The 143227-nt window shown below is 43.6% G+C and overlaps 10 protein-coding genes, 1 long non-coding RNA gene and 1 pseudogene across 13 annotated transcripts; 6 read left to right on the top strand and 6 right to left on the bottom strand.

The window, feature by feature from the left end:
* Nucleotides 1-292: 292 nt before the first annotated feature.
* LOC140223572 (F-box/LRR-repeat protein At3g59190-like) lies at nucleotides 293-1871 on the bottom strand. The gene has a single exon (XM_072295528.1). The coding sequence runs from the start codon at nucleotides 1309-1311 to the stop codon at nucleotides 346-348; it is 966 nt and encodes a 321-aa protein (XP_072151629.1). The 5' UTR covers nucleotides 1312-1871; the 3' UTR covers nucleotides 293-345.
* A 1916-nt stretch (nucleotides 1872-3787) lies between these two features.
* On the top strand, nucleotides 3788-6069 carry LOC117833356 (nicotianamine aminotransferase 1). The gene is made up of 7 exons (XM_034712816.2): nucleotides 3788-4166; nucleotides 4361-4700; nucleotides 4809-5027; nucleotides 5158-5217; nucleotides 5374-5529; nucleotides 5604-5697; nucleotides 5768-6069. Exons 1-7 carry the CDS (start codon nucleotides 3862-3864, stop codon nucleotides 5887-5889), a joined length of 1296 nt encoding a protein of 431 aa, XP_034568707.1. The 5' UTR covers nucleotides 3788-3861; the 3' UTR covers nucleotides 5890-6069.
* Nucleotides 6070-6234: 165 nt separating this feature from the next.
* On the bottom strand, nucleotides 6235-9569 carry LOC117833357 (growth-regulating factor 8). The gene is made up of 4 exons (XM_034712817.2): nucleotides 9199-9569; nucleotides 8474-8677; nucleotides 7363-7672; nucleotides 6235-6924 (listed from the first exon to the last, which is right to left on the bottom strand). The coding sequence occupies exons 1-4, from the start codon at nucleotides 9338-9340 to the stop codon at nucleotides 6492-6494; spliced, it is 1089 nt and encodes a 362-aa protein (XP_034568708.1). The 5' UTR covers nucleotides 9341-9569; the 3' UTR covers nucleotides 6235-6491.
* Nucleotides 9570-23393: 13824 nt separating this feature from the next.
* On the top strand, nucleotides 23394-25138 carry LOC117834722 (protein yippee-like At4g27745). 3 transcript variants are annotated; one of them, XM_072295696.1, is made up of 4 exons: nucleotides 23394-23633; nucleotides 23735-23790; nucleotides 23949-24064; nucleotides 24681-25138. In XM_072295696.1, the coding sequence occupies exons 3-4, from the start codon at nucleotides 23972-23974 to the stop codon at nucleotides 24906-24908; spliced, it is 321 nt and encodes a 106-aa protein (XP_072151797.1). In that variant the 5' UTR covers nucleotides 23394-23633; nucleotides 23735-23790; nucleotides 23949-23971; the 3' UTR covers nucleotides 24909-25138. The 3 variants fall into 3 exon arrangements, with proteins under 3 accessions (XP_072151797.1, XP_072151796.1, XP_034570139.1); XM_072295695.1 differs by having other exon boundaries at nucleotides 23395-23633; nucleotides 23938-24064; XM_034714248.2 differs by having other exon boundaries at nucleotides 23395-23790; nucleotides 23938-24064.
* A 1482-nt stretch (nucleotides 25139-26620) lies between these two features.
* LOC117834463 (disease resistance protein RGA5-like) lies at nucleotides 26621-41485 on the bottom strand. The gene is made up of 3 exons (XM_034714033.1): nucleotides 41303-41485; nucleotides 37799-37875; nucleotides 26621-27353 (listed from the first exon to the last, which is right to left on the bottom strand). The coding sequence occupies exons 1-3, from the start codon at nucleotides 41483-41485 to the stop codon at nucleotides 26621-26623; spliced, it is 993 nt and encodes a 330-aa protein (XP_034569924.1).
* A 4648-nt stretch (nucleotides 41486-46133) lies between these two features.
* On the bottom strand, nucleotides 46134-47329 carry LOC117833725 (L-ornithine N5-acetyltransferase NATA1). The gene has a single exon (XM_034713324.2). The coding sequence runs from the start codon at nucleotides 47276-47278 to the stop codon at nucleotides 46349-46351; it is 930 nt and encodes a 309-aa protein (XP_034569215.1). The 5' UTR covers nucleotides 47279-47329; the 3' UTR covers nucleotides 46134-46348.
* Nucleotides 47330-52817: 5488 nt separating this feature from the next.
* On the bottom strand, nucleotides 52818-54901 carry LOC117833996 (protein synthesis inhibitor II). The gene is made up of 2 exons (XM_034713601.2): nucleotides 53556-54901; nucleotides 52818-53366 (listed from the first exon to the last, which is right to left on the bottom strand). Exons 1-2 carry the CDS (start codon nucleotides 54698-54700, stop codon nucleotides 53093-53095), a joined length of 1419 nt encoding a protein of 472 aa, XP_034569492.1. The 5' UTR covers nucleotides 54701-54901; the 3' UTR covers nucleotides 52818-53092.
* A 945-nt stretch (nucleotides 54902-55846) lies between these two features.
* Nucleotides 55847-62907, top strand: LOC117833997 (uncharacterized). Its single transcript, XM_034713602.2, has 8 exons — nucleotides 55847-56057; nucleotides 56226-56347; nucleotides 60349-60460; nucleotides 60565-60614; nucleotides 61062-61152; nucleotides 61248-61306; nucleotides 61381-61579; nucleotides 62203-62907. The coding sequence occupies exons 1-8, from the start codon at nucleotides 55997-55999 to the stop codon at nucleotides 62310-62312; spliced, it is 804 nt and encodes a 267-aa protein (XP_034569493.1). The 5' UTR covers nucleotides 55847-55996; the 3' UTR covers nucleotides 62313-62907.
* Nucleotides 62908-70703: 7796 nt separating this feature from the next.
* LOC117834726 (uncharacterized) lies at nucleotides 70704-71287 on the top strand. Its single transcript, XM_034714253.2, has one exon. It carries the CDS (start codon nucleotides 70759-70761, stop codon nucleotides 71110-71112), a length of 354 nt encoding a protein of 117 aa, XP_034570144.1. The 5' UTR covers nucleotides 70704-70758; the 3' UTR covers nucleotides 71113-71287.
* Nucleotides 71288-76369: 5082 nt separating this feature from the next.
* Nucleotides 76370-130675, top strand: LOC117834462 (disease resistance protein RGA5-like; annotated as a pseudogene).
* Nucleotides 93601-94202, bottom strand: LOC117834727 (uncharacterized). The gene is made up of 3 exons (XR_004635752.2): nucleotides 94098-94202; nucleotides 93738-93851; nucleotides 93601-93637 (listed from the first exon to the last, which is right to left on the bottom strand). It is a non-coding gene; the product is annotated as an uncharacterized lncRNA (long non-coding RNA).
* Nucleotides 103840-109494, top strand: LOC117834723 (wall-associated receptor kinase 2). Its single transcript, XM_034714249.2, has 4 exons — nucleotides 103840-104608; nucleotides 104977-105251; nucleotides 106150-106341; nucleotides 108210-109494. Exons 1-4 carry the CDS (start codon nucleotides 103896-103898, stop codon nucleotides 109217-109219), a joined length of 2190 nt encoding a protein of 729 aa, XP_034570140.1. The 5' UTR covers nucleotides 103840-103895; the 3' UTR covers nucleotides 109220-109494.
* Nucleotides 130676-143227: the final 12552 nt, after the last annotated feature.

Here is a 143227-nt window from a genome sequence, read left to right as displayed (position 1 = left end):
ATCAATAGTACAAGGGCTTGATTGGATATATAAAAGTAACAATAGTTACTGCCGAATTCAGACTTATGCAAATGCAATGAGAAGTGTTCATAACCCATGTCTTTTTGAGTTCTTCTGCATCTGAAACCTTGATATATTGATCATAGAGGCCGATGCTATCAACTCCTAAAGAAATTGACAAAGACCACTCTGTCTAATATTTGTAGGTTGCATGGTGTACGAAATTGACAACTCAACATAGTGACTATCATAATCATCACTAACAAACTAAAAGGTATGTTGCCAATTAATGACAGTGAAAGCACCAAAGTCTGATAATGGAAAAAAAAAAAGGAAGTTATTTAATTAAGTACACGTTAATGCATTTTTAACTAAATAGCAAATAACTATTAAGAGTAGATACGGAGTACAATATAAGTGGAAGCATACCACTTTTGGTTGATCTTTCAACTCCAAATTGACAGCATTGGACAGACTATTCAGAAGTACACTCTGATAACTCCCAACAGGATAGCCATGACAACCTTCACAGCTCTCATCACCACAACCACCCCGACACTGATCCTTGCACCCATGGGAAAGGTCAATGGACGCTGTTTCTAGCGATGGCATGCTTTCAAACAAAGGAGTCTTGCCTCGGCAATCATGAAGTCTCAGTGAAACAATACTAGGTGCAGAAACACGAACACGGTGACCCTCAGGGAAGTTGCATTCGGTAAGGTGCAGACGCTTTAGCGATGGGAATGACATGCTGCGCACCCAAAAGCCGCAGTGTCGCATATCCAACCCCTCTAGCACCAGACAGCATGCGAAATGCACAAAATCTTTGTCCAGAAACACATGGCTAACGTCCAAGCTCGTCAGGTGCCGGGAGACAAGAGGCACGACGAGCTCTGTTTCGGAGCCGATATGGTCGCCCACAACTTTGAGCACCCGAACCTTGCACGCCAGAGCGTACTGGATCCAGGAATGGAAGTGCACGTTCGGCTCGGGCTCCTCAGGCTCACCGGCGTAATCATCCCAGGTCAGGTAGGCCTCGATCTCGCAGGTGACGAGAGGCGAATCGCCGCGGACGGAGATGAGGCGATTCACGAACCTGTCGAAATCCTCGGCGCTCGGGAACCTCTTCTTGGGGCCGACGAGGCGCAGGACGGGCAAGCCCTTCCAGAGCCCTCGCCACCGGCGGGCAAGCACGGACGTCTGCACGGCCTCGTCCACCGGAAGCAGGGAGAGCACTTGGTGGAGGAGCGCGTCCGGGAGCTCGCTGATGCGGTCCTCGCCGCCCTCCTCCGCAGCCTTCGTCTTCTTCATTCCGTCGAACAGGTTGCGTGCCACACGCAGTGGTGGTTCTGCTTCTGCAGGAGCCGGGGGGAAAGACTGAGCGGAGACCCAGAGGGTGGAGGAAATGTGTCGAATCTACTAGGGTATAAGATCACCTCACCTCGACTCGGTAGTGGGTTGTTCCTTTCCTTCGGCCGCCAGCAGCAGGTAGAGAGCAAGATGAGTCGGCGACGGCCGAGGCGGCGATGTGCGGCGGCGTACCAGGCGTGTTTTCTGGCGAAGAAGACGAGCCGCCTCTTGGGGAAAAAACTGACGGAGAAGAGACGCAAAAGTAGTCAAGTAGAGCAGATACGTTCGGTGGGCTGCAGGGATGGATTGGGCCTAAACTCAGTAGCAAATTGGCCCGTGCACTTAATATATGCTAGTATATTTTACGGTCACACCTTAAAAGAAAAATCATGTTTCCTTCTGCTTCGATAATTCCGCCTCCCCTTTTAGATTTTTATTTATTATGCATCATTTAATACAGGAATTTAGAAATTTATCCTAGGATTCATGAAAGCGTAGAAATACTATCCAATTCCCAGTAATGCACAATATTTGCTAATCAAAAGGTCGAGATCGAGAGAGAGAGAGAGAAGTTTTAGGCACATCAGCCTAACCAAAAAGGCCCATATCAGCCTGTCGGAGAAGTGGGCTGTAATAAAATCCCGGGCCGCCTACGCAGCATGAAGCCCACGTCGTCGGTGGTACTTTTTTACGTCTGGCGTCACGAAAAAACGAACAGCCTAAACAACAAGGGCCCATATCAGCCTGTTGGAGATCTGATGGGCTGGATCATATCATCCGGGCCGCCTACGCGGGCATGAAACCCACGCGGATGGGATTTTTAACCTCCAGTTCCTACCCGGCCCATACTTGACTCTGTATACTATTACTGTATACAACTCGGGACCGTCCTGTTAGCTAATCCCAGTGCATTTTGCTCAAAAAAAAAAAAGCTAATCCCAGTGCATAGCCATAGACGCGTCTAATTAGTGACATGTAGGTTTTTTTAAGAAGAGGGAATAGGAAAGCAGCGCCGTCAAGGAGATGTAGATTGGGCTCAACATCAAAAACTAAAAGCTGCGTGTATGTTTTGAGCTCATAATCAAGACGTCAAAGACGCAACAACTATGCAGTTTAGATGCCGACCCTCGGGATCTGAGGCGTACGCTTTCTATTTTCCAACAAAAAACGACGATGCCCGATGTGCATTTGACACGCAAGCGTCAGCGCTGATGCACGCGTTGAGAAGGACCAACCACCACCCATACATGTGATAGGAGTGGTAGAGGACCGTCTAATTTAACTTAACAAATTTAAGAATCGGATTCAATAAGGATCGAGCCATAATATTATATAATTTTGAACTAAAAATATATAGGGTTGAGTTGGATTATGAAAGAGGCATGAGGACCATGACCCATTACCACTCCTGCTCGTACGTGCTTCCAGAAATGTAGACATATGTAACCATGACCCATTATTATGCATCTAGACATACACTATATTAGGAAAAAAAAAGTTAAAACGACCTACAAGAACCCAATTAGTTTTAAAATAGAGGGTATACTAAGTACTAACCCATGATTCCATGATCATGTCATTGCTTGGGTGGGGAAAAAAATTGAATAGGAGCCAACGGCCAAAGCCAAAACTTGGAGTTAGCTTGGACGCCAAACCCAAGAAATTTGGCGCCAATCACCAACAACCATGAACGCTCAAATTAACTAAGACGTGCGTCGATCCGTCGTGACTCGTGCGATCGCGCGCGAGATTCTCTCAATCTCGTGCGTGGCCCACATCTTCATCGACCGATATGTTTATCTGTCTCGCGCAGCAGCTCCAAATTGGCATCTTCCTCGTTGTATTCCCGGAGACTTTGACTACGTCTCCAGTTTGCAATTGCTCACTGAACTACCGCGTGTTAATAAGTTCTAAACGACGAGGACTGCCGCCGCCCTCGTCGCGGCCTTGCACCACCGCGCCCCCATCCTGGCCCTACGCTGCCGCGCCCCCGTCCCGGCCCTGCACCGCCGCCGCCTCTGTGCCGGCCATGCGCGACAGCGTTGCATGAGGCTACCGCCCCTCGTCCCGACGCTGCGCCACCGTGCCCCCATCCCGACTCTACGCTGCCGGACAGACGCCGGAGCTGGAGGAGAACAGAGAGGAGCGAGAGGGAAGGAAGAAAGAAAGGTTCTTTTACCCAATGACAGGTGGGGCCCATGTGCGAGGAGAGAAGAAAGTGGGAAGGGAAAAATAGATCTGCTGGCTGCTGCAGCACCTCTCCCCAGTAAACTAGAATTGTGAAAGGGGATTCCCCCCTTGATAAAGGACAAATGGGAAGTTCAACCTCTGTCACGACATGCCGGGGCAATAGGCAATATGCCATTTTCAAGTAATAAATACTGTATTGACTAGAGATCTTCACCGGAACTATAAGTAGACAATGACACGATCGCACTTCATTGCATCCTCTACTGCTGGCTCTCCTCCACGCGCCGCAAAACGGCAAAAGGACACAACCGCCGGTCCTCGATGGAGAACGGCGCCGGCAATGAAGCCGCCGCCGCGTGGAACTTCGCTCCGAACGACTCCCTCGTCGGCGTGACGGCGCTCTCGGTGCGCGGCGTGCTGGGCAGGATAATAGCCGGGATGGTGGAGGACGGCGGCGGCGGCGACGGCGAGCGGCCGGTGATCCCGCTGGGGCACGGCGACCCGTCGGCGTTCCCGTGCTTCCGGACGGCGCCGGAGGCCGTGGACGCTGTCGCCGGCGCGCTCCGATCCGGGGAGTACAACTCCTACGCCAACGCCAGTTGCGTCGGCCTCAAGCTGGCACGAAGGTCGTACACCCAAACTTCTCTAGCTGGTTGCTAAACCGAAACCAGCACGGCAACTTATTCTTGTCCATCCATTTCTTTTTACAAGGCGCGTGGACACATTTCAATTCAAGATTCAAACTTCATAATCTTTGATAAGATTTAACCTATGATTTGTAGACTAACATTTTTAGTTCACGTCGAATATATAATTCCAGGTCTATATCGCAGTACTTGTCACGCGACCTTCCCTACGAGCTATCAGCCGACGACGTCTACCTCACGAGCGGCTGCACCCAAGCCATCGAGATCGTCTGCTCCGTCCTGGCTCGCCATGGCGCCAACGTCCTGCTCCCAAGGCCAGGCTACCTGTTCTACGAGGCGCGCGCCGTTTTCAACGGCATGGAGGCCCGGTACTTCGACCTTGTGGCAGAGAGAGGCTGGGAGGTTGACCTTGATTGCGTGCAGGCACTTGCTGACAGGAACACGGTTGCCATGGTCATCGTCAACCCGGGGAACCCCTGTGGCAATGTCTACACCTATGAGCATTTGGCCAAGGCAAGTGCAAGTTCATGGATGATCCTCATATGTGTTCCAAACTGATTGATTTTTGGGGAACAACATGTTGGTGTTTGGCTTTTGTGTCATTTTTTTTTTTTGCTCTAGGTTGCGGAGATGGCGAGGAAGCTTGGCATCTTTGTGATCGCGGATGAGGTGTATGCACACTTGACATTTGGGGAGAGGAAATTTGTGCCTATGGGCGTGTTCGGCTCGGTGGCGCCGGTGCTCACTCTGGGATCCATATCGAAGAGATGGGTGGTGCCTGGATGGAGACTTGGCTGGATAGTAACCAATGACCCTAATGGCGTGTTTCGCAAAACCAAGGTTCAGTTGCAGAAACGGAGTACATTTCAGATGAAGTAGCAAAGACATGCTTTCAGATTTTGGAATTGTATGAAGACTGAACCGTAGAAATTTTACTCAAATAATGCTTGATCATTTTCCCCCCTTTCAGGTAGTGGACAGCATCAAGAGTTACCTTGACATCTCCACTGATCCTGTAACTTTTGTCCAGGTGAATGAAACTGCCCTGTGATATTTATCTTTCCTTTCAGGGATAATACATAAATCACCAAAGAAAGACTTGGGTATAGGAAAGGTACAAAGACTTGAGTATAAGAAAAGTACAATGGTCTGGACCCATATTCATGACATAAATTATGCTTGTCAGGGAGCAATTCCACAGCTCATCGAAAACACTAAGCAAGAATTTTTTGATAAAACCGTCGAGGTTCTAAGACAAACTGCGGATATATGCTGGGAGAAGCTGAAGGGAATCAGTTGCATCACTTGCCCCAGCAAACCTGAGGGTTCAATGTTTGTAATGGTATGTGAGAACTGAGTACTACACGTTCTGTTCCATGTACCAAGGCACAATCACATTTTCTATTTTTCTAACAGGTGAAACTGGATCTGTCTTGCCTGGAAGACATCAAAGATGATATGGATTTCTGCTGCCGGCTTGCAAAGGAAGAATTGGTGTTGGTTTTACCAGGTACAATTTTATAAGATACAGGATGGGAAACTGAACTTTAAAACCTTACAGCTGGAACTAATTTGTCCAGGATGTGCTGTGGGATACAAGAACTGGCTCCGGATTACCTTTGCAATCGCACCATCTTCTCTTCATGATGGCCTTGACAGGCTCAAATTGTTCTGCTTGCGACACAGCAAGCCAAAGATGTAACCTGATAAGCTTGAAGTATTCAAGAAGTGATATGACAAGCAATAAGGATTAGTGCAGATCCCTGCTAAGATAAGGTTTCTGCTTCTCAGTCATCATTTGATATAGTTACAACTCTAGTTGTAACCCAAGTGTGCATACGTGCACCGTTTTCTGTTATGGAATAAATGACAAATTATATGAGGGTGACGGATTCTGTTCACATTCACAGTTAAGAAAAAAGCTCAAGCTAAATTTGTTTTAGGCACAAGACGAAGCATTTGAAATGCCCAAACAAGGTGCAGCACTTTAACAATTGAAGGGAAGAAGAGCGCAACTAAAGGAATCATGCTTCATGGGAAATCAGAATTGCATAATACCTCCATGTTAGGCAGCCAACATAAATACCCAATCTCAGATTGGGATTCAAATTCTTTACAGGGCAAAATAAAACAAATTATTAGTACACCCACCTGCACCGAAAGGAAAAGGCAACATAACTTGAACATGTAACAACTAAAACAGGAGTACTAGAAGACAAGACTGGATACCTAGTATCAGCAAACTCGTGCCATGATCACAGTTTCAGTTATTTATGGTTCCAACAAGACATGCCTGGTGAACACTTAAAGGAATGTTGGGACAGTCTGAGAATTCACCATTGTTGCCATAAGATAGCCATTGCTACTTATGTGGTTCTCTACTGGCATTGTGTTGCTATTAGACAGTTGCAAATCACGGGTCACAGTCCATTGGTCAGTTAAGATGTCTGCATATGCTGATTGGCAAATCTTGCTTTTGAAAACCTCACCGAGAGGCCCATCATCAAGTGTTTCCCTGGATACCAGTAAGAGACTTTCCTGCAACTCATTACCATTTTCTGCTGAACTGCCTACTCCATGCACAATGTATGCCTGATCATGATCATGCTGCAACTCCACTGGAGATAATGGTACTATGTCACGGTTCTGGGAAGAACCTGAGGATGCAAAGTCAAAGGAATCCATGGGAGCGGATACTGATAACTGGTTGTGTACATTCTGTTTCTCCAGCAGCTTCCTGCAAAGCAGAGTCTATATCTTTAGTCCATGGAAGAAAACATTGCACAACATTCTTTCACTCTCGACTGCAACATTTCATTAAAGTTGCACTGTTGCCCGAAAACCTCAAATTCAGCTATCCTCAAAATACTGTACGACCTAGTATGGTTGTTCAAGTGAGCATGGGAATAGAAAATGAAGTTCATCTAAGGAAGGATGAACTTAGCAACTAAATAAAGAAATTATTGCTGCATAAAAAAACTAAGGTCAAACTGATCTAATCATTAATGGTTGTGTAAAAGGTTCAATTATCCTGTCAAATCTTGTATCCTAAACGCTAATTTGCAACATGTATAAACCATAGGTATTATTTATTTTTCACAAACACTTGTTTGCAAATCTATAGGAAGCAGATATAAGACAAGTCAGTAAGTCACGTAGGATCAGGTAATTTCACCTGTTAGATTCTCTTGAGAAAGAATCGGTCATAGTAGCAGCTGAGCTTTTCACCTGCTGCTGCCAAGGCACAGCATAGCTGTGCAATGATGGTCCACCAGAAACAGCCATGGATGGTTCTGCAATGGTGGGTGTTGCCTTTCGGCTTTCCACATGCTTTCTTGAACGATGGCAATTGCGTTTTATGTGACGCTCGCAGTACTTTTGGTCACCAACAGCATCTCTCGAGCACCGCCACTTCTTGCCATCAGTACGACGGCATCTTCCTGGTTCAGCATCACCAGGACCAGGACGAAATGGTGTCCATCCTACTGTAAAATGCAATCCCCATTAGATATGACAATGACACAAACCGCCCAAAAATTTTAGCAACATTCAGAATTTCATATCACCCAAGTGACTAGTTTGCATCTAAAATGCTGAAGTCGCATATCCTGGGCATCTTGTTCAACGTAATGGAATCCCAATGCTAGCATGTGTTTTATATATCTAAAATCATGTAGCATGAGGGCATCACATTGGTAACAGGAAAATGTTACCAAATGAGCATCAGTCAAGAAGCACAGAAATGACACGTTTCCAAAAGCAACTGAAATCATTGAGATCATTATTTGCCTATATTTGCAACCTTTTTCTTTGTGCCTGAAGAAACAAACCAATGGAAACACTATCTAAGAAAGATAACGAAACGTAAAACTAAGACCTCAAAAGAATCCCAATGCAAGGCAATCTTTCATATATAAACGACATAATACATAATAGAGACATAGACTAACAGGAGAACTAAAACAAGATGACCATTTTACTTCCATGCATTTTAAGTTATTGGTTCACTATTCTTCTCTTGCAAGTTCCTTGTTGCGCCTGAAGAAACGAACCAAAGAAAACACCATCTTATCCCAAGAAAGACAATAGAAAATATAACTAAACCATGACAGAATCATACAGCAAGACAATCTTTCATATCTAGAATGAAAAAACAGAGCACTGAACAGGAAAACCACAATCAGATTGCCATTTTACTTGCTTCTTCCATGTATTTTAAGCAACCATTTCAAATCTCCTACCTTGAGCTATTGACAAAAGTACAGGTGAGAGAGAAGGATGTTTACATGAGCTGGAGCCAAGACCACTCCACGGATTGATACTTCTTCTAATGGGAAGGAGCAAGCTGGACGGAACGGGAGCATTAACAGCAAAATGCTTGTAGATCAGGGCCTGGTGCTCCAGCTCCATCCACTGCGTCGGAGTGAACGGCCCCCTCACCCTCGACAACACCCCCTGCATCTTGCTTGCCCCAGAGCTCAGGCCCAAACCTTAATCACAAGAACATCATCAGTAACAACAAGAACAAACACTGAAACAGTGAGCTAACAGGACGCAGGTACAGTAGGGACTGCAGGAAACGGTGCCCGTGACCAATGGCTCCCTAGTTCCCACACATGCAAGATTTAAGGAAGCAGCCCCAATCAGTGGCCACTTTAACTTTTTTTTTTTTGCAGGCGAGGTATGTGCAAGGAGGATAAAGATTGCATCTTTGGGGACAGGACACATCCTGCCTGGCCTCGGGTTGCAAAAGCAAAAGGGAGGGGAATAATGGACATGCGCTCCCTTTTGCTCACGACAAGACCCCAAAGGCAGGGGCTTTTGCAGGAGGGTGCCATGGCCATGGCCGTGACCCATGAGCAAGCAATCAATCACAGCTGGGCTCGAGCTCAGAGAGAGCACGGCAGAGCCCCAGTGCCCCACAGATGCAACAGTATCTTCACCAGGGATTTTTTTAAAAAAAAGAAAAGAAAAGGGGGAAAAGATCTATCTTTTCCTTGCGACATCTCACCTGCTGCACCACTGGATGAGAAGCTCAGCATCTGCGCTCCGCTGGAAGCGGTGGTGGTGGCGGATCCAAGAAACGAGCAAGATGGCGGCGGCGGCGATGCCCTTCCGGCCGCACCCAAGAACCCATCTCGGCCCGCTTCCATTGCTGGCAGGGATGCGCGGGGCAGTTTAGGAGAGATTGGAAGCGGGGGCTTCTTGGGGGATCAGATTCATAGTGGGGGATTGCCGGATTGGGGGGAGGAGCTGATGGCTGTGGGTGTTGGGGGAACCAGGCTGGCTTGCTGCTTCGGCGGAGCAGGGGAGAGGAGATGGGATGGGGGAATGGGAGGAAGCAAGGAATTGAATGCACACCCCTGTTCTGAACAAGGGAACAAAATTGTAGCTTGCCTACCACAAAATGGGAGTAGGGCTAGAGTTTTCTTTTTCTTTTTCCTTCCCGCACTTTATTTCTGATCCTAAAACGACCTGACCAGGATGACTGGATCTTTGTGTTAACAGAAAAAAAAATGATGTCACTGTTGTTCTTGACAGTCGGAATAAAAGATGGATTCCTGTTGTAGGGTTTACAAGCTTGGATGCTTGAGATTAAGGTCCGTTTGATATACAATGCTAAACTTTAGCACCCTCAAATGGAGTGATAAAGTTTAGCACTTGGGGTTATTTGGATACAGTGCTATAGTTTAGCACCTTGGATGAGAAATGACTACATTGCCCTCATTTATGACTGCCTTGGGAAAAGTGGAGAGAAGAGAGAGGGAGCAACTAAGGAAAAAGTGGACTTAGGGATCACTTTTAGCACCCATTAGCATTTTTTAGCACTCCTTAGGTGTGCTAAAGAAAACAAGGGTGCTAAACTTTAGCACTCACCTTTTAACATCCCTATTTGGAAGTTCAAGTGCTGAAAATGTGCTAAAAAGTGAGCCCTTTCCAAACATCCCTAAGCTTCTTGTTTTTTTTGATTGTGCTGTACCTGGCTGCTTCTCACCGTAGTGTTTAACACGTGTCATCGGACCACGGGCTCTTCCATCCATCCGTCGACCTGTTTAAGGCTAAAGTTTGGTCCGGACTAAACTTTAACTTTAGTGCTGCTCATGTTTTATTCTATGGACTAAAATTTATAAATACTGTTGAATAAAAATCTTTTTATCCTTTCGCCAACCACTCTTGCTCCTGACGCTTACGTCTGTTTTTGGCGTCAAGTCTGTTTCATCTGCACAAACTTCATGTTATCCAACCCTCGAATGAACAAAATCATTACTGCGCTACACATGGATGTAAACGATTTATGGTTATGCTACCACTGCCCCAAACCCCTGAACATCTAATTCATCAACTACTGAAAATGTAATAGCTGAACATCTAATTCATCAACTACTGAAAATGTAATAGCTGTTGCTGCTGAACAAGCTCTGCGCTCCACCTCGCCTCGCGCCCGATCCCGCGGCCGTCAACCCTGGCGAGGCCCACGCCCAGGTTCTGCATCACCTCGTGCGCCGACGGCCCCATTCTTGCGTCCTCAGTGATGCGAGGGGGGCGGAGAAAAGGAGAAGCGAGACACGGGGAGGGGGTGCGCCAGCGGGCCCGTGAGACCTCAGGCGGTGACGGCGGCGGGGGCTGGGCCGGCGGGAGGGCGGCGGCGGGAGGAAGCCAGGCGGGAGGGTGGGACGGGGAGTAATGAGGGGCAGTGGTGTCCCCAAGACACTTTAGTCTAAACTTTAGTCCACCTGTTTGGGTGCTTAGGGACTAAAAGTGTATAAAAACAGTGGACTAAAGTTTAGTCCATAGGAATCAAACACCCCTAACAATATTTTTTTCTAAATAAAATCTAATTTGCCAACATTTCAACACAAGTTAATAAAAATGCAATTTCAAAAGAAAAGTTAATAAAAATGCACAAATTTAGTACTCACTCTGTTCCAAATTGTAGGTCGTTTTAACCTTTCTAGATTTATAGATATTATTATGCACCTAGATATACATTATATCTATTATAAGGGAGGAAGTATCAAAAGTTCAATAAATAAATTTGTATTCAAAGTGCTTCAAGGTAATATAATACGTTAAACAAGGTTAGGAGCCAAAATATATATAATTCAAAAGATCTTCGCACTTGGATAAATGTTATCTAATCAACAGTAGAATGTTTAAAAACAGATAAAATCACAAAATTCAGTATCCCTTCTTTTTTCACGGAACAAAAAAAAAACTTTTGTCAAAAGGTCGCATGTTGGACGACCCAAGTTAGGTGTCGTTCTTTGAAAGGTAGTTAAATGTCGTTCTAGCGTCACAACAGCCTAGTATAATCCATTGCTCGATTCCCTCTATGGTGCTAATGATCTAACTAAATTAGACAGACGTGGTAATGACTAAGCACTCCCTAATCCACCCGCGTCATTCAACTAACCGCACCCATTATATTCTAATCCAAACTTCTCCATCACATCTCCCCGTTTCCGAGTCGGATTCCACATTTCCATTCACCACTCTCAACAGTGGAGCTCTGCACACCGCGGCGGTGTCCACATCCGATATGTTGATGCGTTGGAGCTTTGAGCCCCGCGGCGTTCGGCTCTGCCGGGACGCGCGGCTGCTGTCGGTCCCTGCTTCCCGGCGCCCGTGCTTATGATGTCGCCATCCACATTCTTCGCTCCTGCTCTTGCTCTCCTCCACAGTGCGTCTAGGGCCCCTAGGTCTCCTGGCGGCGCTTCTGAGTTCTCGATCTCCTCCTTCCCTGGCGTCTTTCTCTCTATTGAGTCTCCCCCATCCCCCTTTCCTCCCAACCATGTCCGCCCCAGCCATCCCGAGCCCCGATCTTGTTCGGACGGGTTTCCTTGCCACCGCTGGGATCGCTTCCTTCCCCTGCTTCCATCATGTCCCCCCTCCTCCCATTCAGGCCTCATCTTCCGCGATTTTGTCCTTGCTAATTTCTTCGCGATGGTCGCACCACCTCAAGCACCTTCTCCATCTACGACGGTCTGGATAAATCTCTCCCCCCCCCCCACACACAAGGTGGTTGCTGATTTTCTGAATGGGTAATCCAGATGACCTCCTCCATATTTCTTCTCCTGTGCCTGGGGTCTTTACCACGGTTCTCCTCTATCTCGGTCAAGAACTTTGTTCTTCATCTCCAGGGTATCTCCCATCCTAGTTTTCTTCTCTTCTTCCATGCTTCTGTTGACCTTGCGCAGGCGGCGCTCATCGCCGCCTGTCGTTCTCCTGCCCGTTTTTCAAATTCCTCTGCCCCGAGCTCTATGCCCCACGTGGCCTCAGGCTCTCCCCCGCTTTTCACCAACTCTCCGTGCGATGGTCAAGCCGCCACTGCTGCCATCCCCTCCTCGTCTACTGCCTGTGACGATGGCGCGTGCCCCCCATCCTTTACTCCCCTCTCCTCGTCCCTTGCGCCGCTGCCAATCTTTTTGCCTCTCAATGGAGAAGTGTCCACTGCATTTATTCGCCGCCCAACTGCCCCTTTTCCAATCCCAAAGCAAAACCCTACAGCTTCTACCTTAACACTACAAGAAATCTTCCGACCAATAACCAACAAAAAAAATATCATAAACGCATTTTTTTGATGCAGGAGTGACAAAAACCCTTCATCATTAGTCGAGCATCATAAATCATGACTAGCGACATTCCTTATTTCGGTGCGTCACTAAGATTATAACGCCTACGAATCGTCAAACAGAAACGTCATAAATTGGATTCTACTGTTTTATCACGATGGACAGAATCTGATGTGGTATGATAATTGTGACAAATTATTTCGTCATAAAATGAATTTGACCCATTTGTTGTTGGGGCGAGCCCAAAATTATTCCCACAGGTCAATGTTATTTAGATAGCCTAAAATTCATTCCGGCAGGCCCATTTGTCATTCGGTCGAGCCCAAAAGAAGAATATTCGGCCCCAAGAACAAGTCCAAGTACCTAAACACAAGGACAGGCAAAACCACATAGGCATGCCTACCAAAAGGAGGCGCCCAGCCCCCGTGGACAAGGACTGACAAGGTCATGGAGGCGCGCCGACCTGAAGCGAACGCCCAACTCTTGAGGATAAGCACTGGCGTGACGACAGATACATGACAAAGATGCATGTTCACGAGAGTACTGCACCATCTGAGCAATTCCAAGATTCATGTTGGTCCTTATGGATTAGGCCAAGCGTCACGTGAAAACTATGCAACCTTATCGGATTGGGAGAATCTTTGTCGTGATCCCTCACGGACCTATTGTTGCACCTTGGCGGTATACTATCCACCCCTTTAGAAATAGATCAGCATTTAACACGAAGAGCCATGGCCCAAATAATAACACTCATAGGCTAGAAACTTCTAGTTTTTGATAGGAGTAGAACCCAGCCAGAAGCCTGATGCCAGAAGAATTCTTGTGAGGGAAACCAGGATGCTCCTTCCCTTCGCAGTCTCTTCGATGAAGTCAGGAGGTGACGATGCTAGAAGAATCCTCGTGAGGAGGCTGTATTGTGAACCCCGCCACCTTCTCGAGCACACCATTGGGGGAGGTGTTCCGTGTAACTTTTTTATGTATTGTAGTTTCTTAGCCGGTATCTTGGGATATCAGCTATCTTAGAGTTGCCACGGGCATTTTGTAACATGTATCACCATTAATTGTTCCAGGGAATATGGTTGTAGTTGAGTAAATATATGCCCTACATCCAGATGTGGGGGCTGTGAGGGCCACATAGGCGCACCGACATGAAATAGGGCGTCCAGCCCTCGAGTACAAGGACTGGCGAAGCCGTAGAGGCACGTTGACCAGAAATAGGCGCCCAGCCCTCGAGTACGAGGACTGGCGGGGCTGCAGAGGCACGCCGACTAGAATTAGGCGCCCAACCCCTAAGGATGAGGGCTGGCGGAGCCACGGAGGCCCGCCGATTAGAATTAGGTGCCCAGGCCCCAAGGACGAGGACTGGGAGAGCCACAGAGGCTCACCGACTAGAATTAGGCACTGTCACCAAAGTCTATGGCCCCTGCCACCACTCCAGCAAGCTTCTCTTCTTAGATTCCCTCAGAACTCTGGAGGATTCAGTTCAAGGGCCCTGGGTCATCCATTGGAGACTTTAACCTCATTAAGGAATTCACGCGAAAAATCCAATGGCAATTTTAACGCTGTTGAGGCTGATTAGTTTAACAATTTCATCAACTCTCTCTATCTTCAAGACATCCCTCTCCTTGATCGGCTGTACACTTGGTCTAACAAGCAGGACTCCCCCACCCTTTGTCATCTCGATCGCGCCCTAGTCAACATTGAGTGGAGCAACTTTTTTCCTGACTTGATTCTCTCCTCCTGTACACGTGCTATTTCTGATCATGTCCTGATCACCCTCCAAGCATCAACAACAGTCCCAAAGCCTACCATCTTTAGGCTTCATAATCACTACCTTTGGAACCCATCCTTCATTGAGCTTGCTGCCGATAATTGGGAAAGTGTGCCTGTAAATGGAGAAGAAAATTATTTGTCTCAAAGTAATTTGACACCAAACAGATTCATGAATAGAAGAAAATAACATTTGGGATTGGAAAAACTGCAGATCTCCCTTTACAACGGGGTATGGCTCCCCTTTTATAGTGACCCATGAGCCACTTTACATTTCAAAAATGTCCTTCCTCAACTAATATATTCCTAGGATATGCCGTACATAGAGGTCACTGGAGGTAACATGTACAAATTGAATTCTTCCATGTGGTCACATTTCTCACGCCTCCATCTTTCCAACTTCGAGACTTCACCTTCACGTCAAGTTGATCCTCTAGCCTCGAGGCTCCATCCACGATCCGAGATGGATGTCCAGCCTCGAGGCGCCTGCTTCGTTAAGCTTTGTCGAGAACTCATAGCTTCGCGGAGTTCTCCTCCGAGTACCATTTCTGAGTAAAGAGTAAAAAAAGTAAAAGCTTGGTGTTTGAAACCAACTTCGAACACTCGAGGGTTAGCTCAGCTAGAGTCTAGCCATCACTGTCATTAGTCACCAGCCTCGAGCCCTTTCATTAGTAGAGGTGATGCGAGGGTATGGGTTTTACTACTAGAGGAGTCTCCATACAACGTGCGAGGTTAACTAAGTTCTGTTTCTTGGTCCGAAACTTGCAAGGTTAAAGGATTTTTATCCATGTACGGTGCTCAAGGCTGTTTAGGTTTTGACGATCCCCAATAGTAGCCTCTCATGGGTGAGGATCGACTCCGACAGGCCGAACCCGCGATAAAGGATCGCTTCTAGCAAGAATGTCACCCTCGAACGTCGGAGGAGAGATGAGCCAACGGTAACTTTTTAAGCCTATCGTGTCAATTTTTGATTGATTGTCACTTCGACTTCAGTTCGAGGTTCTAGGCGTTTGTTTGCACCCATTAGCTTCCCTATAAAAGGCGGGGGTATGGGTCGCTCGAAGCTACCATCGCGTTTTGCTAAGAGATTGCGTGCTATTTGCTTAGTGCTTTGAAATTCACGCTTTCTCGGCTCTTTGTGTTGATCTTCATAGCTTCAAAGGTATTATTCTTATTCTTATTTTTCATTTTTATTTGCCTTTTGCTCTATTGATTACTGTTTTGATTTACTTTTATATGCTGTCCAGCTAGCTCGAATTATGCAAACCGTGAGGTTAATGATTCCTAAAGAGTTAGCTTGCTTGATTCCTAAAGAGTTATCAGAGCAAGCGAGGCTGCGTGGGGACGCTCCCGAGGGATAGGAGGTTCACGAGGATTCTTAGAATTTGAAGGAGCACGAGGGTTCTGAGCATTTGGAGATTTCTTCTGATACTGACAGTGGAGAGGATCTGACTAACGTCGAGGCTGATTCTTCGGAGCTCATGGCTAGCAAGGATACTTTCCCGCCAACTCTCCGCTTTGCCCATTCTTTGGTTTCACATAATACCATTGACTTTTATGTCAGCAAAGGCTACTTCCCCAAGGATGCTGTGAGGCCTCCTGGCAAGGAGCTTGTGCCAAAACTCAAACCTAGAGAGGTTGTGGTCTTCAGGGATTTCTTTACTACCGGCCTGCACTTTCTGTGTGATAAGATGTTGCCTTAGATTTTGGAAAGATATGGTGCTAAGCTTCATCAGCTTACGCCTAATTCCTTCATGACGCTTTCTAAGTTTTATTGCGTCGAGCACATGTTTGGGGGCATTATTGATGTTGATGGTTTTGTGAGGCTCTTTGAGCTTCATATTCAGAAGAAAAGGGTTCAATTTGACAATGAGGAGAAGGCTTTCAATACTCAATTTGGCTGTTGCACATTCACGACCCGGAAGAAGAATCAAAGTAAGAAAATGTTTAGGGTCGAGCTCTCTGTGGCCCAGAAGAACAGATGGGACGACGACTGGCTTAGCTATTGGTTTTACATCAAGGTAGACATGTCCGAGGCTTTTGGTTATGGTCAACCTTTCTACCCGTTCTTTAGCTCGATGTCTCCTTTGAATATTACATATGTTCCAACTTTCTTGAGAACAAAGGCTTTCCGAGCTTACAAGGATGCCTTTGTTCTTGCTTCTTCGTTTGTTGCTGGGTGGGACTTGGTTGAAGAATTTCTGGCTGCGGACATTTAGCCCCTTTCTCGTGGGTGGATGCCAAAGGAAGTTGTGATGAAGACTAGAGCGTGGTACCCCAGATCGGTTCCTTTTCCTCTTTTTGGTTTGAGGTTGCTGAAGGAGCTAATGCTGGTGTTTTTATTGATGAGATCGAGAGGTGGGCTGTTGACATCTTGGGGCACTGTCACGAGAGTGAGTATTTATCTGCTTTTAAGATTGTTACACATGGTCTGCGAGTGAATTTTGTGTTGTCCGAGATGGGCATAGAGGTGGAACCTCATGTCAAACCTCGCAAACCCTCTAAGCGGATGCGCGAGGCTGGTGCGACTGGTTCTATTGAAATTTGTGGAAACAGAGGGAAGGGGAAGAAGAAAAAGAAAATTGAGGACTTAGCTTCTTTGCCCATGGTCGAGGTTAGCAAAAAATCCAAAACTTCTGGCCTCGAGGCTCTTAAGAAGAAGAGATTACTTGGTCAGGGCTCTTCCGCTGATCAACAGTTGTGCTTTTTTGGTAAAAAGCTCGAGGTTGTCAAAAGCTCTGTGCCTACAACACGTGAGCCCGAGGTTAAGTCGGATGCCACGAAGTCAAAGGTCGAAGCCGCCGGAGCTTTAGCTGGGCTGAAACTGAATAGAGCTGGTAAGAAAACTGGAGTAAGAATTGTGAATGTCCTAGATGATGATGATGATGAAGGATTTTTGGATGAGAATTTGTCTTTGGCTTCGTCTCTGTGCCTCAGAGCTGAGAAAGAGTCTCCTCACCTCGAGGCTATTGTTGTTGCCAAGAATGATAAATCTGACCTAGTGCCTGTTGATCTAGGTAAAAATGTCATCAAATTTTTGCCTAAATTAAGCTTCGTAGATGCCAACGGTGCCTCTATTAAATTTTTGATGGAATTGCAAAATACTGTTGGCGCAGCTGGCGAGCCATATAGCGAACCCTCGATGCTTCTAAGAGTGGATCCTGTGCCCGAGGGTTTTGCTCCGCCTCAATTTGTGCTAGACTACAACAAGGCTTTTGGTACGGATCTTAAGGAAAAATTATTGTCTGTTCATGTGCCTGGGTCAGGTGAGGTTGTCGATCATTTCAATCCATCGCTTCTATGGGGATCGAGGGACTCACTTCGGGTTGTAGGTGAGACAGTGGAGGCAGCTTTGGGGGCGGCAAAATTTGATATTTCTTTCGAGGTTCCTGAGTAGGGCGAACTTGCCAAGGAAGAAGAGAAATCCTCAGGTTCCTACGAGGGTTAAGTCTTCTACTCATAGCGACACTCGAGGCAGTTTCTTTGATCCTTAGGGTTAGTATTTTGGCAATGTTTTTTGTCTGATTCTTATTTACTAGCTTGCTTATATGTTCATTAATTTGACAGAGTACGAGAAGTATTTGCGGTGCTACAACTCTGATCATTTGGCAAGGATAACGGCTACCCTCTGCTATAAGGTATCGTTTTTGCGACTATTGAGGTTTTTGTGGTTTAGCATTGCATTCTTTTCTTAGTTTTTTACTTGTTTTTCATCATTTCTTTTTTAGACTGTGATTACTGGCAAGGTTGCCATTGACAGGCTACAGGAGAAAGAGAAGGCTGCACTTAGCCGAAATGCTAAGATTCTTGAGCTTCAGGCTTAGATTGCGAGGTTGAAAAAGGAGAACATGGTTTTAAATGATCTCAAGACCTCGCTTTGTGAGGAAAGCATAGGTTTGAAGAAGAACAAGGAACTGCTTGTGAAGATGTGCAGTGACCTCCTTCAGAGGGTAGAAAACTTGGAGAACAATTCACAAGACAATCTTGGTGTTTTGGAGAAATTGCGGAGCACTATCGAAAAAGATTCAACGACTATTTCATGTTTGAAAAAGTCTCGTGCTGAGAAGGATACAATGATCCATACACTTGGCAAGAGTCTCGAGGACCAGAAAGGTTTCATTGATGGAGTGGAGCAGGTGCTGAAAACTAGATTAGCATAGATTCATGATGGGTGTAAGCTTGCTTTGGCGGAGTTTGGTGTAGAGCCCCTTCCTTTCCCTACTGACAAGGGTGCCAAGGAGATGTTTGATTGGATGGATTAGGAGTTTGAATCCTTGCCCTTAGTCATTGCTGGAGCTAGTGATTACGCGGCCTCTTTTTGCTTGCGAGGGTATGCTGAAGTTGCTGGAGGGTGAAGGCTATTCATATTTTCTAAAATTTGGGGCATGCAGCTATCAGTTTCCCTTAGCCTTGGAGCATGATGGACAAGAGATGTCAAAAAATGTTAAAATTGTGAAGAAGAATTTTTTGTAGCAATTCTGAGCAGCTTCCGGACGCGATTATGCAAAGCTAGTTGCTCATGATCAACTTGCGAAGGTTCGTGCTCTAATCTCTTTTTTTATGTTTCATTCCTTTTTTAGTTATTTCTTACTGGTATTGTTTTGATGAGGCCAAGGGGGAGGGATCGATTTTTTGTAATGATTAAATTAGTTCTTGTGTCTTGCATGTTTCTCAGAAAACCCTCTGAACAACCATAGATTCTTGCAACTGAGCCCTAGCCCCATCCTTTTGCAGATCTAACCCTGAGGATTCATCTATTCACAGTGATTATTCACTGAGTTTAGAGTTTCTTTTCTGCTAGCCCTCCAGATCTATAGTTAATCGCATCTAGGTCCCTACAACCTTGTTTAGTCCACATAACCTTCATTTCGGCTCCGTTTAAGCTCGTTCGTGTTGCGTTAATTTTGTCTCAACATAAATTACACGCTAGTCTTGATGTTCGCCATAAATTATGCTTCTAGAATTTATTCTAAAATTAATTTGATTAATACCTATTTGAATGCCTTTTCTAAATAAAATTTAATTAGGGTTTACATATCAGTTTTCATAGTTAATATTAATTTGACTAATACTATCTAATGGAGTGTTCTAAATAAAATCTAATTAGAGTTATACCTCACTTTTATAATTAAAAGTTAATTTGATTAATACCTATTAAGCATGTTTTCTAATAAAATCTAATTAGAGCTACACTTCGTTTTCATAGTCAAACTTAAATTGATTAATGTTTATTCAATTTGCTTTCTAAATAAAAGTTACATAGGCTATATCTCGAGTTTTCATAATTAAATGTTAATTTGGCTAAATACAGATAGAAATATGTTTTTGAATTATAATTTGGTTAGTTAAACATGAATCATAACGTATGCGCTTAGATGTTCCCACATATGATATCTTTTCGAAATTAAATGTCCAAAGTGGTATAAACTATACATGAACATTATAACTAAAATTTGACTAAGCTTTACTTCGTATTTTCAAAATATAAATATAATATGAGTTAATTCTAACATAGGATATTTCTCTGAAATATCATCTTCATTGATTTCTAAACTTAATATGTACGAAGCGCATAGTTGTTATCTTTTATAAACCCAAATCTTCGATAGTGTATCTTCTCAACCAAAGCTTTATTCCAGTCGGTTCTTGTTGTGTTAATCTTCTAATCGTAAGCAATAGTTTAGCAATGTTGTTTCGCCATGTTTCATGTTTTTATAATAAATATGATATTAATTTTGATTAATACTTATTTACTCATATTTTCTAATTAAAAACTAATTAGGTTTATACATCGGTTTCCTTTAAGCAAGTGTTAGTATGATTAATATCAACATAAATGAGTTCATAATTATAACTTATTTTAGTTCAAAGCGACATGTACAGTTATCGATTAGATGTTATTGCATATAGTTTATTTTCCAAAGTTAAAAGTTTATTTGGTGTAATTTATACATGAATATTTATGAATAAAACTTGACTAGGTTTTTACCTCGGTTTTTCAAATAAAGTGTAATTTGCATTAATTCCAACTTAGGGTATTTTTCTTTCTGAAAGATCCTTTACATATATTTTCTAATTAAAAATAAATGCATCATATAGCTTTTGTCTTTTCCTTTACAATCAAAGTTCCCCTGATAGATGTATGTTTCCAACGGTATCATCGTTCTTAGTGTTTCATGCGCTTTCATGATCCTAGAATCGAGCCCTATCCTCTAGTACGTTCTTTTAAAGCTTTCCTTTAATCGGTGTATTATTCTTAGTTGTACTTGTTTGTTTGCTTGTGCCGGTGATTGCTTCGAGTAGAAGGATTGCTCTTCGAAAGCTATGAAGATTAAGAGTTTCAAGAGAGCAAGAGCTGAAGAGCAGTAAGAGCAACTTTTTTTTTGGAAAAAGGCAAGTGTCCCTAACCATCCTTATATCTATGCTCATTTACAAACATGGAGAACCACCTAGGAAAACAGTCCAACCACAAGGACTACATGGCTCTAGTATTGTCTAATTAATTAGAGACTCTAGTCTAGGGTAATCTTACCGAAAGGGCAAGAGGGGAGGCGTTGATGGGGTCTTGCCCGACCCTCAGGCTAATTTGTTCTATGGTAGCTTCGTAGTCTTGAGAGAGGTTTATGGTCTGCTTTGACCTGAAACCTTAGTGGGTTACCACTTACTAGGGAATCTTTGTAAAGGCCTCGTAGCGTCCCTATGCAGTCACACCTTGGTAGTGTGATAAGTGCCTACTTTTGCACAGCATGGTTGGGTCCAAAGTTCTTCTGAACTTTTACACGACTTGTGGTGAAAGTGCACAATCTCTACAGGGTGTATGTAGCAAACATGGCCTCGTTAAAGCCATAGTTTGTGATTTTGATGATTGAGTGACAATATATTCATTGGGACTAATGCTTTGTCTAGCATGTACCTTGTAGGTTTTCTAGGTACTAAGAATGCAAACCAAATCATGGCAAGGTCCAAATGATGGTATTCGTGTATCCAAGTCATGGTATCTAAGCTATGGTATTTAAGTGACCAAGCCATACTACCTAGGATTATTCTATGGTATTGAAGCATCCAAATGATAGAAAAAATCCAATAGACGGTATCTTTGGTGCTTGCTTTGGACGAGTTAGAAGGAAAAATGCACCATCAGATGTTCCGATGGCCCACCAAAGCAAGTGTCGGACTAACCATCGGAGCAATTAGTACAACTGGGAAAACAGGGAGAAATCTCAAGTGCACAGGATGATCCAATTGGTGTCATTTTACAAGCGTCGGAGCAGTTCGCTAAGGAGGAAGAGGAAACCCTGTAGCACCGGATGTTTCGATGCCCTATGTAGTTGGCCGTCGGACGAACCATATTTACTTTGAAATCACACAGAAGGTTTTGGCCAGAATGCCTTCAGCACCATATGATCCGACGGCTTCAACACCATATGATCCGACGGCACCATCGGAGAAAGCGTCGGATCAATGATATCAAGGGGATCCAACGGCTATGTGACGTGAGTAGTGGCACCAGATGATCCGATGGGGCATATGATAAAGCATCAGATGAATTTCTGAGGAATTTGGGCGCGGGGAGTATCCGATGATCCGATGGGGGCAACGGCTATGTATCCTTTTTTTACTAGCCGTTGGAGCAATGGCTCTTTGAGCCCTTGGGGCTATTTATACCCCACCACTCGTCCATTTGAAGTCACTGGAGTGTCCATGGATGCATGAAGATCAAGACTCATCAAGAACACATCCATGCCACCAAAAGTGCTTAAGTGATCCATCAAAGGCTTAGCACAAACTTAGAAGAGTGATTAGTGCTAGGATAGGCCTAGAGAGGAGTGAGTGCAAGATGTGCCTACCTTGTGACCAGGTTCTAAAGTGAACCACAACTGTACAAGAGGTGTGCCGGCGCCTTAGAGCCTTGGTGGGTCGCCGGCAAATCTTTGACCGTCCGGCTTGGCGTGGAGCGGAGTCGACGACCTTGTGCGGTGGACGTGGAGACCTCTTTCCTTTGTGGAGAAGCTACTTAGTAAAGACGATATCAAGGTGACCGAGGGACTTGGCGTGAGCCTTTGTGGTAAGTCAAGGAGCACATTGGGAGAGACTTGGTGACCGGGAAGCAATACTCTTGTGTGAATATTTCAATAATGTGAACTAGTGGTGGCTTAGTGCCTACCAATATCACGAGATAAATCCTCGTGTCAAGAGTTTGCTTCCCCTCATCCCCTCCTTATGTTTTCGCATTTCATACTTGCAATATGTGTGCCTTTACTTTCCTAGAATAGTATCTTGATAGGATTGGTTATAGGTTGTAAAACTTATTTTGGGATGAGGGTTTCACACTAGATCAACCATAGATTGCACATCGAGATAGCATGATCTAGTTTATGTTTTGATGCAAAGTAGTGGAAGCCATAGATTAAGATTTTAAGTTGCTAATTCACCTCTTTCCTCTTAGACTACGAGCACCGATTCCTTACAGTGTAAAATTGATGTATCAGCTGTGCTCATGGTCAGGAGCGGCCTGGACCCTCCCATGATTAATAAATTTGAAGATGGACTTAAATCATTATTCTGATCATTTCTTATGGTCTTGCTAAGTACCAACCATAAGTGTACTCACTCTTGCTAACTGATGCTCAGAAGAGAAAGATGTTTGAAGTCCTCTAAAGATGATGCTAGGCCTACTATTTGTAAGTAATTATTTATATTTATTTACGTGATATATGTGTGTGTGTAACATTTAGTTTTGTTTTAAAGCCGAGCCTGACACTATGTAATTTGGTCTACCTCTCTTCTTTTCTCTCGTCTCGAAAGAGTTGCATGGCCTTCCATGCTTGTAAATCTGTTTAACCAAAATCAATAAAGTTCAGGCAACCCAAGGGTTGCCGTAGTTTCCCTTAAACAAAAAACTCTCGACAGTCATCATCATCACTTCCATCCCCCCCGTTCCTGGCAAGAATATCCTCGTCCTAATTGCGCCAGCCTCGTGCCAATTCTTCCATTGGATTCTTGGCAGACTTGTCAAAATCACCTCTGCTCCGTCCATCTGGTTAAATCCCGCCGTTTCTGTTGGGGATTTCCCAGTCGTCGGCGCCGCCTGTTTTCGTGCTGGGTTTGCTTTTGTTCGCCGTCTCTTTCTCCCCACTTCTTCGTGGCCCCTCTCACCGTCGTTTGCGTGCTGTTCTTCCTTCCTGCCTGCCTGTGCCTGCCCAGCTAGATTGATTGATCTGTATCTCTCCCCTACTTCCCGCTCATCGATTCAATCGCAGGTGCGTCCCGAAAGGCCGAATCCCGGCTCTGTCCTTCGTTTATTCACGGTTTTTTGGGCTTCCATCTCCTGTTTTGGGGGGAAATGGCACCCTTTTGTTGTTCTAGATTCGTGATGTGGCAGCGGTGATTGATTCCTGAATTTGTAGATTGGTTGCAGGGGAGGGGAAGGGAGGAGCGCCGATGGCGGAGCTGGTGGGGCCGCGGGTGTACAGCTGCTGCCATTGCCGGAACCACGTCTGCCTCCACGACGACATCATTTCCAAGGCCTTTCAGGTGAAACGAGAGGGGAGTTGTTGGGGATTTCAGATTCGGGCCTAGTTCTTCAGTAACAGCAGTGTTGGGCTGATTGTTTATGGCATCCTATAATTGTCATCTGTCAAGGAGTAAATAGTTCCTTTAATTAGTGAATTCATGAGAACACTAGTAGTTTGGCTGCAGTAGAACTGAAGAAGCTCATCAGTAAAAGCCTCTGTATTTGCTGCATTAATCCTAGGAACACCCAAATTTACAGTTTGAACAGAGTTTCTTTGGTTGCTGCATTCCTAGGGGCACCCAAATTCATCTCTCTGTAGAGTAATAAGTGCAGAGATTTGTGTTGCAGGGTTTCAGTTAATCCAAGTTTCTGTCATTTCTATCACGGTGAAGGCAATCTGTTAATCAAAGTTTTTGTCCAAGTTTCAGTTAGGTGACCTGTTAGCATTTAGCAAAGATTGGGCTGCTAGATTTGAGATACAATGAATAATGTGTGTTGACATCAGTCTGTGTTTGTAGAGAAAGCAGTTGGAATTCATTTAGCTGAAGAACAGGTTATAGTTGAATATAGCTTGTATTTTTTTGTTTGTGCTTGGAGGATGATACTGTCTCTCCCTTGCTCTTCTGACTGTTCTAGGGAAGGAATGGCCGTGCATTTCTGTTTTCTCATGCTATGAACATATCTGTGGGGACTAAGGAGGATAGGCAACTCATGACTGGCCTTCACACGGTTGCTGATATCTACTGCCGTGATTGCCGCGGAGTATTGGGATGGAAATACGAGAGAGCTTATGAGGAGTCGCAGAGATACAAGGAAGGGAAGTTCATATTTGAAAAAGCAAAGATTGTTAAAGAAAATTGGTAGTGATTAAGGATTTGGCTGTCAAAACTTAATTGTGAAAGATGTGATTGATGTCCTTGTACATAGCTGTCGGCTGCGACCTGTAGGTTCCAATATTTTGGCTGTGTGATTGTGTTCATGCTATTTGTAATCTGGGCTCCGTTACAGTTCATTTCTGTGAAGAAGACAGATGTGTGCTTATCTGTTTGGTAACTGTTGTCATCATTCAAAAATGAATGAGTTGCTCTTTGTTATTCTTCCGGTTGTTATCCTCAGTTCGCTAATTTCAGACTATAACTTGACGTGCTTTTAATGAAACAGAGTCCTAGTGTTAATATATCAGCCTGCCTTAGTTGTATATATTTTTCATTGAAATTTACAGTTGCTGAGAAATCATTGCGCACTTGATGAATGATGTTCTTCAATCTGTAGTTTCCTTCTCTTGTTGTTTGTATGATTGATGTCCTCTTTGCTTGCATGATCTTCCACATTCTTTTCTTCTGAATGTTCTCTCTTTTTCGTTTCCTCTAAGTTCGAATTCATGCCATGCTTTTCGATATTCATGGTACTTCACAGCAGTAGAAATTGCAAGTTCAACATACTTGATATCAGACGCACTGGTGCCATAACAGAAAACTTGGATGTTGATTTGCTTCAGAGATTTAATGTGCTTGAGGCCAAAGTGGTGACAGTATGGTTTTGCTCTGATTGCATGGACTGTTGTGTGTAGCCTCTCGAGCTTTGGCAAAGCTGCAGGTTCAAATATCAAGCAAGTTTCTTCACAACTGAAGAAGAGCTCTTTCAAGTATGGGAATCCTACTTCATGAACAACAATCCTATCATCCTTCTGAGGTGATTTCAACCATAAGTCAAGACGAAGTAGGGAAGGCAACTCTCTGAGTATTAGTATGTCTTCATCTGTTCTGCAATGTTAATGTTTAAATCAATGAGGTTGCAGAGTGATGCCATCCACCTTGGTACTCTTGGGAGGAAGTAATACGCTGATAATCGGAACTTCTGAAGGTGATTGGGTGGAGAGGACCAAGAATCCAGGAACTCAAGGGAACCGAAGTTGCGACTGCAGACTGCAAATGATTGAAGGTTGCTTGTGCCCAGTTTTCCCAGGATTCCCATCATAGCCTCTTGGTGCTTCACATTTCCAGTAGTAAAATCTGTCCAGTTGATTGCCAGCTCCATCAAACTTTTAAGATTACCAAGTTCTTGTACTGCACTTGCTGAACTGCGACAAATGTCGAAACCTAATAGGGCTTTTAGGGATGTCATGCTTTCTATACCATCAGGTAGCTTTATTTTTCCCCATGTATGGCCACCACTGAGTATATACTTCAGTTGGACAAGCCCAGTGATTGTTCCAGGTTACTCTTCTATATTTGTCTCTCTTATGTCTAATGTTTCCAAAGTTTGCAGGTCTCCTATTTGTGGTGGAAGGTTTGAAATCCATGTTCTACGGAGGCTCAAATACTTCAAATGAAACAAACTGTTGATATCTTTCAGGTGATTTTCACTGAATCCTTGACAGCCCTCGAGATTTAACACTCGCAGAACTGTAAACTCAGACAAAGAGGGTACAAGAGTGACCTGTACAAATGAGGTTAGTGTTCTAACATGAATTAAGTTCATTTCCCCTTGTAGTTTGGACATTGCTGAGTCACACTGGATAGATAATCGGTGAACATTGCCTTGTACAAATGAGGTTGGAACTGAATGACCACCAATCAAGTGACAAAATTCTTTTCGATCGCCTTTGATAGTATAAGCTCAAGCATCACATCCTGAACCCTGCAAGCATGAGCCCTACCATCACAGTTTATATCCATTGGTTGGACCATGCTTCTATTGATGAGTTCGTTGAAGTAGCCTTCTGCAACTTCCTCTACACTTAGACCTCTTTCTATGCCAACGAATCCTTCAGGTATCCATTGCTGAATCAGACTGTCCCTTTCAATCTTGAAGTCCTCAGGAAAAAAACTGAGGTACAGAAAACATATTTTGAGGTGGTAGGGAAGGTCATAATAGCTGAGGGAAAGTATTTGCTTCATGCCCTCTAGATCAGGATTCTTTTCTAATGCAGAACCTATAGAGATCAGCAATTTCTCCCGCTGCTCCTTCAACATGACGGGCTTGCTAGCTAACAAGCTAGCAATGCTGATTGTAGCCAATGGTGAGCCACAACATTTCTTCATGATCTGATTGGAAACTTCCTTAAGTTGGGGAGGGCAACCTTCCTTGTCGCCAAATATTCTCTTGAAAAATAGGACCTTTGAATCTGATTCATTAAGTGGTTCGATTCTGTATATAGGATCATCAGGGTCAGAGCAACAAGACTTTGCTACCGACTCAATTCGTGTTGTTGTTAGGATCCTGCTGCTGTGGTTATTCTGAGGTAAAGCACATCTAACTTTTTCCCATGCTGATTTGCTCCAAACATCGTCTATTATAATGAGGTACCTGCATGAAATATCGAGCCAGATTTAATTAACAGATGATGAATCTGCTTTCTTTGAGCAGTGAATTACCATAACACAATAAGTAAACCAATTTGGGTTATTTCTTTACTCAACACATTTATTGTGACTTACAAATTGAGGCTGAGCATATCTTTCGAATAACCAAGGGGATTAATGTTCAATACTGATTAACATCAATATGAATGCAAAGCATTCATACTCACTCATTCCTATACATTGCTAACATTCCTATTCTTCCACATTAAGTTTGTTTCAATAGATGAATAACCCATATTTGTAAGCTATGAAAATACAATTATATTTGTTCTACGATCCCAATATTTGCCAAGGTTTTAAATTGTGATTTCACTACGGGAAAGCTAAAAATTGCCGAGTGTATTTTTTTGCCGAGTGTTTTTTTGCGATCACTCGGCAAACAAGCTCTTTGCCGAGTGCCAAGCCAAAAACACTCGGCAAAAAAAAAAACACTCGGCAAATCGGGGCTTTGCCGACTGTCAAATAAAAAACACTCGGCAAAGCCCCCTCTTTGCCGAGTGTCAAAAAAAAACACTCGGCAAAAAAATAATTTTTTTTCCTCTTTTCACCATGAAATTTTTTCTACTCCCCACATACAACATGTGGTACTCCATGTTAAAATTTGGTATATTTTTGGATTTATTTGCTATATTTATTTAATTAATTGCATTTCAAGGAAATTTTTGGTATAAGTCAAATTTGAACTGCAAGTGATTCAAATTATGGAACAAAATGAGTAGAAAAATGATGTTCATGTTATTCGGCCCAATTTGAGACCTGACCCATGAAATGACAAGAAATTTCAAACATCTTGTTCAGGAAACACGACCACGAACGTGTGGCAGTGGTATTTTTAAATTATAAAAAAACAAGCAAAGTCTGAAAATCATGAGATTTGTCATGATGTGATGATATCATAGGTGGAGGCTGTGGAGAAAAATTGAGAATGTTTTGCACATTTCGTCACGTACGATGTTTACAAACCGAAGCATTTCAGAAGAAGAATAGTAACATTGAGAAGGATTGCATAAGATTTGAAGTCAAAATGATGGTCGAGTTTTGATTTGACTACAAAACTTTTTGTATAGTCAATAGAGAATATATATTATTTCATGTAAATTTTTGACAATTTTTTAAAACTGTTAGATATTTTTTAATTTTTTTTTAAAATACCTTTGCCGAGTGTCCTAGGTTAGACACTTGGCGACCGTTTTTTTTCCCAACCGCAAGCCTTACCCCCGCACCGCACCCGGCCCCCTCAGATCTCCTCCGCCACTACTCCCTCACCTCTTCCTCTCTTCCCCCCCCCCCCGCCCCCGGCCCCGGTGCCCGGCGCCCCCCGCCCCGCCGCCCGGCGCCCAGCGCCCGGTCCCCGACCCCGCCGCCGCCCCCTTCTTCCCCTCCGGATCCGGCCTCTCCTTCCCCGGCTCCCTCCCCTCCTGCCGGATCCGCGCCCCCTTCTTCCCCTCCGGCGCGGATCCGGCGGCCCTCACCTCTCTCCCCTCCGGATCTAGCGCGTGGCGGCGGGCGGCAGCGGGCGGCAGCGGCAGGCGGCCGCGGCGGGCGGCAGCGGCGGGCGGTAGCGGCGTGGCGGCCGGTGGCGGCGTGGTGGCCGTGGCCGTGGCTGGCGGTCGACGACCGGCGGCTGTTTCTGTTTTTTTTTTCCGAAAATATTTGCCGAGTGCTTTTTGACACTCGGCAAATCATTTGCCGAGTGCTCGATGTTCGACACTTGGCAACTCCACCGTTTGCCGTAGTAAAGTTCGCCGAGTGCCGTTTGCCGAGTGTTACACTCGGCGAACTCTTTGCCGAGAGTTTTTCGGCCTTTGCCGAGTGTCTCAGGCACTCGGCAACCTTGCTGTTTCCGGTAGTGTTTTCGCGACTTCTAGGAACATTCACAGAAAAGTTATATATAAGAGTAAAGAACTGTTGCGGGAGCTACCATACTTCATAGCATTTTACAATTAACAAATGCAAAATATATTTTTTGCATAATTAATTCATATTTTAAAAAAACAAAAGTAAGATATCGGCATAGTATACGAGGTACTAAATATGATATAAATAAAACTGGCAGTGATAATATCGTTAGCTAGAATTACTTAATTGGTAAGATATGTAAATGTTGGGATATTAAAAAAGAATATGATATGGTGCTTTGCTAGGTTTTCTCATAATTCAAGCGTATAAGAAATATTGGCTATAAAAGGGTTCTCAGATGTTCTCTAGAATAATCAGATAACTTTTATAGTTTTATCTTTGTTATCAAATTTTTCGATTGAAGAATTATTATGGTACCTTTAATCACAAGGTCATGGTCACATGTTCAAAATTTTAATTCCCAGGCACCCAGATTTGCATTTAGCCCTACTCGTTTAGGGGCTAAGGTATGTAGTGTTTTGTTGACGCTCAGACCAATTAACTCAAAAGTCACGTTACATCAAGGTGCCATGAGACTTTGACGAGGACTTGAAATGAGCTGCAACTATTCTTTTTCTTGAAGCCAGGTCGGAGTTTGTACTAGCTATGTAACATAAAAGTTTAAATTGATAGAAAATGAATGTACTCCACTTAATAAAAAAGGTAAAATGTACTATCAGTTTCTAAACTTAATCGAGTGTCACCAAGCTTTTAAAATATTAATTTATGGATCTGGGTGCCTAAACTTATTAAGTGATTCACTGAGGCCCCAGCCTCTCTATTGATGTCATAGTACGGGGGACATAGATGATACTTCACTGGTAGAGAATTGACCTTGCATTATTTTCTCGAAGTGGCCAAAGTCAACAAGCTAGAGAACGGATTTATATGTTGTCCATGCTTCTGATGCAATAACAAAAAGGACTACTCTGCTTGGGCTTCATAGACACTTGTTTAGATACGGTTTCATGCCTAACTATTTGGTTTGGACCAAGCACCGCGAAAGAGGGGTTATAATGGAAGACGACGAAGAAAAGGAGGATGATAACAACATTCCGGACTGGGCTGCAGGCCAAGCATTTGCAGATACTACAATGGGCGAGGCTGATGAAGATGGGTTTGCAGAAGATGGCCCTATTGATGATCTTGGTCAGGTGCTACAGGATGCACACAGAGATTGCAAAACTGAGAAGAAATCAGAAAAGTTGCAGCGCATGATAGATGATCACAAAAAATTGTTGTACCCAGATTGCAAGCAGGGGCATTAAAAAACTAGTACCACACTAGAAATGCTGTCATGGAAGGCAAAAAATGGTGTGTCCGATAAGGCATTTCAGGGGATATTGAAAATTATAAAGAACATTCTTCCCAAGAATAATGAATTGCCGTTCACAACATATGAAGCTAAATAGGTTGTTTGCCCTCTGAGATTGGAGGTTTAGAAGATACACGTATGCCCTAATGACTGTATCCTCTATCATGATGAAAATACGAGAGATTGGATGCTTGTCCTGTGTGCGGAGCGCTGTGGTATAAGATTAGGTGAAATGATCCTGGTGATGTCGAGGGGCAGCCTCCCAAGAAGAGAGTTCCCGCGAAGGTGATATGGTATTTCCCTATAATACTACGTTTGAAGCGTTTGTTCAGAAACAAGGTGAATGCTAAGTTGATGCGATGACACAAAGAAAAACATAAGCAACATGAGATGTTGAGAGACCCCGCGGATGAGGCCCGGTGGAGATCAATTGATAGAGCATTCTCGGACTTTGAAAGTGATGCAAGGAACATAAGGATTGGTTTAAGTACTAATGGATTCAATCCATTCGGTGAGTTGAGTAGTGCTCATAGTACTTGGTCGTGACCCTATGTATGTTCAACCTTCCTCCTTAGTTGTGCATGAAGCGGAAGTTCATTATGATGTCGGTGCTTATCCAAGACCCAAAACAACCCGGCAGTGAAATTGACGTGTAGCTAAGACCGTTGGTTGATAAACTTTTACTGCTCTGGAAGGAAGAAGGTCTACATGTGTGGAATGAAGATAAACAAGAGAGCTTTGACCTACGAGCATTGTTGTTCGTAACCATCAATGATTGGCCTGCGCTAAGTAACCTTTCAGGACAAACAAACAAGGGATATCGGGCCTGCACCCACTGTTTAGACGACACAGACAACATGTATTTGAAACATTGTAGGAAGGTCGTGTTTATGAGCCATCATCGCTTTCTTCCTGCTAACCACCCGTTAAGAAAGAAAGGGATGCATTTCAAAGGGGCACCATGTAAAAAAACCTGCACACCATAATGGAAAGTGTGTATTTGAGATGATAAAGGATGTAAGGGTAGTCTTTGGAAAGGGTCTTGCTAGCAAACCTGTTCCGAACAACACTAATGGACGTGCACCCATGTGGAAGAAGAAATCTATATTTTGGAAGCTACCTTATTGGGAAATCCTAGAGGTCCGCAACGTAATAGACGTGATGCACCTGACGAAGAATCTTTGCGTGAACGTGCTAGGTTTCACGGGTTGTTATGGTAACTCAAAAGATACATTGGAAACACGACAGGACCTAAAACATATGAAGTAACGAGATGACCTACATCCGAAAAAGAGAGATAACGGACAGCACTACTTACGTCCTGCCAATTACACTCTCAGCAAGGAAGAGAAGGATAGCATGTTTGAATGCATGAATATTATCAAGGTTCCGTGTGGATACTCCTCGAATATAAAGGGAACAATAAGTATGAAATAAAAGAATTTCACAAATCTCAAGGCCCATGACTGCCACATGTTGTTGACCCAGTTGTTTCCGGTTGCACTGAGGGGTATTCTACCAGAGAATGTACGATTGGCGCTCGTAGCGTGTTTCTCAATGCGATTTCGCAGAAGGCAATCGATCCAACCAAGCTTGTAAAATTACAGAACGATGTGGTATAATGTCTTGTCAGCTTTGAGTTGGTATTTCCACCATCCTTCTTCAATATTATGACGCACCTCCTGGTTCACCTAGTCAAAGAGATTACTATTCTCAATCTAGTATTCCTGCACAATATGTGGCCTTTTGAGAGGTTCACGTTAGTCTAAAAAACTATGTTCTTAATCGTGCCCGTCTAGAAGGAAGCCTTGCCAAGGGATTTGGAACAGAGGAGGTCATTGAGTTTTGTGTCTATTTTATTGACTCAATTAATTCGATTGGGGTTCCAACATCACGCCACAATGGGAGGCTGCAGGGAATGGGCACCCTTGGAAGGAAATCATGTTTGAGCAATGATACTGATTTGTTCTATAAAGCACACTTCACTATTTTGCAACAATCATCCTTTGTGGCTCCGTATATCGAGGAACACAACCAGTTTCTATTTTACCAATATCCGATGAAATCCGATGCCTAGATTATACATCATCACATGGATATTTTTCCTTGTTGGTTGCGTCAACACCTTATGGGTAACTCCACGATTCATGAACAACTTGCTTGGTTAGCCAGGGGACCTTCTAGCATAATCGTGAAATTCCAAGGTTAGGAGATAAATGGTTATACATTTTACATGAGAGCCCAATACCAGAAAAGCACCAACTAGAATAGTGGTGTCCGCATAGATGCCATAGATAGCAATAGGAGTAAAGACTCGTATTATGGTTTCATAGAGGAGATCTGGGAACTCGAATACAGACTGCTAAACATCCCTCTGTTTTGTTGCCAATGGGTGAAGCTAACTGGAGGTGGCGTAACGAAAGATCAGTATGGAATGATAATAGTGGACCTGACCAAGACTGGATACAATGATGAACCATTCATCCTTACCAATGATGTGCACTAGGTTTTCTATGTGAAGTACATTTCTAGCAGACTTAAGAAAATTCAGAAGATAAAGAAAAACTATGGGAGCTAAAGTGCCACATAGTTCTTACAGGTAAAAGCAAAATCGTGGGAGTCAAGGACAAAACAGACCAGTCAGATGATTATGATTAGTTTGATGGCATGCCTCCATTCGCTGTCGAAGTTGACCCAAGAATCATGCTAGCCAAGGAAGAGGCTCCGTACTTACACCGTGATTGTGACCAAGGAATTTTCGTCAAGGAGAAGTTTTTAACATTACATTATAATACACTAAATATGCTTCACCTTTATGTAATGCTCTATGGCAATCAGAACCTTTGAATTATATTGTAATGCTCTATGGTGAAAATAATATTGTAATTTCATGTGTGTTTAAATTAGTTGACATGGGAGATGAAGAGGATGGAAAGTATATAATGGAGCAGATTATTGCTGGTGGTAGTGGCTCCAACATTCCAATAATGTACACCGAGGATGAGGGTAGCCATGTGGATATGTTCCTTAACATGTTTAGTGATAGCAATGATGAGCCCGAGCACTACATTGATGACAATGCGGAACAAAACCTTGTCGTGACGAAAGGTTCCGGCGAGGTATATATTATTTTCATGTTTTACCCCATCTATAATTTCATATTCATTATTACTATGTACTAATTAACAAATCTTGAACTGTTAGCCCTCTGGATCGACGAAGCAAAATAAGCCACGAGGTCATACAAAGATAATGGAGGAAAGGTTTCACATCACGGAAATGACAGAAGAGGGCAAGCCAATTGCTCCCGAACATGTGGCTAGAAAGTTCGTGAGTCAGTGCAGGGCTATTGTAAGGGACAACGTGCCCATCAGCATCATAGAATGGAAGGGTAAACAAGATGATTCATACGTGCTCCCGTAGACACAAAAGGATATGTTGTGGGCAGATGTCAAGAAATACTTCACACTTCCTGAAGGTGTCAAAGAAAAAGATGTGAAAAAGTGGACGCTGAAGAATATGGCAACCCAATTCCAAACTTTCAAGAAGAATCTAGATGCCAACTTTATCAAGAAGGGCCGAACTTCAGATTTCGATGAGTGGCCAAAGTTAAGGGACCACTGGAACTCATTTGTGGAATACAAGATGAGGAAAGGTAGTACGAATAAAGTTCGCATTAACGTTGCCAATGCTAGCAAGGAGTACCATCATCGTATAGGGCGAGGTGATTACATGAGTGCAATTCCCAAATGGAAAAAGATGGAATAAGACCTATTCGATCGAGGTATCGTACCAGCGACTATTGACTGGCCCGATCGATCAAAGAATTGGTATTACGCTCATGGAGGCAACCTGAGCCAAGAGGATGGGACACTTATGTTCAATGAAACAATACGTCTGAAGGCCGAAAGTCTTATCCAAAACATTGAAGATGCTAAAGCGGGAAAGTTGAAGGTCGATAGAGAGAACGATGAGCTCACTTTGGCGCTCAGGAATCCTGAACACCCAGGTTGTTGCCGAGGTTACAAGGTCATTCTGTGGAAGTTCGCTTTCCGTAGGGACATCGACACGTACAGAAGCCACAAGCGAACAAAGGAATAGCAAGAGGAGAGCTGGCGGCGCATGTTAGAAGCTAAAGTGCATTCATAAGAAGTAAGAATGCAGGAAAAAATTAATCGTCGAGTTGCCCTAGCAGTTACTTAGATGGCCCAATCTGGAGCACTACCGGATCCCAACGTCATCAGCCCTTCTCAACACTGAAGCAGCTGTACTTCCACAGGGGTCCCCGATGAGAACATGCCAAGATTACCCGTGGTTGCGTAGGACAACCAACGGTACCCTGTGGATGACATCACTCAGCGCACCTCATGTGAGTTGTATAGACCATTCGGCAACATCGCTATTAAGGTATACATATATATAATTTATGTAATCTTCTCAATTGATCCACACCTTAGGAGTTTAATAACTTCTTTATTTCTCTTGTATGTACAAGTGGCATACGAGAGTGCTTTACCAATCCTACCAGGGCAGAGAAGCCATGGCACAGAGATTCCACCTGGCTACTCCAGCGTTGGCCTAGAGAAGATTTGTGATAGTTAATATGAAGGCCTAGAGCTCGACTTCCTGGGAGGTGATGGGGAAAAGACACTAGGAGATGCACTTCAAGGGATCATTCTATGGCGCAAACGCTACATCATCATCCACGGCAAGGAGGCATCATTGCTTCCTGTAGATCCCACGCAGCAACCATCTCCTCAAAACTCAAGACCGTCATCTCCAGCACATGCACCTCCAGGACCGTCATCACCACCGGGATCGTCGCATCCTGCTCGATCACCGTCTCCATCTCCATCGAATCCTAGTGGTGCGAGCGATGATGGCCACAACACCCCTCCCCGATCACCATCGCCGGGACTAAGACCCGCAGCGAGCAAGGAACCTGCAGCACCTCTGAAGATGCCGTGACTACCGCCTTCCAAGCCAAGGCAGCCAAAGGCGAAACAACCTGTTAAGAAAACAAAGAAGTCTAAACCCATTTAGAAGCTACCAACTGATATGACTACTGAGGAATTGCGGGAGGTATTGCAAGCAACGATGAGGGAGTTCTTCAAATCATGTGCTGAACAAAGAAAAAAGAAGAAGATAGAGCCAAAACCAGTAGATCCAGTGAAATTAAAATTTTTTATTAGCATGTCAAAAGAAGTAAGGAGGACTGTACCATTGAACTACGAGCATTCGTTAGTTAAGTCTAATCAGAAGAAAAAATGACAAGGAGCATCGTCTTCCGATCGTACTGTCCCCGAGCTTGGGGACCAATCAGATAAATACGCTCAAACTATAGCAGCAATGCCCTTAGAACAATAAATCCAAGTCATTGGATTTATGCAAGATATAGGTATGTCGCTTGCTGAAGTTCTAGGGCAACTTGAATCGCCAGCTCCAGAACCAATTGTACCTAAATGGCTCTTTGAGGTAGGCAAGCCTCTAGTAAGGCCTAAATTGGTTCTCCACGAAGATGTACGGGTATATGGAGCAGTCTGCCAATGATAGGCTCATGTTCGCTCTCCGGGTTAAACCGGTTGATTTTTTCGACGAAGGTGAGAAACTCCTGTGGATGGAATTCAAGATATATATGAAGTGTACCATCAAGATGCCCTTGACATCTCTCTCATCAGCACCTGGGTTCTGTAAATATTTGTTTATCAATATGTAAATTTTAGCTTAGATCATTTTTTTTGTGCATCGTCCTACTAACTTTATCTTCCATTTTATGTAGGATGCTCATTCGAAGGTTCCACAGAGAATCGTATTTCAATGTTGGCTTCATGGATCCATCGCTCGTTAACCAAAAGTAGATACAGGATCAACCAAAGAAAACATTGGAGGCATTATATATTTTCTTGGAGAAACAAAATTATAAGGAATACATACTAGTGCCATACAACTTTAAGTAAGTAAGGGTACCATCTATTTTTATTTTCTTTTACCTTACTTAATTAATGTTAGTTAGCTCTAATATGAATATTTATGTATGTAGTTTCTACTGGATTCTCCTAATAATTATGATTGATAAAAGCCATGTTATTATGTTCGATTTATTGAGGAAACCACTGGTGGAGTACCAAGACATTCAACACATGCTAAACTCGTAATAATTCTAGATCTTTATCTCTATGCAAAAGTTTGTTTCCTTAATTTTCACCGAACACTGTATCATTCATTATTTTAATCTGCAGTGCATGGAAACGATTCCTTAAGACTCACCGTGGTGAATTTAAACAAAAACTTACATTCAATACAAAGTTCCCGGTACGTATGAAGTTTGCACATTTTGTACATTCTATAACACGGATATTTTATAACTTATTTTTTTCCACTAAAGTGCTTGAGATAGGAACAAGGCAATAATCTATGTGGATACTACATGTGTGAACACATGAACAATTTTGTGCATGAAAAGGTGCTCTAGTTGCATGATATAAATGTACGTAAAATAAAACTATTAATAATTAATTTTTTCTAGCTTCTTATATTTAATTGTTCGTGTAACGTTCACATATTTCCAATTACAAATGTTTAATATTCAACAAAAACTCTTGGAGAAGGAGAGGATTTTGGCAATACGTGAAGGTCTCATAGGATTCCTGGTGGACGAGGTGATAAATCCCGCGGGAGAATTTTATTATGACGGACGTTCAATAGCTGCACCGAGCAACACCACGATGGGATGATCCTAAGAATGAAGAGGATAAATTATTGTATATATAGTAATTGTACTAATATTAGTTTGATGTGTATAATATACTAAGAATTGTATATATATATTATTGTGGACATACATACAATATTAATATGGAAAAGAATTTAGAAAAAAAGTCTTAAGTACTAAAGGGGTACGTGCATACGCTATGCAGATGTGCATGCACGTCCCCTTTAGTCTCGGTTGGTAAAACCAATCGGGACTAAGGGGTGCATGTTGCGCCTATGTGGCCGTCCCTTTAGTCCCGGTTGGTTCCGGGACTAAAGAACCCCCTTATCTCAAAAACTGGATTTTCGGAATCTATGACCCTATCCAACCGGAACTAAAGCCGCGTTTTCCACCCGTGCTTTTTTCTCCGAACAAGTTTAAAAATCATCAGTACATTTTACTAAAAAAACTTAACCTTTCATACCTTTTATTTAGTAAGCACTCCCTCAGCTTGCGGATGAGTCGGCCCTCCTCCCATGAGAGCAAGTCCTTTAAGAGCTTCTGTGGCGGATCCACTTCAGATTAGCTTGATTAAGCAGGGTTAAGTCGCCTAACATGTGACACCCATGCCTAAGCCAAGTTAAAGTGAAGTGCCGTCGGATTTCATCCGATCAACCACTTTTGCAGGATCGAGTTAGCAAACTCACACGAAGGTGAGTGGTTCCAGAGAATACAACAAGTCCACTGAGTTAGACAACTTAACCATTTAGTTCGGCTAGAAAAACAAATCAGAGTTTTACAAGGTTCCAAAGAAAACAACAGAAGGTAAACACTAGCGGAAGCGAACACGTCGGGGTCGGACATCCCTGGTGAGGCCAGCCAGGACGTCAGTGATCCCTCTCCTCGCCGTCCGAAGAGGGATCCCACTCAACCGTCCAACCCGGAGGGAGTTGGGGCGGCCAAGTGCCAGCAGAAGGGGGCTCGGGAACAGCAACTTCACCTGAAAAAGAAAAGCCACAACAAGGCTGAGCTACTAAGCTCAACAAGACTTAACCGACCGAGAGCGCGCTAAACTACCTCTTCTAGACATGCAAGGCTTTTTGGCTGAGGGGTTTGTTTGCCAAAAGCGCTAGGTGTAACCCTACTTTCAAGTTTTAGCTTCGGTTCTAAGTTCATTATCCGGTCTAAGTTTGCAACCTATTCTAAGCAATCATAGAACCAACCAAAGGTATATATAACATCATCAAGACCATGTCATCATCATGTTTCTTTCTTACTCAGGGTAGCATAGCGATCAAGCAGTCTCAAACTGTGAGAGGCAGACGAATCGATTCGAGTTTCTTAACCATGCATGGCGAACCTAAACTCACGACATCCGCGCACCACAAGGGCCGCTTCCTGTGTCGGCCGTCCCCATCAATTCCCAGGCGCGTGTCAGGTCCAAACTTCCCTTAGCATGCAATGCTCCACAGTCCCGGCCTCTACCGTACTGTGACCGCACTTGCACCCACATGATGCACCATGGGAACCTCGTTCCAGGGACAGCAGGGGTATAAGCCACGCCCTAGTTCAATCCGGTACTAGGCTTCCCCATCCCATACTAGGTATGAGATTAGTACTTTCAAACACTTGATCACGAACACCACCACTATCGGGCCTTAGCAAGTTTCATAAACAGACGGGGCGATCAACCGACCACCAAAGAGTTACCTCAAACCCTGCCCCGTCCATCGTCCTTATAGTTGTAACAGAAGGGTAGACATCCAACTCCTACAACTCGCGAGTGACAGGAAATCACTCGGCTTTTACCGTCTCCTATTTAAGCAAAGCATCTACTCGGTCCAACAGCTAGTGTTCAGATCATGGGAGCTAAGTCATGCATCTAGGGTTCCAAACAACTCCTATACGTAAATGCACAAGCATGTTTAAGGAAGGCATGCGCAAGTTTGGCAAAATATAGGGGATTCATGCATCTGGGGCTTGCCTTCAAGCGAGAAAGGAGGAAGCTGCTCTTCGGCTTGGGCGGCTTCGGCTTCTGGGGGCAGGAGCTCAGCTACACCGTCGTCTTCTGGCGCTGGGTGCAGCTCGTAGTAGCCATCGGCGAGACGCAGCTCTACACGAAATGCAATGCAAGAGTTAGCATAGACGGTTAATTCAACAGCAACACTTGCAAGTCTGAGCCCAGAAACTTGCGACAAGTTACAGGAGGGTGGGGAGGTTCAAAGGAGTTTGTGGAGATCAAGAGGTAAGGGTCGGAGGAAAGGAACTTAGGATCTGACCCTTAATCTAGAGGATTTGGTGTGCTAGGGGTCCTCAGACTCAACGCTGAAAGGTCCCCAAGATTTACACATACACCCTCGGTTCAAAGAAAAAGATACAGCCGAGCCCTCGGGCGAGACGGAGAAAGGGTCAGCGAACAGACAGGATCGGGCGAGACGGAATACGGGTCGGGCAGATAAGAGGGGTCGGGCGAAGCGAACAAGGGTCGGCAGAACAGACAAGGTCGGGCGAGACGGAAAAGGGGTCGGACGAACAGAAGGGTCGGACGAGGCGGAAAAGGGGTCGGACGAATAGAAGGGTCGGACGAGGCGGAAAAGGGGTCGGACGAGCAGAAAGGTCGGACGAGACGGAAAAGGGGTCGGACGAGCAGAAGGGTCGGACGAGGCGGACAAGGGGTCAGCAGCTTACCTTCGTCTTACAAGGAAAGCTTGGGGTCGGGAAGAGCAGGTTCGGGCGGAGGAACTGGAACACTAAGACTTGCGGCGGAGACGTCCGGCAGTGCTCCGGCGGCGGCGGTGCTTCTTGTGGGTCACAAGTAAGCTCTTACGCAGCACGGAGGAGCAAGCGGCTGGGTGGATTGAGGAAAGCGGTGTGGAGCGGAGAGGAGAGTTCCTCAGGAACTTAGGCTGTAGCGCTTTGAGCACGAAGCAGAGGAGCAAGGAAGATGGCAGCTAGGGCAAGGGAAACTCCGGCGGGGCTCGCGCATTTCCCTTTTATAGCGGCGCGGGAGTGAGAAGGGGAGCGCCGCGAAGGCCGGGGAAGAAGCAATGGAGTGCTCTGCCCGGGCGGCGATTGAGCGACGAGGGCGGTGGAGCAGGACTTCGGGGATGACGCCTTCAGCTATTGGGCACTGGAGACAGGGCGGCGCAGGCGGGGACTTGCCGGTGGTTGAGTTTTGGCGGATGTGGGCGTCGTCGTTCGGTGGATATGATGGATGTGATAGAGGGAACGACGCTAGAAGCGAGGTTGCTCAGGTGAGAGGTCAGGCGGGCTGCTGCTGCGCGGGCGAGCGCGAAGCAACACTCTGTCGGGGCGCAGATCTGGCAAGGCGGAAAGGAGCTGTCGCGGCCAGGGCCGGGGTTGGCGGAGGAGGAATCGTCGCGTAGCGCGGACCTGGGCGGCGCGACTGTGAAGGGGCGACGGAAAAACCGGGAGACATCGGGACTTGCAGCCGGGGCTCCGGCGAGGTGATGATGGGCGCGAGCGGCGAGGCGCTGCAGAAAAAGTTGCAGAGGGCTTCCGCTGCAAAAAGGGGGTGCGGGAATCCACCTGGTCGCGGCCGGCGACGGGGCGGAGCGGCGGGTGTCGGAGGAATTGAGCCACGCGGCGAAAAAGTGCTGAAGCGAGCATGCCACTCGAGTGCGTGTGCACCAGGAGATCTGGGAAAAAGATTGCGGGTCCACCGGTCAGTCTCGGTTGGTCCACTGCTCAGATTGAAAGGAGGAGGTGTTGTGGGAAGACTTAGAAGATCCGGCGGGGTGGGTTGGGGTCGGCAGGGTCGGAACTGGGGAAACGGCAAGGAGGGGTCGGTTCTCAGGGGTCGCGACCAGACTGGAGGTTGAGCACTTAGGCTTGGAAAAACTAAGATAGGTGATCAGGGGCTCGGATTAAGATTGACGTGAAGGATTTTTGTCCGAGGCCGTCACAGCTTCATGTCCAACTTTTGCGACACGGCTGCGAAAGCGCGGCAGCCAAACTGCGCCCCAACCCTTCTGAACACCTCCATGGTGAGGGTCGTCTTGCCCAGGCCGCCAAACCCGACAATCGAGAGCACCTTGAGAGTGGTTGTTCCACCCATCAACCACTCCACAATATCACTCATGGGGCCGTCAACGCCGACCAGATCCGGCACGTCGGCGTAGAGGATGTTGATCCGAGGATCGGTGGCCATGTGATCCCCAGAAATCCATATATATGTCCTCTCCATACTTGTACCTCGGCCGCCGTTCACTTACCTCGATGGCACGGGCCTTGAGGCCCTTGAGCTCGTTGGCGAGGTGAAATCGTGTCCATGCTGTGCTCACGAGCCGCGTGACTCATCTCGCCAACCCTATATGCTGCTTGAGTCACGGTTAGCAGTGCCGCCATGGGCAGCATCAACACGGTGCATGAACTCATCCATGACATCCTCGGCATCGTAGGCGAGCTCCCTCACCTCCTTGGTCCAGGCCCTGACCTGGGCATCCGGGTCGCGCACAGTGGAGAGCCTCTATACGTATATGTTTTTCATGCGGGGTTCTCAATTTCTTATTGTGATCTAACAATTTGTATTGTGAGCAGTTTCCTATCTGCTCACTCAGCTGCCAAACACTACTAGAAAACTCAGTATTAATATCGGTTTGTAGGGTGCATATCTCCCGAAAATGCATCCGGAATTAATCCTTCGAGATAAAAGGGGATCTTTTATCACGGGTCCCAAAACCGGGATATAAGATCCCCTTTTAGTCCCGGTTGGTAACGGTCGCCATGCCAGGGGCTGCCTCCCGCCCCTTTTATCGGAGGGTCCCTGGGAGGCCCCCACAAGTCAAGTGCACGTCGCAAGTCACAAGTCACGCGATTTTTCACCCAAAATATGCGCGTGCGCGGTCCGTGGGATTCGAACCCATGACCTCAAGTCTCGCGCGTAACTTCCTTGCCATCCCACCTACACACTACATCTGTCTATATAGTGGATGCTATCCTTTTGTATTAACTCATGGAGGACCCTTTAATCTGGGTTGGTAATACCAACCGGGATAAAAAGGTTCGAGGGATTTAGTCCTTTCCTAGCCACACATGGGGGATCCTTTTTATCCTGGTTGGAAAGTTCCTCCATGAAGGAGGCAATTTGGCAATGATGCTACCAGCCACAAATTTATCCGGCAGCTCACACTTGACATTGACAAGATCCTTTGCAAGAGCATGTAACTCATGAGCCTGTTCAACTACAGAACGGTCATCGACCATCTTGTAGTCATAGGACTGCTCCATGATGTACAACTCACTCCCTGCATCGGATACTCCAAAATTTGCCTAAAGTGCATCCCACACTGCATTGCTAGAGGGAAGCTGCATGTATGAATCGATCAAGTTCTCAGCCAGAACACTGATCACAGCCCCTTTGAACAAATTGTCAGCAGACATGTACACACTATCCTCTGCAGAGGTGTGCGGTCCCACAGGACGCTCTTTGGTAATGAACCACACGTTCATAGCTGTGAGCCACAACTCGAGTCTGCCAACCCATCTCTTGTAATTCGTTCCATCAAATACATTTGGTTTCAATTGTGCAGTAAAGCCAACTACCGAAAAAGTCCTATCAAGTTTTTGGATTGTTGGAATCAAAGGCATTTTACGGTTCATTTTAATCCGAAATATAGAATAAAACATGACAATTAAGATAATGTAAACAGGAACATGATCCATCATTGTATTTGTAGTGAACATAAAGCATACAGCAGGTACTATGAAACATAAGAATTGAACGATAAAGTTCAATAGAAAATACCCAGAGGTCCGAATGGTTCCGGAGGAACCGATTGCGCCGTTACCCAACATTGTTAGTCGAGCCTGTTCGATGTAGCCGTTCAGGAGTTGATGCAGTGCAGACGCTCCCCAAAAACTTGATCGCCCTTCTACTCCTCGGGTGCAGAGTCTCTGGTGAAGAGCGCAGCTTTGGAGACCTGCTCTTCCGGTGAAGTCTGTGTACACAGATCGCCGAAACGGAGATGACAGAAGCGCAGCACAACAGTGGACAAAAGCTCTGGTGGTTAGTGTTTCGCGCACGAAAGAATGAGAGGCAGCCTCACTTTTATAGGCAGCAGAAGACCTTTGGACGTCCAGGTTAATGCAACAGTTTCTAGTAACTGTCAACCATTAGCAGTCGTCAGTTACTAGTCACTGAAAGCCCAGCCCACACCCCACCCCACCCGCGCCTCGCCTCGCCTCGCCTCGCCTCGGCATGGCTCGGCAAGCGAGCGCGCGCATGTGGCATCCTGTTATCCCTCTATCAACTTCTCAACAGGTGCAGCACAGCTTCACCGTATAAGTTGGTTAGGGACCCTCTCAACTTCCAAATTGGTTTTAACTTTTTTTAACTACCACCACTAATGGGCCTTAGAATTTATTTAATTAATTAAGTAATTAGGCCTGTCCAATTATTGTAACATCTTCACCACATGGACGATGCAGCAGCTCTACCCCCTCCCCTGAGATGAGACGACCGTGCTCGCATGCGCCGCTGGACCAGTGGATCCCGCTCCCGCGCCGGGGCATTATCCTATCTTCATATGTATTTATATTAAAATTATATTTGTTAACCCATTTTAATGAGAAATCTAAGGATCGAACAACACATAATAGGGAGGGACAGATGAAATTGAAATTCAAATGAACACGACCCCTGGAGTCATATATTTTCTCCGAATCGAATGGGGGCGAAGCTAGAGCGAATACAGGGGCTGCAGCATTAGCACTACGCATTGCTATATGAACACATCAACATGAATATGGTAAATGGGTAAAACAGGATTTTTATAAAAAACAAAGAGAGAAATATACCATATGTGGTTGTACAAATTTGCATGATTGCTGTGGTTCCGACCATTTGTCCGGTATTTGCGTCCAAGGGGTTGTCTTTCGGGGATAAAAAAGAATGTATAAGGGGTTGCTAGGCTGCTATAAAAGTAGCAAGGTTCTCGCTTGTCATTCGGTCAAATTAGTTGCTGCAAATTCAATAAAATAAAGTAATATGTTCTTTCTGGTCTGCTAGCTCGAGGGTGCACTGTTTCTAATTTAGGGGTGCATAAGTGGTGGAAATCTGATAGCAACAAGTGTTTTTTTTTTGTTTTTGACGTGGGTGCATGTGCATCCAGTGCCTACCGAGTAGCTTCGCCCCTAAATGCCAAAACTAGAGCAAAGGTCACGTCACTTGTGCATTTCTTCTTTGGATATTACCGTTGTGACTATGTGTAGACTTTTGGCTATGATCCGTGTATGTTCGTCGTCGTTGTTGCTACTACTCGTCCTTGCAGCTCCACCCACATACGTGGTGTCGCCACGATAACGTTGTGTTGCTTACAGATTGAAAGCCTAATTTGGAATAAATGATATGAAAATCAAGTTATCAGATCAGTTTGTGCCATAATAAAGTAGTCGTACATCGAGTTCTTTTCCTCTGGTGCAACGCACGGTTTAACAAACCGTACACGGGAGCTAACCAGCCGAAGCAAATCCACTACCTTTATTGTTTGATCTTGTATTATCCTGGTGCATGCATGCTGCCATCCCATACTTGCTGCCATCCTTATCCCAAAGGAATCTTGGCAATTGTAGGGGTGCCGTTTGCTTCTTTAATCAAATATGAAGAGCTGAAAGCTAATTGGATAAGGAAGCACTAATGGCTTCAGGGCCACAAGAGGCCTGACGCAAATATCAAACAAATTGTTGGAAGCACGAGGACTGGGAGTGTAGATTGTGAGCGTCCAAGGGGTTATCTTCCGGGATAAAAAAGAATGTATAAGGGGTTGCTAGGCTGCTAGGAAAGTAGGAAGTTTCTCGCTTGTCATTCGATCAAATTAGTTGCTGCTAATTCAATAAAATAAAGTAATATGTTGTTGCTGCTGCTGCTAGATTTCTTTTTGGTCTGCTAGCTTGAGGGTGCACCGTTTCTAATTTAGGGGTGCATGGAAATTTGATACTCCCTCGGTTATATAAGTTATTCTAACTTTTTTGAAAAGCCAAAATATCTCAAGTTTGACCAAATTTATACAACAAAATACTAACATTTATGATATCAAATAAGTATCATTAGTTTCTTCATTAAATATACTTTTATAATTAAACTTTTGTGATCCTCTTTATAATTTTGATCAAACATAAAATAGTTTGACTCTCCAAAAATGTTGGAATGACTTAGGTCCTGTTTGGATCCTTTACCCTAAACTTTAGCAGCTAAACTTGAGTTGCTAAACTTTAACCATGGCTGTTTGAATCCATGGGTAAACAACATTTAATGAGGTGCAGAAAGACCTGTCTGCCCTTATTTAATGCTACCCATCCTTTCTCCCTCCTCCCTGGTTCACCCGCCAGACAAGCAATAATGAGGGGTAAAGAGTGTCCAGCCCTAAGTTTAGCAAGGTTTAGCAACCAAAAAGTTGCTAAAGGGCTAAAGTTTAGCAACTATAGTTTAGCAAAGTTTGGCAAGGGTGTTTAGCAAATTTGGTGCTAAACTTTAGCTGCTAAAGTTTAGCAAGGGTCCCTTATAATTTGGAAGAGAGGGAGCAGCAACAGTGTTTTTTTCTGACGTGAGTGCATGTGCATCCAGGGCGTGCCGAGTAGCTTCGCCCCTGAATGCCAAAACTAGAGCAAAGGTCGTGTCACTTGTGCATTTCTTCTTTGGATATACTATGTGTGGACTTTTGGCTATGCTGCGTGTATGTTCATCGTCGTTGTTGCCACTACTCGTCCTTGGCTCCACCCACTATGTGGTGTTGCCATGGTAACGTTGTGATGCTTACAAATTGAAAGCCTAATTTAAAATAAATGATATGAAAATCAAGTTATCAGATGAGCTTGTGCCATATTTAAGTAGATTAGGTCATACATCGAGTTTTTTTTCCTCTATTGCAACACACGGATATATTTGCCAGTATATCTAACAAATCGTACACGGGAGCTAACTAGCGACAAATCGTACACGGGAGCTAACTAGCAGAAGCAAATCCGCTACCTTTATTGTTGGCACTCAAAGAACCAATTTTTCTGGTTCTCCTAGCTACTCGGCAACCTTCCCATCGCAAGCCCCCTCCTGGTGGTTGCCCTTGTACTTCTCTAGCGACGCGCCGGCGAGGCGGCAGATGCACCACTGCGAGAGCACGTCGGCGCCCATCCTCTCGTAGAAGTCGATGGCATTCTTGTTCCAGTCGAGCACGCACCACTCAACCCGCCCCATCCCGAGCTCCGCCACCCTGCCGGCGACGGAAGACAGCATCATCTGGCCAAGCCCGCGGCGGCGCCATGGGGCGCGCACGAAGATGTCCTCCACGTACAGCCCAGGCTTGGAGAGGAAGGAGGGGTAGTTGGGGAAGCAGATCACGTACCCCGCCGTGACGCGCCCGCCGCCGCGCGGGGAGGCGAAGGCGGCGGCCTCCGGGTCCGCGAGCGGGGACGCGGAGAGGTCGAGGCGGAGGGAGCCGATGGTGGAGGAAGAGTCCTCCGGGGCCACGGGAGCGGAGGGGGAGAGGTCGAGGACGAGAGCCGTGAAGGAGGTGAAGGGAGGCGGCGCCGGCGACGGGAAGAGCGTTGAGGTGAGGAGCTCCTCGGTGGCGGCGAAGAGGTCGGTGAGGAGCTCGAACTTGGCCATCTGGTAGATGAGGCTGTAGATGTGCGGCACATCGCGAGCGTCGGCCAGGCGGAGCTCCGCCCACACGTCGCCGGAGAAGGTGGTGGAGTTGGCCGGCGCCGACATCCTGGACTTCTTGGTCCTCTGCTTTTTGTGGTGGAGGGACCGGTGAACGCGAGAAATCTGCTCGCATGTGCTCGGGAATTTATCATCATCCATCTCCTCGACTGGGATCGTCGTCTTCGTCTGTCCGCGGCGAGGTGGCGCGACGCCGAGGCGTGCAGCCAATAATGCGGTGGCAGTCGAGGCAGTAGTGACAAGGCCAGCTCCAGTGCTACGTCGGCCGTCTGATACTGTCCGCATCAGGCGAACCAAACTTTTGTCCGTTGCCTCCAGTGCGGTCGACGGTCGCCGATTTCTGGTCCCATGAGAAAATAAAAATACTCTCTTCCCTCGTCTGTTCTTTGTTCTTGTGCGGTGGGAAACTTGCACCGAACAAGAGAAGATTATATTTCTATCATGTCGTTCAGCTGATCAGATGTAAGATCCCTTCCAGCTGCAAATTGTACTTGAAATGAATGCAAAGAATGAAATAAGGGTGATCGATCACTAAACAGACAGATAACAGTATTAAAAATGATGCTGCAAATGCAGGTTGCTAGCATCGTCCTACCTCAAAGCACCTTTTCCATTGATCCAGCTTGCCAAAAATAAACATGCAGAATATTGTGAATTTGATGCCAAAAATACTGAAGCTGGATAGAAAAATGGATTAGTGGTAAATCATAACTTCTCAAATGACACATTTATCATTTATGAGTCCGCGTGGGATGGCTTAAATTAGAAGTTACAGAGATTTGAAGTGTCCGAAGTGAAGATGATGTGACTCACTGAGTACATGCACTCATTGATGAGGAAATCTTCGAGTTCTCGTACGTTGGAAACGTCCAACTCTTGCATTAGCTGATCATACGGTAGTATCTGGAGAAAGAAGTGCAGGGAAAACATGAAGCCTATACTTATACTAATCATGGACTCTCTAGAAAATCTCATGTTAATCGGAGAAAAAGAAAAAAAATCTGACCGTATATCTAAGTAGTAAGACCAGCTAACCAAAACGGCTCTTATCTAATCTAGGAGAAGTATGGACTCGAGTCCGTCTACCCCTCTCCTCCATCTCACGCACTCTCCCTCTCTTCAGTCCTCTCCCTCTCCTCCGTCTTCGTCCCTCCGCCTGGCCTCTCCCTCTCTTCTCCGCCCTCTCCCTCTCCTCTCCGCTCCCCACAACGACGGCGACCGGCCCCTCCCTCCCCTTCCCTTTCCGGCCTCCCCTTATCTCCCTCCCGGCCTTCCCTCTCCTCCCCCATCCGCTCACCTCTCACCTCATGCTTGTGGTGAGAAGCAGCGGTGGCCAGCGGGCTTGGCGCGACAGAATATAGCGGCGGTGGCGACGAGATCCTACGGCAGTGGCGACAAGATCCGGTGGTGGCAGGATTGAGCCCTAGTGCACTCTCTCTCTCTCTCTCCAGGGCTGACGGGGGCAGCCGGATCCGGCCCGCCACGGCGCTCCAGGTTCCAGCGGGGCAGCGGCGCACAAGGGGGCCGGCGGCACGAGTAGGCAGCAACGCGAGGGATTCCAGTGGGTGCGGCCGGCCGGCTCCAAGGGGTGGGATTTTTTTTATTTTTTTAATAGCTATTACCACTGATTTCTAGAACTGGCAGTGATGGGTACGTCATCACTGCCGAATTTCATATGACGGAACCAAAACCGGCGGTGAAGGCCGGTTTGGAGCCGGTGGTGATATTGATCTGTGGAGTAGTGGGAAAACCTGATCGTATAACCGGTGGGACCAATTACTAGCCACCATATATCGTGAGATCAATCAATAATATAAACATAATTAAGTTCCAAGCGTCCTATAACTCCTTCCTTCCCTTATAGGTATGGAAACCTCCCTTCTTTACGAGATAAAAATTGAAATGGCTAGCGTTGTCTTCTAAAAGATAAGTAAACTAACACCAGGTCAGCAGAGTCCAACCCCTAAACGTTGGGTTATTTTCTTACTATACTTGTATTCTATTACGTTGAAACTTACCGTGGTATATCGAGGAGGTACCTAGAAAAGGATAGAAGCTGTAACTGCACGGGTCCTCGCGAGCACGCCGTCAGCATCCATGCATGGAGGTCCTGGTCACCGTAACTGACGAACGTCCTCGACTTTCTCCACGGCCTGATCCCGGTGCACATCAGTATATGTGACGGCATCAAGCTGCCGCTGCTTAGCTGATGGCTCGGGAGCAACTAACACGTAAAGGTCCGGAGCTAGAGGTATCGAGATGTCATCTCGGGGGCATCTACAGAGGTGCTTGGTCATCAACGTCTCCGTTGCAGCAACTTGACCAGTAAACAGCAAATAATGATCCAATGCGGTGAGAGCAGTGATGTGGACTATTCCACGTGCACGGGCCCCACACGGTCTATTACCCTTCCTTTATTTTATCTACTAGCAATGGAGCAAGAGCAACCTCATCCAGTTCTTCTTCTCCATCGTTTTTTCCCCCCTTTCTTCCTCATCCACAAGCAGCACGGCGGCAACGAACGCCGCCAGCCCGCCACTCCCGGTGGATCCGCTTTTCCCTTTCTCTTTTTTTTTAGCCAAAAGTTGTGGGTTCTACATTTTGCTTTCGAATTTGTGTTCCAAATTTTGTCTCCAAATCTTTGTTCTAATACTTCTGATCGATTCTTTCTTCATATTATTTATGAGCATAATTTATGCACATAACTTTTTGTATGGTATGACTTTTCATAATATATTTAGAATGTCTGAAATCGATGGTTCGGAGGCCTCTCAGCACGCGCGCGCTAACTAGCAACTCCCATGGTGAAGCACATTTGCGATTAAAAGGAATTGGAAGACTGCAGAGGAGGTTCTTCCATATTCGACCTTCGGTGACGGCAACAGGTCTGCCACTGGTCACTGCACATGTGAAAAAAGACATAACTGAACACTTCAGATAAAACACTGCTCCCTTCAGTGACATAGTAACCTCTGTCCATTACGTTCATGATTCAGGCGTAGGGCAAGACACCTTATTTGGAACTGCTGTAATACTTCAGTACAGATTGAGAAATAGTGATGGAACTGATGTATTCGTTTACTATAAATTACTATTAAATGAAAGAGCAGCCAATGTTCATTGATGTCATATATAAACATGTTTTCCAAAGCATGTTTCGTTTTCAAGGGAATGGGCAGTAAGTCAGAAACGATACTGATAATTTCTCAAAACTCAAAAGTAATGTGCAAGAAAATTGACAAACATATCTTACTCTTCATCCCTCAACGATGAGGGGGGAATTGTCTAATGTGGAAAATCAGTATTTATAATTCAATTATTTTGTGACATGTAAAAACAACAAAGTCATTTCAAACATACCAGCTGAAAAACTAATCATCTTTGCCCAGTATTAGCAGTATTAATTATCAGTGAACTGCAGTTGTCCACATTTACATAAACATCAGTTTATATAATAGAGTGCAACGTGGACAGATTCATTGATTAACACAAAGGTTAGGATTTTGCGACTATGGCGTAGTGCGAGACGGACTATGGAGGCACCTCTGAGGAAGAAGTGGGTTAGAGAAGATGGGGGAGGTGAGCTTTGGAAACGGCAGGCGCCGGTGGGAAGGAAGGTGGTTGGTGGGGAAGAAGGATGGGGTGGAGCCTTTGTGCTGAGCAAGAGAGGTGGAAAGAGCAGGACGAGAAGAGGAATGGGAGGTGTCGGGGTCGGGGCTCGGCGCTGAGGGCAGCATGGAAGCGGTGGGGGTTCTCACAAAACTGATGGTGGGTGTGTTTTTGCAAATGTGCCACGAATATCGGAATTTATTTTCTTCATGTTGAAATATTTTGGAACCTAGAGCACGTCTACTATTTACAAGGATCTCACTAGACCTAAAATCGATTAACGGAAAATTGGAAGGCTTTTTTTTGCAAAATTCAAAGCGCCTGCCTTGGTGGTTCTGGACGGACGGATAGCGTCGATCATATGGCTGCGAAAAGAGAATGACGTGAGCCGTGCGGCGGGCCGCGGCAAGAGCTAGCGCTGGAATGAAGAATCTGGATAAGTCAATCCTATCTATCTTGGGCTACCCAATCCTATAAATTCATAATTTCAACGTCATAGGATTATATCATTTGGATTCACCATGACAAATACTTTTATCTATACCTAATATTAAAGAGAGGATGTTTCTTTCAATCCTTCAACCGTCGTGATAATTTTGTGAAAACCCCCCTCAAGTTTTCAGTAATCAACCCGCAGTCCGTCCCTCTCGCACACAAGTCGCAACGCGTCCGTTCTTTGTCCGTTGTCATCTTGGCAAAATTTTGGTTCGTACCGGCCTGGAGTGGGCTTTCGTCCGGGCAGGATAAGGAACTCGACCGACTCGATCCTACACGTTTGCACTGCAGTCAAATACGTGAGCTCGTACGTGACGTGAGGCCCAGGCGGCAAGGAGCAATCAGAGATCGGTTTTGGAATTGGATATGTGCGAGGCGTCCTCTCCGATAGCTCTGGCGACGATGGAGGGCCCCAAAGTGCGGTTCGCCAACGATGTGTGGGTCGACGCCGCGATGCGCCTCAAGGTCGGCTACGCCGCCGTCGCCTCCGAGATTAACACGCCGTCACGCCCAGGCGCGACCGGCATCCTTCAAGGATATGTTGAGGCCCCTCTCGCTGCAACTTCTGCCAAGGAATTCGTCACAAAATCCCATGATCGACTCCAATCTCTGACAATTTGCTTCGTGTCTTGAGTTTTTTATGCTTGCAGCCCGAGGGCCTTGCCTATTCAGGCGCGCAGGGCGTCTGTTGCCCACCGCCGGAGGAGCGGGCGGACACGCCGTGCGGCCGGCCAGTCTGCTGGTTGATCTGCACGAGTTCCCACTCATCCGCCTGTTGAGTCGGCTTGCCGACATACTCTATGCCGCCAGCTACTTCCTAGATGAGCGAGCAGGTGGACTTGGCGGTGGCGGCCGAGCGGAATGTGGAGGGTGGGTCGATGGCGGAGGAGGAAGGGTTGAAGACCTCGAACGAGCCCCGGGTGTCACGCGGTAATGCATGCAATAAATCCAAGTCCAAGCTGGCCAGATCTTGTATGTGCGAGAGTTGACGTATCTTCACAAAAACTTTGAGCTTCCAAATTATTGCAGCGCGAGGCAAAATCAATTGTATTTTCTACAGAGAACGAAATGCATTCTCTGCACAGTTTCCAGCTCTTTCAGGTTGTATGGTGTGCTGACGGACAGATTTGCTTTTGGTATTGGCCAATTGCTCAAGAAGTCCAAAAAGTCAAATCTTCTGGAGTTGCTGGTTATCGACGGAACTGCACAGCTCAACGAATGTGAGACCGTAACTCCCTTGCAGCTGCCTGGCATTAGGTAGGCTTTTTTTATTACCTGCTCTGGTGAAAAGCAAAGCAAGCTACATACGGTTGACTATCCTTTTATTTCAAAATTTTTTCCTTTTGGAACCGATGTATTGACGTGTAATGTGATTCTGTAGGTATCTGACAATGTTAACTTGGGGCGAAGTGCTTTTTTGAGAGGTTAATTAGGTATGCTTCGCTACGGTAAGTACCTTCTCCATTTGCAAAACAGAATACATCCAAAAATAAGCAAAATTCCAGGTGTTACATTTTACGATGGAAAGATATCTGACGGTCCCAATGTCACTACTAAGAGCTATGATGAGAAGAGATTTCTTCATTTTTATCAAGCAAAATCTTTAGGTCGTACTCATTCATAAATGTAGATGGTGAAACAATCGAGAAGCACAACCGTAGCCTGAAAACACAATCGAATCTGCTGCAGTTTCGTAGCCGTTGCAACGCACGGGTATGTGTGCTAGTAATATATAATTAGCATATGCTTATACAATTTTTTCACAAATTGATGGTTAATGTCTTGAGATTGAGATGGAAACAATTACATAAACATATTTGGATCTAATAATGATACTAGTTTGATGCCTTAAATGTTGGTCTTCTCTTCCTTGGAAGCTGATCAAACTTGGGCCAATTCTAGAATATGATTCGAAGCAGAGAGGCAGTTTTATATGCCATTGATCAGACCCCCTACGTCTTCAACTCCATCCCGTTACCAAATATTGCATACGATTTACTTCGATATTAAATTCTTTCTCCCGTGCACGGACTTGAGAAGTTCAGTGAGCACGGCAGGGCAGCTTGCTTCCAGGTGCTTGTATCCCTCTGTCGCTAACACGGCGTGAAGAGTCTCTGGACTCCCAACAATGAAGTCGATACACTTGGCCTTGAGCCGCCGGTAGTTGTGCTGCTCGGCTAAAGCTAGGGTTCTCGCCGCCATGTCGACGTAGATGGCACCGGATTGCAGCTTGCGTTTGCATATCAGCTTCAGCCTGTCCAGCTCGTACCTGCAAGGATGGAGTCAGGATTTAGACATAGGAGGGCCAAGACTTCAAGATCTAGTTCACCATATATTCGGGCACATATAAAATATCATCCCTACTTACAGTATTATCATAGAATAGTGGCTAAGTAATATTAAGACTTGAATTCTTGATTACACCATATAAGCATTAGTATATATAATATATTTTTACCTGTGAGCCGCCGCAAGCAGATGGTGAGCCATCACTGCCACCGCCTCCTCCTCCTCCTCCGGCGTCCGTCGTTGATCGAATTCCGGTACCGTGTCCGTGTAGATGAAGTGGATCATGGCCTTGAAGGAAGCCGCGTCCATGTCCTTGACCTCGACGCGTGGGGATGGCTTCTCAATCCTGCGTCCGATGAACTGGCGCAAGAACACGGGGGACTTCCCCGCGAGCACGTATCTGTGCGCCGCGACGGACTCGCCGGAGACGAGGAGGAAGGTGACGTCCGGTCCCGCCCCGTCCCTCCCCGTCCCGCACAGGTTCCCACGGAACAAACGCAGCGCCTTCTCGGCCTTGATCCCGTTCCCCACCTTGACGAACAGCAGTATCCCCACCGTCGCGGCCGCCCTCTCCACCCACTCCTTGTTCAGATGCTCAGTCGGCCGGGGCTCGCCTATCCCCGCCGGCATCGACGGGTGCGAGTCCGCGCTGAGCAGCAAGCAGGACCAGTACCTCCACCCGAGGTCCGGCGACGTGCTGCTCCTCGTCGTGATGCGCCCGCTCGTCGCCGCCGCGTCGGGGCGCATCAGGCCGGCCACGACCGCCGCCACGTCCAGGAACCGCGTCGCCTCGTGCACCATCAGGAGGAGCACCGCGAGCGCGTCCTTCGCCAGCCGCCGCCGACTCTGCTTCGCATCCGTGGCGCCGCCGGAGGCGAAGGCGGCGAGCGCGTCCACGGCCTCCGTCATCTGCCGCCGCCCGAGTTCCACGTTGGCCACCTCGCGAGTGCCGCCGACGAGGTCGCGGTACGTGCCGGCGAAGCCTAGAGATGTGGCTCCCGGGATGAGGCCGCCGCGCCTCCTCGGGAACGTCCCGTGGCTGAGCTCCCACCACGTGCCGTCGGCGCTCTGGAAGCCCGCCAGGCGGAGGTTGTCGGCGCGGGTGGCGAGCGTGAGCGCGCTCGCCGGCGTCCTGAGGAGGACGTGGAACCACCGGCGCGGCGGGACGCCGGGCTCGACCGGCGGGAGGACGGGGCGGCCGTGGGAGACGTGCCTCGGGCTGCCGAGCCTGTCGCGGATGCCGGCGAGGAAGGCACCGTAGTCGTCGCCGCTCGCAAGGTCGAACGCCGCGGTGAAGAGCGGGTTCGTCGCCATGGACAAGAACGAGACGTGGTGGGACAAGCAAAGACAGGCACTAAAAGTCAAAAGGAACAACGCTGGTCAAACCTGGGAGGTCGTTGGTACTCCATCATCGGTACAAAATTTGTCAAACTTCTGAATGGTTCGCAACAACTTGCATTCTAATCAAATGTCAACTCACAAGGCGAATCTCCATTCATCGCGTCTAATGGTATGGCAATGGATGACTCAACAATACGGTACTACTGTTGTACTACTCTCTCAGACTACACCAACATACATCCAAGCATCAAATCAGTCAACAACAATCAACAATTAGTTAGTTGTGTTTCATTTTTGGACAATTGACAATGATTTGACAAATGATTTTTCTTTTTTTGTTAACCTCACGCACTGTAGTGGCAAGTTTTGCTAGTTTGGTTATAACAATTTCTACTTTTAACGGAACATTCTTTTAGTGAATGAAATTTTGTGTTCTAACATGTTAGGATATTTTTTTTATAACAGCTAGTCCTAAAATGTAGGTCATTTTGACATTTCTAGATTTATAGTTTTTCCTATATATTTAGATATAATATATATCTATATGAATAGCAAAAGCTTTGAATCTAAAAATGTCAAAACGACCTACAATTTGGGATAGAGGAAGTAGCTAGCAACACTTCTAATGTAACAATTTTTGAGTCAAGAAGGAATCATGTTTAAGTGATTCCAGAGCAAATTTCTATCAAACCAGGGACATTTTCAAGTTAATTAAGACAAAATTTCTATTGAGCCAGGAACAATCTTCTACTGAAAATGGAACAATTTTTTGAATTAAGAATTTTCATATGAATCTGGAAAAAATCAATTGGTAAAAAAATTGAACTAAACGACGAATAGTTTGGCAGTGGCCAAATCTGATGATCGTCGCATGCACGAGCTCCCATGCCAACTAGAAAATGTATTTTTGTAACTGTCCCATGAATTCTATAACTGTTATTTAAGAACCGTCACGAGTATAATGGGAGGGTCTCCTCTCAAACACCATTGGGCCGCCAGCCCACTTCTCCGTTTCTCCTCCCTCCAGCCGCACAAAGCCCAAAACATTTCCAGCACGGTTCACCGAGGCCCGGCCCACTTCGACGAGTCACTCTACGCGGCGCCTCTCCGCTCACTCACACGCCTCGCCTCGCCTCGCCTCGCCCGGGCGGGTGTACGGCCGTCGCCGCCACCGCATCACGCCCCCGCCGCGCCGCCCTCCGAGCGCGTGGCTCCCTTCCTCCCCTCAGTCCCTGCATCCCCGCGCGGAGTTCACCTGTCTGTGCGAAGATGCTGGGCTTCTCGACCGGCCAGCTGCTGGTCATCCTCGGGGCCTGCTCCGTCATTATGAGTAAGCGATCCAGCCCTTCACCACCGTATCCCATTCTCCCTCCGGCCAATCTGCGGCGATTGGTTATGAAAACAACCGATGAGAAAATGGTTCATTTTGGGGGTGGGATTGGCACGTTTTGGGAGCTGGTGTTGTGGGGTCTGATCCGATTCTTTTGTTCTTGTTCAGAGCCCAGCGACATGGTGAAGATTGCTAGGACGGCCGGGAGGATGACCGGGAGGGCGGTCGGGCGCCTCATCGTGGCGCGCCGGCAGCTGGACGAGATCCTGGGGCAGTCTGCAGCCACCCAGGTATGTTTTGACTACGCCCCCTTTTGAAGCACTTAGTGAGAAGGCTGTGAGTTCGTGTTGAGGAGATGGTGAATTCAGCAAGGTTAACTGACCTTCTGGGATAATATGTTCCCTTTCCACTTGGCACGCTACTGAATTGTAAGCTGAAAATTAGAAATTGATGTTTGTGCATCCATTTCTGTAAGTTTTCTGAGTGACTGGCAGTGGAAGTTACAGTAGAAGTACTCGTATTTTGTCTGAGAAAGGACTGACCACTTTCTCAAGCCACATTGTTCCGAGCGCTTTCAATATCCAACTCACTCAATGGTTGATTCCTTTGTTTGCAATGATGTAACGAGGTTCTGGGTGTATAGAAGATTTAGAAGGTTATCATGGATGAGCTCCCTTCATAAAAATATCTTTCTGGTTTCTTGGAACAAGTTGATTGAGGCATGGTGTGTTAGATTTGTTTGCCAGCCATTGGACAGTACCCTGGTAGAATTATGCATTATGTTCATTGGCCTGTAATTATGCAATGCCACAAAACAGGTGACGAAGCTGTACACAGCAATAAAAGGAGTGGGTGCTCTATCTTTTACTTTAATTTGACTAGTTAGGTCACATAATTGGGCCAAGTTAAGACGTATAACCAAATTTAGGTGGGTGACTGGACTAACACCATCACCAAAGTTATAACCTTGAATTGTCTAGCAAATTTCTGCATAATTTTGTTTGTACAGAAATTTCAATAGTTGCGTAAAGGAAATTTCTCACCACTAGCTGCTAAACATAACTGAGGCTTAACGATTCACAAAATTGTTGCTACTTATTTTAACAAATGATGCTCATAGTTTTACCTATGTTTTTTGTTAAATGCTTGCTCCACTGTAATTTGATAATTTTTTTTTGAGCGAATCGGCAGGGGAGTCCCCTACCTAATTTTTTTTTGTATATATATGAAAGGGATATGTACAGATTACAGAGCTCGCAGGCTCAAAAACAAAAAGGAGAGAAACAATTATAGGCTACTACTCATCCATTTATCTAAAGAAAGTTTGACCACCGGTCTAGCTCTTAGTGAAACTACGGCCAATTCATTCCTGAACTCTTCCTTCCATCTGGCCAGGGAGATACTGCCATTGTCAAAAATAATACTATTTCTATGACACCAGATGCACCAGCTTGCAACAATAATTATTTCCCTGAAAATCGACCTGCCAAAATCTTGCCGAGCCTGTATGATCATGTGCAAAGGCGGTAGAGATAAAACCCAAGAGATGCCCAGAGTAGCACAGCAGCTCTGACTGAAGGAGCAGTAGAAGAAAAGGTGCATTAGTGTTTCTTCATCTCCAGATGAACACAAGACGCATGAGTGATCATCCAAATGCATGTTCTTTCGCCTCAGGAGATTTCTAGTGTTAAGCCGATCACGTAAAAGAAGCCAAAAGAAAAATTTATGTTTACTCCTGGCACACGATTTCCACATCCATTTGAAGAGTGGAGAGCAGGGCCTTGAACCAATCAGCTGGAGATAAGCTTTTTTGGATGAAAAACCTGGGAACCCCACATATATGACCAGTCATCCTTAAGCAAAGGATCCAATTCAAAGGCATCTAATGGGTGAGACAGTTCATCAAGTTGAGCAGAAGCTTCCATGGATAAAGGCAGCCAGAAATTCTTACTATTGTCCCCCTGAAGAAAGGTGTACACTGAACATTTTGGTTTCTTGGCAAAAGAGTGCAGCTGAGGAAATCTCTCTTTGAGCAACCCAAAGTTCCAGACATCATTCCAGAAAACAATTGTGTCCCCCTTGATAGCAGATGCTGAAGCAATTTTCAGAAAGTCATCCGAGAGAGACATAATGTCTCTCCACCAAAAAGACCCCGTAGGACTATGAGCATGAGGTGGAGCACCCCTTTTGTAGAAACACCTCCAAGTGAGATCAACCCAGGGCAGGTCAGCCTTAGAGTAAAATTTATGAAGAAACTTGAGAAGAAGAGCTTTATTATGGGCCTTTATATCGATAATGCCCAATCCACCTTGATCTTTTGGCCTACAGGCATTGGTCCAAGCTACCAGACATCCACCTTTCTTGTTGATGTCCCCCCCATTCCACAGAACACTCTTCATATAGGATTCTATATGTTTAACAATAGAAGCGGGGAACTTGAGTGTGCAAGCAAAGAAAGTTGGCATGGCAGAGTAAATGGAATTAACAAGAGTAAGCCAGCCTGCATATGACAGAAATCTATTAATACCAACCATCCTTTGCTCCATTTTGCACAGCAGTGGCATGAATTCTACCACCGATGGCTTGGTTGTTCCAAGAGGCAATCCCAGATATGTGAAAGGCATGTTTCCAATTTGGCATCCCAAGGTTCGAGCTAGAAGGTCACATTTCTCATTAGTTATATTGATTGGCACTATGAAGGACTTGCTGAAATTCCCCTTCAGACCTGTGGAATCAGCAAAAGATCTCAAAAGTCCTTTAAGACAGAAGAGCTGAGGTGCCTCTGCCGGCATTATAATAAGTGTATCATCAGCATACTGGACAATGGGATAGTCACCTTCAAAATGATCCCCTAGAGGATGCTTAAGAATGCTCCTATTAGCTGCCTCATTGACTATGGACTGAAGAAGATCTTCTGCCATTACGAACAGGAGGGGGGAAAGTGGATCACCCTGCCTGACCCCTCTTTTACAGGTAAATGGTTTCCCAGGCACCCCATTGAGTAGCACTGGTGATGTTCCAGATTTCAGAATGCGTCTTATCCAATTGATCCATTTTTCAGAGAAGCCCTTCATCCTGAACATCTGTAAGGTAACCTCATGCTCCACCATATCAAAAGCCTTTTCAAAGTCCAGTTTCAGGATGATGATTTCTCTCTTTGATTTATGACAGACATGCAGAAATTGGAAGGCCCATGCCAAACAATCTTGAATTGTTCTTCCTTTTATAAAACTATATTGATTCATATGAACCACTTGCAAGATAACTGATTGCAACCTGTTTGCTAGTAACTTCGTCAGAAGTTTTTTGGAATAATTGAGAAGGGAGATTGGCCTGTAGTCATTCACTGTCTGTGGGGTATCCTTCTTGGGGATAAGAGTAATCAGGGATCCATTTATACTGCTAAGATCTAAATCACCTGAGAAGAAGGCACTACAAAGTCCCAAGAAGTCTTCTTTGATAATATTCCAGCATTTCTTAATAAAGTGACCATTAAATCCATCTGGGCCAGGAGCATGATCCGAAGGCATATCTTTGATTACTGCTTCAATTTCTTCCAAGGAAAAAGGATGATCCAGCTCAGGGCAATGCTTTGAATAAGGTTGACAAGATCAAAAGAAATACCAACAAAATCAGATATACCCAATCTTTCCTTATAAGAAGACCATAGGGTCCCAGCCATTTGGGCATGATCAGAGATGCAGACACCATCCTGTAACTGGAGCTGTGAAATAAAATTCCTTCTATGGGAGTATGAAGCCATAGCCTGAAAAAGGCCAGTATTTTCATCAGCAAACTTGACCCACCTTGCTGTGTTCCTTTGTTTCCAATAGATTCTTTTTGCCTCCAGTAATTTCAGAAGGTGAGATATTACAATCTTCCTGAAATTTCTTTCAACCGTGTTCAGCCGTCGTTGATCCACAAGACCATCCAAAAGAGCAAGAACCCAATTGCAATTATTTATTAACTTTCCCAGTTTGGATAGCTCTCTGCTCCATTTCTTCAGGCCTGCCTTGACCTGTTTGAATTTTGCTGCAAGGGTTTTAGCCGGATTAGCATAAAAAGCAGTTGAATTCCAGTGTAAGCTCACAATCTGATCAAAGCCTTCAAACCCAGACCCATAGTTTTCAAATCTGAAAATAGATGACTTCGGGATTGATCAAAATTTCAACAGCTTGGATGATTTATGGATGTGTACATGATAATGGTTCATGATGTTCAATATATGTGTAAAGCCCACATGGTAGAATTTGTGGATATCCACCATTAATATTTCTCCTCTTTTATTCAGGTTCATAAGGAGCTTAAAGATGCGATGACACAGTTAGACTCAATTCGTTATGAAGTTCAGAACTTGTCTAGATTAACTCCTGGCCAGTTTAACATGAGACAGCATAACACTGGTAATTATAACCTTACTTCGCAATGAGGTCACCCTTTCAGTGGTTAATATTTCCAAGTGCATTATTTGACTTAGAGAACATTTATTAAATACGCATATGTTCAGGCATGGCTGAAGCAAGGACATCCGATGCCTCTGATGTTTCTGTAAGTAAGGTATGATGGTTCTATGACTTTTTTTCTACTAATGGTTTAGATTTGAATATATTGAAAGCAGTTTGATACTTTGATCTTCCTAAATGTTTATTAATTGTTTTAAATAGTGTGCTATAATGCTTAGCAGACAGGAGATATCAGCCTGTTGTGTGTGTAGTGATAGACAAGTACAAATGCAGTTAGGTTGATATGATCCCCGTTTTTTTTTTGCATATTCTAGCCCTGCTTCATTTTGAATCCTTACTCGAATATATTCTTTTGGTCTAATTATGAGTTTGTGTCATGTTTTTGTGAATAAAGCTGAGCATATCATGGCCATAACAACAAAAACTTTTCATTGCAGTGCTTCCACTGCACTATTTAGAATGTTGATTCCTTTTACTTGATATTTCTATTTTCTTTTCTGATAAAAATTGGTACTCAATAGGATTTATAATGACCATGCAGCCAGAGGAATTTCGTCATGAAATTCGAAGTATAATTCGTGAAGAAATGGAAAGCTTTCTTAGAACCCGATCTGATTCCCCTCAGAACTTCGGTAACCATGTTGTCTTTTTCTTTACTTAAATATCGGTGTTATGTCTCTCTTGACTTGCCAATACTTGACTAATTGGACCTCTACAAATATTTCAGCAAGTACAACTGAAGGTAGAAAAGTTGATGTGGCTGACCATACGTCAGTGAAATCCAAGGTGTGATTATTTTTTTCACATCTTCATTTTCTATGCAAGTGCTGGTTTTAGTAACGGTTTGTTTGCTCCTGTAGGACATGGAAACAGTTGATACGGGATTGACAAATCTGCACAGCCAAGCAATGACCTATGCACGGCTATCTGAAGCCCCAGGGATTAAGGCGTGTTCTTCCTTGAGTGGGAACTACAAAGAACAATTCAAGGAAAGCAATGGGTTGCTAAATGTACTGCCAATATCAGCTGAAAGTGCTGGATTACTTCCAAGCCGCTCAGGTATATAACCAATCATGCATGTCTTAAATCTTAGCTCTGAAGAGTTCATATTTTATTAGAATACTGGAATTTTGTGATGGGGAAAGGTGGACAGGACTGTCATGCTTGTGGTGGATGTATAATAAAAAAATATTGTTTATATCTTCTAGCAAGTTCTAACCTTTTCTTTTTGCTGCTCACTCACAATATGTGTTAATTTTCTGTGAGTTGGCTTGAATGAATGCTAAACTAGCTTGGTGCATTAAAAGATTCCATTAGCCCTGCTTGGTTGAATGCCTTGTTTTTCTTTTCCAGTTACCTTTCATATGTGGTTTTTTAACATTTTTACCTTGTAGAATAAATGTAATCTATCAAAACTGTAGCTAAGGTTGTGAACTGAAGTATGCATAATCAGTGATAGTATGCAGTTGGTTGATTGTGATCTTACAATACCAAAAGTGTAAAAATGAATATACAGCTAAAGTTCTGCAGAAATACACTGGGAGTTTCCCTAGTTTCTCTTTAATTATCACATATTCTTACAAGGGCTTATCTTGTTGAGGTCAGGTTGAAGTTATTAAGACACTGCAAAAACTTAATGAGTACATACCCAATTTCATCGCCCTTTTTTTTTATCTCCACAGGTGGACCAACAGGCTCAGACCTAGTCCTTGAGGCTGTGCTCGAAGCAGAGGTTGCTGAGAATGCCAAATTTTTCGTGTTGCAGCCTCATGATCAGTTGCCTAAGGAGTGACACTGACGATGCACAGCACCAAACTGTTTGGCACTCACGCACTAAGTAAAACTTAGTTGAGATTGTAGAACATGGAGTTGTTGACCAGTATAGATGGTTCAATGCTCCAATGTTAGACTAAACCACATGGTCTCTGCTTCAGAAACAGGGCAAACATGACGCCTTCTTGCTCAGCTTAAAGGCTGTCTTGGACGGCTACTGAAGCATTCAGGCGTTCCGTAGGATGGCGCAAGTTATTGTAGATATAGTTGTTGTGCCGAAGACAGATGGAACTGGGTTACTGGAATGCTTCGTTTTCACTTGCAGCTCTTTTCTGATGTCATTGTAGATATCATTGCTTGTCTTAATACTGTGTTTTGGTAGTAGCGGTTCTTCATCTTTGATTGCTTCAGCCGTCGCATAATATTTGGTCTGCAGCATATGCCTACGAGGATTTTAAAGTGGGTTTTTGATTGCTTGTTTGCTTCACGTTCACTGTTGTGTTAACTGTTGATGTATTGTGGTACAGAAGTTGTAATCGCAATAACGGCCAAGTAGTTGTATTTCCCTGTTTTTTGACGATGGAACTAAATTGTTTAATACCAGATTCTTGCAATTGACCGTGGTTTGGAACTCTGATACATTGTTCACGTCGAGGTTTGCACCGTAAATTAGGTATGTTGATGCATATAATAGAATAAATCATGTTTATTGAGTATTTGAGTTTGCTTCATACAAACGGCTCGATTATTCAAAATGCGGGCAGCAGCACAAATGTGGAACAACAGTAATCTCGCAGAAGGCGGCCTTGCAGTTGTTGATGCCATGTGCTGCGCAAACACCTTTGCAGTAACTAGGGCCACACTGACTTGATCGTTGAGCCCTGAAGCATGGCCGCACCCGGTTTGGCGGCGGCTGCCATGGTCGCCGGCAAGCGGAGCCGATGCCTGCACAAATGCAAACCCAACCCAAACCCAGTACAAATCAAACAAGTTTAGTTTTGGTTATGCATATAATCAACTAATGTCAACATGTTTGGAAAATGAATCAGCACAGAGTAAGTAAAAGTAGATGGTATAGTACAGTTTCCAGCTTGGCAGGACGATGAGGTGCAAGACATGATCGCCAGAACCAAGAACAATGCAGCCGTCAGGTACACAAGCCTCGCCGTGCTGATCATCCTAACCAGCGCCATGAGGGAGAGGGTGAGCACTGCTTGTATCTGTTTTCGTGTGTACTTGTTTGTTTTTATACAAGTACAGATCATGGACACTGATCTGTGCAGTCTCATCACAATCTATTGTTGAGATAATGAGATATCTTTTGACTGGGGTTTGGTATCTTCTCAAACACTCAAATAAATGCGTAATAAGGATGTGTATTTGGATATCTTTGGTCTGGGTTTTGACATCTTTTCGCACACTCCAATAAATGTGTGAGTAATGATTATATCTAGCTTCCCATGATCAAAGAAATCCTTTACTATCCTGCTCTGGTGTTTTGATATCTCGCTACTTGCTACCTTCAATTTATCTTCTCTTACTCCTGATAAGTATTTGAGTATTCATATCGACCAACCTCAAGTACAAATGCATCATTTAGAATTTGTGACATCTCTTATTCTACAGTACTGCTCTCGTATCTCTCAGGACTAACTAGGATTGCATAACTTCTAAAACCACATGAGTAGCCTTCGGATGCTCATCTGTCTTCTTGATTTTTGTTTTGCGTGAGATTTATTACGTGCATTTATTTTTAAGGTAGTAAACCGAGAGGGAGATTTTTCGGAAAAAAAATCATTTTCCCCTTACGCATGCAACATTAATGCTGTCTATCTCCACGAGAAATTGAATGGGGAAGAAAATCCTAGGTTAGAGTTTGGGTTATTTGGGGTTACCTGTAGACCTAGAGAGAGTTCCGGGCAGCTCGCCGGCCAACAGTGGAGGTGGGACAGACGGCGGAGGAGCGGAGGTGGCGAGGGCGCCACCGAAGCTAAGCGGTATAGGATCGGAACCCGGATGGACAGTGGAGGGGAGTGGGTTCACCGAGGGGTTAGCGTGGGATGGCGGCAGAGGCAGCAGGATGCACCGAAGCTCGAGGCGGTGGATGTAAGAGAGTGGTGTCAGGGTGTCAGGCTATCCAAATCATGACTTGCGAGAAAAATGAAGATGGCGGTGGAGGAGGAAGAAGAAAGAGATAAGGAGAAGGGCGCTGATATGGATCGTTAGATGTAGATCCAAGGATTAGGAGATACACCCTTTTAAATAATGTCTAACAGAAGGCTGGAAAGACTAAAAATGTCTCGATGAGATATATTTTGTACTGTTAGTGGTACTGATAAGTTGTCACTATCATCTACCCAATTGTAGCTCACATGATAGTTCCTTATATGGAATCTGCCCATCCAGATTCGAGTCTTCAACATGGCATGAGTGCTCAAATTTTCTTGGATTTATCCAGAATTTAACGTGCGCTATTCTTTCAGTGATAGGTGACGTGCCTATTGATAATGAAGCGTCTGTGATGACTTCGTCAATCTTGAGATCTGCCAGCTCAGCCTCTCGCAAGTGAGTGTGCGTGTACGAGCGTCGACGTCTGTACTGTGTTTCTAGTAGGAGCCTGGTGGCCAAGTTCTTACTGTAGTCGTGGAGGCAGCCGTGATGATGAAACACACTAATTTGGTAAGGCTTCATCGCACCTCTCATAGCCATGGGGATGATGATGATGGGCATGTGTCTCTGGCGGCCGGCGGTCACACACTAGCAACGATGACGGGGACACGCTCCTCCGTTCCTGCTTCCATGACCATGACAGTTGACAAGGGAGTAGCCACGTTCCACACCGATCTCCTCAACCTGTCCGACTGTTTCGCGAACCCGACCCTCACCATCCTAGCCCCTAACAGTTTTCCATGTGTCGTGTGTGCATGCGCTGCTTAATTAAAAAAACAGGTTTACACCAGTAGAAACTCACCTTCCATGCATCCCCTTTTATCCCGATTTAAAGTTGGCCCGGGACAAAAGGTGCTTTAGTCCCGGGTCAAATATCAATCGGGACTAAAGACCCTCCTTTAGTCCCGGATCAAAAATCATCCACCCATGGGGGACCCTTTAGTCCCGGGTGAAAAAATCAGCTACCCGTGAGGGACCTTTTAGTCCTGGGTGGTAAGACCAACCGGGACTAAATGTCACCATTTTAATTCCGGTTGGTGTTACCACCTGAGACTAAAGCTCACGACACTAGCCGGGATAGAATGGGTCTTTTATCTCGGTTGGAAACACCAACCGGGATAAAAATGTCCCTCACGGGTGGCTAAAAAAGAATTAAAGCCCTCGGACCCTTTTTATCCCAGTTTGTAATACCAACCGAGATAAAACGGGGTTTTTAATCCCTGTTGGTGTTTCAAACCGGGATAAAAGAGTCCCCCACGAGTGGCTAAAAAAGAACTAAATCTCTCGAAATTTTTTATCTCGGTTTGTAATACCAACCGGTATAAAAGAGGGTTTTTTATCCCGTTGGTATTACAAACCGAGATAAAAGAGTCCCCAAGATTTAGTACAAAAGGATTGCATCCCTTATATAGTTAGATGTGGTGTGTAGGTGGGATGGCAAAGAAGCTACGTGTGAGGTTTGAGGTCGTGGATTCGAATCCCACGGACCGCGCATGCACATATTTCATGTGAAAATCACGTGACTTCTGACTTGCGACTTGCGTGTGTGGGGGGCCTCCATGGGACCCCCGAGGATTTAATTTTTTTTTTTGCAAAACTTTTTTGTCCCGGTTTAGGAACCCAAGACAAAAGGCACCCCTTTTGTCTCGATTGCGTTATCCCGTATTAGTTTCAGGAGATTTTCACCCTACCAACCGGGACTAATACCGAGTTTCTACCAATATTATTGAATTAATTTGCATCAAACAAACGGATGCATATATTGCACCGTTTAATGATGTTCGCAGCAGCACTCATTAGGATTAACTTGAAAGTTGCAGTAGGCCCGAACGAGAAGGTGCCTCCTAATGTTATGGCCTCTGCAAATACCTGGGCAATAAAAATCTGAACAGAAAAATTGACTTTCAGGCACGAAGCAATCCACTTTCAGTGGTGGTGGCGGCGGCGGCGAGCATTGGCCGCCTATACCTGCACATGCAACCCAACCCAATACAAATCAAACAGTAAGTTTAGTTAGTTGCTCCTTCCATTTCAAATTATTTTAAATTGTGGGTTGTTTTAACTTTTCTAGGCTTATAGATATTAAAACGATCTATAATTTGGAACGGAGGGAGTATATATTTATAAGTAATGTTGACTTTGTCCAGAATAAGAAATCAACGCAGAGTAATAAATAATAAAAGTAGATGGCGTACAGTTTCCAGCTTGGCAGGACGGTGAGGTGCAAGACATGATCGTCACAACCAAGAACAAAGCAGCCGTCAGGTACACGAGCCTGGCCGTGCTGATCCTAACCAGCGCCATGAGGAAGAGGGGCAACTCTTTTGCTTGAATTTGCGAGGACGAGTGGAGTACAACTTGTGTCTGTATCATATCTGTTTTAGTGTGCAGGTGTTTATATAGAAGCACAACCGACTTCGTGCACATCTATCTGTGCAGTCTCACAATCTATGCCCACCCATATAATATCCTACATTAATGTTGAGATATATTTTTTAGAGATAATGGATAATATATTTCTATCTTCAGATAATCTTTTTCGAGAATGCATCATACTACAATTATTAAACACATTGTTCCGAGAAGCATGTACCCAAGGTATCAGAAAAACTCTGATGTACAAAAGAAAATCAACAAATTAAAAGAAAAGGAAGAAATCCAAAATCTTCAGTTTGCATCTTGAGTAATCCTCCTTCCGTGGGTTGTTTAGTAATGTCGACATAGCCAAATCTAACATAGGGGAAGAGAAACAACTCCATCCGTTGCTTGAAGATGTGACCACCAAACACTCCAATAAATGTATGAGATAGTATTTCAATATCTTTAGTGTTCGGTATGGGGTTTGATATCTTCTCGCACACTCCAATAAATATGTGAGTATCTACCTTTCCAAAATCAATAGTCCTTTCCTATCCTACTATGGAGTTTTGATATGTCGCTATACTTGCTAGAGTCAATTTATCTTCTCGTGTATACTCTCGATATTTGAGTATCCAGACCAATCTCAAGTGCAAATGCATCGCTTTATTCTTTACTACTGATCTCGTATCTCAAGACTAAGGATTTCATATCTTCTAAGACCCTAAATACTTGAGTACCCTTCCGAGATGTTCATATATGTCCTCTGGATGTTTCTTTTGGAGAAAATTCCGGTACCAGATAAAAATCCGGTTTCTATATATGACACTAGAAAGTTTTGCCTCCTATATCTGACATGACATGGGGATTTATTTTTCGTTCCTTTCTTGATACTTATGTTCCTCATTTGACATCAAGATTCATTTTTCATTCCTTTCTTGACACTTCTATTATTAGTTTGGCTGGTAACTCCCACCTAAAAAGATATTTTTACCCCTCATCTTATCTAATGATATATGGTGAGTTTCATGTGGCTGCATCAAAGTCCAGAAGTCCTTGTGCTATATGGTGGAATATATAGCAAGTGCAACAATGAAATTGGATAATTTGCTGTGAATTATCCAAAGGATAATATAATAGCTGCACATTATGTTTGCGAATTCCGATAGTTTTAGCCAAATGATTATTCATTGAAAAATTTAGAGATTAATGATCCTCCCATTCCAGCATTGAAGCATTGAGCACGAACATGCATTCTCCGAAAAAAACATTACAGGATTGATGTCCTGTATTGAAAAAAAATTCCTATAGGCTATCGTGTATGTGTATGACAGTATGAGAACCAATTAGACCGGGGTGCCATGTGCATCATGAGTTCACGACATGGCTGTGCTCTCGGCCCACTGCTTTCACCCCACTCGCCATTGAGGCATCATCAGCCCGTCACTAGCGTGAATACCATCGCGCACTCAGGCAGCTCGCAAAGGAATCGTCCGCGATGAGAGTAGAAATTTCAGGAGTATTTTAGTACATGTTGAGAGTGAATTTGATGGAAGTTCCTAACAGATCTAACCGAAGTGTCGAGAAAGGAATGAAAAATATCGGAAAGGCAAAAATTTCTAGTGTTGTATAGGGAATTAGTTTTTTATCCGGTGCGAATTTCCTCTTTCTTTTGTGTGAGATTACGTTCATTTTCAGGATTGTTTCACGGGTTAGTAGTAGCTAGGAGGTGCTTCCAAGCATACTTGGAGATGACGGCCAAGCTTTATGGGATTGTGCTCTCGTGTCAGTGATCCATAACTAGCAATACTCTCGCAATGACAGAAGGTGTAAGGACCTGCCCAGCTACCAACTACGGGATATTGAAGAGTAAGGATTACGCGGAGATAAGAGTATATATTGAGTTGCATGCATCGATGAGTTTAAATAAAAAAAATCTAAGCTGATAAGGAAACGTGGACAGTTCGTTTATACTCACTAAGTAGAGAATTGACTTTCCATGCACCCCCTTTTGTCCCGGTTTAAAGTTGGCCCGGGACAAAAGGTTCACCAACCGGGACTAAAACTCAGTCACTGGTGGGGGGCTCACCAACCGGGACCTTTTATCCCGGTTGCAAAGGCTAGTGGGAAAAAAAGACTCTGAGAGGCCTTTTATCCCGGTTTGAAACACCAACCGGGATAAAAGACCCCCCCTTTTATCCTGGTTGGTAACACCAACCGGGATAAAAGGGTTACCAACCGGGATAAAAGGGGGTCATTTATCCCGATTGGTGTTTCAAACCGGGATAAAAGGGTCCCCAATGAGGTGACTGGAAGAGGATTAAATCCTCGAACCCTTTTATCCCGGTTTGTAATACCAACCGGGATAAAAGGGGGTCTTTTATCCCAGTTGGTGTTTCCAACCGGGATAAAAGGGTCCCCCACGAGTTAATACAAAAGGATAGCATCCCCTACATAGTCAGATGTGGTGTGTAGGTGGGATGGCAAGGAAGCTACGCGCGAGGCTGGAGGTTGTGGGTTTGAATCCCACGAACCACGCACACGCATATTTCGTGTGAAAAATCGCGTGACTTGTGACGAACCTGGGAGCTCGGGATTTTTTTTTTGCAGCGGCGGCCGTGGTGACCCGTTTTATCCCGGTTGGTAATACCAACTGGGATAAAATGGGGTCTTTTGTCCCGGTTGAGTGACCCGGGATAAAAGACCCCCCTTTTGTCCCGGTTGGTTTATCCCGGATGGATTTTCGGGATATTTGCACCCTACCAACCGGGACTAAAGCCTAATTCTCTACTAGTGACTGTTGAGTATGCCATTGCCCAAACTTAGATCTTATTGCAAGCAAATCCCGAGGAGGTGGAGTCTGTAATTCAGAAATCAGTCTATCAAGTGGACACATGTTTGATTATATTTTACTTGTTTGTCTCATCTTTCTTTTGTCGTGCGCATATTACTTGTTACTTGTGCTTGACTATTGCCGTGTGGAATCCAAAATGATTTTTATTTGTACGATGACACCTATTTACGAAAGCACTGTCAACATATAGTACACCTTTAATTTGCATGTTGACTGCAGAGTACTGGAAACAGTAAATAAAGCCTAAAAAGTTTTGAAATCGGAAATGCGTTGCATCAGATATTGTCATATTGAGATAATCACGGAATAGTAACCCCTAAAAATCATGAAGTGTGAATGTTGTCCTTGAGGCTGTGCTTGAAGCAGAGGTTGCTGAGAATGCCAAATTGTTTGTCTCGCACCCTCATAATCGGGTGCTGATGACGCTCTTGAATAGGATGTTGCAAACAACACTAAACTTAGGAAATGGTGGAACAATGAAGTGTTGATAGGGATAGACGGTTCAAAATGTTAGACCAAACCATATGGTCTCTGGCTTCAGAAACAGTGCAAACGTGACGCCTTCTTGTTCAGCTAAACGCTGTACGTATTGGATGGCTACTGAAGCTTTCAGGAGTTCACAAGGACTGTGCTGCTTCACTTGCAGCTCTTTTTCTGCTGTCATTGTGGATACTGTTGCTCTCACTGCATTCTGACACTGGAACTGAATTCTTTATGTCTTTTTTTTCCCGAATGGCGGAACTGAATTGTTTGTACCATTTTCTTTGCAGTTGGCCATGACTTGGTAACTCCGACAAACTGTTCATATCAAGATTTGCACCACACATTCGGTACGATGAGAAGATGTGACGGAGAGTTTGGATTAAATGTTTGGGCATTAGCAATACCCTTTTTTTCAAAAGGAAAACAAAAAATAAATAAAAATCCACTTGATGAACGGACGGTCAGATCTGAACTCGTTGGGACGAACGGGCCAGATTTGTCTCAGCAAAGCAAGCCCACAGACACAAAACCCAATCCGAAGCCACCTCTCGTCTTATCCCCAAACACAACACTCCCCTCCCTCCCCCACGAAGCAGCGAGCATGTCGCCGGTCACCGCGCTCCTGGCGGGCACGGCCGTGCCGGCCGCCCCGGTGCCGGCGAGGCCCTCCCGCCCGACCGTAGGCTTCCCCTCGCTCCCCGGCGGCGGGCGCGCGGCGCTGGCGGTGGAGTGCTCGTCGCGGCCGCAGAAGAAGGGGACCAAGCACCACATGAAGACGCGGCCCAAGAAGACGCAGCCGTGGGACATCAAGCGCCGCCCCACGCAGTACCCGCCGCTGCCGCAGCTCCCGCCGGACTGGACGCTCGTCGCCTCCAGCGCCACCGTCGACGCGGAGCAGGCGCCGGCCCCCGTCCTCGAGGTGGCCGCAGCCGCCGCCCCCGCCGCTGCGGACTGAGGCGGTGATATTGCCGGTGCCTCCCCTGTATTTTGTTCCCTTTTAACTCACCGTACGTGGTTTCCTTTGAGATTATGATCAATTGCTGCCCTCGTTTGTGATTAGAAATGTGGAACCTCGAATGCTAGTCCAATCCAAGGCTGTTACTGCTTTCAATTCAGTGCCTTTTTCTTGATGTCTTCTTGGTTGCTTTCTGTGTTCAACTTAATTTACCCAGCACATTTTGATTTAGCACAACGCCACCACGCCATGGTGGCCTATGGTGTGCTCTAGATTGTTTAGCTAACTTAGTGGATGATCATAGATTAAACTTCAGTAGAGTTGCTTGGTTAAGGTTACGGTGGAGGTTGCAGTAAAATGTTCAGCAACAATCAGCCAACATGACAATTTATCAGGCGTTACTGTCCCTGTTTGGAGGTAAACTTCAGTACCTGGTTAGTGGTTAGTATTCAGCTGGCTCTGCCCCTGATTCATGCGTGTCAGCAATTGGCAGACACGCAAGGAAGAAAAATGCAGTTAAGTCAGCTTAAGACGCATCTACAAATACTGCAAAATAGACCAGATGCCATCTGGAATGCAAGTTCCATACTACGTTTTGAAGGAATTGTCCAAGAGATGGTTCTGTTCTTGCCGGAATTAGGACAAATTCTTGCTTTCCAGACACAATGTATTGCTCACCTTTTCTAGACGATGGAATAAAACATGGAGTACAATTTTTTAGAAACATTAAGCTGACAGGAAAACTCTTTGGAGTTGCTGGTCATGTGCTCACTTGCATCGTGTTGGCAATTAGCAAACACCAGGGCAGATCCATAGAAGCTTACAAGGCATCAATAGCCATGCACTGAACAGAGGAATTTTGTAGTTCTTTTCAGATAGCAGTTCAATTCACCCAGGCTTCCAGGAATGAGGAAAGTTTCCGGCAACATGCTTATACTTAGCTGAATTTCCTTCTCAAAAAGAGACTTTCAATTGTCTCTTTAGTACTTAGTAGGAAGATGATCCTTACTAAGCAATAAGCACAGTTTTCATCAAGAAAAGGGTTCGTTGTACTCTTGGAGGAGCATAATTGTGTGACATCTGTACAGAACATGATGGCTCAAGGCCATGTACTACTTTTTTTCACTTGTCCAGTACCAAGCCAGTGCTTGTGGTTCTGCAACGCTGTCTCTCAGCAAGTTTACACACTCCCGGGAATCACAAATCTGGTATGGCCAAGTAAGGGTGAAAATATGAATAGGGCTATTTGTATTTGTATCCGATTCTTATATGGTACTAAAATGAATGTATCCGTATTCATTTTTCATTATTTTTCTCTATTTAAATCTAGATTTGTATTCGAAGATATTTGATGAAACAATTTAGAAGTTATCTCTACGACTAACTGTAAGATCCCAGATTTTTCGGGAATCCTAATTTGTGAAAAGAAATCCAAGTTGTCAAATTTTTTTGTTTGAATGGTATGAGCCATGTAATTTATTTTTTTTAAAGGTTATTAATTGCTTCCTTGTAAAATTCCTTGTAAATAAAAAATATGTGCATTAAAAACAATTTGATCATAATCCATGCATGAATGAGTTAGATTTTATTCAAATTTATTTGAAACTCGTTATGTGTGGTTTGTATTTGAATCCTAAATTCAAATGCAAAGCTAAGCTAACCCCAACCTCTAACATGGACCTAAATCCAACCTGTCTTGCTAACTACACCTAATTAACATGGCCTGCTAACCTAGTGGCCCAGCCCAAGCTCTATCTTTTTCTCCACGTGAAAGCCCAGCTAACATCTAACCTCTTGCATGCGTGAAGCCCATCCGTGGCCTGCCATCCAGAACCTAAAGGAGCCAAGGAAGACGCCGCCGCCGAGCGAAGCAAGGACGACGGTCGTGGGCAGGATCAGCGGAGCCGAGCACGAGGACGCATGCCGTCCTCCGAGCCGCCGCCGCCGGAGACGTCAATCTCAAGCCGGAGGACTCGCGCACAGAGCCACCGCCGCCGCGGAGTCGATCGCGAGGACGGCTACGACGACGACCGCGCCGACCCACTGAACCGCGAGCACCGGTCTGCCTGGGCTGCGCCACGCCTGCCCGCGACACCTCGCCACGGCCGCAACCCTTCCCGCGTCGAGTGCCTCGCCATCGAGCCCTCGGTGAGCTTTTCCCCCGAACTCGCCGCCCTTGCTGCCTTTGCGTCTGATCCGGCCGTCGAGCCGAGCCCGACCTGCTGCATGCACACACGAACGCGCGGAGCCGCGTCGCGAACCGGCAGGCAGGAGCGGAGCCAGGATTTGGGGGGCGCTGACGCTCTACTCCTCCCATTCATTCCGTTAATTGTTTTTTAGCCCATTCAAGCGTTCTCTTATACCCATTCAAATTGACACCGCCGGGCAGCTGTGACCCTCCATTCGACACTTCGACTGTTCGTCTTCCACCGCCGCCACTGGGAGACCGGACCGCTGCGACCACGCCGCCGCCGGCCGCCGCTGTTCAAATTGACACCGCGCAGCCCCGCTGGTAATCCACAATCATAAATCATCCTGTGATATTCTCTTATCTAATTAAGAATCACTAGTGATTCTAAATTTCCCTTTCTAATTTTGGACAATATGAAGAAGACAAAGACCATCAATAGCTTTTTTTAAGCCGATTGGTTCAAGTGCTAATTGTATTGAAGTCATTGCAAGCCGAGGTTAGAATATTCACCTCATACAAATCGTCCTTACTGTCTGCCATGTTTTTTTATTTTCCAAGAAACTATTGGGAAAGTTGGATCGGATACATTCATAATAAAGGGATTTCAGAACTGGAAGAAAGTTAATTGTGGAAATAAATGTTCTTTTCTAAAACACACAGGAGATGCCGGCTCAGCTCATAATTATTTTGGTGTTTTAATAATCTTAAGAACACAATGGCTCAATGTGATTGTTAAGCAAAAAGAGATAATGGTTGCAAAAGGAAGATGAAGGCTTGCGACTACGATTGATTGCATTAGGTAATAAGATCAATTTCTCATATCTTTCTTCAGTATTTAAATTTAACTTGCTTTCTTTATGTACTTATAGGTGGTTGACATTCCAAGGTTGTCCCTTTAGAGGCCATGATGAATCACTAGGTTTCTTAAATAGGAGTAATTTTCTTGAAATGCTCAAGCTTTTGGCTTCCTATAACAAGGAGGTTAATGAGGTTGTGTTGAAAAATCCTCCCAAAAATGTAAAATACACTTCACCTAATCTCCAAAAAGAAATTCTAAGCATAATTGCTCGAAAAGTGCAGAAATCAATTAGAGAAGAAATTGGCAATAGCAAATTTTGCATAATGGTTGATGAAGCTCGAGATGAGTCCAAAAAAGAGCAAATGGCGATAGTCCTCCGATTTGTCAACAAGGAAGGCCTTATATGTCAACAAGGAAGGCCTTATAAAGGAGCGTTTCCTTGATTTGATCTATGTTAGTGATACTACAGCTTTGACATTTAAAAATCAATTTGTGCTGTCCTCTCAGCTAATGGCCTAAGCACACAAGATATAAGAGGTCAAGGTTACAATAGGGCCAGTAATATGAGAGTGGAGTGGAATGGATTGAAAGATCTAATTCTCAATGAGTGCCCATATGCATATTATATTTATTGCATGGCTCGTCAGCTTCAGTTGGCCCTTGGAGCAGCATCAAGGGAGGTACACGAGGTACACAATTTTTTTTCACCATGCAAATTTCATCATAAATGTTGTTAGTGCTTCTCCTAAGCGCAATGATAAGTTGCTAGCAAATCAAGCAAAGGAAATTTCTCATGAAATTGAATTGGGAGAAATTGACACAGGGCAAGGGGCAAATCAGATTTCCTCCCTACAAAGGCTAGGGGACACTAGATGGAGTTCCCACTATAGGTCTATTCTAAGCTTAAAGAAGATGTTTGGTGCCACAGTTTCAATCCTACACAGCATTGCTAATGATCGTTCAGTTTCGAAGTCTTCTCGGGGAGATGCCAGTGGTGCCTTATGAATCATTGTCACATTTGATTTTATGTTTATACTACTCCCAATGAATATAATATGCATATGGGCACTCATTGAGAATTAGAGCTTTCAATCCATTCCACTCCCCTCTCATGTTACTGGCCTCATCATAACCTTGACCTCTTATATCTTGTGTACTTAGGCCATTAGCTGAGAGGACAACACAAATTGACTCTTTAAGTGTCAAAGCTGTAGTATCACTAACATGGATCAGATCAAGGAAACGCTCCTTTATAAGGTCTTCCATGTTGACAAATCGAAGGACTATCACCATTTGCTCTTTTTTGGACTCATCTCGAGCTTCATCAACCATTATGCAAAATTTGCTATTGCCAATTTCTTCTCTAATTGATTTCTGCACTTTTCGAGCAAGTATGCTTAGAATTTCCTTTTGGACATTAGGTGAAGTGTATTTTGCATTTTTGGGAGGATTTTTCAACACAACCTCATTAACCTCCTTGTTATAGGAAGCCAAAAGCTCGAGCATTTCAAGAAAATTACCCCTGTTTAAGGAACCTGGTGATTCATCATGGCCTCTAAAGGGACAACCTTGGAATGTCAACCACCTATAAGTATATAAAGAAAGCAAGTTAAATTTAAATACTGCAGAAAGACATGAGAAATTGATCTTATTACCTAATGCAATCAATCGTAGTCGCAAGCCTTCGTCTTCCTTTTGCAACCATTATCACTTTTTGCTTAACAATCACATTGTCAATTTGAGCCATTGTGTTCTTAAGATTATTAAAACACCGAACTGAATAATTGTGGGCTGAGCTGGCATCTCCCATGTGTTTTAGAAAAGAACATTTATTTCCACAATTAACTTTCTTCCAGTTCTGAAACCTCTTTACTATGAATGTATCTGATCCAACTTTCCCAATTAGCTTCTTGGAAAATAAAAAACATGGCAGACAGTAAGCACGATTTTTATGAGGTGAATATTCTAGCCAAGTAAATTGCTTGAACCAGTTACTCTGAAATGGACGACGATGAGCTAATTCATTGAGTGGGTACTCTACCAACACAGGTTGATATGAATCCTCTGAAATATAAAATCTTTGAGCTTCATCTTGTTGATCAGCTGGCAATTCCAATATTTGAACATGTTTATCAGGGTCTCTCAAATCTAGTAGCTACAACTGGTGGATGCTCGACAACTTCGGCTTCAATTGGTCCAGTAGTAGCAGCATTACTCTGATTATTAGGATTTTGTACATGATCATTATGAGTTTAGGAGCTTCCACTTCCACATTACTCTGACCGCCTCGGCTTGCAATGGCTTCAATACAATTAGCACTTGAACCAATCAGCTTAAAAAAAAAGCTATTGATGGTCTTTCTCTTCTTCATATTGTCTGAAATTAGAAATGGAATTTTAGAATCACTAGTGACTGTTAATTAAATAAGAGAATATCACTGGATGATTTATGATTATGGATTACCTGCGGGGCTGCGGCGGTGTCAATTTGAACAGCGGCGGCCGGTGGCGGCGGTGGAAGACGAACAGTCAAAGTCAAAGTGTCGAATGGAGGGTCACAACTGTCCGGCGGTATCAATTTAAATAGGCCTAAGAGAACGCTTGAATGGACTAAAAACAATTAACGGAATGAATGGGAGGAGTAGAGCGTCAGGAGGTGCCAGGCCCCCTCCGCCACTGTCAGGCCCGGCATGAAACGTGGTTTTTCAATGGCCAATGAGTTTGTTTACGGAGTTTTCCTTTACTTTTTTTCTAAACTACAGCCAAGTTGGGGTCAGATCACATGTAACCGTGCGACATCACATCAGGGAACTGTCCTACGACGTCGAGGATAAAGTCGACAAATTCATGGTGCGGATAGACCATGATCCGAAGGAGCTGCATGGTCTCAGGGGCTTCATTGACAGAAGCCTCGACCTCTTGACTAAGGCCAAGATCCGCCACAAATTAGGCGTCGATATCAAACATCTTAAAAAAAAGTATCAGGGAAGTGAGTAAGCGCCGTGACAGGTGTATGGTTAATCAGGTTGCTGTAAAGTCTGCAGAAGTAACTGTTCAGCACCTTCGTCTAGCAGCTATGTACGAAGAGGCAGGTAAGCTCATTGGCACTGAAGAGAGGAGCAATGAGCTTATTGGTAGGCTAATGGAGGGGGATGGCCCATCGAAGAAACAGCTGAAGACAGTCTCTATTGTTGGTTTCGGGGGATTAGGCAAGACAACACTTGCTAAGGTGGTGTATGACAAGCTTAAAATGCAATTTGATTGCGCGGCCTTTGTTACTGTGTCCCAGAATCCTAATATATAGAGGATTTTTGCTAACATGCTCCATCAACTAAGGCATGATAAACATGAAGTAACTTGTGACACAGAACAACTTATCCACGAATTAAGAGCCTTTCTTCAAGACAGGAGGTATGCAATCTAATTCTCCATCAATTCTGACAGTCTAAGTTGTCTAACGTGAATATTATATTTGTTAACTTCTGATAATTAATTAATTCAAGAAATATGAATCGCCAAAGTTTTTAGGAAGATATGATTATAAAGAATCTTCTTATATGGTATATAAGAGGAAACATAGAGTAGATGTCATATCTCCATATTTATAATTAGTCAAAGCTAACATACTAAAACAAAGAAAATTATATTACATTAAAATTTGTTGGATGTATATAGCCTGTAGTATAGGTGCTCCGCATTTGTAGACACGTGGCATGAGGATTGGTGTTACTGTTATGACCGAGCACACACTCGCTGTCGCCAGCACGGCACTGGTGGTGGTGGACAACTCCATTCCCTTCACAGAACACTCCTGTCCTCTGTTAAAAATTAGCCTGCGACGAGCCGCCTGCTAATCTCCACCGATGGAAGCGTTGATTGGATCCATCGAGACGAAGGTGCAAGATTACCGACAACATCAGAGACACGATCTTTGTTGATGAGGTTCGGTCGAATCCTACATCCTGAGGTATGACAACGGGCGCTCCTCCCCAATATCAAAACACCGGATGCTTTAGGGTCCCAGCATCATACCGCCTCCCTTCTGCGAGCCTGTCGCTATGTCTTCATGGTTATAATAGCAGACCTCTTCTCATATTTATGAGTAGATCCGGGTTACAGAGTTGGACACAAACTCTATCCTATACTGCTAATTAAATACAACTCAAGTCCTATCGTAACTGGTCACGTGCAAATATTTGACAATATTTAACAAAAACTCTACCTTGGCGAATATTCCACCACTTTGAAGCCGTCATGCATGAACCTCCATGCGTCGAACTTGAGTTGTCGCCTTTGGCGCTCTCTCAAGAGCTGCCTGAATGAACACTGCTATCCGCTCAATTCCCAACTCAGTGACTCCACCTGCAGCTGTGCACCCTTCTCTTCCATCACTACAATCTCTGCCAAGCAAAATTAGATTCCTCTCTAACCTAACAACAAGCTGAATATAACACCATGATCTAGGAGACAACACCCATGATACTAAGAACCTCACAATTGCTATACGAGTCACATGTAGGAATTAACACATTAGCATTTCTCTTCCATTACTAGCTTTCACACTACCGCCTAACATCTTACACCATAGTCTCCTGCAGCCTTGACCAACCATATTACTCTAGTTGTAGATACAAACATCCATTGTCTATACTACCTTCCAGTTATGCCCTTGAAGCATTTCCACACCCTCCGATTCACGCTTCAGAAAACTATGACCATAGTAGCTATGATATTATATTCTTCACATGCACTTATGACTAGTTTAAGGTGATGGAACTTTTGTCTGTCACCTATAATTGGTCAGAGGATATAAGCAACAGTACAAGCCCATCACCCTACAACTATCAATAGTACATGTTGGTGTTAAAATCAGGCCAACACATGAACGTACTCGAAAGTGCAGCACGCAGAGCCGCTCCTTGCAGCACCTCTGCGAGATCTGGTCAGATCGGTTTTAGAACCCGGTCAGAACGGTTTCGTCGGATCTTTAGCAAAGCTCCAACAAACGCCTGCCCGAGAGGGACCCCATTGGGGCAGGCGCACCTTGGGTTGCCCTAGGCTCGGCAGGCCAGCTAGAGTGCCTCCTCATGCTATGGAGATAGGAGAAGAACAACATATGAGGTTGGAAAAGGAGGGGAAAGAGGAAAAGTAAAGGATAAAAAGTAATAGATTGATTTGTGTTGATTGGGATGATACCCTCAATCGGCCGTGGCCCTTTATATTTATAGGGAGGGGAGGACTCGCCCCACTAGGAGTCGAAACCCTTACAAATATCATGTCAAAATATAACTCCTAACTCGGACTACATAGACCAAACTGGTCTGACCACCCTGGCAAACCAGTCTGACTGGTTTTCCTGGGTGCAGATCTTCCCAAGGTCATAACTCCCTCATCCAAACTTTGAATCGGATGTTCTATATATGCATTTTGATCTACTCGATGAGAGCTACATAATGACGAAGTCCAGTTTGCATTTTGAGAACTTTGACCAAACCGGTTTGACCGATTTGGAGACCAGTTCATAGAGTGTTTGCCTAGATCTGCCAATTTGGACCATCAACACATGCCCCCTTGTTTTGTGGGAAAGCTTGTGTGCCAGAAACATTCTCAATGATCAAATTATCTAAAGATGATAATAAATAATACATCACCCATATGATGGTTTCTAAACCCTTCATGGATGCTAATGTAGCCAAAATAAAATCCAAGCAAGTACAACATGTATGGAACTACTATTTTCAGCTTCGAACGTAGAAGCATATCTAACAATAGAAATCTTGATGCGGCGTAAGTCATGGCTCCTCGGTAAAGCATAAGTATAATATTGATAATCATAAGATGAGAACCAAGGATTATACCAAAAGCATGGACTATAATTATTTATACCTGAACATGTAGTCCATGGCACATGTATCAACTGAATGAATGATGAAGACCAATGAGATGACCGTTGATGCTTCTTTGTTCTTAGTGATGAATAATTCCTCCTTTGATTGCTCTCAAGCTAGTTGTTTTGATTTTGGGCAGCTATTTTCTAATATTTATGTAACATATCTTCAAAGGTTGGCTTCTTCCTTATCACCATTTTGCTTGATCTGAAATTTTCAGTTTTACTTAGAATTCCTAGCAAAACCAGTTGGACAGGTTTCAACACCAATTGGACCAATTTTCTCAAAACCAGTCACTTTGATATTGTCTTGCCCCCCAGTCGAACCTACTTGTTGTTCAGCTTTTTTTGAAACATATTTAACATCAGGAGCAATTTGATCAATAGAACTAGCTGATGTTTCTTTAATGGCCGGCTTTTGTATGTCTAATGTCAAATCTGAATTTTGTTTAATCTACCATCCTTTTTGACATGATAGACTTGTTTGATCACCTTATGCTTATTTTTCTGCATAGACCGATTCTTTTGATCAAAATGAGTCATTATGTATAGGTGGTGGCTCATTAATTACCGGCTTCCTATAGGTAATGTAATATGAACACAGATATCAAGAAAGAGATGACATATATGAATTATAGTACTATTGATGGATAAGAATATGGCATACTACAATAAAACCCCCATGGCACAGCCGTAGGTGATCCATGTGAAGGAAACAACATTGATGTAGGAAACTTATTCCATTGCCGATTCAGATCATGAAAATTCTGCCTTGGAGAAGATTTTCATTTATTGGAATTTTTAGGCCGACTAGCTTGTTTGATATCCTTTTGTTTTGAGGATTTAACCGGAAGCTTCTTATTTGGCTTCAACTTTTCCTTTTTATGCTTATGACGGCCTTTTGATTCAATAGTTTTCCATACACCAATCTCAGGGTTTTTAGACTTTAGCATCTTTGGTTTGAACCTTTTGCATTGCCCCCCCACACCCCAGAGTGTAGGAGTATTAGATGTGATTTTTATGCTTTCACAAGATCCGACTTGAGACGGCCGAATCTTGACCAATAGTAGTATTAGTTGGCTTGTTTTTACAAGGATCAACAAGTAATTCATGATCAACATTAACATCAATTGACTTTTCTATTAGTGTATTATCATCTATAGCCGGTTTTTGACTTATAGAATCTAGATTTGCACTATCCTCTTTATCAATCAAAGATTTGAGATAATCATTCACAAAACAGGATAGGCGAGTAGATATAATACCTAAAGATTGTATCCCCTTCAATATGTAGATAACTGATGGTGGTTGCCACTCTTTAATCTCGACAACACCTTGATGGGTTTGCATGCAACAAGATAGAAACCATTCCTTGCAGATTCGATGAGCTTCTTTGTTATACTCTTCAAGAGCTTTCTCAAAATCATCATCATTCAGCACCATATGGCTAGGGATTGATGGATCAGCCATGACGACCAGATTCTTCTTTCCCGCCAAAATGTGTTGGCACTAAAATCAGGTCAACACACGAACACACTCGAACGTGCAGCGCGCAGAGCTGCTCCTTGCAGCATCTCTGTGAGATCTAGTTAGACCAGTTTTAGAACCCGGTCAGACTGGTTTTAGAACCCGGTCAGACCGGTTTCGATGGATCTCCAGCGAAGCTCCAACGAACGCCTGCCCGGAAGGGACCCCGTTGGGGCAGGCACACCTTGGGTTGCCCTAACTCGGACTACACAGACCAAACTGGTCTGACCACTTTGACAAACCGGTCTAACCAATTTTCCTTAGTGCAAATCTTCTTGAGATCATAACTCCCTCATCCGAACTTCGAATCGGATGTTCTATATATGCATTTTGATCTACTCGATGAGAACTACATAATGGTGAAGTCTAATTTGCATTTTGAGAACTTTGACTAAACTAGTCTGACCGGTTTGGAGATCGTTCACCCAGATCTGCCAATTTTGACTGTCAACAGTACCCTTGCCCAATAAAAGGTTACGGTAAAAGTGCCCGTCACCCGCAAAGTGACAAATCAAAGAAAAAGTGTTGTATTGTTTCATTTTGATTAAACATTTTAAATTACCTTTCAACTGTCTCTTAGCTTAATTATCTTTTGTTAAGATTATTCCATTATATAAGTACCACATAAAGACTTCAATCTTGAGAAGAAGCTTTAATTTCCAAAAAAAACTACATGGAATGACCATATGATTTTCAATGCTCTATACATAGATTAAACTATTGAATTAATTCTCCATTCTTATGTAAAAAGCATGTAAACTCATCTGGCGTCTCAGTCAAATGCATATTTTAAACCCTTGCAACAAGCTCATGCCATTTTTCTAGCTAGTTTTCATCCACTAGGGCTTTATGAAAAGATATGTTTAGTGGAACTGAGTAAAGCACGCTTGCTATATTGCTGCATTCTTCTTCCTTACAATATTACATGGTGTGGGATATTGATCTTTGAGTGGTGTTTGGTTTGTCCTAACCATACATCTTCCCAGGAACATATCTGAGTACCAGATATGTTGTTCATATGTACACACTTGTATGGATGCCCATTTGGACCTTAAAATACAATCTGAGTTGGACAGTTAACAAAATTTTCAGCCAGAATATGTAATTAAGGGCTTATTTTCGTTCTACAAATAAAATAATTATTATTTAATTTTCTCAGTAAATTTTCCAAGATAGATTCTATCAACATCAACAGAAAATTGAATGTTGATTGCAAGAGTGTGGAGGACTAGTTGGAGGTGGAAGTAATTATTTACTGGCATCTTGAATGTTGAATGGAGAAAGTAATTTAATCTGCACAATATTGGAAATTCTGTAGAAAATGTTTGTTAGTTACTCCCCCCTCCAATAAAGAGTGCAATTCCAGTTTTTTCTAGGATAGATTAATGGTGGCGTGAAAAGAATCTCATGCCCTCATTTATTGGCCATATGCAGTAAATTTTGGTATGCAAATCAGATCTAACCACTTAATTAGGCAGGTAGTTAGATCTAAATCTTAGGATTGCACTCTTTTGTAGGACTTTTTCCAAACATTAGAATTGCACTTTTCATGGGACGGAGGGAGTAAGCCTCATTGCACTGTGTTTTCTTATGATAATATAGTTGCATAATTGGAAGTTATCTTTAAGCGTTGATGTTGGCTAAATAGTAATACCACCTTGAAATTCTTGAGACTGCTCTTGTTCTTGTATATATTTTTCTATTTGATAGCTCCATCATTTTTGGAAAAATAAACGTAGCTTACATCAAGATTTTACTAATATATGGTCTATTTGCATCCCCTGATAGGTCTTTGATTGTTATTGATGATATATGGAAAACTTCTGAGTGGGAAATAATCCAATATGCTTTAATTGGGAGTGAATGTGGATGTATCGTTATCTCGACAACTGGCAATCTTGTTGTTGCCAAAAAAATTGGTGGTGTCTATCCGCTGCAGCCTCTTTCTACTAGACTCAAAAAGGTTATTCGAGATAAGAATACGACACACTGAAGATGAATGTATTCCTAATGAATTGACTGAAGTATCTAGGGACATCTTACGAAAGTGTGGTGGTGTACCTCTTGCAATCATTACGATAGCTAGTATGCTGGCTAGTAAGGAGGGAATCGAAAAAAGACATCAACACTGGTCCAAGGTCTGCAAAACTCTGGGTTCTGGTCTAGAAGATAGTCCTGATGTAGAAAAAATGAGAAGGATACTATCAGTTAGTTATTATGAGCTGCCTCTACATCTGAAAAATTGTATGTTGTATTTAAGTTCATAAGCAGATGATCACAGGATTTGGAAAAGAGAATTGATAGAGAAATGGATGGGTGAAGGGTTCATCATCGAAGAGCAGGGGAAGTCCTTTTATAAGGTAGGTGAGGATTATGTCAATGAGCTAATGAATAGAAGCATGATTCAACCATCGAAGGATGCTTATTTTCGTGTGCATGATATGATACTTGATCTCATCACACGCTTGGCAAATGAGTGGTTTCCTGGCAACAGTAGATGACCAACAGCCGAGCTATCGATAACAAAGGATGCATCGATTGTCCCTCATCAGAACCAGCAGTGAAGAGGGTGTCAAGCAGTTATCAACTTTAAACTTGCAACATGTGAGGTCACTTATTGATGTGCGCTGTGAAGCCTTCAATTTGTTGCCACCCCTTTCAACCTTTCCAGTCTTACGTGTACTGATTTTAAATGGCTGCCGGCGAGTGGACAATAGCTGCTTCAAGAACATCTGTAATTTGTTTCACCTTAGGCACTTGGATCTAAGTGAAACAGGTATCACTGAGATTCCAAAAGAGATCCAGAAGCTACAGCTTTTACGGGTAGACATAAGTTATACCGAAGTATGCGAGCTGCCATCCACTTTTGTTCGTCTAAGAAACTTGGTGTGCATGCGTGCTACCATTCTGTATGGAGTGCCAGCTGGGTTCGTGTTGGGGGTACGTCTTAGGTGAACTAAGGCTAAAAACCCCTGTGTGTGTAAAAGAGATCCAAAATAGGGACTAAGGGCTTATTTGTAAGGGTTAGGGACTCGGTTGTAACATCCAGAGATCTTGTTGTAATAGCACATGGACCTCGTTCTGATATTCAACCCAACCAATGGAATGGTTGGAAAAAGTATAAACAGCCTCCTCCACCTCCCTATAAATAGAACTAAGGGGTGGGAAGAGAGAATTTTTGGCCATTTGCTCACTTGGTTCTCTTACAAACTTGGCTTGTTCTCTCCCTCCTCCTCTCTACAATCTGTTTGGGATTCTAAACCCCAACAGTTCGAGAACCTCAGGTCGTTGCAGGAGTTGGAAGGTCATGGTATCCGTGTTATGTCCCCAAGACCCCAACCGTGCTGACCAACTTCACCGGCCTGACCGAACTAAGGAATGCAAAATTCTGGATCAAAAAATGGGACCAGAGCTACGTGAAGCCTCTCCTCCAGTGTCTATCCAGCTTGGTCAGTCTCGAGTATCTAGAAATATATGGCTCCAACTGTGTCTTCAGTTCCCCATGCGAGAGGCTAATAATGCCGAGACCTCAACAGCTTCGGAGTATAGTCCCAATCACCGTGCAAGAAGCAGTGCCAGAATGGATGTCCGCGCTCCGTGCCTTGACCAGCCTGCATATATCCACATTATTACCTCTAGGAGGGGAGGGATTTCATGTCATTGGGAACATGCCATCCCTTTGTCATCTTCACATAAACTTTAGATGAAGCTACAGAAGGAAGAGACAGAGAGTTAGTCATCAACAACTCTTGTCCGTTCCTTTCTCTAAGATGGTTTGAAATCCGTGAAATCACGAGAGTGATGTTTGCGCAAGGAGTAATGCCAAAGCTTGAAAGGCTGGGGTTAATATTTGGAAAGCTGGAGATAATGGATCCACTTGGAGACTTAGCTATTGGGGTTGAGAACCTTCCTTCGCTTGTGGATGTCGGTATTTCGCATACCCCGAGAAGTTGAAGGCTGCGAAGGATACAATTCAAAACGCAGTTGCCATGAATAAGAATAAACCCTCGTTGCATATTAAACCGATGGTACATAACTACACTAGCTCAGCCTTTATCCAACACGCATTTTTAATTATTACGTATTCCCTTAGGTTTTTGTTGTTTGATTGTCCAAAGTGAAACAACTTTTCGTTGCCCGGTCTGCATTCGGATTTATTGTTGGTGTTTGGAGCCTACCTCAGGGCTTGTGCTGCCTAGGTTTGGGCATGCTTTTCCTTGCTACTGCGAGTAAGCTAAAATTGGTTGGCTCGTGCTGGCAAGCTATCACTTGATTGTGCGCTAGCGAGGGCGAGGCTAGCTTGCCTATGTACCAAAAGCAGCCCCTAATACTGCAAATGTTCATGATACATGAAATCAACAATTTTCTTCTCTTGGTTGCATTATATGGGTGACGTCAATTTCAAAGAGTGGACATTGCTATTATTAGCTCAACTTTTCTTTGATTTATCATTTTCTAGATCCGAGTTCTTAAGTTAGGCCATTCTCAGTGGGGGTTTCATTCTCATTAAATAGAGTGACACATCAGCGTTTTTTATGATGTGGTAATGAATTAATGAAGAGAGAGGTGAAATGAGTTTCATCACCATGAAACCATGTATACACTATTTCCAATATGAGCTCTTTTACGGTAAACAATACTACTACTTAGTGGTATATAGTATATATAAGATATAACTATTCATTATTTTAGATAATTTAGTAATTATTACATTGTAAAAAGTGATATTTCAAATGGATTGGTCTTTTAAACTTTATGTTGGTGTCAAAAATAAAATTATAGTGATACCATTTGTGTTCTTTTACCATGATACCCTTATACTACCTATAGTACTCATGAATACTACCCATACCACAGGTGACGGTCCGATGTTTTTATACTAGTCTTTTTCAAACACTATTATAGCCTATTATTGTGTACCGTAAAAGAGCTCTAATAGTTGTGTGCACCCCGAAATGGAGGAAAGGGTCGGAAGTTATACTTCATCTGAAAATATAGCATGGCCATTATATAATATAATCTAAAGTAACCTCCGATTTACACCAAAATTACCCAGATCTGGCATTATCTAAAATAACATAAAGTCACGCTTAAATATGTATCTAAATTAACTACATATGTCATCATAAATAAATACACCAAAACCAGTATATGAGTCAAAATTATCTATTTTTAAATTATTAATATAATACAAAATACTAACGTAAGATCGTCCGCTCCAGCAAACTTTTTTTCAAATCCCTCTATAGTTTGTTTGTGGTGTTTCAGTGTTTGGCTAGGGCATGGTTAGAAAGGGAAAGACATAACTGAGAAACTCTCTGATTTGGGCTTTTCAGTGTTGATCATCCAGTTGTTTGATGAGTTTAGGAGTGGATTGTAATCATAGATATTAAGGTAACTGAAATCTTAACTTTATGCTCATGTGTTCTCTTTCACTAGATCTGAAATTTATCTTTTTTCAGAGCTATTTTAGGTGATATTTCGTTTTTAGCACATTTGGCTGTGATTTTGTTGGAGTTTCTTGGGGCAACTTGGTGGTAGGATATGTGTGACCAAGTCTAGAGTGATCCCATAACAAATCTCTACTTGAGCTCCTCATATCTCAGGTTTTGCCCAATGATCTCCCCCCTCTTTGTTTGGTTCCAATTTCAAAATGTATCAGTAACATAAACAGATCGTGTGGCTGCATGCCTGCATCAGGACTGGGAACCTAACGAGTCCATCTCGCATGCTATTAATCGGAGACAAGGAAGACAATGGTGAGCATTTCGCCGGGCCCTGGCCAGATTCTCCCGTCGGACACTCTCAGCGTCACAACACCCATCCTGCTTTCAACTTTGCTGGTGCTTGGCCGCTGTGCTTCAGAGCCCCGAAATCTTGATCTGAAAAGCTGCAGCTCGTGCTCTCACGCTGTGGCTCAAAGGGAGCTTTCCCTCCAGCGATAACCGCCAGGGGAGCTCGCGGCAGGATGGGACTCCGGCGAGGATGGGGTGCGCCAATCGCTGGCGGAGCTTCTCACGCAAACTGGAGGTAAAGGCGGAGAGACGGAACAACCATGCTTCAGAAGTTCAGTATCGTTATCCGTTGACGAGCCTGTTAATTAACCGATACCGCGTTAATCATTTACCGGGCAAGCAAAACAAACACGGTTAAGGGAATCATATCACTCCATCAGTAGGTCCCGTCCAAAATTTGCCTAACCCAAACAACACCTTACTCTGTGATCGAGTCGGTCTAAGGCAAAGGCAGAAAGTGGGAGTTGAAAGTTTCTGTTGTTTGGTCTTGACAGGAAATGCTTTCGATATTTATCTATTGTTTGATGATACTAGCCGGTACAATATAAGTGTGCACATAAAGAAAGTTCGCATGGAGGAGTGTATAGAGATCACCAGGATGAGCCTGCCCTATATACAAACCAGGGCATGATTCAATGGCCAGAGAGAATATCAGTTGCACACTACGTTGTTGTTTTACAATTAACTTCATCATCATTGACTCATACATTCCCGCAAAAAAACTTGATTCATATTTTAATCGCATATTTTACTACGAAAATTTAATTATTTCTCAGTTTTTTATCAAATATCTTTGAGTTTCAATTTAAACATTCAAATTTTTTAATGAACTTGTAGTTAAATATGTGAGAGATTTTAGAGTGATTGAAAAAAATGAGAGCCGTCCATCCCGAGAAATCGAACGGTGCAAACAAAGGAAGTACCTTGAAATATCTAAAGAAAAGTACTAATTTGGTGGGACCAAGTACCAAAATAGTGAGAAATTACTATGATGCTCTTTTTAATTATGTGTAAATTTATTTAATTTTTTTGGTGAGCAAAATAAGAAAGGAAAGTACTTGGAAGTACCACTGGTACTTTAGAACCATTGTAACAAAGCTTCATATGTATACATGTTTTTCTTGGAGATTTTTCTCGGATATTATATTTTCTCTCTGATACTATATATAGATATGGACAAAAACTTTGAATGACGAGAGTAATACAAAACCTTATTGTATTGTATTATCGTTAAACATATGGATTCATCTATTCATTTGGGCAGCAGCACACCCCTGGAGAAGCACTTCGACAGTAGGCCAAAGTGCCATTGTGGTTTAGGTGCTCGCATAACCTGGAGCACTTCTCAGTCGTACAGGGGTGCTGTGAGGATCCAGCGTGGAAGCACGGCATCCCTGGTTTTGGCTTCGGAGTAGGGCAGCCCGAGCCTACACATACAACCAAGGCAACAAGAATGGTTAGTTAAGCAAATAGTATGAAATGTCTTAAAGATAATGAAAAGTGAAAGTAAGGTTTGTCCATACAGATTGCCCTAACACAACATGTGGATGTGTTAGATATGACTGCAAGAACCAAGAAAACAGCGATGGCGCACTTGGTGAGCGCCATGGGGAAAAGCTGTGAACTTCTCTATGTGAGGAGAAAGATATGTATTTCTTCTCCATTTTGGTGTCCATGTGTTTATATATAGGTAGAAGTTAGCCACTCCCCTATAGAAATTAGTGACATCTATAGTTTTGTTGTCTTCTATGAATATATGATATCCTACACTACTGTTCTCATATCTCGATGCTCATATTCCATATCGATCCATCTTATTAGCCTGGAATAAATATGCGAATATCCAATTCATATATTCATATGTGCTATCCATTTGTTTCATTATTTCTCTCTTGGTCGTATTAGTCACTTGTGCTGAGCATTCAGGTATTAAAGTAATGAATACTATGATATCTTCAACCATTTAACTCGTTACTTTTGCATTCCCTCTAGAAAATGATGCTTTGATATCTCAAACCTTATGATTCTATATCTTCTTAGACTGGTATGAATATGCGAGTATATCTTCTTATCCGACTCATGGATTTGTTTCATTTTTTATTTAAGCGGTATTCAATGCCAGTATACTCTACTTTTCTATATCTATCCAGAAAAAAGTAACATCTAACTTATTGCTTCTGGTCCCTCCAGTAAAAAGATAGGTAGGTACGACATAATAGGATGACATGGCCCTGCCCAACGCGCGACGACTAAATATCCTGCTGCCGTTGCTTTTCTCTTGTGCAAATGGTAACTAGCTAGGGTCATTGCTGTGCTCGCCATCATTTCTCACATGCACGTCTGCAACACTAGTGCAATGGCCGGTATACCTGTAGAGACTGCCATTGAAGAGCTCCAAAAGTTGGTGAGGCAAAGGTTACTGTTGCGTGCTCCACAGTGGGTGGAGGTGCGTCAACCCTTTTTTGTGAATCATTCTGTTCAAACGCTCACCGCAGCCTGGCAGGCACTACCCACCCAGTAACTTTTTGTTGCGTGCCTGAGGTTATTACCAGTTCCATAACATACAGATACACTGATACAGGAAGCCACAGCAGAGCAGTAGAAGTGCTACGCTGTGCTACTGCTCGCCGTGTTATTGTCGTATATATGTGTGTTGTGCCTCCGGTACTTAACCTTTCACGTCCAAAGTTAACTAACGACACTGCCTCCTCGTTCTTTGTTCGTGTAAAAGGAACAACAAAGACCATGAGCTGGCCGGACCATACACTAAACTTTTTTATATCACATATATCAGATCCAAGGATTATTGAGAAGCATATTCTTTATATGTGAAACAGAAACATTTGTTTGACCATGCCAGAATAGCTTTAAAAGCTTATGAAATCGCAGTAAGCTCTTGTTTCTGTTATTTCACTATTTGGTTGTGCAAACCTTTACCCTTTCTTTGGTAATCTAGAGTTTTTCTTAAAGCTTTCACAAACATTCTAATTTCAAATGAGGTTGTGTTTTATTATTTTTACTTGGATTTTTGTTGTGTTACGTAACCTTTCACGTCCAAAGTTAACTAACGATACTGTCCTCTCGTTGTTTGTTCGTGTAAAAGGAACAACAAAGATCATGAGCCAGCTGGACCTCACTCGAGAACCAAGGTGCATTACATATACACTAAACTTTTTTATCACACATATCAGAACCGCAATAGTACAATTTGCTTCTATTTATTGTGTTTCTAATATGAGCTTCTATTTATTGTGTTTCTAATATGAGCTCCGATTGCACATTGATTATTGAGCAGCATTATCTTTGTATGCGAAACATAAACATTTGCTTGACCATGCCAGAATAGCTTTAGAAGCTTATGAAATTGCATTAAGCTCTTGTTTCTGTTATTTTACTATTCAGTTGTGCAAACCTTTACCCTTTCTTTGAAAATCTAGAGTTTTTCTGAAAGCTTTCACGATCATTCTAATTTCAAAGGAGGTTGTGTTTTATTAATTTTTACTTGGATTTTTGTTAACTTAGATGAGGTCCTTTTTTTTCAAATCAAGCATTTCTATTAATGACACATGACGGTATCATGAAGCTTGCTTCGAGAGTAAGCAAAGTTGTGAAAGGATGGTGTCCATCTGGTTCATCCATAAAAATATGGACAGTTTTACCTTTAAGGATATTTAAGTTGTGTGCTCCATATGGTCTTTCGCTGTAACTATATATTGTGGTGTGAAGGATTGGGGACTAAGTTTTTGAAAAATATACCCTCATTTTGTGCTCTTTGGCTAGGGTATGGTTAGAGAGGCAGAGACAAAAAGGAGGAACTCTCTTATTTGAACTTTTAAGGTTTGATCGTCCAGCTCTTTGATGAGGCTAGGAGTGGATTTTAATCATAGATATTAAGATAATCGAAATATTAACTTTATGCTCAAGTTCTCTTCTTTCACTAGATCTGAAATACATCTTTTTTGGGGCTATTTTGGTTGATTTTTCGTTCTTAGATTTGGCTGCGATTTTGTTGGAGTTCTTGGGGCAAATTGATGGTAGGATATGTGTTAGCAAGGCTAGGGTGATCCTATAACAGATCTCTACTTGAACTCCTTGGATCTGATGTTTTGCCCAAACTTTCCCCTCTCTTTCTAGGGTTTTGTGAAGTTCGTGTTAAAGGCTCGATCTTTTTGGTTGTTTCTGGTGGGAATGGATCGTCTATGATCCACCGAGGCTGTGGTTCGAATTTTGTGCGAATCAGAGTTGATTTGAAAGGGTTTTGGAAAAGAATTGGATGAGCACGGCTGTTACAGTGTTGGCAGCGCTGCGTTGTTTTCCAACGTCACCTGTGATCTTTTGATGCTTTTCTTCACCGGAAGCTTTGGGTTCAGCTCGTTCAACAGCTTCTCGTTGTTTTCCCTAGGTTTAGGTGTTCAGCTCCATCGATCTGAAGCTCTCTCTGTTTTCCGTTGTTCAGATCTCACTCAGTTCGTGCAGGGAGGTTCAGATCTCAGCTTAAATTCGTTGTTCTGTTCGGCAGGTTCACATGCAAAGCTCGATCGAGTCTCATGGGTCATGGCAGCAGCTGCAGCTCTTCTTCAACAATAGCTGAGGTCATATCGTTTTGACGCAGAGCAGCTCGAACTCGACTGAATCACTGTCCTGTGCTGATCAGATCTGTTCCAGCAGCTGCAGTTTTCGGCAGTCGTTTCAACATCAGTGAGGTGCGTAGGGTCTTTCTTTATTGCTGCAGTTCAGATTATGAATCAAGCACTTGTTTAGTCAACCTGTACTGCTTAACAAATTGTTTAGTCACAGCAAAGTGCAATAGTTTGATCTGTTGGCTTGTTTAGGTAGCTGGTGGTCTCTGTAGTATATCAGCAGTTTTTCCTTTTGTTTTTTTTGGTGAACAACAGTAATCTATCTTGGCATGCAGATTAGATTTCTGCATCTACCATTTGAGACCAAAATATCACAATTCACAGAGCCAAACGTCCAAGCTCACAGCCAAGGTTGAGTGTAAAATGTCATCTGTACATACTCCAAAACAACACAACACCATGAACACTTGATTAGCTTGCAACCAGCTTCAAGGGACCCTCCTAGCATTTCTTCCAAAACTGCCTGAAAGCAATATGTCATGGAATCAGTGATAATTATGAGCAAAGTAGCAGAAAAGAAAAATGCCATACAACAAGCCTAAATATCAGTGTTCTAGGTACTGCATGTGTAAATAGATTCAAGTTCTCAGTTTCTAGGTACTGTGCAACAGCCACCACTGCATTTCAGTAGGATCCGTAAATCTGTGTGTACAATGTTCCTGTTCGACCAATGCATCTATTGTGCTACTTTTCGCTTAACACTAATTGTGGTACAATTACTAAGTCAAAATCCAAAAAAGCAATTATAGCATCTCATATACATAGATTAACAAACATGAGGTGCACAGCCAGGAATATTCATTAAAGTTCAAATCAAGTACTACGATCTTAAAGTTAACACTTAACAGAGTCAGACCTCAGCAATCCAGGGAACTCACAACATAGCGATTACCGTTACCTGCAGTAACTTGGATGCCTTTGCACAAATAATGCCTCCAGGGGCTCCAAATGTAATGCCCACATTGCTGTTATTTCTAATTTTCTTAGTTGAATTGCAAGCAACGACGACGTCTTCAATTCCATCTCCACCCATTATAGACCAGCAATTATCATTGAAACTGCTGGCATTATTAAAGCCCCTAATGGAAACATAAGATGGTTTGATGTTTTTAACTGGACAACAAGTTGTACATGAGAGTTGGGATGGAAGTTCAATAGAAATTACCTGCTCAGACTTTTACTAAAGGTCCTTAGGACTGCAGGTTGCCTGCCCAACGCGTACACTACTTCCCACTTGTTTCTTGAGCAATTTGTCTAAGGTGGCGCAGTGCCTGGATACATAAAGCAGCTTGTAAATTTTAGCATCAAGTATAGCGATAAGAAGTACTATTCGAAGTTTCAAAAAGAAAAAGTGGTCATTACTCATTTTTAGGACATATACAAAAGACTATTTCAGTCATGAATAAATAGCTTCCCACAAACTGATGATTGGCACTTTTCAACAAAATTTACAAATTTAAACTGAAAACATTGGATCAAACAGATTGCAAGAATGTACCACAGTAGTCATTTTCTGTGCAACTACTATAGAAGACTCATACAGTGGCCGAAGCACTTCAGGAACACTCCATGCCTAAAAGAAGAAACCAGATACAATCATTAATGGACAACATACAAACTGAAAGTGTTGAAGGATTAAAATACAAATACAATCACGTGCAGGGACTAATGTAGTTGGGGCATACATCTGTAGTAACATAAAAACAATAGCATCCACAGAATGAATCGTGCAGTTCACCAGAAAGGCTGAAGAAGCATCATGAATGCAGCAAAACAAAATTGCCCACCTGCATGTAGACAAGTTCAATTGTCCCCCCATTTCCAGCTGGAAACATTGTAAACACTTCAAGGCTTCGACAATCACGGAACCAAGATGGACGATCTTTCAAGATCTCTATGACCTGCAGAACACAGTCATATCATAAACAGATTTTTTTGAAAGTAAATAATAAAAAGCAGTTAAATTTGTCATTTGTTGGTAGGTTAAAGATGAAAATATTCGAGGGCAATTGTACGGTCAAATAAAGATTTAGGGTTTTTTTACGAGACATAATCTAAGAAGGTATAGATGAACACACTAGAACAAAGAAAAAAATGAGGGATATCCATAAAGGTAGCATGAAGACCCAAACAATTGAAATACTTACTTTTGTTGGTTCTAGATTAACCAAACCACATGCGCGCAGCAACACCACGGCAACCATGCGAAATGGCCACAATACCAACCGAATCCGGACCAGGCTAATATTACAAAACAAAATGTAGTTAGCACCTAGCACTTATATTCCTGCACTCTAGAGATATGTTCACGTTATCTGGAATCGCATACTGAACATTCAAGATATACGCTGCAACAAGATGCCACTATTAGCTTATTTGTTAGCTAAAATGGAAGAGCACGTAAAGTGAAACATATATAAATTATGAAGTATACCCAACTTCAGTGCGCCCCCGCGAAGTATACCCAACTACCAAAACACATTTATCGGGATAAATTAGGAAAGTGATAGCATAACTACCTTGCCATCGTATTCTTTCCTCAATAGAACTTCAGGTGCGATATAAGCAGGTGTTCCAACAGTCGACTTTGGTTGTGAGACAAGCCACATCTGCGGGCCTTCAGGGTCATTGAGGAAGAACTTGTTTTTGTCCATGACATGTATTACACAAGGTACTCTTACCTCAATCAAAAGGGTCGATACCTGGCTCTTTGTCTGCCTGTCATCATGTCTGCCCTATGCTCGTGGCTCGCAGTCACCTGCCTACACGTCAGGCGTCAGGACAACCGCTATCTCAGTAATCATAGCAACGACCTGATCTTCATTGATACCATATTCTCACCTGGCTACCTGATTCACCCCACCATATTCGCAACTGTTGTCGTGGCATTCCTGGAGGCATACCAGCTGTACCTGTACATGGCCTCAGGTTGGTTCAAGGTGGCTCTGATACGGAGCTACGTCACCGCACCATTTTTGCAAACAAGCTGTTGTTCTGAGATGATCATACGTCTTCTCTTGATGTTGAAGGCGTTTCCCCCATGGAAGGGCAGACTTGGGCAGTACTGTCTCCTGGAGAAACTTGGCCGCCAAAGTAGGTTAAAGAATTGTCTCCATTATACTACACTGCGCCTGATGGACAAGAGCAGGAAGAAGGGACGCAAGAATTCAGTCAAGCTGTCCGAAAGTGTGAAGAAAGCCATCATTGATTCCCTACTAGTAAGCAACGGACACCTGACGAACGGGGTAACATCGCTGCAAAAAAATGGCGTCCATGGTGACCTCACGTGGGCATGTGACGCTACTGCTACCGATGGAGCGGTGACTCGCACCATTCTTGTCTGGCACATTGCTACAACACTGTGTGAGCACCAGCTGGATAAACAAGGCAAAGAAGCAGAGGCGGTTAGAACAGCCTCCACTTTATCGAAGTACTGCATGCATCTGCTCGCTTTCGCACCTGACCTCTTACCTGACCACAGCTCTATATCGGAAGCCATACTTGATGACTCAATTGATAAAGAAGGCGACCAGTGGCAGCGACTAGGCGAGCAACTCGAAGGCGCCAATGATTTGGAGAGCAGGTGTAAGAAACTATTCAAGATTAGCACCAATGACGGTAATGACGATGAAGCTCCGCTTCTTGCACAGGGCGCTCAGCTTGCAAGGCAGATTGAAGGCATACAAGACTCGAAATTGCAGTGGAAGGTCCTCTCTGATTTCTCGGCGGAGATGATGCTGTATGTCTCGCCGTCTGACGATGCCCGGGTGCACCTGGAAGTTCTTCCAAGAGGAGGGGAGTTCGTCACGCACCTTTGGGCGCTGCTCACGCATGCCGGTGTGCTGAAGCGAGGACCTACAGAGCCAAAGGATGTTGTGTGATATGTCCAACTAGTGCACAAGTAACAGTCCATATATCAACCTAGTGCTTGCAAGTTGTAACATCCTATGTATATTGCCTACAAACATGACAGACCTACTTGTGGCATAACATGCGCTAGTTAGTCTGTCGAGTCTGTATCTCTTTTCATGTCGTGTCTGTTGTCGGATTTTGGACATAGTGGGATCTGTAATTTCCTCGAGTTTCATTAAGAAGAGTGCACGTTCAGGGTGTTGGACGTGCACGCGTCTTAGTTGGTCATTACAGTCATGTTCCGGTGACCACTTGGGTCACGATCCTTAGTTATGTTCCGTCTATAAAGGGGAAGAAAACCGAAAACGTTGCAGCTTCGTCGCAGCACAAATCCACTCCCTCTCAGTTGCATTTGGTCATGTGTCGATCGAGCAAATCCTGTTGCAGCAGAGATTGACCCTACTACTACACAAGGGGCGGGGATCCCCTCTTGAGGATTCCAGCTCCTCAGGGAGGGGTTCAACCTTGAGGATGACGTCATGGTAGGAATTCTTGCATTCATGTTCGTAACGAGACTGAGTGTTATGGAAAAATATGGTCTCCTCCATCTTCCCTCTTTAGGGAAGGGAAGCCTTTATTCTTTGCTGAGTGTATTGGATCCCCATTTCAAGCACAGGTAAAATGGGTATTTACACGATGTTGGGATCCTAACACTAGTAGAGAATTAGCTTTCGATCCGCCCCCTTTTGTCCCGGTTTAAAGTTGGCCCGGGATAAAAGGGGGTGCGCCACGGTAGGCAAAAATGGAGGGGAGATTTACTCCCGGTTGGTAATTGCAACCGGGACTAAAGGCCCCCCTTTAGTCCCGGTTGCGACGGCTAGTGGGGGGCTGTCGGTGGCGGCACCCTTTTATCCCGGTTGGAGGCTCCAACCGGGATAAAAAGTTTAGTCCCGGTTGGTGCCTCCAACCGGGACTAAACTTTCAACCGGGACAAAAGGTGTTCCTTTTTGTCTCGGTTGGAGTTTTTAACCGGGAAAAAAACTCATCCCCATTATATACGGTCAAGACAGAGGACTTTCTTCCTCCTCCAGCCCGAGCCAGTCCAGCACATTGACAGAGAGAGCTGAGCTTCACCTACTCTCCGGTGGTGCCGAAGCAAGCAAGGGAGGTGCTGCCCGAAGTTTTTTCCCTCATTTTCGTGGGAATTTCACTCGGCCAACACAAGTGTTGTGAAGGTTTGCTACTTCATCCTCGTGTTATGCTTTGATTTATGCTTTGGAGATGGAAAGATTATTTGCTAGAATGTGATGATGAAGTAGAAAAATGGAGAGGTATTTTGAGCTAGAATGTGAGGGAGATTGATGTGTCATATATAGTATGCATTATTGCAGTGGTTTAAAAATGATGCTACCTTGTCTAGACGGTTTATCTTATCAAATTCAATATGGTTTTTTAAATCCATACTTGTTGAACTTGCATACCGTCTTCGCCTCGGCGATGATGTACTTGCGCCTTGTACAGAAGCCGGAAGCGAAGAAAGGAACAGATCGAGGAGAGCTGGCGGCAGATGCTAGAATCTAAAGTGCAGGCACAAGAACAAAGAATGATGGATGAAATCAATCGGCGGGTGGCCCACGTAGTTGCGGAGTTGGCCCAATCTGGAGCATTGTCGATTCCTAACACCGCCAGCCCTTCTCAACGCCTCTTGAGCAGTTGTGCTTCTACAGGGGTCCCCAATGCGCAGACGCCCAGGTTACCCGTGGAGGAGCAACGGTTCCCCGTGGATGCCATCACACAACAGACCTCATGTGAGCTGCATGCACCGGTCGGCAACCTCACTATTAAGGTATACTTATACATAATATTTATGCAATCTTGTCAATTGATCCAGGCCTCGAGATCGGAGTTCAACTTGTTTACTTCTGCTATATGTACAGGTAGCGTACGGGAGTGCGTTAGCAACCCTGGCGGGGCAGAGCAGTCATGGCATGGAAATTCCACCAGGCTACGCCAGCATCTGCGTAGAGCAAATAGTTGATAGCCAGTATGAAGGTCTAGAGCTCGACTTCCCGGGAGGCGACGGGGAAAAGATATTGGCAGATGCGCTTCATGGGATCATTCTATGGCAAAAACGCTACATCATTATTCCCAGCACGGAGCCATCTCCTTAGACCTTAAGACCGCTCCCCGTAGATCCCCAGCAGCGACCTTCTCCTCATACCTTGAGACCGTCATCTCCTGCTCCAGGACCGTCCCTTCCATCTATATCAAGGTCTCCATCTCCACTACATCCTGGTGCTGGGAGCGACGACGACAATAACAACACCCCTCCCCGATCACCGTCGCCGGCACCAAGAGCGGCCCCCTTGAAGGAACCTGCACCACCACTAAAGAAGTCACGAGCACCACCTCCCAAGCAAAGACAGAGAAAGAAGAAAACAAAGGAGCCTGAAGTGACTCGTAAGGAACGCTGGGAGGCAATGTCTCATGCGGAACAGTGGGCAGAAATCCAATGAGAGGCCAGTGAGTGGTTCAAGAAACAAGCCGAAGAAAAAAAAAAGCAAGGGAGATGGAGCCACCGCCAGTAAGTCGACGATATTTAAACTTTTTTATCAGGATGGAAGAAGGAGCCAAGAAAAGGATACCACTCTTGTCAAACTATGAACGGGCTGTAGTAAAGGCTGATGAAAAGGATAAAAGGAAAGGAAAGTCATCTTCCAGCGGTCCAGTCCCCGACCTCAGCCATTTATCAAAAAAAGATGCTCAACGGGTAAAAGCAATGCCCTTGGATCAACAAGCAAATGTATTAAAGTTCATGGAAGAAACAGGTCTGGGACTTGATGAATGCATAGGGCAAGTTGAGACGCCAACTGCACCGCCCCCTGAGCCGAGATGGCCTTATGAGCTAGGCAAACCTCTAATAAAGCCTTCATTGGTACGGAAGCTATCAACAAAGATGTACGCATTCCATCAATGGTACATGATGGCATCCGCCGACTCGAGGGAGATGATCGGCATGAAGGTAAAACCGATAGATTTTCACGGTGAAGGGGAGAAAGTGTTGTGGCTAGACTTTAAGGATATATACGAAGTGTACCATCATGATGCCCTGGCCGTCTCTCTGATCAGCGCTTGGGTTCTGTAAGTGTCCGTTTATCTCTACATGTAAATTTTGGCGTGCGTCACCGTACTAACTTCATCTTCCATTTCATGTAGGATGCTAATTCAGACATGCCGCCGAGAGGCGTACCTACATGTAGGCTTCATGGATCCATCTGTAGTTAACCAACAACAGATACAATTAGCGCCGGAAAAAACCTTTGCGGAAATATATACAATTTCCTAGACAAACAAACATTCAAGGATTTCATACTACTTCCATACAACTTCAAGTAAGTGTGTGTATACCGTCTACTTTCGATGTCTTTTTCCTTATCTCTACATGTTAGTTAGCTCTAATATGCATGAACATTTTACGCACGCAGCTTCCACTGGATCCTTATTATAATTGAGCCTGAAAGAAGCCACGTCACTGTCTTCGATTCGTTAAGGAAAGATCTGGTGGACTACCAAGAAGTGCAAGACATGCTAGGCTTGTAATAATTCTGGACCTTTATCTCTATGCAAAAGTTTATTTCCTAAATTTTATCCCTATTACACTATATCATTCATTATTCTAATCCGCAGCGTATGGAAACAATTCATAAGGACACACAAAGGTCCATTCAAAGAAAAACTTACATGGAACATAGACTTCCCGGTACGTATGAAGTCTGCACATTTATTACATTGTATAACACGAATATTTCATAACTTATTTTTTTCCGCACTGAAGTGCTTAAGATAGGAACCCGAGAATAATCTATGTGGCTACTACATCTGTGAGCACATGCATAGTTTTATGGGACCCAAGGGACCGAAGATGACGCCGCACAACTTTAAAGTACGTAAAATAAAACTATTACTAGTTAATTATTTTCTAGCTCCTTATATGTATTTGTTCGTGTAACATTCACAAATTTCCAAATTATAGATGTTAAATATTCAACAAGGACTCTTGAAGGAAGAAAGAGTAGCGGCAATATGTGAAGGTCTCATTGGATTCATAATGGACGAGGTGGTAGATCCAAAAGGAGAATTTTATTACGATGGACGACAATTAGACACTCCGATCAGCAACACCACGACGGGAAGATTGTAGACAGATACTTTGATTTATTTGTATATATAATACGCGCTAATTATGATCGATTTGTACTAAGCTAGTTGAATTGTGTATATGAATTGTGTATAAGGATTGTGTATATATATAGTAATTGTATAATTACAAATCCCATTCGTTTAAATACTAGTTGATTTCGTTCTAAAAAAATCTCAACTACTAAAGGTTAACAAATTAAATTCAGGCGCCACGGCAGTGCCATGCAGGCGCCATTTAGTCCCGGTTGGAATCCAGCCGGGACTAAAGGGTCCCCCTTTAGTTCCAGTTGGTGACACCAACCGGGACTAAAGGGGGACCTTTACTCCCGGTTAAAAGACCCGGGACTAAAGACCCCCCTTTTTGTCCCGGTTGGTTTATCCCGGATGGATTTTCGAGAGATATGCACAGTGGCGTAGCCAGGGGTATTCATAGGTATTCGTGTGAATACCCATGATTTTGGACAAAAACTTTACTATATGTATGTATACTTTAAGTGTTGATACATGTATAGAGGCGCAACACATGCTATATCCCAGCTACCAAATCTTTCTGTTTTTTACGATGAATACCCAGGCTCAGAATCCTGCCTACGGCACTGGATATACACCCTACCAACCGGGACTAAAGGCCATTTCTCTACTAGTGTAACACTATACTGTGGTTGCCCACTTACAGACAAATGTAATAAAGGACGGACTTCATTATGTGGCACCTAAGTAGAGCTCTATGCACTCATGCAAAAGGATCGTGTCGTGATCGGAGGCGGTGGCAACCACAGAGCAAGCTTGCTGCGGAATCAATTCAGCTCAAATCAACCTAGACCTGCATGCATGGTCATTTCCTGAGACTCCCATGCATCAACTTTATGTATTATAGTTGATAAGATTCCATGAGTGAAGAGACACTAAGCATGGTCATTTTCATCAAATGAGTTGCTTTTGGAGCCGGGGAGAACGTATTTTTAATATCATGTACCTTGCTGAACTCGACCGGGCATGTACCTCTGAAAGCACCATCTTGGAAGTACGCTAAAACTGCGTGGAAAGATGAGTGTTCGGTCTACTTGCTAGGCAGGCTCATACCTCAGAAAATTCTGGTCGAATAAAATATATATTGAGGTTTAGAAACCTAGGTTTCCTTGAAACCATGTTTGCTAGCAAACTGCCAAATGTAGGCCAAGCAAGAGACCAAAGATATATGTCAATTTCCCAGCATTGGAGGGGAGTCCTTATTTAATATATTAAGGAATATCTGCTTTGTTTGTTCACTACTGGACAAGCATGTGGTTGCAGCTTGGAAAATGGCCGCCACATCAACATCTTTACCTTGGGCACAAGTGGCAAATGGAACAATAACTTGCACGCATATGATGAAGAGTCCTACGCGCGTACTGCTTTAATTTTTTATTTTTGTTGATGACAGGCTGGCTGATGTTATGGGGCGCGCCTCAGTTCAGGTGGCTCCAACTATTTGTGAGCAAGTGGGTTGGCTTAGCATAGAGCCACCAGTCGGCAGCAGCAGCAGGTTAGGGATAAAGTTTGTTCGCTTGTTCAGCTTTTTTAGCAGATAGGAACAACCATCTAAAATTTAGGTGGCTAAAGTTTAGTTTCTCAGCTAAAGATGAGATAGCTAAATTTTAGCTAGGTGTGTTTGGATCCACCAACTAAATGGTGATTGAGGAGTTACTTGTCCATCTTACCCCTCCTACCACTACTAGATTTTTGGCCTATTGCAACGGTGGAAAAACGTGGCAATATGGCTAAAATTGTAGCAATAGGTAGCATTTGCATCAATGTCAGTTTGGTTGGCAGCCGTGGCAAGTACTTTCGTGGCAATAGGCCATTGCAATGGTTTTTTTTATTTTGTTGCAATATTATGGTAATTGCCACAAACCCGTTCATTGCATTATAGAGTATTGCAACTATTGATGCCATGACATTAGCATATATTGCCACGCAAGTAGGCATTGCTATAGTATGTAGTTGCAACGGACAAACACAGTGGCAATATGGTATTTGGCCACGACCAACATGGTGGCAATAGAATATATTGCCACGCATATTTTACGTTGTGACAGATCCTATGGCAACACAATTTCTTTCATGAAAATAAACTATATTGCCATAAAAACATGTTTGGTGGCAATAATTCATTTTGCAACGGAAAGTATTTAGAAGCAAGAAAATATGTTGCAACAAAATATTGCTGAAGGTTATGAAGTAATATAGCATCTTTTTTCTTTTATGGCAATAAGTTGTTTTGCAATGGAAAATATATAGAGGCAAGAAAAGATGTTGCAACAAAATATAGGTCATGGCACACTATTTGTTTTGCAACGATATACATTTGTGGTAATAACTTATAGCAACAGGAAGATGTATTTCTTTTTGCAAGAAGATGTATTTCGCAACACATATTGCATTTTATATATTTGGATATTGAATCATTTGTGCAACAAATGATTTCACAAAAAATATGAATTGTATCATCATGTATATAAAACGAAGCCATCCTGACAATCATCAAGTAAAAGTGCCAAATACATTCTCCAAATCGAAAATAATTGCAACGACCGCCAATATTCTAGTCCCTGCACAAGCTGGTAACACACACAACCTGGCAATGTCCAAGGAGACCGCACACACTCTCCGTTCCGTGAATTGTATATGTGTGTAAATATAAAAGGAAGCAAAATTCATGAAATGTCGATCACTAGATAGCGAGATCGTGGATTCACATTTAGCGAAATGTCTCTAAATGTTTATTACTTTATAATAATATAAAAGATCTCTGTTGACTTCCCAAGTCAAGGTAACAGTGACACTGTTTTTTTGCTACCACAGAAATATACTTGTCACGTACCGTGTGACAAATAAATAAAGGAACCACGAGCCAAGACTTGGACATGTGACAACGGGCCTATACATATAAGTATATAACATCACCACCTATGACCTATCAGCCCAAAAATACACAACAATGGCCACTGCAAGCTACCCAGTCCCTCTAGTGTTTTTGACCATCTTGCTTCCAGTCCTATTGCCTGCTGTTATTTCTTCGTCTCCAAGCCCAAGTGTAACCCATGTTAACGGCAGCTACACTGACCTCACTGCTGTGTTGGCATTCAAATCGCTGCTCTCTGATCCTCTCAGAATCCTCGCCGACAGCTGGACATCCAACGTATCCTTCTGCCGATGGGTAGCCTATACGAGGCTATGGCCGCAAAGGTACTAGAGAATCAACGACCCATCGTTGTCTACACGTCTTGTCTAACCGGCCCGTACTGACCTGACAGGAATTTGCCGTGCGACGACCACCAATATTCTAGTCTCCGCACAAGCTGGCAACATCCAAGGAGACTGCACACAATCTCCGTTCAGTGAATTGTATATGTGTGTAAATATAAAAGGCAGCAATATTCATGAAATGTCCATCACTAGCTAGCGAGATCGTGGATTCACATTTAGTGAAATGTCTCCAAATGTTTATTACTTTTCAGAAATGCATGTTTTTGTATGGTCCGAAACATCCACAGTACAATACCTATGGGCTTTCTAGTTCTCATGTAGCCCAAACATCACTTCAGTACTTTACCAACCTAGACGTCTCGAGCTCTGTCAACATCATTATTTTAGCTAGATTTAAACGAAGTTTCCTCGAAACCATGTTTTGAACGTAAATAAAACATAAAACTGGAGTAGTAGATATTTTAAAAGGCCGTGTATGTGGTGCAGATGAAATTAGTAATACGACCTTGACCTGGTGACAGGAATAACAGTGTGCAGCAGCTAACGAGTATCGCCATAAGATTCGTGCCTATAAATAGCCATGATGCTGGAACCGAATTGCAAACCAAACAACTTGTTAGCTCATTCGTCATTCATAAAAAAGCATGAAGCACCTTGCAGCCATGGCAGTACAAGTGCTGTGGTTTCTACTTACTCCAACCTTAGCATTTTCCTATATTGTGCCACTGCCACTGCCGGTGGTGGCAGCCTCCCTCTCCGGTATAGCCCAGCCATCACCGATGCCAGCTCCACGACCGGACTGCCCTAGAATGTGCGGCACCGTAAACATTCCATACCCATTCGGCATCGGCGTCGATTGTGCCTGGCCAGGCATAGATGACTTTAATATCACTTGCAACCATAGCTTTAACCCTCCAAGAGCATACTTGTCCGATTTTGAGGTCATTAGCATCTCGTTGGAGGCCGGCGAGATGCGTGTCTTCTCCCCAGTGTCGTACAAATGCTACAACTCATCCAACACCACTGAATCAAATGGGCAGGTCGGCTGGTCACTATATCTCATGGGCTCGCCATTTTTGATCTCGCCCACGCGCAACGTTTTCACGGCCATTGGCTGCGACACGTTGGCGTTTCTAGAAGGCAGAGAGGATTCCAGCTTCTTCACTGGCTGCATCACCTCATGCAACAGCTTGCATGAAGCTGCTGAAGACGGAGAGGAGTGCACAGGTCTTGGCTGCTGCCAGACAGGCATACCGCGCAACCTTACCACGATAACAGTCGACTGGAGTAACTACGGCGCCAATTTTGCCTGGAAATACAGCCCCTGTGGCTACGCCTTTATCGCCGAGAAAGGATGGTAAGTATCTAAACTAGTGAAGTACCTTCAAGTAGCTTAAGCTTTTGTGTTGAACCGGTTGATGTATACAACTCAAAATAAACGTACGAGTCCAACGATACCATTCATTTTACTACAGTTTATAGTACGTGTAATAAAAAAGTATTTAATTTTTCAGTTGTCTGACCTTTTACTTGTTTTGATCAGTTTTCGCTAACCTATAGACCGTAGTCCAAGAATTAAGACAAAAATTGCAATTTTAAGCTAGTATGTATACATGTAATGGCAGTTAAGGTTATTGAGATCGTCAAGTTTGAATTTATTTGCCACAAGAAATGGGAAACTCGAATTTATTGAGTAAAACCTGTGCTTTCTACATGCTATTTCAGGTACCACTTCAAACGACACGACCTCACTCGAATTGGAAACAAGAGCTTTACAGACCGTGTTGGAAATAGAACAATCCCAGTGGTTCTTGACTGGGCCATCAGGGGCAATGGGTCCTGCCAGATCGGGCAGGAGTCAAGTGGGGCATCAGGGAAACCGACTGCTCCGGCTTGTGCCAGCGCCCACAGCCACTGCGTTGACGTCACGGGGCCTGGGTACCTTTGCAACTGCTCCGAGGGATACACGGGAAATCCCTACGTCGTCGGTGGATGCACAAGTTAGTAAATCCTCCATCACCAGCTCGTAGGAGTTAGCATTCCCTTTCTACAAATGCTAAGTGAGTGCTTGGTTCCAAACATCAAGGATCATTTTCTTTTTTGAATAGCTAGTGAGATCATGGTGACTGCAAAAAAAAAAGGGATAAACGGGATGACCGGATCAAAATCAAAACATCTAAGTCTAAACCAGGCTCCCCAAAACAGAAATCATAAACGCGTTCTCCACTACCATATATACAATGGTTTCATTGAGGTACATGTAAGTTTTGCAAAAAAAAAAAGTACATGTAGCTAACCTATGTATAAAAATTGATCAAACAAGCTTTCCTGCTTCCTCGGACCATTCCATGCAGGTGCAAAGCTGGGCTGCCCCAACACAGAGGGCACTCCATGGGCCGATGGTGCGCTGGCTGGGACAGTGTGGGACTACTTGACCTCTTATACTACAATGGCTATAGTGTGCAGAAGATTAAATGAGAGCCAACGACTAGGGTCATGGCCCTAGGCCTCCCTCCGTCACGTACTGCATCATGAATGACTCATTCATGTGGCATCAATAAAATAAATCTTAACCACAAATTACTCCCTCCATTCCAAATTATAGGTCATATTGGTTTTTCTACATTCATAGGTTTGTTACGACTGTGCATCTAGGTATAAACTATGTCTAGATGTTAAGCAAAAGTTACGAATTAAAAAAGCCTGGACAGAGGGAGTTTATCTTAATCCCAAGGGCATTTTGCTTTTACGGATAAACGATACCCATGCCGTCCATAAAATTGATTCTTAAGTACTGCCTAATTATTAGCTTAATTAGTTTGAGTGGCAAAACACAATGCTTTGGGCCATTTACTTTATCTTGTACGAACTATCATTGTGTATATTTCCACTATGCAGATATTAATGAGTGTGATCTCCGAAAACTAAATCCGATGGTTTACAAAAAAATGTATCCATGTGGTAGCGGTAGCACATGCCAAGACACACAGGGCGATTACAAGTGCAAATGCAAGTTCGGGCACAGAGGAGATGGTAGAACTGACAAAGGATGTCAGCCCATATTTCCTGCACCGGTCGCTGCGACAATAGGTGAGCATTCATTCATTATTGATCAATAACCACCTCATCCTGGTGGATCTTCAATTCACAACTATTATTTCAGTTTTGTTGTTGATTGCAACAACAGTTCAATTCTGTTGTAGAATATCGTACACATATGTTTATTTAAATCCACTTCTTATATTTAGTGTTTAATTAAATTACTCACACAGAAGTACTATCAACATATGTAAGCCAAAAGGCCGGCCCAGTTCGTGCATTATATATAAAAAGTAAACAAAAAGGGAAATGGAATCATTTGGTATTTTGGTATGGCAATATGTAAGAGACAACTGGGGAAGCGCCATCTTGGTTGCATCTAAATATGATCTAGTCTATGGGGCACACAAGATAAACTATATACTTACACTGGTCGTGCTTTTTAGGTGCGATTGAAATGGCTGGTGTTTGTAGTAGGAGGCGGCACAAGACTTGTTCCTACCTTTTGCAGTTATAAACAGTGCATTAGCATCAGCGGGCCTTGAGCCCCTCCTAAAATAGATTAATTTATAGGAGCAGGTCATGTTGCACCCGTTTCTAGAAATTAATTTCTAGGGGTGCACCACAACATGATCTAGCCCTAGAAATCAACTATAAAAAATGCAAAAATCAGAGAAAATATAGAATAGTAAAAAAAGAAAAAAAAATCTATCCAACCAGCCACCACGCATCCCCACTGCTAGAAGTCGTCGGATTTTCAAATGAAATATGCGCATGTGCGTTTACAAGGGTCCAAACCATTAACCTTAGGCTTCGCGCATTCCATCCTTATGGACCGTACAGCCACTTGTAACTCTATAGCATATCCTCCGTGAAATTTTTGTAGGGGCCGCTGCTCCGAGAAATCATTTTCCAAGCAGGTGATGCCATCATTCGTCCGTCAAATTATATTTTTCCTTTGTTCCTGCAAAATATATTTATATTTCACTACATAATATATTTCATATTTCTTGAGTGTTTTTTAAATGATCAAACATCGCAAGTTCAATATATAATAAATATGCTCAAAATGCATTTGCATTAATGTATGGTAATACATTCAAACTATAGAGTCCAACACACGCTTCTAAATAGTTAAATTTTAATCTAGGATGTGTACATGCACGTCTATATAATATGGTAGAAAGTTTAACTTCTATTAATAATGTTAGCTCCTACCAAACTATCTACATAATTTGGTAGAAATATAAATGCATTATCCTAGTCTTGTAGGGCACATGTAATACCTCTTTATAGTTTATATTTGTGACTCTAAACGATCTCAAATGGAAAACTTATTAAATATGAAATTTTAGATCTCGTTGAGCACTACAATTTTGATATAGAGCTTGTATGCATCCAAGATCGTCTTTTGGAAATTAAAAAGTTCTAGATTTCAAACTCCGAGAACTTATGATGAATGTTTGGAGTACAAAAACAATCTCAAATAATAACCACTCTAGTATAATGTTTCAGGTCTCGTCGAGCTCTACAAATTTGAAATAAAGTTTATCTTCATCCAAAATCATATGCAAACATTTGAATTCATTTACACGAGATCATTTCTAGGGTCAGGCCACATTATCACCCGCTCCTAGATCATTTTAGGGATTTCCACCATTTGTAGAGAAGTTTACCTTGCAACCCGTACCTAAAAATGCTTATTTGTAGATCTGTTGATGCTCTTATCAACCGATCTACAAATAAGCATCAGATGTTTCTGAGGGCTTTTGATCACAACTCATGCTGCCGTTGTACTTTTAGTAATTGATTCATGTTTGTCACAGAGTAGAACAACGTATTTCTCTAATCTCAAGGAGAGGGAAAGAATTCTAGTCCGAGATGACTGACCGTGTACTTGATTGTCTGTGTTTCTGCAGCAACATTTGTTGCCCTCGTCCTTGCTTTCTTCGTGATTTTGTTGCTTCAGAGGAGAAGGCTGAGTCAACGTTTCAAAAACAACGGTGGGGAAATCCTGAAGCGAATGGAAATTCGAAACTTTACTGAGAAGGATGTGAAGAAGATGACAAACAACTATAAAAAGCCCATTGGAGAAGGAAACTTTGGCAAGGTCTTCATCGGGACAATTGATGGGTCCCAACAGGTCGCTGTCAAATGCTCTGTGAAGAAAGATGAGGAGATGCCGAAGGAGGAGTTCGTGAATGAGATTACCATCCAGTTCAGGTTCAAGCACACGAACCTTGTCCGCCTCATCGGTTGCTGCCTTGAAACTGACGTTCCCAAGCTGGTGTTCGAGTATATCCCCAATGGAAGCCTCGAGGACATTCTTCACGTTTCTGAGAAGCAGCGTGAACTTTCGCTGTCAGAGCGCATGGACATTGCCATCGGTTCAGCAGAAGCTCTCTCCTACATGCACTCGCATGGTGAGGACAACTGCATCCATGGGGACGTCAAGCCCGGCAACATTCTTCTCGACGACAACCTCGTGCCCAAGGTCTCAGACTTTGGGTCGTCCAGGCTCTTGTTGAAATACGGGAACGCGTTCGTCAAGAATGTTCGAGGGGATTGGAGCTATATGGACCCAGTGTACATGAAGACAAATTGCTTCAGAGCGAAGAGTGATGTCTACAGCTTCGGCGTGGTGCTCCTTGAACTCATCACGAGGAAGACAGCGATGTACGGCGACAGCAGCCTTCCCATAGACTTCGTCAAGTCCTACAAGGAGGCGGGCAACGGGAGAAGCATGTACGACAGAGAGATCTTCCCGGGTGATGCTCAGTCTGCTGTTTACACAGAGTGTCTTGACAAGATTGGCGAACTTGCGGTCAAATGCCTCAAGGAAGACATGGACGAGAGACCGACCATGGCGGCGGTAGTGGAGGAGCTTAAACATGTGAAGTTATTAATAGCCTGCGAGATCATGGTCTAAGGCAAGTTAAAGGCTCCTAGTAAGACAAACAAAACAAGCAAGGTGCTTTGCTTATGTAGCTACCAGTGTGTCTTTCTTTTTCCAGCATCCAAGGTTATCCCTGTGTCTTGTTGATTGTACTCTACGAATATTGTGCGTGCAAGTGGTTTGCTGCATTATTTTCTTGTATGGGAGTGGCCAGACTTTTTAAAGTTGCCTGTAATTTTGTGTTTGCGTAGTGTCCCTCAATAATTGAATTGCTGTTTCATAAAACCTTTTGTTTTGGAGTGCGGATATACATACATCTTTGCTCCTAGAATATATTTGAATATCGTAGCATCAAGGTGAGGGATGTATGGAGAGTTAACAGATATCAACATTTTGGAGCGAAAAACTAACAAACGTGAGTGTTTTAGAGGCCACGAAAACACTCAGATTTCTACTGCTGCTGCTCGCGCGCGGATCAGTGAGCTTCTTGGGCTAAGACTCCGGTGAGCTTACGATTAGGGGGTTTGTCTTGCACCGATGTTCCCCAACCCTAGAGGGAAGGTGGCGGTAAAAGGTCGGTCCGGTGGTGCACATGGTGGGGACGGCGATAACGGCGCCGACTAAGGTGGGAGAGGCGGCAATGGCAAGGGCGGTATGGCGGGTGAGACCCTAGCATCCGGTGGCACACAAATTTGTTTTGATGGAGATTTCTAGCTAAAGGTCTGCTTGTTGCGCGCTCGCAGAGGTGCCGCGGCAGGTGCTTCACTTTCATTTCCCTCTTGCTCCGTCCGCCACTCATGAAGTTGTTTTGATTAATTGATATATATATCTAGGCTAGAAGTTTCTAGGCTGGAACAGCAAATATGCTGAGTGTCTGGTGGTTTGCCGAGTGCATTCCGTCAGGCACTCGGCAACCAATATCTTTGCCAACCACAGCAAAGAAAACAATGGGCAAAATAATTACACTCGGCAAAAAACTTATATCCCGACTGCAGGAAAGAAAACACTCGGCAAACAACAACACGACACTCGGCAAAAGACCGTCACGTGACCACCACGTGTGACGGCCGTCAAACAGCGTGCCGGCTATCAGCACTTTGCCGAGTGTCCGTCAAACAGCGTGCCGGCTGACATTTCTTTGCCGAGTGTTTTTGTTTGGCACTTGGCAAATAGGTGCGTTTGCCGAGTGTTTTCTAGTGGCACTCGGCATAGAAATAAGTTTTTTTCCTCTTCTAGCCTCGAAACTTTTTCTACTCTCCACATACGACGTGTGGTACTCCATGTTAGAATTTGGTATATTTCTCGATCTGTTTGCTATATTTAATTAATTTATTGCATTTAAAGGAATTTCTTGGTATAAGTTAAATTTGAACTGCAAGTGATTCAAATAATAGAATAAAATGAGTGAAAAAATGATATTCATGTTATTGAGTCAAGTGTGAGGCCTTATATGGGAAATGAAAGAAATTTCGAACATCTTGTTCAGGAAACACGACCACGAACGTGTGGCCGAATGGTTTTTAAATTCTAAAAAAAGCAAACGAAGTCTCAAAATCATGAGATTTGTCAAGATCACATGATATCATACGTGGAGGCTGTGGTAAAAAATTGAGAAGGTTTCGCAAATTTGGTCACATATGATGCTTACAAACCGAAGCATCTCCGAAAAAGTTTCGCAAAATCATGAGAAGGATTCGGTAAGATTTGGAGTCAAAATGACGGTGGAATTGGGGTTTGACTTCAAAAGTTTTTATATAGGCAATAGACAACATAGATTGTTTCATCTAAAATTTTGATAATTTTTTGGATCCGTTTGATAATTTTAATTTATTCAGTGCAATTATAGAATTTTAATTGATATAAATTGAATTTGAGCTATAACTGCATAAAGTAATAGAATAATATTCGTAGAAAAATCAAATATGCATTGTTGAGTGAATTTGACAAGGTATTTTCAAAGTACATTGGAACAAATTTAGAAAAACACGTTATAGAAAAGAAGGAGAGGGAGGAAAATGAAAAAAAAAGGTTTGCCGAGTGCCCCTCATTTGGCACTCGGCAAAGCTGGGGTTTGCCGAGTGTCAGATTGGGGACACTCGACAAACCCCTAACCTGGCCCTACACGCACACAGTGTATTAGAGTTTGAAAAATGGGAACAAAAATCTGTTTGCCGAGTGCTCGCGATGTGGCACTCGGCAAACCACCCCCATAACCCCCGGCCGCATATGCATCCCGCCGCCGCACACACTCACACACACGCATCTGCCTGCCCCTGTCGCTGGTCTCCCGGCGCCCCGCCCCCGCGCACCCGCCGCCGGCCAGGCTCCCGCGTGCCCGCCGCCGGCCTCCCAGCGTGCCGCCCCCGGCGCGCCCGCCGCCGGTCTCCGGTGCACCGCAACCGGCTTCCCGCGCCGCTGCCAGCGCCCACCCCTGGCTCGCTGCCCCGGATCGATGCCATAGGTCACCACGAGATTAGGGTGAGAGCTCAACTTTCATGCAAATATGATTATAAGTGATGTGGCTATAGCTTAAGTTGGAACTATAATATAGCACTTCTCTAGCATTGATAAATCAGTGAACATTGAGTTTGCGTCAATAGTATTGGGAGCTTAATTGATGCATGTGAGCGGACATTAAGCCTATGAGGTAGCATAAGTTGGTTTTACTGTGAGATCGAGGCAGGAAGCTTCTTCTGATCAAAGAGTCTTTATGAGATATCACTGGAAACCTGATTTCACGTCTATAGACCTATCGCTACCATTTACATTGATTTGGTTTTGTTGGTATAGGCGTATATTCAAGGAGGTAGTTTCCTATCTAATTTTGAACCACTCCATTTTACCCCCTTCAAGTATCCACTCCATTTACCCTTTTTATATTTCTACTAGTGGTAATGCAAAAAGGGTAAAAGATACAAGGTATAACCTATGTATGTGGTTGTCGGCTATCGTGTCGTTGGTTTGGTGTGTATATGGTTGTCGGCCATCATGCCATTGTTTTGTTGCAGGTTTTGGTTACCTCACCGTGTAGGGGAGGTGCTGCCGAAATTTACAATTGACACTATTATGTTTGTTTGTTGCAGGAGAGGCTATTGCAAAGATCACTCCCCACCATCCTCGACTCGTCACTTTGCAGGGCAGCAAGGTGAGGCATCCTACTCCCCTCTTTCCGTATGATATTTGTATATCATGTAACCTAGCTAGGAGTCTCCTGTTTGAAAGAGATACGGTTGGAAATGTGCAGATCTTTGCATATCTATAACCGTATCTGTTTCGACTTGTCCACATTTTTTGGACAGCCTGAGGATGTGTAGATGGGGTTAGTTTCCATGCTCTACTCTGATCCGAGATAGAGTTTCGGCAGTATCTCCCTGTTGTTCTCCAGATACACAATCGCCCTGCCAGGACGTGTATTTGGAGAACAACGGGGAGGTGCTGCCGAAACTCTATCTCGGATCAGAGCAGAGCATGGAAACTAACCTCATCTACACATCCTCGGGTAGGATTAGGACCTATCTTCACCTATTAGATAAAATAGTAACCTGTAGATGCAATTGATTTTTATATTACTTGCTGATATGTTAGAGGATGGATGACCGTGAGTGGATGTACACGGGCCACTCTAGTCAGGGTTCATTGACTGATGAATGGATTGAGAGGATCGATGCTTTCTTGAAACTAAAATTTGCAAAGGTTAAAGGAGCGCGTGCCACTTGGTGTCTCTGAAGCATTTGTGCAAATACGCGTCGACAAACAAAGGTGGTCATGGGTAAACATCTTTGCAAGAATGGATTTACGGTAGACTATACCCGGTGGATCTATCATGCTAAAACCGATCGTGTGAGAGACGAGGTCGTGAGACAGCACATCGTGGATTATGATGCTGATGCCGGGGTAGGAGACATGTTAAATGACTATCATGAAGCACACTTTGATGAAGGACGTATGGAGGAGGAGCCAGAGGCAACCGCAAAGGCGTATTATGACATGTTGTCAGCGGCAAAGCAACCCCTTCACGGGCATACCAAGGTTTCTCAACTGGATGCCATTGCACATCTAATGACCGTAAAGTCCCAATTTAGCTGGAGTCGAGAAGCCTTCGATGCTATGCTGACAATTTTTGGCAACCTGCTCCCGAATGGTCACATTCTCCCAAAGAGCATGTATGAGGCATAGAAACTCCTTCGTGCACTTAAGATGCCACATGAGCAGATACATGCTTGTCCGAAGCGATGCATCTTATTCAGGAAATAACATGCAGAAGCAAAGTACTGTGTGAAGTGTGAATCCTCTAGGTTCCTGGAGGTAGACTCTGGTGATGGTCAAAAGAGGCAGCTCGCAATCCCCGTGAAGATCCTACGGTACCTTCCATTCATACTGAGGATCCAACGGCTTTATATGACTGAGGAATCTGCGAAATAGATGACATGGCACAAATACGGACGTCGATACAATCTTGAGAAGCTGGTACATCCATCCAATGGTGAAGCATGGACAAGGTTTGATGTGATTCATCGTGAGGCTCATAATGTACGTGTTGCGCTGGCAACAGATGGGTTCAATCCTTATGGAATGGCAGCTACCCCATACACTCGTTGGCCCATGTTCATTATCCCCCTCAATCTCCCCCTTGGCGTCCTCTTTCAACGAAAGAACATATTCTTGTCGTTGATAATTCCTGAACACCCGGGGAATAATATGAGTGTGTACATCGAGCCTCTGATTGATGATTTGGTCCATGCTTGGGAGGAAGGGGTATGGACATACGACCGAGCTACAAAGACAAACTTCAAAATGCATGTTTGGTACCAGTACTCCCTGCATGACTTGCCGGCGTATGGGATATTCTGCGACTGGTGTGTTCACGGGAAAGTTCCCATGCCCAGTATGCAAGCCATCTCTGAAGTTCATTTGGTTGACGAAGGGTGGCAAGTTTTCTTCATTCGACAAACATCGACAATTCCTCCCTCTTGGCCATCCATTCAGATGAGACATCAAGAACTTTACAAAAGATGTCGTAGTTAAAGACCCTACACCGCAGATGATGATTGGTGCCGCGATTCGTGCTCAATTAGACGCTCTTGAGGTCAATCAATAAGGAGATGGTTTTTTGGGATATGATGAGCAACATGCCTGGACTCAGAAGTCATGCTTGTGGAACCTCCCATATTTTGATGACCTTCTTCTTCCACATAACATTGATGTAATGCACATTGAAAAGAATGTCGTCAAGGAAATTTTTGGTACAATCATGGACTTTCCTGATAAGATAAAGGATAACATTAAGGTTAGAGTGGATCAAGCAAAGTTATGCAATAGATCAAAGCTAGACATGGCGCCTCCCAGAGGTGGCAAGTCATGGAGAAAGCCTAAGGCCAATTTCGTCCTGACGAGGGCTCAAAGGAGGAAAGTAATAGAATGGTTCCAAACGTTAATGTTCCCTGATGGGTATGCAGCGAATCTGAAGAGGGGAGTGAACTTAGCTACTATCCAAATCAGCGGGCTCAAGAGTCATGACTACCACATATGGCTTGAGTGGCTACTATTGGTGATCGTTCGAGGCTATGTCCCTGAGCATGTCTGGCTAGTGCTAGCGGAGTTAAGCAATTTCTTCTGCCAGCTTTGTACTATGGTTGTAGACATGGAAAGATTGGCGCCTTTGTTGCTCTGTAAGTTGGAGAAGATCTTTCCACTCGGCTTCTTCAATCTGATGCAGCATTTGATTTTGCACCTCCCGTATGAGGCACGAATGGGGGGGCCTGTGCAGGGCTGTTGGTGCTATTCAATTGAGAGATGTCAAAAGGTTCTTCGAACTAAATTTAAAAATAAATGCAAAATTGAAGCATCCATAGCAGAGGCATAAATTCTGGAGGAGGTGTCAAACTTCACAACAAAATACTATGTTGACAACTTTCCTAGCGTGCATAATCCACCCCCTCGTTACAATGCTGGCGAAGATGAATCGAACCTTAGCATTTTCTAAGGGCAACTAGGAAGTGCAAGTGGTGCGACTAACAAGACCTTGAAACATGAAGAGTGGTGCACTATTATGCTATATGTGTTGACCAACCTATCCGAAGTGGAGCCGTGCATGCTGTAAATTCTTAACAAACTTTTTCTCAAGTAGTCACAATTATGTGTCCAACTCCCTTGTTTCGCATTGGTACAGGGAATTTCATCGTCAATTCTGGCATGAATCAAGGGAACCTACCCCACACGAAGCTCAGACCCTTCTTAGAGAGGGTGTGGGAAATGGAATGCCCGATTTCATTTCTTGGTTCAAACAGAAGGTACTGTCCAATTTAGCTCGTACTTAGTTTGACATTACAAGTTGCTCGTACGTGCGAATAATATAACGAACTACCCTGCTTGAACTTGCAGGGCCAAACCGATGCGTCTATGAGTGTCGAGTTGAGACAAGTTGCCGATGGTTGTGCCTATAGGGTCAGATCATTTACCGGTTATGATATGAATGGATATCTCTTTCACACAACAAGCCACGAGTAAAGTCGGCCCAATCGAAGAACCACAAATACCGGAGTTTTTATGCTAAGCTTTGATGGGGTCGAGTATTACGGAAGAATTGAAGAAATATACAAACTCATGTTTCATGGTTGCAAACCTCTTAATCCTCTCATATTCAAATGCCATTGGTTTGATCCTGAAGTAGTGAGACGAACCCCTAATCTTGGACTAGTCAAAATTCGACAATCATCTGTTTTATCAGGAGACGATGTCTATATTATGGCTCAATAGGCCACTCAAGTTTATTATCTCTCATACCCGTGCCAAACCGACGACCGTCTTAAGGGTTGGGATGTTGTGTACAAGGTATCGCCACATGATAAACTACATGTCCCAAACAATGAAGATTACAACATAGACCCCAACACATATGACGGAGAGTTCTTTCAAGAAGATGGGCTCAAAGGGAGTTTTGAGATAGACTTAATCAAAGCGATTGGAATGGAAGTAGACAATAAAAGGGTTGCTAACGAGGATGCTGGAGACGAGGTTTAGAATGTGAACAACTTAGAATTACTTCAGCGATTAGATTTAGGCAATGACAGTGATGAGACATTCCTCCTTCGGAGCACAGGCATAATTATATCAACACGCATGATAGTGATGATGAGACTTATGATCTAGCTAATCCTGATGATGATTATTATTTCTAATACATGTATGATCCGTACTAATTGATTTATTATTTGTCATAACATGTTATTTTCTAAGTATGTTTTGTTTATTTTGCATCTCTTTCTAAGTACATTTTGTTTATATGTGCTAATTGGTTTACTCTTTTTAATTGCAGGTGATTGAACAATGGTGGGTAGTTTGAGGACAATAATGTCGCTTTACAAAAGATTGACCAAGGCAGCTGAATGGTCCGATGCAGCTGAGGAGTTCGGGAGGGGTCGAGGGAAGGGTGGAGGTAGGGGTCGATGGAAGGCTCGAGCGAGGCCACCGTCGCCTGTAGCTTCGTCGTCGTCGTCGTCTGAGTCTGAGGAGGAGGTGCCTTCCGCGCATGCCTCTGGTGATGAGGAGCATGTACAGGTGGAGCAGGACCAGTTGGAGGAGGCGGCAGGGGGTTTTGCTTCCTCTAGTTCGCCGGGTGTCTGGTTGTGAGGTCCCTCGACCCTCCCGAGGTAACTAATACCTCTTGAGAGACGCCCGGTGATTCGACCCTCTGGGTCTAGGTAAGTAACTTTAGATGTTATCACTAATTTTTCGTTTGATATGTTGAAAATTACAATAGAAACTAATAATTTATCTTAATCACCTAGGCAGGGGTTGGACGAAGGTTGGTGCGGGTGATCACAAACGTCATGTCAACGGCATCCTGGGTCTTTTGTGCAGGATACACTTCCCTAGCCTGGTTGAGTTTGGTGGAACGGAGGAGTCGGCCCTCATGTTTGACCACTATGTCGTCGTCCCCGATTTCCCTAATCAAGATGGTAGGGTATTCGCCAACAAGGCGGAGCGGGTGAAGGCCGAGCTGTGGGTAAGTCTTCCTCACACTACATTGCTCAATACATCGCATTCATTGGACATTCTTGAAATAATGACCGGATACATCGCGTCTACATGCAGGATTTCATCAGATGCCAAGAGGGATACGAGGCCAGGGCGGCTACTGTGGCTCACAAAGCCTGTTATAAACTCGTGAAGGACATGCATTATGAGGCGCGCATCCAGGCCATCATGACATACTACGCTACCTACAGAAACATGAAGATCAATCAAACTAATGCACAAAACATGAAGCTTCCCCGAGAAGAATACCTAAAGGTAAATATAGAACATTAATACTTATTTTTGCTGAGATTAAGTATGCTTAATTTTATCTTCTTATATGTCATATACTTGATGACGTAGGTGCCTCTGTGGTGGTGCGCCCAGCATCTTCAGTGCTGGTACACATGGTGGACAAGCGGTGCGACCTCGAGTGGGAGGAGACGCACAACGCTTGCCGGGAGCGGCGTTTGTTGATGCTAGATGCACCACACCATCAAGGCAACCTCAGCCTCGACGAAATCGCGGCTAGATGGGTACGCGAATTCGTTTCTTTATTCTAACACTCAATTCTGCATAATTTCTAATCATATTGCTATTTTTTTTGTAGTCGTCATCACATGGTGGCCAGCCTTGCTCCTCATTCATGGCATTTGCTTTGGCCCACAAGGGCAAGGCGACATCCAACATCTCCTACAACCCGGAGGACCAGCCCACGGCGTACAGTAATGCGACCGTCCACAGCTGCCTCAATGAATACACATCGATGGCAAGGGAGGTCCATGGGCCAAAGTACGATCCGAGCACCTAGGACCTTGATGGAGAATTCGTCATGAGGGTGAGAGGAGGCAAGAAGCATGGCCGGTACTGGATTGGCAACAACACAATCGACACGGCCACTACTCCCACTCTCTCCTAGATTCGAGCAAGGAGCACGAGTTCGAGCCCGGCGATACGCCCACAGCCGAACACTGCACGATTCCAGATGGAGGCACTTCAGGTTATTTCTATTTTATTCATCGTTCATTAATTTTTACATACTTTTGCTTTGCATTGTAACATTGGGATGAAATATTGTAGGCCCAGGTGGAAGAAGAAAGGAAGCGACGGGAGGAGCTAGAGGCAAGGATGGAGGCAGATCGACAGAGGGCCGAGGCAGATCGGCTGAGGATGGAGTAGATGTTTCAATAGAGGATGGAGGCAGATTGGTAGAGGATGGAGGCAGCTCAGCAGAGGCAGGAGCAAGAGAGGCAGAGGATGGAGCAGATGTTTCAGTATATGCACGGTCTTTGTGAGAAGATGGGTCAACCTGTGCCACCGATGCTATTCCCTCCTCCTCAACCTCCTACAACTACTCCTGTGAGTCACTTGATAACCTTATTACAAGTTTCAGAGTTGTGAATGTTTTAATTTGTCCTCCGTGCACTTCAAATTCTATATCAACATAGCACTATATATGATGCTCCATCGAGAAGAGACAGGTTTTGCTTTGACAAGTAAAGTAACATAGGACGAAAGAAATGAACTGGCCTGGGCTTCTAATATCGTTGGCATGATATGCATTTCCATGTACTTCTTCTTATTTGCCTATGGATTGATATGTAGGCTATGGAGCACTAATAATTCATTGTTTCAAATGATTAGTCGACATGATAAACTTCCATTGTTTGTTACAAGTGCATCCCGAGTGTTACAACAGTGATGAATCTTCTAGACAGCCTAGTTTTATCTAGTTTGCTCCAATCCTATATATCTGATTTGAATGTACATATATCTTTTCAGATTGATTTCTGGAAGGCTAAAAAAATAAATATCAATCTTGTCTCACACATGCAATCGCTTCTCCTTTATGCAGAATCAATCGGCGGCATCGAATGAGCCTCATGACCCAGATTTGTCGCAGTAGTTCCTAGGGCCTCCTCGGTGACTTGTGATTTTACTTGCATTTGCATTTGTGGATTACTTGTGACTATTTGTGGTTGTGAATGAACCTACTTGTGATACTAAAGTTTATTTGCATTTATGTGTTGTCGATATCTATATGAACTGACTGTGATGCTTATTGTGAATTATGTCTGATGCCTGTGATGTTTGTTTGAGTGGGGCCCGTTATATGTGACCGAGCAATAAAAATAGGGAATTTTAGGTCGCTTTGCTGAGTGTTACACTCGGCAAAGAGAGCTTTTGCCGAGTGCCAGGGTAAAAATACTCAGCAAAGAGGCCAATTTCTATGCATTCTTAGCAGATTTTGACCTCTTTGCTGAGTGTCACTCATAGGGACACTTGGCAAAGAGGCCAAATTCTGGCTCGGGACGCGAAGGTTTGCCGAGTGCCAAGGTAAAAACACTCGGCAAACTTGGGAACTTTGCCGAGTATTTTCACACTGACACTCGGCAAACATTTGAACTTTGCCGAGTGTTTTTGCTATGACACTCGGCAAAGCTTTGAACTTTGCCAAGTGTTTTTCCATCCTGGCATTCGGCAAAGCCGCCGTCATCGTCTTCTCACCATCCCCGTACTTTTTTTTGCCGAGAGCCGATTTAGCACTCGCCAAAGTCTTTGCCGAGTGCCCGACAAAAAACACTCGGCAAAGAGCTGATTGACGATAAAATCGAAGCCGAGTGACGTTTGCCGAGTGTTTTTGGGATACTCGGCAAAACTACTGTTTCCAATAATGATCGTAATTTTCAGCCCCATTTAAATAATTAACAAAAATATTGAACATGTTCCAATTATAAAAAAAAACAAGCATAAGAGTATCTACTTAACTAGTGTAGGAATAATTAAAATTATTCCCCAATTGAACACTGCATAAAAAATTACATGTGTGCGCGCGCGCTGCATTTGTTTGCTCCCAAACTATGGACCAATCCATTTTTTAAAATCTAGTCAAATTTGAAATGAACCCCAAATCCTACAGACCCGGATAAAGTCATAAACCTTTTAGGTTGGGGCAAAAAACCAGCCCACACTACTGGAAACGAGCATATTTCTGTCGGTGAAAAACTGACAGGGAAATGGAAAAACCCAACGGGGAAAATGGAAAATAATTTTCCAATCCGACGGGAAAAATGGAAAATAATTTTCCTGTCGGTTTCCCGACAGACAAATACCGACAAGGCTAGCTTGACATGGAAATTAAAATTGCCAGCACCAAGTCGGTCCAAGGGCCATACTACTTTCAACTCTTTTTTTTATTTTTGCACCTGAATTTCCTTCTCAGGCCGAAACTGGCCAGAGCATTTCGCAGTGTCCGTCCCCGGGCTGTTTTTCATTTTGGCCGTCCACCCGGGCTGTTTTTCATTTTGGCCGAGTGCCCATTGCGCATTTCAAAATGGGTTAATATTCGTTTGTTGTATCTTCATGATTTTTAGAGGTGATTTGGAGATTGTTTCACCTAACTAACTAACTAACATAAGTGATGAAAATATCAAATAAGGAATGTTCGAAGTTGGTGTCATATTTTGAAGGAAAAACGTTCCAAGGTCAAGAAAGGAATTAACTATCTTCCAGTGTCATAAGAACTTCCTCTAAGAAGAATCGAAGAATATTCTTCAAATACAAAGATGCTAATGGCGACGTTTCTAATTGGTCCAGTACACACTTGTTAAAGTTTAGCCACGTTCGTTGTTGGTGTGTCGTGGCAGCCCCGTGATTTTGTGATGGAAGGATAAAGAACAACACAACTTTATTACGCATGCATTGGGTGACGTAAGCATGCAATCCTGGATGACTTCTTCACCAAGTCAGCATATATCAAGTACAGTTGTGTTTTCTTCCCCACGCTACCACAAAAAACTGTAGTCCAAAAACCACGTCTCAGTCATCCTCATTCTATGCCAAATTTTTGTCTATTTTTCCCTTGCTAAATTGCAGAAATAAATGTGTTCTTTTTTTCCATGAGTGAAGAGTAATGAAGCATGGTCATTTTCTTGCCCACCTGGCCACCTTTGTAGAATGTTCAAGTCTAAAATGAGTTATATTTGGACAGGGGGAGTACGTATTCAAAATCGTGTTCCTCAATGAACTCGATAAGTACTTCTGAATACACCATCTTTGGATATGTATGCTAAAACTGCATGGAAAGATGACCCTCACTTCTTACGGACCCGAGAAATATATATCTCAGACAATTGGTCCACTCAGAAATATAGTATGTTTTGAAATCTGAAGTTTCCTCAAAACCATGTTGCCGATTTCGTCCACCAACAATCTGCCAAAAGTAGGTCAAGTAACAGACCAAAAATGCCCATTGCACAGCCTTGGAGGGAGGTCAGTCGTCTAAGAATATTTTGAATAGAAAAGGAAAAGGCTTGGAACTTAAGTTGCTTAAAACCATTGAGCTCTGTTCAACACTGAAAGCACGTGTTGCAGCTTGGGCCATATATGGTATATCCATCATGAATAATGCATGGACACCACATTTATTTATTTGGCGAAAGGCATGGCCACCACATCAGCGTCTAGCTTGGACACAAGTTACAAATGGAACAACTTGCTTGAAAACGATTAAAAGTTCTTACAAAACTAACTTTACACAGTCAAGTTAAAAAAACAAAGAAAAACTTGTACTTCAAGAGAAGTTTTTAAAAGTTCAGTAGGAGGAAATTAACTTTATAATTCCATTTACATTTTGTTAGGTCCTTTTAGCTAGTTTTCTTTATGACAATTACTTTCTCATATACTTGATATAAGCAGTTATTGATAGATAGTAACATTACATGCAACATGGAAGTAACTTTATACATATATTGCTAAGTTGACCTATTACTTGCGGTTAAACATATCTTACAGAAACAGAATTCATATTGACTTTATTCTATTATCAGCTTGTCATAATACTTGCAAAAGGAAAAAGTAGTTCCCTTCTTTTCTTCAAAATATTCAGGCAGCTCATCAATCTGAAAAAAGTTGGTTGCAAAATTGCGAAGTTCAATGACATTACTTTTAGTAACAGTGATTTTAAAAATTTTACATTTAATACAAGGAAGGTTTATTCATGACCTTACATTATTTTGGGTGAAAATTACTTCTTTCTTGTGCAACAAGGCAAATGAAAAAAAACGCATACATCTATTGAGCCATTATTGTCATGTTTGTTCACTATTGGAAGTTGCTTGGAAACCATTATTGAGAACCTTGTTCGACGCTGAGAGCATGCACTGCACTTTGGAAGTTGCAGTCGTGCCTTGCGGTGATGTACCTGAAAATTGGTCCACTCAGAAATTTCCCCGAAACTATGTTACCGATTCCGTCCACCGACCATCTGCGAAAAGTAGGCCATGTAACTGACCAAAAATTTCAATTGCACAGCCTTGGAGGGAAGTCAGTCGTCTAGAATATCTTGAATAGAAAAGTAAAAGGCTTGGAACTTATGTCTTGTTTGTTCAATGTTGCGAGTTGCTTAAAACCATTGAGCTCTGTTCAACATTCAAAGCACGTGTTGCAGCTTGGGCCATATCTTGTATATCCATCATGAATAGTATATGCATGGCCACCACATTTTTTTTTCGGCCAAAGGAGGCATGGCCACCACATTTATTTTTTTTTATTTATTTGGCCAAATGGAACAACTTGCTTGCAAATGATTACCAGTCCACTGCTCAGAAAAGGTTAACAGTCCACGGATAATTATTTTGGTTGATGTAGCGCTACGCCAAAAAAACGTTTTTACTCAGTACAGTGATTTTTGAAATAATAAAAAAAAGCCCGTTGCTGCCGCGCCGGTCGCCCGTACGCCGCCGCTCGTCCCGCTCATCCCTCCTCACCTCCCTGCGCCCTGCGGCCCCCGGCGGCGCACTGCAGCACCCGACGGCAGATCTGAGGAGGCCCTCCTCGCCTCCCTGCGCCCTGTGGCCCCCGGCGGCACACTGCAGCACCCGACGGCAGATCTGAGGAGGCCCTGTTTGGCAACATCGAGGTGATGGACATAACGGTTGAGACAGGCGAGATGAGCGTCTACAGCGACGTCTCGCACCGCTGCTTCAACTCGGCGAAGAACGTCTCCGTCAGTCACTCATGGACGTTCAACTTCACCAGCACGCCGTTCCTGGTAAAGCCGGGGAGGAACGAGTTTACGGGCATCGGGTGCTACAACCTGGCGCTGCTCCATGGCAAGACAACAGCTACTTCAGCGGCTGCTTGACGACGTGCACGAGCCTGGATGAAGCTGCGTCTGCCGGCAACAGCAATGGCTGCACAGGGCTCGGCTGCTGCCAGATACTTACCCCGAGCGACCTCAACGTGATCGATGTAGATTGGTCGACGCTCAACAACCCTGCATGGAATTACAGCCCCTGCAGCTACGCCTTGGTGGCAGAGAAGGGATGGTACGTACACGTCCAGTCGTCCCTTAATTCTTTTTCGTTCAGAAATAGATCTGTGCAGTGTAGCCTACACCTGATTCATGTAAGATTTTAGCTTTAGGCTTTAGCTGTCGATCTTTCTGTCTGTATTTTAGGTACAAATTCAGCCTGAACGACCTGAATGGTACCGGAGAGATGGCATATAACGTACGGGTTGGGGACAGAAGCGCCCCTTTGGACTTCGGTGCTTGACTGGGCCATCAATGTTTCCAGGGACGGAGCCTGCGTCAGTTCCAGCAGCTCTCGCGTCAGCGTGAGAGATGACCAGTGGTATCTCTGCAATTGCTCTAAGGGATACCAAGGGAATCCATACGTCAAGGATGGCTGCAAGAGTAAGCGATTTATTCCTAACCTCAGATTATAAACACTCATAGAGTACTATTCATTTATTTCTATGGCAATTGCATTTTTTTTAAATAAAACATAATTGAACATGCGAAAATTCCTAAGTTGAAAGTGATTGAAACAAGCTGAAACTTTTCCTCAGTAACCTAAAATTCATATGTTGAAAGTTGAAAGAAGCTACTTCAACTTTACTATTTGTTAAAAAGCCTAACATCGTCTGGAGTTACTTTTGGAACTGTGCAGTCTTCAAGTGCTCAAGATTGTATTGCTCAGAATTTTCCTAATAAATAGTTTCAAAATTTACCAGCTTTCTTCCACTACCGGAAACAGTAGATTTGCCGAGTGCTAGGAGGTTTGCTCTTCGGCAAATCTACTGTTTCCAGTAGTATTCCTATATTTTGCATACTTTTTTTACAATACATTAGTGGACAAAATATTGCGCTAATTCCCGAAAACAACAATCTTTTTGTGACTACTGGTAAATACTATGCAGATTTTTTCAGAAAGTGTAATCATAATAACCACTTGAATGTTGACATATTATATGCAGATATCAACGAACGCAAACTTCCAAAATTATATCCTTGTCCATGCAAATTTGGCCGAAGAGGAGAGGACTGTAAACCCATATTATATTTCCCGCGCCTGCTGCTGCAGTATTAGGTGAGCACAAAAGTCAACACAATAATATTGTTAGATCTTTTGGAAGTCCAAGTTATATATTTTACATTTTCCATTGATTATTTCTCTTTTCACTTGATCTTTCATATGTAATTTTTGTTAAGTGAAAATCCTACAGATCAATAATGTTATTTTTACTATTTTTGAACATTTTGACAAGACATGAAAACTTTCAGGAATGTAACAATTCCATTAAAAGCGGATACATGCTGTGTTTGCAGCAACCATTGTCGCAAGCCTTTTTCTGGCGCTCCTACTCTGGTCCATTCACAAGGATCGAAAGCGGCGAATGAGGACAGCTTTCTTCGACCAAAACGGGGGTAAAATACTGAAGGGTGCAGCTGGCATCAACATATTCACAGAAAAGCAGCTGAAGAAGTTCACAAACCACTACGACACCCTCATCGGAAGAGGTGCCTTCGGCAGGGTGTTCATGGGAACCACTGACAAAAAGCAGAGAGTTGAAGTTAAACGCTCCATCATAGAAGACAAGGAACTTCGTGGAAGAGCTAGGGAACCTTCCGCACGGGGAGGACATTGTGAACGAGATCACCTTCCAGTTCATTCCGGAACAGCCACCCAAACACTACCGGAAACCGGCACTTTGCTAAGTTTTGCTAAGTGTTTTTATGTTTGCCGAGTGCATTACCTCGGACACTAGGCAAAGAACCTTGTAGCCGACTGTTATAAAAAAATACTCGCAAAATAATTACACTCGGCATATAATGAAATTACTTTCAAATATATAATGAAATTCTCTAAATATAAGTCAGAATTTTCAACATATAATAAAATAGTACATTTATACATACTACTATAAGTCAATAAAAAATTTCACATTTTCTGTGTAACTATAAACAAAATAAAAATATTTTTATTGACTCAGAAACAATAACAGTCTAAGTGACTTAATCACACTATGTGAGTCTAATTGTGTTACAGATTTAGGATATCCCAAGTGCATCAGACTTTCTGATTCTTTATAACTTCTGTGTTCTAGAGTATGTTGATCTAAAGCATGTTCAAATGGCACAGGGCTCAACTTGGAACTCAGCCCGTGTCACTTGGAACTGAACTGAAAACACCTTATTTCAATGTATTCCACATCGAATACAACATTTCTCTAAAGCTAATTCTTTTTATTATGAGCAATATATATCAAATTAGACTTCATCTCTAGCCCTGGCTATATTATTCCTAGTTCATCACTGCATCTCTGGTTCTTTTTTTCCCCTGAAACAACCACCACTGTATATTTCTTTTTTTTGTCAGGTGTAAGTTACACATCATACGTTCTTATTTCTCCCATGAATTTCCAGAATGTATTATTGTTATAGGTGCAGTGCATCCTCGGAAATGACACAAATTTGGCTTGTCCGCGATTGAATTACTATTTTTAGGAACTCTCACAAAAATGAACACTAATCATGATAGCCAGAAGAGAACCATGTGAAACAAAGTGACATTGTTGGATCTGAAATTTTGAATATATTTTAAACCTGAATATATACATCCTAGTTATACCTTAGTTCAATTTTTTTTGGTTCAAACAATAGTAAAAATAGAGTTGAAATCATTTAAGCTGATTTAACGATTAAAAGCCACAAACCTGATATAACTTTTTTTAATAAGCTGAGATGTAGTAGAATATATTCCATGTGTCCTGCAAAGGACATGGTGGATTTATTCTCTAGATTCTATTAAAATTTATTGAAAATTATAATGTGGATTGGATGAGGGTGGTGGACCAGATCCCATTAATTGGCGATGGGACTACGCAACGAGTGTAGGTAATTCATAGAAAGAAGAATATGAATGATATCCTTTTTATATACTGAGTGTAGAAACTACATCATCCTAAGTCCAATATCTGAAAACTTGAAAGAACAAGTGTTTTCTGTTATATCTCGTACTTCCACAATTCCCATCTCATAATATTGTTTTCTTTGCATGATATTGATCCATAATATTGATGTCCTTGAAATTCTTGAGACAGCCATTTGTCACGTGTATATTTCCTTTTGGATTGCTCAATCATGCTCAGAAAAACAAACAATATGTCAAGCTTTACTAATTTATGATATTTTGGATCTCCTTACAGGTATTTCCTTGTTATTGATGATATATGGGACTCTAGTGTGTGGGAAACAATCCAATATGCTTTGATTGACAGTGAATGTGGCAGTAAAGTAATCTCAACAACTGGCAATCTGGATGTTGCAAAAAAAGTTGGTGGTGTCTATAAACTACAACCACTTTCTCATGCTGACTCGAGAAAGTTATTTTGTCTCAGAATATTTGGCACTGAAGAAACCTGTATTCCAAATGAACTGGCTGAAGTATCTGAGATTATTTTAAAAAAATGTGGCGGTGTACCTTTAGCTATCATCACAATAGCTAGTATGCTGGCTAATGGAAAGGAAAATACACGTAAGTCTTGGTCCAAGGTTTGCCAAATGTTCTGGGCTAGAAGATCGTCCAGATGTAATAAAGGAAATGAGAAGGATACTGTCAATTAGTTACTATGACCTTCCTCCACATCTGAAAACTTGTATGTTGTACCTAAGTTCGTATCCAGAAGATGCTTCAATATGGACAAAAGAATTGATACAAAAATGGGCTGGTGAAGGTTTCATCTTCAAAAGACAGGGAATGTCCTTTCATGAAGTGGGTGAGCATTATGTTGCTGAGCTAATTAACAGAAGTATGATTGAACCATTTTATGTCTATCATGATAGAGATAAGGAAGCTTATTTTCGTGTACATGATATGGTACTGGATCTCATTACTCACTTGTCAACCGAGGATGGTTTCCTGACAACAATAGATGGGCAGCGTCCGATACATTTTCCAAAAAGGATACGCCGTCTATCCATCAAAACCAGCAACAAAGAGGATGTCAAGCAGCTATCAACTGTAGGCCTCGATTATGTGAGGTCACTATCTGTTTCCCATGAAGCCTTTATACCAGCCCTTTTAACTTTTCCAGTCTTACGTCTGTTGGATTTATGTGGCTGTAAGCAAGTCGACAATCACTATTTTAGAGTCATTTGCAATTTGTTTCACCTCAGGTACTTGAGAATACCTTATACAAGTATATATAACTGAGATTCCGAAAGAGATTAGGAATCTACAGTATTTGCAGGTTCTGGACGTGAGTACTACTGAAGTAGAAGAGTTGCCATCAACCTTTGTTCATCTAAGACAGTTGTTGTACCTGCATGTAAGTAACCTAACAAGAACGCCAGATGGGTTTGGCAACCTGAAACATCTGCAAGAATTGGATGGTACCATCATGGTAGAGTCCCCAACCATGATGCACAATTTGACTGGGTTGACCGAGCTAACACGTATGGATCTCCGGTTCCATGAATGGAATGAGAGCTACGAGAAGACATTCCTCCAGTGTCTAGGTAGCCTGGTCAATCTTAAGTATCTAAAATTAGCTGACTGCAATGGTGGTTTTGGTTCCCGATGTGAGAGGCTAATTAACGCCAGGACCACAACTGCTTCAGAACATAAATATGAAATCTAACACCAGCTTTTCAGTGCCAAGATGGATGTCCTCACTCTGTGCCTTGACCACCCTACATATTTCCTTATTGACACTGGGAGACGAGGACCTTCATGTCCTTGGAAGCTTACCATCCCTTTCACGTCTTCAGTTATCTGTGGAGGAATCCACACCGGACAGAGGCAAAAAATTTGTCATCAACAATGTTTATCCGTTCTTGTGTCTAACAGAGTTTGAAATCTGCACATCGTGTACTAGCCGTGCTTAAAATGTTCTTTGAATTTTGACGCACATGAAGAAGGAATGTGTTTTATATTAACATACTATGAGAAATAGTTTGTTCTAGTGTGTAGGTGAAATATCATGTGTGATGGTATTTGTCAGGCTACTTCTTTAATAATTGGCATTTGTATGTTAGGTGATTTCACTCCCATTTGGAGGACCAATCTAATTGATGTAAATGCAAGCCTTTAGCATGTGTAGTGAAACTAAGCATGGCCACAGCTTATCTGTATATGTGGTGAACTAAGCATGGCCACAGCTTATCTGTATAATAAAAAGGTAACACAACTAGGTGTCACAAACAATTTTGTCTGATTGTCGTTTGCTAGGATAAAGCTTTAGGCTAAATGTCCGAAATGTAAAATGACGATGCTCACAGTTTCGAATTATGTTGCATATAGAGATGAGGTCTACTCTCCACATTTAACAGGCGCGCATCTCCAAATTTTGTCTCATGTAGTCTCAGTGATAACACCTGCTCTTTACACTTCAAAAATTGTTCTACAGAACAGAAAAAGATACACACTTGACATAGACACAAATACACGTAATGGGTCATTAATCAGCACTTAAATGTTTCATTCAGTGACGTGTTCTCTGGTTTTTCTGCAAATTTACAGACTCATTGGCTGAAAGTGCACATTCACTATGAGGGGTTCCAGAGCAACATCATGGAGATCCTTGACAAGATTGATGGTAAGAAAGATATTTTAGTAAAGAAGAGGAATCAGTGTTTTTTACCTCTTATTATTGTTATAACCATGCTAGCTCTTCGTTTCTGTTGGAAGCTAGCTACATTACTTGCATAAATGTTTTTTGCTAACCATGATTTAATAGTTGTTGTCCGTTCACCATTGAACTGACCATGCTTAATTATAAGGTCTATACAAAAATGTGTCCAGTTAGCCAAACACTATGGAGCTATGTCGGCAGCCTTCTTCCAAAATTCTTGTCGTCCTCTCAAATCTGAAATAGATGCTGCTTGAATTATCTGAAACTAATGTAGCTACTATGTACTGATATGGACAAATGAAGGTACTCGATCGACAGCTGGGACCACCACTGACATTACCACGAGGCACTAACCGAACATGTTATCTACGTGCCTTACATGTCATCCTAAATAGTGCATGTATAACTTGGTTGCACTCTTTACCACATCATGTATTATCGGGGTGACCCGGAGGGGGAACAGTTTCGTCTGTGATGAAACCCTGGACAAGGGTCCCACATGTATACCGAATCTAGCTAACATAGTTTTGATGATTAAATCCTATTAGATTTATGGCTAGATGTTTCTTGTTTTTATGAGAACTTTTTGGATTTATATTTTTTCCAACATGCCTCATACGGATTAATGTGGAGGCTTCAAAAGCAGCGTTCAATTAGTAATAGTAATATATTTTGAAAAATAAATGGCAGAATGCATTTCTCTTATCTAGAAGATGTATTACTTTCCATGGCTTCATTGTTTTCTTAATTTATTCTGGTGGCTTTGAACAGCAACTACTTGAATTAGATCAGATGTAACAGTTATGCTGAATTAACCCCTGCAGGTGTTCATGAAAAAAGCATAGATCCGAAGCAGAAGAAGGTGACTGTATCCATCCACGATGTGAAATCAATCCCTACTATGGAGAAGTTGAACAAGGCTGGGACGCTCGCCCAGGTGTTGAGCTACACCTATCTAGGCGGTGCAGATGTACCCCCCTGCTCAGTGATGTGAAGGCAGATGCGGGGCAGTTGCATTGGCTGGATGGTTGTTTTCTAATTCTGCTGGTCTGTTCATTGTAAATGAACCAGGATAAACTCTAGAGGCCTGGTCGTCAATCAACATCATAATTGTTAAAACACCTTGATGGATCAACAACAGTGCAGAAGGAACGAGTCCGGCTCATTTCTGCTGCTAATATGTTCAGTCGAATTTGCCTCACGCATGATTTGGAGCTCGGTGCTTATCTGCGTATCTGTACAAACTTGATTTCGGTTTACTGCATTCTCCAGAAACTGTGCCGTCCATGTGAACTTATGCGTGTTTGCTTGCTTCATTGTGCTTGTAATAAGAGCTAAGATCCTGATTTGTTTACCTCCATCGTTTAGGTTAATGTTCCTTCAACCTTGCTTATTCAGTGACCGTGTTTATATGAACTGATGATGCATGAAAGTCAATTAGCCTGGGCAGTTTATTTCTTTCATGTGAGCAATTAAGCCGAGCTTGCGTGGCATTATTCTACTGTGCGTTTAATTACTTTGTTGTAAATTTCAGGCTTCGCCCCGGAGGAGTAGAATATGGTCATGTGATCTGATCATTTCTATCTTGCGTGTGATCACTTGGCTCATGCACATTCTAGACATGCTCAATCTATCCACTATACCACAGCCCGAGATGGCCGACTACGTTGTAGTCGGCATAAGCCGTTGCAACGACAGATCATCAGTCGGTATAAACATATAACGACCCCAACAGTTTGATGGCCATATGGAGAAATGCTGACTAACAGTTCAACCCAAATCATTCAGTGGAGACTATATAATACATCATTAATCAATACATAATAGGCCAATTATATTATCGGTTGATCAACTTTGACCACAAGATACATGAATCATAAAAGCACGGACATTGATTCAATATGAACATGCAAAACATTGAATTGAAGCATATGCCAGTTCCACAATTGTAGGCAATAGTGCTAGTAGCAAGTAAAAGAAGTGACCAATGTCTAGGAAGCTACAGACAAGGAGCCCAAAAGCTACAGACCAGCAAGTACAGAGGCAACACAGCAAGGCTAAAGCTACAGACCAACAACGCAACTGAGTGCTCCACTCCTAACCCATCTTCTTTGGCATCACAGTTATGTCTAGGAAGTTCAAAACAAAACACAGCTTCCATTCCATGAGCACTTTAACAGCTTGATGCCGACACCATCAAGCGTGCTACCTTCCACCTCCCAGAAATACCTTCAACGAGCAGCTGGTTTTTAGTTGGTTTCGACTGGGATACGCAGCACAAACTATATGGTTAAGTCACGAGAAAATTGAAAGAAATAATTATGTGTAGTACACTGTATAACACTAGTCAATATTTATGCTCATATTCACCGGACACAGTAAGAACTAACGATATTTTCTGCTGATATCCTGGTACCCACAGCATTAAAGGGCCCTTCTGACATAGTAAGAACCAACATTCTGCTGTTTCATTTCTAGACCTACTACCTGCAGTGCAAGCAGAAATATTTTGATTTGGAAAGGTGAGATAAACTTGGCTTGATATGTGATCTGCGTAGGACCTATCTAAGCACACACTGCAGTTGCTGTTTTTCACTTGTGTACACACTACACAAACACCTTATATGTTTAGTCATTAGAGCAGCACCTAATAAGCACAAGACATTATTTGGCCAAAAGAAAAGTTACTATTCTGTTAACATGCTCATGAATAGAAGCAGTACATATTACTATAGGTTGTTGAAAGAAGGCTAATTGCTACCACTTGCAGCTACAGGTTCTGCTCCTGCAGAGGTAGTATGCATGAGGTATAGTATTGGAAGCCATATTTCTGTATCACAAACCATCAAAACTAACAGCAAGGTTTCTGCTGAGACAAGATATCATATTGGAAGTGCATATATTAAATCAATCTTGATTAAGGTTGTCACCATTAGTTTAAAAAAACAGAATACATGAGTCCTATGAGTACCAAATTTGTCGATTTCATACAGTTAACGAATCATGAGTAAAACACTACTGAAAATAGATTTATAGGGCTGCAATATGAACCTTCGGTGAGCTGGCAGGCAAGGTCTCAGTAAAAAAAAATCAGACCAAACATATATATGAGCAATTACTTGAACAGAAGACATCACAACTCGTTGCCATTTTAACCAAAATGGCATTAATATATTTAACCAGATGCAAATGCAAACAAAATGGAGCATGAAAATGGCCAGTCAGTGCAATATAGCTCTTAAGTAAAAATAACAGAAATGTGCTTAGATAAAAAAATGGTTTCCAGGTTATTCCCACTAAACAAATGCTTTCTATATATGCCACATAATACTAGTACGCAATTGGCTAAAAAGCTAATAAATGACAACATGCAGGAGGAGCTGTGGCCTAAATAAAATGAACGAAGACTATAACTTGGAATGTTTGGTTCGCTGCAGAATTTACTTATTTGTATGAAAGATAAAAAATTGAGACCTCAAGCATCAGAGGAAGAAATTTCCACATATTTAAGGCACTAACATGCAAAAATAAAATGCATATGCACCATTCTTCCAGCTAACTTGAGCATCTAAAAAGATCAGTGAGATCTCAATTCAGTAGGGCTACTAATACATGCTGGAAAAAAAAAGTCTCCAATCCTGCTCAAACATTCGTCATGTGAGGACGTGAGGGGCATCACGGCAGACCTATAGAGGCATCAATTCTCACAAATCAAAGATCCCACGCACCTCTCGGGTAGGGGAGGTGGCAGCGGCGGTGGTGTGGCAGTTGGGTTGGGGATGCGGCGGCGGCGTCCTGCTCGGGGTCGAAGGGGGGGAGGCGCCGGCGTCCAGATCAGGGTCGGCGTCGGGGTTGGACTCCAAGTGGCGGCCGCCTTGGTTGCGGACGGAGCCGGGGTATCGACGCAGGAGGTCGTCGATGCCGGGGCGCAGGATTTGGGGGGATCCGGGACGGGAGGCGCAGGATTTGGGGGCGACGGGAGGATCTGCGGGTGGGGAGGTTGAGGGCGCGGGTGAGATTAGCGTGTGGCTGCGGAATGGCGTGCGAGCGGTGGGCGGGAAGGATTTGGAGGGCGCGCAGGTAATGATGCAGGAGCCAGGTAATTTTGGATGGTTATACTTGAGGGCAGTAGCTGCGTGCCTACTCCTGTATTGGAAGCTAGAGCAGAGCAGTTTTACGGCGCATGCAGGATGAGTAGTGCTGGAAAGCAGTCTGAAATTCTAAGTATAGAAACCACAGATTAAGACCAATCGAACAATGGCTTTATTTCCTATGAAAATTTTATCTTTTTTTTGTCTTTTTAAATAAGTTGAGTTTGACAATAAAATATTATGGTGGGATATATCATGACCATGCCATACCTTACTAAATTTAGAAAATATCTGCAAACTTTTTACTCATAATAATGAAAGTGGAATTTTAATCGCTGAAGGTCAGGGGGAGGTAGGGGTGGTAATAGATAATAGCCCTCGTGCCTCCTTCGCAATCCAACTCAATCATATCTATTTTTAGTTCAAAATTAGTACTTATTAAGCTTGATTTTTAAATTTCCTTTACCACCCTACAGGTGAAGGTGATGTAATGATGCAGGTTCCATTTTAAGTATAAAAAAATACGTACTTGAGCATACATCAAAAACTGTGCTTCTAGAAATTAACATCTGGCATGTCAATTTTCAGTGTGTTTGTGAAATGATATCAGATTCTACTACTTTTTTTAATTTTCGAGGATGTGAATAGTGTTTGATTTGCTCGATGTTTGTGATATAAGGATTGATGCTATCTTTTACGGAAGACAGTTATATAACACTAATTTTCATCTTGTTCATATATATATATATATATATATATAGACACACCTCAGTACTGCACTGCCATTACTGGGCCTATGCGCACAGTACATGCATGTTGTGCTTATGCAAGTGAGTAGCAACTGGTTGCCAGGTTGCAACGGAGTACTGCTTGGCCGGAATTATGTAATGACCAGTTGCCACCACTATTAGTGGTATATTCCAACAAGTCGTAGCCAAGAATGTAAGCCTAGTTGCAATCAGGCTGCAACTAGGCTGCAACTGATCATTTCTATGTCAAACTTACACTACGTCAGAAACAATTTGTGCCGGCACATCGAAACTAGCGTGTTGGTGGGCGGAATTGGCACCCGCCAGCACAAAGGTGACCGGGATCGCTGGGCTAGTGCCCACCAGCACAGATGGTTCTGTGCCGCCCGCCAGCACAAATGCCCCCTACATCTCCCTTATCTCTTCTTATCTCTCCAGGAGCAGGCATACGACGTGGGCAAGCGCAAATGCCCCGTACCTATCCCTTATCTCTTGTTATCTCTAGGAGCAGATACGGCGTGGGAGGGCGATGGGCGGCCGGTGGGGTGGGCCCGCAAGCATGGGGACCGGCGTGCCCGGTTGGATGCAGGGCGACCAGGCGCGGGAGTGGCGGGCAACCAGGCGAGCTCCAGCGGCGAGCGACTGGGCGCGGCAGCGATAGCCGACTGGGCGTAGGAGCGGCGAGCGACGGGCTAATGGGCGTGGGAGCGGCGGTTGACCGAGCGTGCTTCGGTGACGCACCCAAGGGCAGGCGTCGACGGCGAGATCCAGTGGCTCCCAAGGGTAGGTGCCAAGGGCGAGCTTAGGCGGCGGGCGCCAAGGCCGAGCTCTGACGGCGCGCCCAAGGGCGGGCGTCAAAGGGTGAGCTCCAGCGGCGGGCGCCATGGCCGAGCTCCAACAACAAGCGGCGGCACGGCTAGCTTTTTTTTTATTATCCCAAAAATATCTATGCTAGCGGGTTACCTAAGCATCCGCCAGTGCAAATTGGAACTGTACTGGTAGGTGGACACCCGCCAACACAAAGGCCATCACCCGCTAGAAAAAAAATCTGGTTTTGACCGCCAGCGAAAATTGTTTCCGGTGGTGATATGCATTAAACGACGAGAACACCAATTTCCATACATGTCAATCAAGGCAAAACTGATGGATCCAAATACATATCCAACCCGATACATTTCCATAGACGCATAGTAAGCACGATTGCATCAATGAAGTCAATCATGGTAGAGGCTCCATCACCCCTGCGGCGGCGTCAATCTATACAGAGGAAGATGTACTCCATCACCCCTGCAGCGGCGCCTCCTCGTCTCGCTGTTGCCTTCCCTCTGGGTTTCCGTAGATAACATCAACGACTAGAAAAGTGCAACAGCAGCAAGCGACGACGAGGCCCATGGACCCCAGGATGAGCAGGACGACGGCCAGCAAGCGAACGCCCAGGCCGGCCGTCCGGTGAGCGCGGTAGAAGAACACCGGGAGGACGCAGACAGCCATGAGCAAGCCGACCATGCACGCGACGGCGAGGAGCGTCTCGCAGTCTCTGGGACTGTTGGGCTCCGCCGCCGCGGCGGCGGCGAGGTCGCCACCACCGCCGCCGACGGGGTTCTCGAGGTCCGCCATGTAGCAGATCTATGGAGGCGGAAGTCAAGTATATATGCATGTGTTGTGTTTTATTATGGGCCGCAACATCCATACATTTGGTAGGTTTTTCTTGTGCAGCGCGCCAGAGTCCGGATCGGACTTTATTTCCATCATGGGCCAAAACTGGATCGGGATGCAGGGTTCGTATCAGCCCACGAGCCATACGAACGTTCATGGCGTGGTCCAACAAACCAGTGACGAACCAGTTAAAATCGAAGCTCGGTTCGTTTAAAGGTCGAGCTGAGTTGAACCGAGCCGAACCCATAAACAAGCTGAGCCGGTTCACCAGTCTTGAGCTTTTTTTTTTCCCAGCCCTACCAGTTACTGCTGCTCATATCCTGTCACTCGCCCGCTTCTAGCGGCCTGCCCTGTCAATCTACGCCTGCAACCACAATATATGAACTGGACGTACGCCATTATTTCCTTACACTGCCAAGTTTTTCCACATCTTCCGGAAGGTCCTAGACACAGGGACGGATCCAAAACGGAGCTGCACCCCGGACTAAGTTGCTGAATCAGCACCAAAACAGTCTAATCTTGCCTAATAAATCTCCTTTTATTAGACTAAATACCACATATGTTAAAGGGACTATATGGGCTCGCCCCGAGCTGCAGCCCGGGCAGCCCGAGCCCTAGATCCGCCCCTGCCTAGACACTTGCAGGTGGGTCTGGGTCATCAAAGTCTTTCAAATACAAAATGGATCTTGATCACCTCCAAAGTCCTATCAGCATGCTTTAACAAGATCCCAAGGTCATCTTACCAAATTATCACCAAATCTTGGAATGGTCGTGCATTAGATCTGGACAGCATTGGGCGACGAAATGGGCTAGTCCGATGAGCATGATGTGCTTGGACCGATCGGCCCACCTTGCTTAATTCGGAGGTTTCTTATCTTCGAATGTTGGGAGAATATGCAGTGGAAACCCATCGGTAGATGGAAACGTGAAAGCTTCCATGGTGGACCGTTGAATCAGAGATGTGCGGCAAGAGATGAAGCAGCGGTAGATTTTGCATTAAACACCCTGTGCAGGCACGGTTCATTTTGTGATTAGCACCCTGGGCCAAAGAACAGATGTGCCGCCTCCTCCATTTGAATCGATCCCCAAATTTTCGAGCTGAGAAAGCTAGGTAGCCATGGCGGGCGGCTGAGCTCTACCAACCGACGCATCCTTTGATGGTATTACAGGTACTTCCTCCAAGCCTCCGCTCAATTTTCCCCTAATTTCTCAGTCCTAACGGCGGACCTCTATTGTCGTGTTTCCCCTAATTTTATCGTATCTACTGATTTCGGTTTCGCGATGTACTCTGACTGGGCCTTGGATTCCTCCTCTACTGCATGCAGTTTGCTCATCGTAGCAATTCCTCCAGAACGAAGACTTTTGCTTAAAGAGAAATCATGTTGTCAGAATGTGGAAGTAGATGGCAGATCAGATACGTAGCGGTGTTGTATTTTCAGATTGAACGTTGGTAGTTGCACATGTAATTGAAGTAGCAGACTAAACGAACCTGCTTAAAAAAATAATCCATGCTAAAATGGAAAAGTATCGTATTTTATTATATGAGTTTGCTCCATGCTTTGGCCCTGATCGCTAAGAAGTAAAAGCTAATTGTGTTCTCTCTGTCACATGACACAATTCAACTCCATTCAGTGGACCGACAGAAAAAAAATAGCCACACTTATCAGATTATTGGCTCAATTTTGCTCGTCCATTGCATGCAAGTGGTACAAAGTTCTTTTGCAAGCACGGTGTATGCTACAGGTGAGCTGATTGGTATGTCTTGATTGCTAAGCAAGCAGGCTTGTTATACCATTTGTGTTTCCCCTGTCTCCAACCTTCCTCCAAACAAACAAAGTGCTTTGGTTGGTAGCAACCGGGGATGGCTGTCAGACCGCCGGAGAGGAAGGAGATGAGAGAGATGTGCTTCAGCTTCAGCAATAGCTCTCGAGACTGCGAGCTCCTCTCCACTGCCAGAGCCTTCGTCTTCAAAGAATAAACCCAGTGAATCACCTATCTAGCTTATCATATATAATTATCATGAGAACAAAGAAAAATGCATTCAGAGAATAATTGCACAATACTGACTATTGATATCAAATTGGCAAATAGGCACCAGCGCTCATGTCAAAAACTTGTGGTAGTGTGATAAAGTTGTGGTAAAGCAAACCCTTGTCAAAAAAAGAACAGCAAGTGTACCTTGTTATTATCTAGTTTTATCTGGAACATCTCAGCACCTGATTGTGGTGCATTGTGTTTGCGGCCATGAGACCCAGTACTAGATGATCAGCCTGCAGAAGATTTGCAAGATTAACATGATGGATGCAAAAAAAAAAACTCCGGAGAATTAAACAAAAAAGCTATGAGCATAATAAGTGATATATACCTATCAACTGCTCAGCTTTGCTTATTTGCTCAGGAGTGCCTGAAAGCTCAAATAGTCTTGTATGTGCACAAGGTTCAGCTCAATTGTCTCTTGCTACTTGAATCTTTGCTCCTAACTGAAGTTGGAGATACGCAATAGTTTCCCCAGATTTTTCAAATAATATTACCAGCAAACAGCAAGTCAAACACCAAGCAGCTGCACCAGTTAGCACAACTGCAAAACGACTGTAGATTCCATGGTTGGCAACAACTGAACACATCTAACCCTTTCCATTTGGTATTTCTATATTTTGCTTGTACCTTAATATCCATCATACGAGGAGTACTGAGGTGCATTGCTCTCTGAAGATAATGGCAGGATAGAAGCCCATTGCCCTGATATGATTATTCAGAATACATTTGTGATCATCAGAAATTGTAGCATTATACTGATGTATGAAACACGAGAAATACCAACGTGTTAAACATGCCTAAATGGTTAAACCCTCATTGATCTATCGATAGCACACAGGTTATTACTTAAACAAGAACCAAAATTAACAACACACGCTCATTGATCAATCGATCCAGCCCCCAAATCGAATAGTGAAACAAACATAAATCCACACTAAGCGATTGTAAGAACAGACAAACATATCTCCGCAACAAGGCAAGGGTTCAACACGAAATCAACGCTGACACTCACCAACCGGCCGAGGACGAGAGGATGAGTCCGCCGCCGGCACCGGCATCGCCAAGGGAGAATAATCCTCCCCCGAAGCCGACGACGTCATCGTAGCGTAGTCTACGCGAGGGGCGCTTTGCCTCGGCGGCGTTGAAGTTCCGCGCTGGTGGTACCTGCCGGCGCCGCCAGGGATTGAGCTCGACGTTGGTGGGCGTTAGCTCGGTGGGATCTGTGGATCGGCAGATTGCACATCTGGAAGTTGAGTTGAGGGGTCTAACAGCAAAATGTTCTCTGCATGGGGCGGGGGGTAAATTGCAAAATGTACTGCATAACCACTTCTCGCACCGTACGCTTCTGATTCGACGGTCCATGTGGTAAGTTTCCATGTACCGTTGGGTTTCCACTGCATATTTTCCCTCGAATGTTTGGGTGTCCGCACAAAAGTAGAAGATCTCTTCGAGCTAATTGGTCTAGACAAAAACAAAACATTCATCTCGACTGGACATTGGAGGTAGGAGATAAGGCTCATGCAAAGTCCGATGCTCTTGTAGAACTCTAGCCAGATGTTTTTGGCTTCCTAGGCCATCTTTGCCGTGGTTGCACACTTGGAATTGTCCAATGTTTAGGCTGATATCCATTTCTTATGGGCATGACTTGGTCGAGTTTTCACCGTGGCCTGCCGCCGGGATCTGACACCATTGTCGGCATGCCGCTCCAAATGATGTCGCCACTTCGGGAGGGTGCTACCATCGCGGGTGGAAAGCGTCATTGCTGGGCCATCGCTAGGCCGCCGCGACTCCCACGGACGGGAGCCGCCGCTGCGCGTAGAGATCCATGGGTGCAGACACGCATGGAAGGGGCAGCTGTTTGACGTCGTGGCAAGATCGGGTCGCCGTGTAAGCCGTACCAGAGAGTTGGAAAGGGGCAGCAGAGGTTACCGGACCAGCACGCCGTGCCGCCGTGTGGAAAGGGGAGAACGAGAGGAGGAAACAGGATATATATTTGGTGGTGTTTGTGTGTGCGCATGGGATGAGAAACTCAAGAAATTTTGTGACGGTATTTTTGACAAATTAATTGGTGCGCTAGGCTCCGAGCCAAGTCAAGCCGTCATGTGGGGCTCGGAGCGGCGCGGGGTGGGGCAGATGGTGCGGGTGCCCAGAATGTGAGTGAGGGAGGATTAGCTCGGCCACAAAATTACTTATTCTATGGCCGGCTACAGATAAAAATTTCAATTACCAATTATGATCAATAATAATGAAATTATTTTCATGTCAATAGTATTGTCAAACAGAGGTAAAAGGATTGTTAACAAGCGTCACCACCTGCAGGTTGCAGGAACGCAACATATGGACACGTTAACTAAGAAAAGAGTGATTGCTCTCTTGACGAGAACCATGGGGAAAAGCTTCTTGAGAGAAGGATATGTATTTCTTCTCCATTTAGCGGCTACGTGTTCACATAGAGAGATGTTAGCCACTCCCTAGTAGAAATGATGGAAATTTTTAGTTTTGTATAGTCTTCAATGAATCTTTGGTACGCTACACTTTTGTTTTCATATGTGAATACTCCTATTCATTATCCAATCACTACTAGAAGAACAAGCATTCATTCCCGATGTTAGTACCGGCCAAATTTGTATCTGGTATTAATGCTAACATTAGTAAGGGATCCAAATTTGGTAGCCCCCGGAGGTTTTATAAGTACCGGTTGGTAACACCAACCTACTAAAGCCTCGAGGAGCATTGCAGTACTAAAAGATAGGCTTTGGTACCGGGTGGTATTACTACCCGATAGTGTTAAAGGATTCTTCATGGATTACTTCAAAAGAAAACGCTAATCTTATCCGGTCACATGTGTGTAGGTGAGATGATAAGGAAGGTATGCGCAAATCCAAGCACTGCACACACACACATATTTTGCGTGAAAAACCACGTGACTTTGACATTGCGAGCCTCTCGGGGGTTTAAAATATTTAGTACCTAGAAACCTTTAGTACTGGTTGGTGTTACTAACCGGTACTTAACGGGTACTAAAGAGTACTTTTAATCGAATCTAGTACTAAAGACGGTCATTCACCTGGTACTAATACTCATTCCCTAGTAGTGAATCGCATGCTGCAATAAATATGTGAACATCAGATTCATATATTCATATGTGACTTTGACGTTGCAAGCCTCTCAGGGTTTAAAATAGTTTTCTCTTTATTTTTTGGGCATAAAAAATCTTTTAGTACTAATTGGTGTTACCAATAATAATTACTAAAGACTACTTTTAGTCGAATCTGGTACTAAAGAGGGTCATTCACCTGGTACTAATACTTAGTTCCCTAGTAGTGAATCGTACGCTACAATAAATATGTGGATATCAGATTCATATATTCATATATGCTATTCATATGTTTCACTTTTTTCCTCCTGGGGGTATTATTCACTTGTGTTGAGTAATTACAAAAGTAATCAATACTTTGATATCTTCAGCAGTTTAACTTGCTATTTTTGCATCACTCTAGAAAAAAGTGCTTTGATATTTACAAACTTATGGAATCCATATTTTCTTAGACTGGTGTAAATATATATGTTAGTATACCTTCTCCGACTAATGGATTTGTTTCTTTTTTCTCCAAGTGGTTTTCAATGCTATTTCTCATTAATTGAAATCTTCACCTTCTATCTTCTTATTACTTCCCTTTTTGTCAATCTAGAAAAAATGGTTTGTTATCTGAAGACCTGGATTGCATATACTACTAAAGTTGAATGAATACAAGACCATCCATTTTACATATTCATATATACTATCCATTTTTAGAATAAAAAGAGACAAGTTGAATTGTTCTTGAGCTGATGATCATTGTTGACTTGTCAAAAAAGGTCAACTGGAGGAGCCAACTAATTTGCCATTTGCCATTTCATATTGAACTTGCCATATATTTAGCCAATGTACATGGTAAATATGTGACCATTTGCCACTAGACAATGCTAAATTTCTTACCTATAAAATATTCAACAGAAACATGAGTCAACTAAACATTATGGTGTTTTAGATGAGTCAACAACGAAGTTGGTCTTCGTTTCAATGTTTTGGTGCTAAGAGTTAGGAATACACTAAAAGTAAACCATAATTTAACCACATGGGTCGATATTTGTTTGCTTAATGTTCCTGCTTGAGCTTCAGAAAACTTAAGAGTTTAAGACCCATTTGCTCGCCAAATATGAAGCCACAAGGCCCAAGGATGAACTGGCGTTGCATTAAATGAGGTCATCTATCCTAGGCCCCGTTTTCCAGTCTAGAAAAAATTGCTTGATATCTGAAGATTTGGATTCCAAATACTTCTAATCTTGAATAAATATCTAAACAGCAATTTTACATGCATGTTTATATATTTCATCTGCTTCTAGGACCACCAAACAGAACTTAAACCATTCTTTAGGTGACGATTATAGTTTACTTCTAAAGAGAAGGTATACTAGATAGCCAATTAATTTTCCATGTGACACCAAACTTTGCTGCCATGCAATTCCACATTGAACTTGCACTAGTAGAGAATTGGCCTTTAGTCCCGGTTGGTAGGGTGCATATCTCTCGGATATCCATCCGGGATAAACCAACCGGGACAAAAGGGGGGGTCTTTAGTCCCGGGTCTTTTAACCGGGAGTAAAGGTCCCCCTTTAGTCCCGGTTGGTGTCACCAACCGGGACTAAAGGGCCTGCCACGCCAGGCGCGGGACAGGCCCTTTAGTCCCGGTTGGTGACACCAACCGGGACTAAAGGGTCCCCCTTTAGTCCCGGCTGGATTTCCCAACCGGAACTAAAGGGTTACCCTTTAGTCCCGGCTGAATTCCAACCGGAACTAAATGGCGCCTGCATGGCACTGTGGCGCCTGAATTTTTCATGCATGCATCACGTATACGTAGTACCGCGGCCCTTTTAATTTGTTAACCTTTAGTAGTTGAGATTTTTTTAGAACAAAATCAACTAGTATTTAAACAAATGGGATTTGTAATTATACAATTACTATATATATACACAATCCTCATACACAATTCATATACACAATTCAACTAGCTTAGTACAAATCGATCATAATTAGCGCGTATTATATATACAAATAAATCAAAGTATCTGTCTACAATCTTCCCGTCGTGGTGTTGCTGATCGGAGTGTCTAATTGTCGTCCATCGTAATAAAATTCTCCTTTTGGATTTACCACCTCGTCCATTATGAATCCAATGAGACCTTCACATATTGCTGCTACTCTTTCTTCCTTCAAGAGTCCTTGTTGAATATTTAACATCTATAATTTGGAAATTTGTGAATGTTACACGAACAAATACATATAAGGAGCTAGAAAATAATTAACTAGTAATAGTTTTATTTTACGTACTTTAAAGTTGTGCGGCGTCATCTTCGGTCCCTTGGGTCCCATAAAACTGTGCATGTGCTCACAGATGTAGTAGCCACATAGATTATTCCCGGGTTCCTGTCTTAAGCACTTCAATGCGGAAAAAAATAAGTTATGAAATATTCATGTTATACAATGTAATAAATGTGCAGACTTCATACGTACCGGGAAGTCTGTGTTCCAT

The sequence above is a fragment of the Setaria viridis genome, chromosome 8, assembly GCF_005286985.2.
Source record: "Setaria viridis chromosome 8, Setaria_viridis_v4.0, whole genome shotgun sequence".
In the NCBI taxonomy this organism is placed as follows: domain Eukaryota; kingdom Viridiplantae; phylum Streptophyta; class Magnoliopsida; order Poales; family Poaceae; genus Setaria; species Setaria viridis.
This window is presented reverse-complemented; position numbering and strand designations above follow the sequence as displayed.

Coding starts and splice junctions, on each gene's coding strand:
- LOC140223572 (XM_072295528.1), bottom strand. CDS start 1,311: ATGAAGAAGACGAAGGCTGCGGAGGAGGGCGGCGAGGACCGCATCAGC.
- LOC117833356 (XM_034712816.2), top strand. CDS start 3,862: ATGGAGAACGGCGCCGGCAATGAAGCCGCCGCCGCGTGGAACTTCGCT. Junction 5,028..5,157: donor GCGTGTTTCGCAAAACCAAG/GTTCAGTTGCAG, acceptor CCCCCCTTTCAG/GTAGTGGACAGCATCAAGAG. Junction 5,698..5,767: donor ATTGGTGTTGGTTTTACCAG/GTACAATTTTAT, acceptor TAATTTGTCCAG/GATGTGCTGTGGGATACAAG.
- LOC117833357 (XM_034712817.2), bottom strand. CDS start 9,340: ATGGAAGCGGGCCGAGATGGGTTCTTGGGTGCGGCCGGAAGGGCATCG. Junction 7,673..8,473: donor TGGTCTTGGCTCCAGCTCAT/GTAAACATCCTT, acceptor TGCATTTTACAG/TAGGATGGACACCATTTCGT. Junction 6,925..7,362: donor TTCTCAAGAGAATCTAACAG/GTGAAATTACCT, acceptor TCTGCTTTGCAG/GAAGCTGCTGGAGAAACAGA.
- LOC117834722 (XM_072295696.1), top strand. CDS start 23,972: ATGGCGGAGCTGGTGGGGCCGCGGGTGTACAGCTGCTGCCATTGCCGG. Junction 24,065..24,680: donor TCATTTCCAAGGCCTTTCAG/GTGAAACGAGAG, acceptor TGACTGTTCTAG/GGAAGGAATGGCCGTGCATT.
- LOC117834463 (XM_034714033.1), bottom strand. CDS start 41,485: ATGGCCACCGATCCTCGGATCAACATCCTCTACGCCGACGTGCCGGAT. Junction 37,876..41,302: donor CCATGGAGGTGTTCAGAAGG/GTTGGGGCGCAG, acceptor GATCCGCCACAG/AAGCTCTTAAAGGACTTGCT. Junction 27,354..37,798: donor GAGTGCTTACTAAATAAAAG/GTATGAAAGGTT, acceptor TATTTCATGCAG/GTACCTCATTATAATAGACG.
- LOC117833725 (XM_034713324.2), bottom strand. CDS start 47,278: ATGCGGACAGTATCAGACGGCCGACGTAGCACTGGAGCTGGCCTTGTC.
- LOC117833996 (XM_034713601.2), bottom strand. CDS start 54,700: ATGGCGACGAACCCGCTCTTCACCGCGGCGTTCGACCTTGCGAGCGGC. Junction 53,367..53,555: donor CTGCTTGCGGCGGCTCACAG/GTAAAAATATAT, acceptor CCATCCTTGCAG/GTACGAGCTGGACAGGCTGA.
- LOC117833997 (XM_034713602.2), top strand. CDS start 55,997: ATGCTGGGCTTCTCGACCGGCCAGCTGCTGGTCATCCTCGGGGCCTGC. Junction 56,348..60,348: donor GGCAGTCTGCAGCCACCCAG/GTATGTTTTGAC, acceptor TCTTTTATTCAG/GTTCATAAGGAGCTTAAAGA. Junction 60,615..61,061: donor CTGATGTTTCTGTAAGTAAG/GTATGATGGTTC, acceptor ATGACCATGCAG/CCAGAGGAATTTCGTCATGA.
- LOC117834726 (XM_034714253.2), top strand. CDS start 70,759: ATGTCGCCGGTCACCGCGCTCCTGGCGGGCACGGCCGTGCCGGCCGCC.
- LOC117834723 (XM_034714249.2), top strand. CDS start 103,896: ATGAAGCACCTTGCAGCCATGGCAGTACAAGTGCTGTGGTTTCTACTT. Junction 105,252..106,149: donor CGTCGTCGGTGGATGCACAA/GTTAGTAAATCC, acceptor TCCACTATGCAG/ATATTAATGAGTGTGATCTC. Junction 106,342..108,209: donor ACCGGTCGCTGCGACAATAG/GTGAGCATTCAT, acceptor GTGTTTCTGCAG/CAACATTTGTTGCCCTCGTC.